This window comes from Podarcis muralis, chromosome 7, assembly GCF_964188315.1.
Source record: "Podarcis muralis chromosome 7, rPodMur119.hap1.1, whole genome shotgun sequence".
NCBI classification, from domain to species: domain Eukaryota; kingdom Metazoa; phylum Chordata; class Lepidosauria; order Squamata; family Lacertidae; genus Podarcis; species Podarcis muralis.
The window spans coordinates 8,429,675-8,573,487 of NC_135661.1; the positions used below are offsets into that span (position 1 = coordinate 8,429,675).

Below are 143,813 nucleotides of genomic sequence, written 5' to 3' on the forward strand. Positions count from 1 at the left end.
GTAATTTGCTCTATGCAGGGCTGCCCTTGAAGCTGTCCCAGAAACTCCAGCGGGTGCAGAATGCTGCAGTGAGGCTCCTCACAGGGTCTCTGCCATGGGAGCATATTCACCCAGTGCTTTTCCAGCTGCACTGGCTCCCGGTGGAGTTCAGGGTCAGATTTAAGGTGCTGCTTTTGACCTTTAAAGCCCTTCACGGCCTAGGACCCTCGTACCTACGGGACCGGCTCTCCCGGTATGCCCCGTGGAGAGCCTCAAGGTCCATAAATAGCAACACCCTAGTGGTCCCGGGCCCTAAGGAAGTTAGATTAGCCTCAACCAGAGCCAGGGCCTTCTCAACACTGGCTCCAGCCTGGTGGAACGCTCTGCCTCATGAGACCAGGGCCCTGCGGGATCTGATCTCTTTCCCCAGGGCCTGTAAGACAGAGTTGTTCCACCTGGCCTTTGGCTCAGAATCAGTTTGATTCCCTCCCTCTCTTTCTTTTTCCTTTCTCCTCCTATGAAGAGATTGCTCCCTAATTGTTTTAATGTTGTATCTTAATCTTTTAAATTGTATTTTAATCAACTTGTTTTTATTATTGGTTGTTAGCCGCCCTGAGCCTGGTCTTGGCTGGGGAGGGCGGGGTATAAATAAAAATTTATTATGATTATTATTAAGCAGGACTGCAGATCGTACCTGCTTTGGCATGCTCATAAGAATATGGGAGAGGCAGCAGGGCAGGTTGCTGCACAGAGGGGAGGGGGGTTTCCTCCTCCTCCCTGCCATCATCAAAAGCAAAATCTATTGGGGGGGGGAGCCCCAGGGGGAGGGCTTTTGCTCAAGGGGTGTGGCCTTCTCTTTCACGGGCCAAGGGCCAGAGTCAGCACCTTCTTCACATCCTCAGCCAAAAGTATTTGGTCCCTTCAGTGGCTGGAGCTGGCCTCCGCCCCAACGTAGCAAGGAATTGGCTTTTGTGTCCAAACCGCTTAGCCGCCGGTCTGCTGCTCAGTCCCCCGCCTGCCCCAGGGCCTTTACAGCCTCTCAGCAAAGAGCAAGTCTGTATTGATTTCCAAGCGACTAAAACTGTAAATTATTATTCGTGACAACCGGCTCAGCTGGCTCCAAGATAAGATTCCTATCGATTGGGCCAAATCACCTTAGTGCGCAAAAAAAAAAAAAAAAAAAGGAAGGAAGGAAAAAGGCATTGGATCAGAAGGCAAGTGTTGTTGGGGAAGGGGGGGGGGTCCCCAAAAGCGAGGACTGCCCTTTCATATAAATGCAATTGGGCAACATAAGTTAGAGGACTCTAGGCAGGAGCAGGTTGAGCGATGAAACAACAACATAGGAACCTTAGCGCCTGATTCCAGCACGTGGGCGGCGATCGCTGAACAAGGAAGGAAAGGCACTTTGCACAGGCTCAGAGACACCTTTGTTTTTGGTAGTTTTGAATTATATGTCGCTTGTCTGAGCCCTGGTGTTGAAATCAGGTTCCAAAGATGAGCTCTGGTGAGACCAAACTAGACCTTGATCCCATTTCTTCTGCGCAACAATGCGAGGGCCACCTCTCTGTCAGAAACAACCACGGCATTAAAAGGTGTATGAATGCAAGAAGAGTCTTCTGGATCAGGCCAGAGGCCCACCTGTTTTCACAGCGGCAGGATTTGAGCACAAGAGCACTTTCTCCCCTCCTGTGGTTTCCAGAGACTGGGATTTAGACGCTGCCTCTGGCTGCATGAAGAAGTCCTTTCAATGTCCTTTTTGAGGCGAGGCAACCAGAACTATATACAGCATTCCAACTGCAGTCATGCCATAAATTTACGTAACAGAATTATGCTATCGGCAGTTTCGTTTTCAATTCCTTTCCTAGTGATCCCTAGCATGGATTTTGGCTTTTTCGTGGCTCCCACCCATTGGGCCGACTATTGCAGAGCTCTTCCATACCCAGCTGCGTATGTGCACCTGTATGGCTTCCCGGATTGGTGCCTTGCCAGGAAAACTGGACACACACACACACCCCGCCAGTGTTGAATCCTGCCCCCTACTCGCGCTGCTGTCCCAGAGTTTTTCCTGACAACCATCAGCATCTTTTGAGTGTTACTGCCACCTGCTGAACACTTAAGATGATTGCAAGGTCCTGATTATTCCACCCAGATTCCTGAAGGTTTGTTTTGAAATAGCTCTACCCAAAGTTCTCCTTAAGCGGATTTGAGTTAAATAGGACCCTTCTTCAGACGGGACACGGATGGCGCTGTGGGATTGGCGCCTAGGACCTGTCAATCGGAAGGTTGGCGGTTCGAATCCCCACGAAGGGGTGAGCTCCCGTTGCTCCGTCCCTGCTCCTGCCAGCCTAGCAGTTTGAAAGCACCTCAAAGTGCAAGTAGATAAACAGGTACCACTCCGGCGGGAAGGTAAACGGCGTTTCTGTGCGCTGCTCTGGTTCGCCAGAAGCGGCTTAGTCATGCTGGCCACATGACCCGGAAGCTGTACACCAGCTCCCTCGGCCAATAAAGCGAGATGAGCGCTGCAACCCCAGAGTCGGTCACGACTGGTCCTAATGGTCAGGGCTCCCTTTACCTTTACCTTTCAGACAGGATGCTCGGGAACAATAGCGTGCATTTCATTTCAAAAGCTCACATATCCTGGACCAACACAGAGGTGCCAGCTCAAGGGTGGGGAGCTGAGCTGTTGGGGGGCCCTAGGGCTTTTTTCAGCTGCAACTCACCAGAACTCAGTTCCAGCACCTCTCAGGTGGGTGCCATTGCCATTACAGTGGTACCTCGGTTTACGAACTTAATCCGTTCTGGAAGTCCGTTCTTAAACCGAAACCATTCTTAAACCAAGATGCGCTTTCCCTAATGAGGACTCCTGCCATCGTTCGGCTTCCGTTTTTAGACCGAGGCATAGCTGTCAACCTTTCCCTTTTCTTGCGAGGAATCCTATTCGGAATAAGGGAATTTCCCTTTAAAAAAAGGGAAACATTGACAGCTATAGACCAAGGTAAAGTTCTCAAACCAAGACACTATTTCTGGTTTTGCGGAGTTTGTGAACCAAATTGTTCTTAAACCAGACTGTTCTTAAACTGAGGTACCACTGTATGAGAGAACAAGGTGTTCACGGTGGGTTCTGGGCAGGGCCTCTTTCCTCAACAGCCCCAGAGAGGAGAAGGTGGAACAAGGAAGGAAGGAAGGAAGGAGACTGAGAGATGAGTTATAGTGTGCCAGGCCTCAGACAGGATTGGAAGACTGATCAGATACCTTCCACCCGCACCCCCCCCATCATAGCTGTCAAGTGTCCCTTATTTGAAGGGACAGTCCCTTATTCCAGCGCCATGTCCCGATGCTGTCCCTTATTGATGGATGTCCCTTAAATGTCACTTAAATGATGTCCCTTAAATTTCAAAGGAAGCAGCTCCTCTCCCTCCCTCCCTGCCGGCCAGGGAGGAAGGAGGCTCCAACTGTGTTGCTTGGCTGTGTTGCTCACCCAATAAGAAGTCTAAGAACGACTGGGGGGGGGTGGAGCTTGCATGCCTTGTGTGTGGCTAGTTAATGCAAGCTGAGGGGTTTTTTGAATGCTGGACGCCATTTTGTTGCACGTGCTGCTGCAAACTTTGCAGCGCAAAGCCAGGCCGGGGAGCCATCTTAAGTTGAGGCTGCATAGGCCTTGTGGTGCATGTGACTCAGATTCTAGTCAGTTGAACCTCTGGTTACAAAGTTGGTTGGACAGTGTTCTCGAAGCTACCAGCATGAGTTTGACCAGACTGCAGGAGGACAGGAAGACTGGAGTGCCTGGAACAGGTGAGGCTGCAGGTCCCTTCTTTTGGCTGCTGGTCCCTTATTTTCAAGGCTGCTGGTCCCTTATTTTCAAATCTGTAAGTTGACAGCTATGCCCTCCATCTTGGATCAATCTTATTTATCTACTGAATTTCTAGTCCACCTTTTCCTCCAAGGTGCTCAAGAAGTCATCTACATTGTTTCCCCGCTCCACAACAGCCCTGCGAGGTAGATGAGGTCAAGGCAGTCAGTGGCCCTGGGACACCCGATGTGGCCAATTGGGGATTCGACTCCTGGTTTCTCCCAGGTCCTAGTCCAACAATCTTTAACAAAACTGCACCACCCTGGTTCTTGGGAGTGTTTCCACCTCGACATCTGCCTCAGGTGCACGTGTTCCTAGAGATGCAGGTGACAAAAACACAAGGCAAAGTGAGGTTTCCCCCCAGGTTGTTCTCACTTTATTGGGTATGACATGAAGAAAAGTGGGGGGGGGGGTTCTTACACCTGCATGCAGCAGAAGGTCAGGTGGGATTGGGTTTTTGTGTTTTTTTTAGTACTGGTGGTAGGTTGGCTGTTAAATAGTTGTAAACTGTTTTTATTCCTCTGTGAAAGTCTCATTGCATGCTTGAGAGAATGCAATTGTCAAGAGAAGGGAGAGGTGGGGAGGGGAGGGGGGTGTACCATTCCTGATCGAAGATGTTCATGCTTTATTTACAAAGAACGAAAGCGGGCACGTTACAAAATGGTCACAAACTGCCAAGAAGTTGAAGGGGTGGAGAGGGGCTGGACATCCGTGAAAATCTGGGAGGGCGGATGGGAGAAATGTAGGACCCTTCTTGGTTTTCTTCCGACAAGAATCTTCACACTGCGCTGTACAAAAACCAGACTTTGGAGGAAAACAAACCACTTGCACAAAGAAGGCGTCTCCAGACGGCATGTGAAATGGAGGAGAAGAGAAATGCTTGCGCCAGAGGGGAGGTGTCCCTGTCTGGGCAGTGCTTGAAGGCCTTTGCTCTGCATCTAACCTTGGCATTAAATGAGACTGGCATCAGCCTTTGGGGGGAGACTTGCAACAGGCTCCTCTTGATGTGTATTTTGGAAAGAAATGACTGGAGCAAAGAGAGAAGAGTGCCACGCTTTGCACTCGCCTCTCCAACACCATCCCAACTCTCTCCAGGGACACACACACACCCCACACACAGACCACCCTACAAGAGTGCGTTGGCCTGACAGATGCGCCCTTGAAAAGCAGTAATGCATCTCACACGTCAGGATGGAAGACAAGAGATATTTCTGGTGAGAGGGGTGGGTGTGTAGAACCTCTTACATGTTTGTGAAGCTGGAATGTCGCTCATCATACAAAGTTCTGAGGCACCTCTGCTGCCTCGCTCGTTTTGGCTTCTGGCTCCCACCCTCCGTCGGCAGGTGAGCCCCAGAAGTCTGCCCACATATGGTGGCCCTTGGATCAAAAAACGTTCACCGCCCCAGTCTTCATCCATCTGATGTCCCAACCATCTCATTGCCGTTCCCCAGAATTTAAATGTGAAAGAGAAAACATGCTTTCCTAGCATGAACCAGTGATCTTGGTTACATTGGAGGGAGAGCATTGTGAGTGGAAGTCCTGCGTGCTAGCAGGTCCGAAAGATACACCAGATCTGGGTCTCTGACACCAGCTTATCACAAGGGATCCATTAGCTAAAGTTCTGCCAGGTGGTCAGATGGCTACCAGCACAGCTAGGCTGCTGGATGGTTCTTGCTGTCTACAAAAGAAACCCCCCAAAAAAATCCCAGTAAGTTTTATGAAATCTTAGAAGATTTGTCTAGATAGATGATTAGATAGACATAGAGTTGGGGCGGACGGACGCAAAGAGTCATCTAGTCCAACTCATTGCAATGCCGGAATGGATAGAGAAATAGAGAAACACTACAAGGTAGGGAAAGAAGTTTGGCTGCACCAGAACTCTGAGGCTGTGTCCTTCTGGCAGGCCAACAAGGAAAAACGACACCCTGTTGAAACTCTCATCCAGGACAAGACAGCTGAGACATCTATTCATGAAGGCACCCTTCACAAATGTACAACTAAAAGTCTATTGGACAAGGAAGATGAGAGGGAGATTTGCTGCTGGAGACCACAGGGAAGAGAGGCCATTGGGGCTCTGCTCTGAAACAGCAGACCACTGTCAAGGACTGGGCAGAGGAGGAATGGCAGAGACCGTCTCCCTCAAATCCTGACCCTTCCAGGGAGGAGGAAGAGGAAGGCAGTATAAATTGACAACAGTGGTTTGCGGGAGGTCAGAGCTCAGAGGCAGATGAGGGGGGAAGTTGGGAAATAATGGGAGAGGAGGAGGCAGAACGGGAACCGCCAGTCTTTAGAAAGCATTCCAGATTCTCCATCTCCTATGACCCGGCGAGCCTTAAAAGTAGGACAGCAAAGAGCTTAAAGACAGAGGTCACGGAGCAGGACCCGTAGGACAGCAAAGAGCTTAAAGACAGAGGTCACGGAGCAGGACTGCTTCATCACGGAGCAATGATGAATGAGGAAGTGGGAGAGATTCACTCGGGACAATGCCATTATCCAAGAGGCTGGGTTCTCTTTAGCCTCTCTCTGTAATATCGGAATAAAAAAGGACAGTAAGAAACTTTCCCTTGTTTTTATACTTTCCTGGGCAACCAGCCAAAAGCCACTGACAGCATCCTGACCACCACACATTGTGATGCCACTCTGAACAGTCGTGACTACAGTTCTGGGAGCTGTAGTTAAGGGTGCTGAGATTGTGAGCAGACCCCTATTCCCCTAACAATTGTCATAGCTTCCTGGGAAGAGGGATTAAGCCACTCTGGAAATTGCAGCTCTGCGAGGGGAATAAGGTCCTCCTAACAACTCTCAACACCCTTCACAAACCACAGCCCCCAGAATTCATTGGGGGAAGCCATGACTGTTTAAAGTGGCATCATAGTACTTTAAATGGATTGTGAAAGTGGCTACTACAGCATGGCCCCACATAACACCTAACCAATGCTTTTGTGCTATGGGGTTTTTTGTTTTCAAGTTTCAACACAAGACCTAAGAAGTATGAAAATGTTGTATATCCCTACAGATGCATGCCGGGCCTCAAGCCACAGCGAACGTGACCTGGGAGATTTCAGGTGGGCATTTTGACGGTGCCGCCACCAACAAGTCCAAGCTAAAGGAGAGGGCTTTGGGGAGAACTAGCTCAACCAGCAAGGAAACCTCTCGAGTGGCAGATAAGCCACATGGCGCTGCCCCCATTTCGCCGAAGCTTCTGAGTCAAGCTTGCTCTTTGCTGTGCACCAGAAGGGCCCTGCACAAATATTGCAAATGCACCACCGCTCCAAGCTGCCTCTACCTCTGAACGTCTGAACCTTAGATTCTGGGTGTGCTCCAAAAACAGTAGGGCATGGTCAATGGGAAACACCTCCTGGAACTTCCATGTATCATTGGACTCCAGATCCCATCATCCCTGACCATCGGGCCACGCTGGCTTCTAGGGCTCATGGGAGTTGGACAACACCTGGAGGGCACCAGAGCAGTAACAGCTATCCTAGACAGGCCCCATTAACATGAACAGGACTTTGTCCAACAGCACCACACAGTGGGTGGGAGCAGAAGCACAGCATAATTTCTTTTTTTTTAACTGGCCATTCAGCCCACGAAGTTGCCAAACCGGGAAGGACGAAGGTGGTTCTTAAAAGTGTCCAAGGTGGCACCTTGCAAGCTGCTGCAGAAATGAATCTTGGCGGAATTACGTCTACGGCGGGTCGCAGAAAAAGGCGAGAGACCAAAGTGAGGCTAAGAGTCGGAGGCCCAAGCTTTCTACAGCGCAGGCGTTGGTTTTTGAAAGACTTGCGCTATCTGGTTGGTTTGGTCTGGTTTCGTTTCAGCCGCCCCACATGCTCGGAGCAGCCGGATCAAAAAACCGTAGCCGTGCATTTTCCCATGAGCAATGCACAGAGTAGTTCAGGTGTGCAAAGGGGAGGAGAATGAGCGCAACCTTCCACATGCCCAGGTGGAGACTGGAGGAAGGTGGGCAAGGAGGTCAATTCAAGGGCACTTAAGAGTACAAAGAGCTTTTCAACAGGTCGGGAAGAAGCACGGCGAAGTCGGGTCAGGTCGGGTGGGTGGGTGGGTGTCATTTAGCTGTCAGGATAAGCAGAGGCCAAACGTAAAATATTTCCAGTGCTGGGCTATTGCTTGAAAAAGTCTATACATCAATGCACCCACGGCAGGAGAAGGTGGCGGTGGCAGGAATGGGTCACGATACAAGAGAACCTTTATCCTTGGCGTGGAGAATAGAGGAGAAGCAAAAGAGAAGTTGCTTCCCGGAAGGAGGCAGACAAAGAAAGGAAGAGAGAGAGAGAGAGAGAGAGAGAGAGACGAAGGGAGGAGGAGCTGCTCCCTGAAGGAGGCAGGAGACGATGGAGAAGAAGAAGGAAAACAAGAAGAAAAGGGAGATGATTAAGGAGGAGGGAAGCCTGTCTTGCGAAAGAGGCAGGAGACGAGAGGGGAATCTTTTCCCCGGGAGTGAAAGAAAGACGTCTGGGAATCTACAAGGAGTTGGGTGGAGGAGGGTTCAGGTATGGTGGGGTGGGGGGCGGTTTCTCCTAATCGCTGGCCACGTGGTTCTCGTTCTGTAAGGCGTGCCAGCGCTCAATCTTCTTGTCCTTGTTCTTCAGACACTCGTACCAGTGTTTCAAGCGCTCGCCTTTGGCTGTGATGCCCAGCTGGCACCCACCTGCAAGAGACAGAAAGGCAGCTGCAGAGGGAGGCGCTCCGTGCATCATGGCAGGACCCAAACTGGGACCCCACTTCCAGCTTATCTTTTTTTTCTTAAATCTGACAGTTCGCATCTCATTCAACCCAAACTCAACAGTTGCCCTGGGTTACCTGGCTGAGATGACCCCCTGCAATGCCCACGGTCCCATCAAAGATCCGGTGCCACCTCCCCTAACCGGGTCCCCCCTCCCAGGGGCTTTGGACTGCAACTCCCATCAGTCCCCAGCCAGCAAGGGCTGAGTGGGGCTGCTGGGAGTTGTAGTCCCAAAGCATCATTGGGTGGAGGAGGACCAGGAAGACCTTGCACTGAAGATTGTACTGCAAAGCACCTCTTGGTCTCAACTAGGGCCAGGGCCTTTTCAGTACTGGCCCCAACTTGGTGGAATGCTCTGTCACAAGAGACTAGGGCCCTGCGGGACTTGACATCTTTCCGTAGGGCCTGCAAGAGAGAGCTGTTCCGCCTGGCCCTTTGGTTTGGACTCAGTCTGACCCTTATGTTTCCCTCCCCTTATGGTTTTGATCTATGGGCTACTATTAAAATGAGGCTGCATTTTAAATTGTATTTTACCCCGTATTTTAAATTGGTCCCCCCCCCCGCCATTATGTTTTTATTGTAATTTTACTGGTGTTAGCCACCCTGAGCCCGGCTCTGGCCGGGGAGGGCAGGGTATATTAAAAAAATATTATTTATTATTATTATTATTGAGAAAGAAACCCAATAAACAACCCATTCCTGGATATCCTAAGAACCTAAAACTCAAATTTTTTTACACACCCACACACGTCACCGTGGTTTAATAAACCCTAATTAAACAAGCTGAGAGTTCCCCATTGTTTCTGATAGCACTCACCAATATAATCATTGGACTTGCCAATGTCGTAGTCCCAAACCGATATGTCGAGCTGCTTCTTGGCTAGGTCACTGTGTTTGATATCGTAGAAAAACTCCTGCCAAAAAGATAACACTCTCCATCAAGGATCAAGTGGTGGAGCTTTGGGGAGGGGGCAGAGAAGGCCTTGGCCCGCTAACCTCCCCCTCCTTGCTCAAAGCAGGCTTCTGTTGATAACCAGGAAGAAGAGGAGTTTGGATTTGATATCCCGCTTTATCACTACCCGAAGGAGTCTCAAAGCGGCTAACATTCTCCTTTCCCTTCCTCCCCTACAACAAACACTCTGTGAGGTGAGCGGGGCTGAGAGACTTCAGAGAAGTGTGACTGGCCCAAGGTCACCCAGCAGCTGCACGTGGAGGAGCGGAGACGCGAACCCGGTTCCCCAGATTACGAGACTACCGCTCTTAACCACTGCACCACACTGGCTCTCAAACTTCGTTCAGACGAAGCAAGGAGGGGGTTCAGTTCTAGGGACGGATGGAACTGAGCACAGGTGGGTTAAGGTGAAGCCAGCCCAGCATTCACTATCTACAATATATACACCACAAACTCATCCCTGTTTCATCACTGCCCATTTCTGGGGCTGCCTCTGGAGTACTGCCTTCCTGACCACTGGCTATGTTGACTAGGGCTGATGGAAGCTGGAATCCTATCTGGGCCGGGCTGCAGCCCGGACTTTGGTGGCAAAGGAGTGGAAGGAAGAAGAAGCCCCAACAGTAACGGACTGGCATAATAAACTACAAGAATTTACTGAAATGGCGCAGTTGACAAATAGCCTGAGAGGCAACTCAAAACAAAAATTTATGGGAAAATGGGATAGATATATGTTCAAAAATATAGTAAAGGTTCGCTATCTATGCTAGCGTTCGATTGACGTTGGAGAGAAATTGAGTTGAGAAACAAGATTAAGGGTACATATTGATATAGGAATGTATTAGATAAAATGTAAAGAAATATACAATAATAAGAGTACATTCATTTGTAAAAAAATAATATACCACGAGATTGACAGGAAATCTGTAGTCCTGGTACAAATATTATTTTGAAATGGCTTTATGTCTTTGTTTCTTTTTCCCTTTCTTTAGGTACATAAATTTGGTATATAAACTTTGTATACATGTTGGAAATTATATTATAATATGCCCTGTAATGTAATATGATAATGTATACATATGTGACATAAGAACGTTGTTAATAATAATAATAATAATAATAATAATAATAATAATAATAATAAAAAGGAATCCTATCTGGGCCTTTTCAGTGGTGGCTCCTGGCTGTGCAATGCCTTCCCGAGTGAGGTGCACTGGTACCTCCCTCTTTATTGGCTTTCAGGAGGAATCTGACAACATTCCTGTTTTCACCCAGGCGTTTGGTGGCTGAAAAAGTACTGGATGGAAGAATGTTTTTGAACTTTGCAGAAACTGATTTTAGATGTTTTTAACAGTGTTTTTAGAATGTGTTTAACTGTTTGCTTTGTTTGTTTTGTTTTTTTAATGGTACATCTGTTTGTCACCCAACTCCTTGGGGAAGAAGAGCGGGAGGTTAATATAGCACATAAATAATAATGATGAATAAATAATCTGGAGAGCATCAGGCTGGGGAAAACCGGCGTGTGTGGCAAGCAGGCTCTGATAATCTCAGAGATCCACGAACGCACCACACGGAATGTGAAAAGAGGCTTTAGAATCATAGCAAATGGAGTTGGAAGGGACCACAAGGATCATCTAGTCCAACCCCCGGAAACACAGGAATCTTAGCCTTGCCTCACCTCATTAAACTCCGGGTTCAACGTCTTCTTTTTAATCTGCGTCTTCTGTTTCGCTTTCTTCCCCATGTCCGGCTTTAAGCATCTGGAAAGAAGAAGATGAGAGCGTTTTTCTCCAGAACTTGGAGGATTGTGAAAGACAGCTGGAAAGCTAAAAGGGGCAAGCATCAGCCCATGCGGAAGGAAAAAGGGTCTCTCTTCTGACCAAGTTTTTGGAATGTAACGGTGATGCATAATCGTGGAAAGAGAGAGCAGGGAGGTGATTTGCTGAACTGTCAAGCTACCGTATTTTTCGCTCTGCAAGACGCACTTTTTCCCTTCTAAAAAGTAAGGGGAAATGTGTGTGCGTCTTATGGAGCGAATGCAGGCTGCGCGGCTAAGCCAGAAGCCAGAACAGGGAGAGGGAGCGCTATGCAGCGCTCCATCTTGCTGTTCTAGCTTCTGGCTTAGCTGCGCAAAGCCTCCGCAGGACAGCAGGGTGCCTTCATCCCGCTGCCCTCCGGAGGCTTGGCGGGCTGTCCCAGAAGCCTCCGCAGGGATGAAGGCTCCCCATGCCCTGCGGAGGCTTCGCGCAAAGCTAGACCAGCTACAGGGAGCGCTGCGCAGCTCCCTGTCTAGGTATTCTGGCTTTTGGGTGGCCCCGCAAAGCCTCTGCAGGGCACGGGGATGAAGGCTCCCCTTGCCCTGCTGAGGCTTCGCGCAAAGCTAGACCAGCTATCCCAGCGACTATCCCAGAAGCCAGAACAGGAAGAGGCTATCCCAGAAGCCAGATCCCTCTTGCTGTTCTGGCTTCTGGGATTCAGAAATTTCCCCCCCTTATTTCCTCCCCCCCAAACTAGGTGCGTCCTATAACCTGGTGCATAATATAGAGCGAAAAATACAGTAATTCTTTTTTTTGAGGGGGGGGGGAATGAACAGAAAAACAGATTATCCCAGAGGTGATGAATCTGTGACTCTCCACAGGTGACAAACATGTTGGGCCACCGCTCCCACCATAGAAGGAGCAGCTGCTTGGCATGGAGAAGGTTCAACACTCCTGCCTGAAACCCTGAAGAGCTGCTGTCGTTCAGTGTAGACAATACTGAGCTCGTGCTGCTGCTTCCCCTCTGCTACTCCTCCTCCTCCTGGCTCCATCTCCTCCCAACAGGGATGGGGCAGAAAGTTGGTCCAGTCAGCATTTTAACCAACCCCATTCACAGTTCCCAAAGCAATATGCGATCCAGAACACAGCCAAGCCCTAAAATGTGCACTTTCCCATATTTTGTGAGGCGTCCCTCCAGCCAAAACAAATGAATGTTTACAAACATGGATATTTAGAGGAAAGCGTGCATATAAATGCATATAAATGGGGGGGTGACCCAACGTTACTATGCATTCGGCTTGGAGAAATTCAGCTTTTCCTATGCTAAAAAGTCCCAAACACTGAAGCCTTTCTTCGTAGGGGAGCCACACCCTTGCCTGCCACTTCCGTCCTGGAAACATGGGGTTGGATCGCAACGTTTACCAAGAGTCGTGTCATCTCATGCTGGTGGCCAGCGGAGCTGAACAATTTGGTAAAGCGGCGAGATTTAATAGGAATAGGGAAGGTCCTGCGAGATTACATGGCAAAGCACCAAAATTCTCAGGGAAAGAGACACACTTTTCCTGAGCACTCTCAGAATTGCAAGCGACTAAGTAATTAGGGACGTGGGTGGCGCTGTGGGTTAAACCACAGAGCCTAGGACTTGCCGATCAGAAGGTCAGCAGTTTGAATGCCCATGACGGGGTGAGCCCCCGTTGCTCGGTCCCTGCTCCTGCCAACCTAGCAGTTCGAAAGCACGTCAAAGTGCAAGTAGATAAATAGGTACCACTCCAGCAGGAAGGAAAATGGCATTTTCGTGTGCTGCTCTGGTTCGCCAGAAGTGGCTTAGTCATGCTGGCCACAATGATCCAGAAGCTGCACGCCGGCTCCCTCGGCCAATAAAGCGAGTTGAGCGCCGCAACCCCAGAGTCATCTGCGACTGGACCTGATGGTCAGGGGTCCCTTTACACTTTGCCTTTACTAAGTAATTGACAGGGACACGGGTGGCACTGTGGGTTAAACCACAGAGCCTAGGACTTGCTGATCAGAAGGTCGGTGGTTCTAATCCCTGCATTGGGGTGAGCTCCCGTTGCTCGGTCCCTGCTCCTGCCAACCTAGCAGTTCGAAAGCACATCAAAGGGCAAGTAGATAAATAGGTACCGCTCCAGCGGGAAGGTAAACGGCGTTTCTGTGCGCTGCTCTGGTTCTCCAGAAGCAGCTTTGTCATGCTGGCCACATGACCCACAAACTGTACGCCGGCTCCCTCGGCCAATAAAGCGAGATGAGCGTCGCAACCCCAGAGTTGGCCACGACTGGACCTAATGGTCAGGGGTCCCTTCACCTTTACCTTTACCTAAGTAATTGACAATGCCAAGGTGTTTGTGCCCAGGACGTACATTTTCACAAAAGGGTCAGAGTAGCCGTTGGCGTCCATGGCCGCTAAATGGACGCAACGCACGATGCCAACGACGAGGCCTCCTTTCGGAGTGCTGTACATGAGGGACACCAGGATTTTGCCCCGTTCCTCCACGTCGCCCGCTTGGCCCATCTGTGGGGGAGAAAGAGAGAGTCTACATTTTGGGATAGAGTCACAGAATCACAGAATTGTAGAGCCACCTCGTAAGAAGAGAAGACTCCCTGGAAAAGACCCTGATGTTGGGAAAGATGGAGGGCCCAAGGAGAAGGGGACGGCAGAGGAGGAGATGGTTGGACGGTGTTCTCGAAGCTACCAGCATGAGTTTGACCAAACTGCGGGAGGCAGCGGAAGACAGGAGTGCCTGGCGTGCTCTGGTCCAGGGGGTCACGAAGAGTCGGACACGACTAAATGACTAAACAACAACAACAACAAATTGTCATCATCCGAAGCCCCTGCAATGCAGGAATCACCACTAAACCATCCCTGACTGGAGGCTTGCCTATGTCAGTCTGCATTTCTTAGTGCAGAAAGTGTTGATCTGATGTGCAGAGATCTTTCCTATTCTGATTACTTCAAGAGGGTTCTTAAAGCTTCTGGAAGCTTCTCTGTGTGAAAGAAGCAAGCAGAAGCTTCATGATGTTTGGGTTATTCCTTCAGAGAAGCTGAGTACAGCTGGTTTAAACTGGTTCTCTTATCTCTTTCTGTCAAGTTACAGATAGGTAGCCGTGTTGGTCTGCTATAGTCAAAACAAAACAAATTCCTTCCAGTAGCACCTTAAAGACCAACTAAGTTAGTTCTTGGTATGAGCTTTCGTGTGCATGCACACTTCTTCAGATACACTGAAACAGAAGTTGCCAGATCCTTCTATATAGTGAGAAGGTGGGGAGGGGTATTACTCAGAAGGGTGGTGGGAATGGGTGATTGGCAGATAGCTGTGATGAGCCTGTTGACGACTCTTAACGACTGCAATAGGTCTTACAGGAAAAAGCAAGGGGTGAGAAGGTGAAAAATGGCTTTGTCATGTATAATGAGATAAGAATCCAATGTCTTTGTTCAGACCAGGTCTCTCCATGGTTTTAAGTTTGGTAATAAGTTGCAATTCAGCAGCTTCTCTTTCCAGTCTATTTCTGAAATTCCTTTGTAGTAAAACAGCTACCCTTCTGAGTAATACCCCTCCCCACCTTCTCACTATATAGAAGGATCTGGCAACTTCTGTTTCAGTGTATCTGAAGAAGTGTGCATGCACACGAAAGCTCATACCAAGAACTAACTTAGTTGGTCTTTAAGGTGCTACTGGAAGGAATTTGTTTTTGTTCTTTCTGTCAAGGTGATACTGGCTATAAAAGTAAGACCAGATGGAGCCTGGGTTTCGCTTTCTCTTTCTATCTCTTTTCCTTCTGGTGTGGTGTTCTGTATACAGTGGTACCTCGGGTTACAGAGCTTCAGGTTACAGACACTTCAGGTTACAGACACTTCAGGTTACAGACTCCGCTAACCCAGAAATAGTATCTCAGGTTAAGAACTTTACCTCAGGATGAGAACAGAAATTGTGCGGCGGCAGCAGGAGGCCCCATTAGCTAAAGTGGTACCTCAGGTTAAAAACAGTTTCAGGTTAAGAACGGACCTCCAGAACGAATTAAGTTCTTAACCCGAGGTACCACTGTATAGTGTTAAGGTTTAGACTTCTTATAAATTATTGTAAGTTTTAAGTTGTCTGCTGCAACTGGATTTCTTATACTACACTGCCAATCCTGAATGTATTGGATTTGTGACACTTAGGCTAATTTGCCTTCAGTAGCAATAAAGCTCTGCTGGATGAAATATTAATTGCCTCTGGTCTATTTTTTGGGAATCCTGAAACGTTTTTTTAAGTTGTTACTCTGCTAACTATACAGTGGACGCTCAGGTTGCAAACGTGATCTGTGCGGGATGCACGTTCGCAACCCGCAGTGGTGCGTTTGCGCACGCACGGGTTGTGATTTGGTGCATCTGCGCATGCGCAAAGCGTGATTTAGTGCTTCTGTGCATGCACGACCACCGAAACCCAGATGTAACCCGTTCCGGTACTTCCGGGTTTCGGCGGTCCGCAACCTGAAAAAACGCACCCTGAAGCGTCTGTAACCCGAGGTATGACTGTACATTGGAATCTGCACTGGATCAGTACAGTGGTGCCCCGCAAGACGAATGCCTCGCAAGATGGAAAACCCGCTAGATGAAAGGGTTTTCCGTTTTTGAGTTGCTTCGCAAGACGAATTTCCCTATGGGCTTGCTTCACAAGAAGAAAAAGTCTTGCGAGTCTTGCGATTTTTTTTCGCTCCCCCCCCCCCCTTTTTCTAAGCCGCTAATAGCCTTTTAGCCGCTAAGCCTTTAATAGCCGCTAAGCCACTAATAGCGCTAATCCGCTAATAGGGTTGCTTCGCAAGACGAAAAAACTGCTAGACGAAGAGACTCGCGGAACGGATTATTTTCGTCTTGCGAGGCACCACTGTATTGAGTAGAATTCCCATAACAATACAACCTCTGCTGGAAAACTTCTGTTCTGCTGTCAAACATTTTTTCCAGGTACTTTAGCTGAAATCTCCTTTCTTGTAATTTGAATCCATTGGTTCAGGTCCTCCCCTCCGGAGCAGCCCAAAACCAGCGCTCTGGCCTTGTTGGAATCTGCCCTTGAACTGGATGGAGGAGCGGCAGCTTTAGAAACCTTTAACTCAGCGGTTCTCAACCTGCGGGTCCCCAGATGTTGTTGGATTACAACTCCCATCCTCCCTGACCACTGGTCGTGCTGGCTAGGAATAACGGGAGTTGTAGTCCGACAACATCTGGGGACCCATAGGTTGAGAAACACTGCTCTGACTTCAAGCCCCACCCCCCACTCACATGCGGCCCCTGGAAGGCTTGCCTTTTTGGCAATGTGGCCCTTGGGCTGAAAAAAATGGTGTGTAGACCATCTAGAAAGATATCAATACGGATTGTGTATTTGAAGAAATGAGCATTACCGGTAATTTGCAATTGGGTTTGGTTTCTTGCCAGTTATTTTTGTTGATTTTCCAAATGGTTACAAATTGTTGTCAAATTACTTCAATTTAATACAATTTCCAATTAATCTGCAATGGTGCAAATCTTCTAGGAATTCCTCCCCCCCCCCCCCGATGGATTTCAATATGAATTGTGGTATATTTAAATCTATTTAATAAACTAATGGTTTTTATATCTAATTTTTTTTAAAAAAAAAAAATCTGCATAGGGAAACACATTGTCTGCCTGGGTGGCCAAATTCAGTTCTCCCTTCAGTCCAAAGAAGCTTGGGTTGCCTTCACATTGTCATGTTAATCAGATCTACTCTATAAACTACCAGATCAACCGTGCAAACATGAGAACAGCTTCCGCCATCTGCTTGGAAGTAGCCATTTGAAAGCTTCATTCACAGGAGCCGGCATGGACATTTCACATACAGTGGTACCTCGGGTTAAGTATTTAATTTGTTCTGGAGGTCCGTTCTTAACCTGAAACTGTTCTTAACCTGAAGTACCACTTTAGCTAATGGGGCCTCCTGCTGCTGCCGCGCTGCCGGAGCAAGATTTCTGTTCTCAACCTGAAGCAATGTTCTTAACCCGAGGTAATATTTCTGGGTTAGTGGAGTCTGTAACCTGAAGCGTCTGTAACCTGAAGCATATGTAACCTGAGGTATCACTGTATTCAGGTTGTCATTTGAGTGGTGCAGTCACCAAGTGATGGTCTCAGAAGCGGATTTAGGGGGTGGGCTGCCAAATTTTGGCGTCACACATACCGCTGCTGAAATTTGAGGCCCCAAGGTCTGCCGCTGATGGCCCGAAAAGCACAAAGCAGACCCTTGGGTTTTCAAAGAGTAACTCAGAAAATGCGGTGAAATGTTAAGTGTGACCACATGAGGGCACCTTGTGCAAAAAAACCGTTCTAGGGCAGGGGTAGGCAACCGAAGGCCCGTGGGCCGGATGCGGCCCAATCGCCTTCTCAATCCAACCTGCGGACGGTCCGGGAATCAGCCTGTTTTTACATGAGTAGAATGTGTCCTTTTATTTAAAATGTGCCTCTGGGTTATTTGTGGGGCCTGCCTGGTGTTTTTACATGAGTAGAATGTGTCCTTTTATTTAAAATGCATCTCTGGGCTATTTGTGGGGCATAGGAATTTGTTCATTATTATTTTTTTTCAAAATATAGTCCGGCCCACCACATGGTCTGAGGGACGGTGAACCGGCCCACGGCTGAAAAAGGTTGCTGACCCCTGTTCTAGGGGGAGTGGGATTTGCTCAGCAAGACTGCCCAGCCACCCTCCTGGCACCCAACTAGTTGGTTTCTGTCCTAATGACCCAGGCTTTCCTCTCCAGATTAAAAGAGTCCTAGATCTCTCCCCCTAAGCTTCACATTTTGCAAAGCCAGCCCACAATCCTCAGAAAAGCGAGGAAACAGGAAAGAGACTAACAGCACTGCAGTCGGGAATTACTAACTGGGAAGACTAAACTAATTCATTCTTCCCCGCCCCATGGATTTCCAAATGTTGCATCTTCCAAAGACCAGCTTAGAACTGGACAGGCACCGTTAAAGCATTTTGGACTGCCGTCTTTTAGGAAGGAAATAGAAAAAAAGAACTGAGAAATTGCACAAAACAAATGAAATACCGTGAAAATCCCTGAAACGAGAAGTAACAGTCTTTAACATCAGCAGTAACACCTAGACCATGGGAGGATTTCAGCCCTGTTCTTGAGATTGTTCAAAATCTAAAACAACTTTATCTCATATTCCTTTCTGTGCCATTTAGGTTTTTAAACCTAAAAGCAGCACTAGAATTTTCACAGTTGAGTCCTCAACCCTTTATTATTGTGCTTGGCTTTCTTCAAGCTGGGCTTTGTTTAAAACTTGCTATTTAGGTTTTCAAACCTTTTTTGTAAATTCAGTATTAGAAACTGTACTTTTGAGTCCTCAATCCTTTATTACTGCGCTTTGCTTTACCTACGTCAAGCTAGGATTATAATACGTCAGAATTTTTGGGGTTCTACCCTTGTTTGAATTTTGGTCATTTAAAGTTTATGATTTTTCCATTTCCTTCTGAGGAAACTGAATAGTTCAGTGAAACAAGGTTTGTAGCCGGCTTCCCATTAAGGCTTTGTTCTATTTTAGGTTTTTCTTAAAAAAATTCCTTAAGCTTTTTGATTTTATTATTTAGTTGATTTCCACAAGATATTATTTCTAGTCGATTACTTCTTGTTTCAGGGATTTTCACGGTATTTCATTTGTTTTGTGTCTTTTAGGAAGGAAGCTTGATCGCAAAACAGTCTGTTCAATGCATTCCACAACTGGCCCTAAGGATGAACAGAAGGACCTTCTCCACAAATAATGGATCACCTTTCTACTGGTTGCAGGCCGTCTACTGATTACTCCAAATCTGAAAGGTTTGGATAATTTGCAGTTGTCTGCTTGGAGACGAAAGGTTTGGACTCTGTGGCTCTCATGGAAAAGCTGACTAAAGAGTTGGTAGAACTGAATGGAAAACGAACGGAAAGCTGTTTTGTAGAAACAGGGGGTGCCTTTACCTATCAGAAACTGATTCTGGCCTGCAACCTCTGGCAATGAAGGTCCAGGAGGGCTGAATTAACCATTAAATAAGCATGTGCTTGGGACGCGGGTGGCACTGTGGGTTAAACCACTGAGCCCAGGACTTGCCGATCAGAAGGTTGGCAGTTCGAATCCCCGCGATAGGGTGAGTTCCCGTTGCTCGGTCCCTGCTCCTGCCCACCTAGCAGTTCAAAAGCACGTCAAAGTGCAAGTAGATAAATAGGTACCGCTCTGGCAGGAAGGTAAACGGCGTTTCCGTGTGCTGCTCTGGTTCGCCAGAAGCGGCTTAGTCATGCTGGCCACATGACCCGGAAGCTGTACGCCGGCTCCCTCGGCCAGTAAAGAGAGAGGAGCGCTACAACCCCAGAGTCAGCCACGACTGGACCTAATGGTCAGGGGTCCCTTTACCTTTACCTTTTTAAGCATGTGCTTAGAGCAGTGTTTCCCAACCTTTTTTGGGCAAAGGCACACTTGTTTCATGAAAAAAATCTCGAGGCACACCACCATGCCAGATGGGGAAAGGTCACTTTTTACTTATGTAAAAAAAAATAAAAAAATAGTAACAGCATAGAAGGTAATGGTTAGGCTAGCATCCCTCTTCCAAATATGCTAGGTTTTTATTTGCAGGGACTGTTCTACATGGGAAAGCATTCAGCACTGTCATTCTCCCATCTGCCATCTGAATTGGTACTATTCTGGGTCAACTTACTCTGCTGCATGTGTAGATGAAAATGGCACCAAGTGTGGGGGAGGGGGCAGAACAGGTTTCAGATACAGGATATTAAGCATACACGTACTTCAGATTGAACTGGTTGCTTGCTTTGCAAGTTTTCATTTCCCAAATGACTGCCTTGGCAAGCGCAATACCTACCAGGCTCAACGCCGGTCTCGCGCTGCCGCTTCCCGCGCTCTCAAGGACCCGGGAGGAGGAAGGCGTGAAGGGAATCCCGAAGGCGCGAAAACCTCGCGCATGCGCAGGCCTTCCGCCTGCGACAGCCCAGTAGGCCGGCCGAAGCGAGCGGCGATGGGATGTGGGAGGGAGCTCGCTCGCCGCCCCGCATGTGCCTATGTGGGGCACGTTACAGCCCCGTGACGTCAGCGCCACGCAGGCAGCCAGGCAGGCAGACGGCGAGAGCCCTGCGCTGGGCGGCCTCTCCTCGCCACCGCCCCGCCTCTCACCGCCCGACTCGCCCGCCTCCCTCCAGGCAACATCTCGCGGCACACCAGGCAACGTCTCGCGGCACACTAGTGTGCCGCGGAACACCGGTTGGGAAACACTGGCTTACAGCATCAAGGGGCTGGGGAGCACCACAGAAATTTTCCATTGCCAGATTTGCCATGGACCATACGGTGCAGCTGAACAAGGTTCCACAAAAAAAGGCTCCCACAATAAATGAAAAAAATACATACATAATTACATTGAAAAATAATAAAAAATAGCAACAATAAGTAATAACGATCAATTGTACTAATGATATACATTAATCCTGGGGATAAAACAAAATTAGAATCTGGTAACTGGTAAACTAAAGACGGGGGTGGCACTGTGGATTAAACCACAGAGCCTAGGGCTTGCCGATCAGAAGGTCGGCGGTTCGAATCCCCGCAACAGGGTGAGATCTTGTTGCTCGGTCCCAGCTCCTGCCAACCTAGCAGTTCAAAAGCACATCAAAGTGCAAGTAGATAAATAGGTACCACTCCGGCGGGAAGGTAAACGGCGTTTCCATGCCCTGCGCTGGTTCGCCAGAAGCGGCTTAGTCATGCTGGCCACATGACCCAGAAGCTGTATGCGGACAAATGCCGGCTCCCTCGGTCAGTAACCCCAGAGTCATCCGAAACTGGACTTAACGGTCACGGGTCCCTTTACCTTTAACTGGTTAACTGCCACTCGGTCCTCTGAGGCTCATGTGATCATTCCAGGTCTCCCAGGTCCTGATCTAACCATTGAACCATCAGTGCCTTCCCCTGTCCTGCACTAACAGTCTGATCAAGGCACTGGAACTAAAAAATATGCTTCAGTCTAAGAGGGCATCTGCTCAGAAAATAATTTAGCGTTTCTCCTCAGCAGCTTCGTTGTGGCCATGGAAAACGAGGCGAAACCTCCCCTCAGTCTAGATAATGTCTTACCTCATCTTCGTACAACGCCATCCCTCTTGATGATCCAGTTGTACCTCCACGCTTCATCTTGGGGTTAGCGGCGAGTGAAAGATGGGGGGAGGGAAAAAAGGTTTCCTTTAATATTGTCCAGAAGGTACCTTGAGAGTCCCTGGGGAACCTGAATTAAAGGGGTCCTAGACCACTTTTTCCTCCTCAAATGTATCCAGTGGCGTAGCGTGGGTTGTCAGCACCCGGGGCAAGGCAAGTAATTTGCGCCCCCTAACCCGATAGTCCCTCGCTCTCTCTCCGCACCGCACCGCATGCCTGGCACCCCCCCCCCCTCCACAGTGGGTGGCGACCCGGCGGCTCGGATCGGATTCGCACAGCCAGCACTGCAGTGAGAGAGAGTGAGTGAGCCATTTAGGGGCAGAGAGCTGCGAGTGCGAGCACGCCCCCTCCCAGATGTTGCGCCCGGTGCGGCCGCCCCCCCCCTGCACCCCCCACGCTACGCCACTGAATGTATCTCTGCCTTTCTCTCCCCCCCCCCCCAACAACACCCCACAACCTGTGTTTGAATGAAAGCAGGTTTATTAAATGCGCAGGCTGCTACCCCAAACATTATCTCCCCAGAGGTATTTTCCCACTGAGTTCAATGAGGCTCCCCCCCCCCCCCCATGTTTGTGTAACGGAAGATTCCTGCCTTAGCCAATTAATGGTACAACTTTCACAGCGCATGCGTTCGCTCACAAGGAAATCCCACGTGTTTTAAGGCACAGAGCCAGAATGAAGACCGCATCCTGAAAACATAGTGTCAGAAGACCTCCCTGTAGCTGGATCAGGCCCGTGGCCCAACTGGTCTAGAATTCTGTTCCCACAGTAGCCAACCAGATTCCCCAATGGGAAGCCCAGGAACAGGATCCAAGCACAAGAGTCCTCTCCCCAGCTCGTATTCAGACTGGGCACAGTAAGCCATGATCGTGCCTAACAGCATTCTCCTCCATGAACTTGCCTAAACCACTTTTAAGGCCGGCGAAGTTGGCAGCCATTGGCACATCCTGTGAGAGTGAGTTCCATAGTTGAACTACCCGTATTTTTCGCTCTATAAGACGCACCAGACCACAAGACGCACCTAGTTTTTGGAGGAGGAAAACAAGAAAAGAAATATTCTGAATCTCAGAAGCCAGAACAGCAAGAGGGATCGCTGCGCAGTGAAAGCAGCAATCCCTCTTGCTGTTCTGGCTTCTGGGATAGCTGCGCAGCCTGCATTCGCCCCATAAGACGCACACACATTTCCCCTTACTTTTTAGGAGGGAAAAAGTGAGTCTTATAGAGCAAAAAATACGGTATGTGTTGTGTGAAGACTCCTTCCTTTTGTCGGCCCTGAGTCTTCTGGCCCCCAAATTCTACATTATAAGAGAGGGGTTTTCTCGTGCATTTTTCCCCACACCGTGCAAGGATTTTCCCACACCGTGAAAGGATCACAGCACCTTGTACTTGACCCAGGGGGTGGATCAAGGCTGCAGCGCTTGGGACTTTTTACTTCAGAGAAAAGGCAAGTTAATAGGTGACAGCATAGAAGCTTATAAAATTATACACGGCATGGAGAAAGAGTAAAGAGAGAGAAAAAAATGTTTTCTCCCCTTTTCACGGTGCAGCAAGCCACAAGCATGCAATGAAGCTGAATGTTAGAAGATCCAGGAAGGGCAAAAGAAACTACCATTTCACACAGCACAAAGTTAAACTATGGAACTCACTGCCACAGGAGGCCGTGATGACGGCGACAAACTTGGACGGCTTTAAAGGAGGACTGGGGAAATTCATGGAGAAGAAAGCTATCTAACTCTGATGGCTATTCTCGGCCTCCACAGTTGGAGGCACCAATGCTTCTGATTATCAGTTTGTTTGTTTGTTTGTTTGTTTGTTTGTTTGTTTGTTTGCTTGCTTGCTTGCTTGCTTGCTTGCTTGTTGATTGAATTTATATACCACCCTATACCCAGGAGTCTCAGGGCGGTTCACAGAATAAAATCAAGATATAAAACCACAAAATACCTAATAAAAATAAAAACAACAACCCAGTAGCCTCCCCCCGCAAAAAAAACATTTTAAAAGGGCATAGGATGTAAATCGGATCAACTAAAGGCCTGGTTAAAAGGAACGTTTTTGCCTGGCGCCTAAAGGCGTATAATGAAGGCGCCAGGCAAACCTCCCTGAGGAGAGCATTCCGCAAATGGGGAGCCACTGCAGAGAAGGCCCCGTTCTCATGTGGCCATCCTCCGGACCTCTCAAGGAGGAGGCGCATGAAGGAGGGTCTCAGAAGATGATCTCAGGGTCTGGGTGGGTTCATATGGAAAGAGGTGGTCCCTGAGGTATTGCGGACCTGAGTTGCTGGAAACCACAGGAGGGGAGAGGGTTCCTGTGCTTGGATCCTGCTCGTGGGCTTCTCAGTGAGACGTCTTGTTGGCCACTGTGAGAACAGGGTGCTAAAATAGATGGGCCCTTGGCCTGACCCCAGCAGGGTCTGCTTATGCTCTTATCTGTCTTTAACCAAAGAAGCCCAGTGTTAAAACTGTGGATAGAATTTGCTTCCTTCTCCTTAACCTGCGGTGTTGATTCTTAGTTGGAAAAAGCCATCCTTCCAACTGTCTGTCCAGCAGACAACTCTTCCCAACTCAGCTTCCCATCCCCTCTGTGCTACAGAGCAGGTCCAAACACGTAAGAAAAGACACACAAACCATCACAATGAATGGGACGAGAACATAAGAAGACGGTGAAATGTACCGGGATGACTCTTTCCAGACAGATGTTGAAATTCTTCTTCTGGTTGGCCTTCACTTTCTTCAGGGCCACCCTCGTCTCACCTATGAACTCGTTGTGGCCAAATTTGTCCTCGTCACACACAGAGATCCTGAAAGGAACAAACATGCACGCTCTGGTTATCTCCCGCTTGGACTACTGCAATGCGCTCTACGTGGGGCTACCTCTGAAGGTGACTTGGAAACTGCAATTAATCCAGAATGTGGCAGCTAGACTGGTGACTGGGAGCGGCTGCCAAGACCACATAACACCAGTATTGAAAGACCTACACTGGCTCTCCGTACGTTTCTGAGCACAATTCAAACTGTTGGTGCTGACCTTTAAAGCCCTAAACGGCATTGGCCCAGTATACCTGAAGGAACGTCTCCACCCCCTTCATTCTGTCCGGACTTTGAGGTCCAGCTCCGAGGGCCTTCTGGAGGTTCCCTCACTGCGAGAAGTGAGGTAACAGGAAACTAGGCAGAGGGCCTTCTCGGTAGTGGCGCCCAACCTCTGGAACACCCTCCCATCAGAAGTCAAAGAAATTAACAACTATCTGAGGTTTAGAAGACATCTGAAGGCAGCCCTGTTTGGGGAAGTTTTTAATGACTGATATTTTAATGTATTTTTAATCTTTTGTTGGAAGACGCCCAGATTGGCTAGGGAAACCCAGCCAGATGGGCGGGGTAGAAATAATAAATTATTATTATTATAAACAGCTGACTGGTAGCAGCTCTCCAGGGTCATAGAATCATAGAACTGTAGAGTTGGAAAAGACCTCAAAGAGTCATCGAGACCAACCCTCTGCAATGCAGGAATCTCAACCAAAGGATCCATGACAGGTGGCCATCCAACCTCTGCTTAAAAACATCCAAGGATGGAGTGTCCACTGTTAGAATTCCTGCTCCATGGTTGCAGTCATGGGATTGTTGTCTTTCACATGACGGCATATGTTTTGACTCCACAGAGTGGGAAGTGACGGAGACAGGATGTTTGTGTTACTGTGTTCCGTGAAGTGGGACTATTGTCCTTTGTTCATTTGCTGTCTGATGCTAGAGAGAGGGGGAGCCATGTTGCATTGCTCTGTGTTTGTTTATATGTAAATAAAGTAGATTAGCCAAAATGCTGAGTCGCTGAGGTCTGTCACGCGCATGATGCGCAAACTCTGCGGATCCCTAAGTGTGCCAATGTCTGTTGGCATCGGTCACTGCGATGTTTGTGCTGAAGAAAGCTTTTGAAGCTCCCAAGCGATCGACCAGGAGGGAGAGAACATGCCAGTCTCTGCCAGAGTCCTACTCGAGTGTAGGCTGAACTCCTGAACCTCCAGAGGGAGATTGATGTCACAACAGCCCTAGTTCCCGTCCAGCGCCATCTCAGGAGGACCTTTGAAGATGCTTTGCATCAGGTCGCCAGAGGTAACTGTGGATGTAAGCCGGAACGATCCCATCATGTTTTATTCAAAGTTTGGCACTTAACCCTTTGACTTGCCTCAATGTCTTCCTCTGCATGTCCTCATCTGTGATGCCATGGTACACCAGGGTCTCATTCCATGCAGGGTTCCGGGTGTTCCTCAAAGTCTTGGTCCTCAGCTTGTTTGACTGGAAAACAAGCAGAACTATTAAAACATGCATGAGTCCTTACAAACCTCCCTGATCTGAATGCCTTTGAATGGGCCATTGTGCCTGATGGACTATATCAAGCCACATTGGAGTGGTTTGGGTTTGTTTTCGCATTCAAATGCACTATATTTTAACAGGTACCTTTATTCTGCAGGATTTATCAGGGCGGTCTGAGTTAGACACCAGAAGGAAACTTACAAAACAACCTTGATCAATTGACCCTGCTGAGGTCTTATCCCCGTTTAACTTTTCCCCGCGATTTAAAGCTCTGTGTCTGAGCATTTAAGAAAACTCACTGACATTTCCTGTGGGCGGACAAAAAGTTTAAATTTGTTTGGCAAAAGGAAACGCCTCCTTGGTTCAGACTGGGGCAATCCTGTCCTCCCTAGAACTTTGTGGCATAGAATTCCCCTTGCCCCACAGAGCACAGCTTGGCAGAGCTGCTCTTTGATACAGCAAAGAGGAAGAAAATCCATTAGAGGAGTTGAGTCACTCATCAGCAGGTGCTCCTTTTTTCCAAGGTACCAATTAGACCTGGATAAAAACCTTCGCAGCAAACCAATCTTTTTAAACCCCCAGTAATAATTAGATTTTCGGGCAGAGGCTTCACCTCGCGGTAGCAATGCCACTTTCTAGACCCGCCATTCTCATTAACCTGTTTCCCCCCACAGAGTGCAGCTCCGAGCTTTGACAAAGGCTGTGGAACAGGCACGGAAAACTTCAGCCCCCAAAAACTGGGGATGGGGAAAGGTGTTGAAGGGGGGGGGGGAAGAACTGCATTTAATTTAGCCATGAACAAGAGTCGGTGGGTGGATATTCTGGGTTAATGAACACAGATAAAATAAGAAGAGCCTGCTGGTTCAGGTCTATGGGGTCTCATCCAGTCCAGCATCCTGTTTTCACAGGATGGCCAAACAGATGCCTATTATAGGAACGAAGGGACAAAGGGACAAAATTACCTTACCTTACTGGCCCCTGGCAAAAGGTGCAGCTTCACATAAGGGTCTGCCAACCCATTGGAGTCCATCGGTTTCAAGCCCTGGGTAGGAATAAAATCAGGGCAGGCTCATTAACTCTGCCAGAGGCCAAGTTGTCTTACCATATTTTTCGCTCCCTAAGACGCACCTGACCATAAGACGCACCTAGTTTTTTAAAGGAGGAAAGGGGGAAAGCCCCGTTTTGGGGGGATCAGCTCACAGTTGTGCAGCTTCTTTTGCAAAGGGAAAAAGCCCCTTTTCTTGAGGATCAGCTCAAAGTTGTTGAGCTTACTTTGCAAAGGGAAAAAATCCTGTTTTTATGGGGTTCAACTCACAGTTCTGCAGCTTCTTTAGGAAAGGAAAGGGAGCCATTTCTACAGTTTCCAGACAGATAATCTAATCAGCCAGTCCCATGTTGCTGGGGAAACAAACAGCCTCCGTCTGCAGAACATTCAACAATGGAGGCCTGGGCAAGGGGCCGGGGCCAGAAAGGGAGCCAGCAATCGACCACACATTCACTCCATAAGACGCACAGACATTTTCCCTTATTTTCAGGAGGGGAAAAGTGTGTCTTATAGAGGGAAAAATACGGGAATCCTTTCTGCTCTGTGGGCCAGATCTTTATCAGTATCTGCGTAATGGGCCAAATTTAACGCTGTGATGGGGCATCCACCTATTAATCGCATGACTTAATTGACTGACAGGCAGGCAGGGCTTTTTGCTCCAGTCTTAATGGCATGGGGCTGCTTTAAAGTACTTCTTCTGTGAGCTGGAGGGCAGGGGCAGAGGGGGAAATCTTCTCTCGCTGCCCTCCGCTGCTGCTAGGGATAGGGTAGAAATTCAATTCAGTTTGCACTGGAAGGCAGATCTATCAAATCTGCGCTTTCCAAAACAAGCAGCGAACTGAAACAAGGCTACCCAGATTCGCACACCCCTGTAGAACAACTGGAAAGGTTTGTGCAGAAGGAGAATCATAGGCATTGCGGGGCCCCTCCGAGCCTGATAATCTTCCAGTTCTCCAGCTGATTTCCTCTTGAAGGACCCAAAGGGTGGTGCCAGCCCTGTGGATCACCCTCCCATCACATGTCAAAGAAATTAACAACTATCTGACTTTTAGAAAACATCTGAAGGGAGCCCTGTTTAGGGAAGCTTTTAATATCTGATGAATTATTGTATTTTAATGTTTGGTTGGAAGCCGCCCAGAGTGGCTGGGGAAACCCAGCCAGATGGGTGGGGTATAAATAATAAATTATCATTATTATTTTATTGTTATTATTATTATTAGTATTAGTATTAGGATTATTTTATTATTTACCTTTGCCTTGATGAGAGTGCATTGCAAAGAGCTGTTCTCCTGGTCGTACAAAAGGCTGAATTCCAGAGCACCAAGAGTAGCTGGGGAGAGAGAAGGGTTAATGCTGACAACATGGTTGGGCCCGTGGTGTTGCAGGAAGGTTAGAGGGAAACAATTCTAGCATTTGTTTTCCAGGGAAAAACGACTTTGGTGGTGGGTGTCCCACTCAAAAACAGATACAGTGGTACCTTGGTACTAAAATGGCTTGGCTCTCGAACAAATCGGCTCCTGAACGCTGCAAACCCGGAAGTGAGTGTTCCGGTTTGCAAACGTTTTTCAGAAGCCAAACATCTGGCGCGGCTTCCGATTGAGCAAAGGAAGCTCCTGCAGCCAATCGGGAGCAGTGCCTTGGTTTTAGAACCGTTTCAGGAGTCAAACGGACTCCCGGAACGGATTAAGTTCGAGAACCAAGGTACCACTGTAGTTTGGCATAAGATTTGGCAGCAGTTCGCCTGTGAGATCACCTTACTCCAAGTATGCCCTCTCAACCGCACCAGTCTGCAGAACTGGCACTATTACAGGGGCCACATAACACCCGTTCTGCGCTGGTAAGAAATCAGTCTTTTAGTATGCTTCCCACAGCCTGGATCTCCCTGCATACCCACTTCTGTCTGCTCCATGTGCCTTTGCACCTGCCACTTCACCCTGCCTAACGGTAGAGCCGGCCCCGAACGAGAGGCTGAGTCAAAGGCTGTGCAAAAGAGATGTGTTTTGGGAGATGCAACACAACTCTGCAGATGATTCACATCTCTTAGGTAAGCCCGAAGATGGAAGATTCTAGTTTTTGCCTTTTACCTCATGGGGCTCCCCACCCCCACCCCGAGAAAGAGCAGAGCTGCATAAGAATGCCTGCGGGCTCCTGCGTCTTGGATGAATAATTGAAATCTTCCAGCGTGGGTGGGTGTTTTTGGTAGGTGTGGGCAGATATGGGGTTGTTATCTTCCACCAGAGGAGAAAACGGGTTGCACTCCACCATTCCTCTCCCCGATTACTTATTTACTAACCATTAAAAGCACTTAGGGAGGCTCTGGAACGATGTCACGAGCCCCCAAAGGAGGCCACCATTACTTTGAAGAGGACAGCAGCCCGAGAAAATCTCGCACACTTTAAAAGTATAATCCAGCCATGAAAAATGCAGGAGACAAAACTAGGGAGGGAAACATGGGACTTCTGCAATGGCCTCTCCCATTGCATCACAAAAGCAAGGCAGTTCAGAATCTTGCATTGAATCACGGCAACACAACCACCAACTTCAGCTTCTGTTCGTTCATGTTGCAGAAATAAACTTTAAAAGCTTATTGGTAAGAGGCTTGAGGAAAGCTCCCAGGGCAGAGAGGCATGGACATTGGGAGATCTAAGAGCTCTAGGATCCCTCTCTGATCCCACCCACCACATCTACAAAAGAAATCAAAGTGATTCGTGTTGAGACAACCAGGATTGCATCTTACGTGGGGGTTCGGGTCCAAGCGTCCCATCTATATGCAAAAACTCCATGGGGGTATATATTCAAACTGCCCCCATGGAGTCACCGCCTATGTAAGCATCCCTAGCCTTCCTGAGCAGGTGCTCTGAAGGGGCCTTGCCCCCTAGCAAGGCAGATAGCTTAAAAGCTCCAGGCAAAAAGAGCTTTTGAGCTTTCTGCCTTGAGTTTAACTTGTGGGATTTCAGCCAGCCAGCCTTCAACCTTATGCGGTTGAAATCCTGGGAGTTAGATGCGTGTAAGAGGCAATGGGACGCGGGTGGCGCTGTGGGTTAAACCACAGAGCCTAGGACTTGCCGATCGGAAGGTTGGCAGTTCGAATCCCTGCGACGGGGTGAGCTCCTGTTGCTCAGTCCCTGCTCCTGCCAACCTAGCAGTTCGAAAGCATGTCAAAGTGCAAGTAGATAAATAGGTACCGCTCCGGCGGGAAGGTAAACGGCGTTTCTGTGCGCTGCTCTGGTTCGCCAGAAGCGGCTTAGTCAGGCTGGCCACATGACCCAGAAGCTGTACGCCGGCTCCCTCGGCCAATAAAGCGAGATGAGCACTGCAACCCCAGAGTCGGTCACGTCTGGACCTAATGGTCGGGGGTCCCTTTACCTTTTTAAGAAGCAATCAGACTGTATGCTCAGGCGTCTGTGTTTGCAAGGCATACATTCCTGGCCTCTTCAGAAGGAGGCACTGCCCTGTAGGCTAAGGAAGAGCTGGATAAGGATGAGCCGCCTTGGCTTAGAGTCATGCAGCCCGTTTTATGTGCCCTGCAGAGATAGGGTGCAGGGACAAAGAAAGGAGGTGGTATGGTGGATCCCTGCCATGTTGCAAATTCTATCCTCTGCGACTCTGGTCCCACTCACAGCCAGTGTGCACTCACACACCTCGAAGCTAGTGGCCCTTGGCAGAAATCAGGTCACCTGACACAAAAGTTGCACATTCCTGCAGTTTTCTTCTCCAGTTTTAAATTACCGTATTTTTCGCTCCATAAGACGCACCCGACCATAAGGCACCCCTAGTTTTTAGAGGAGGAAAACAAGAAAAAAAATATTCTGAATCTGCGCAGTGCCTCTCCAGCAAAGCAGGAGGAGAAATGGAAGGGGCTCCATTTCTCCTCCCGCTTCGCTGAAGGGGTGCTGCGCAGCTCTCCCTCTCTGCACAGTGCCTCTCCAGCAAAGCGAAGTCAGAACAGCAAGAGGGATCGCTGCACAGCGAAAGCAGCGATCCCTCTTGCTGTGCTGGCTTCTGGGATAGTTGTGCAGCCTACATTCACTCCATAAGACGCACACACATTTCCCCTTACTTTTTAGGAGGGAAAAGGTGCATCTTAAAGAGCGAAAAATACGGTATAAATTTCCCGAATAAAAAAGAAAGAGTCAAGCCATATCCTTGAAGCTTGAGTTGCCTAAGGAAGCAATCTTTTATCAATTGGAAATCACTAGAGACTAATCAGTGGGGACAGGTAAAAGTAAAAGGTAAAGGACCCCTGGGTGGTTAAGTCCAGTCAAAGGCGACTATGGGGTTGCGGCGCTCATCTCGCTTTCAGACCAAAGGAGCCGGCATTTGTCCACAGACAGCTTTCCGGGTCATGTCGCCAGCAGAACTAAACTGCTTCTTGTGCAACGGGACACTGTGATGGAAACCAGAGTGCATGGAAATGCCGTTTACCTTCCCACCGCAGTGGTACCTATTTATGTACTTGCACTGTCATGCTTTGGAACTGCTAGGTTGGCCAAAGCCGAGACAGAGCAACGGGAGCTCACCCTGTCATGGGGATTCGAATCGCCGACCTTCCGATCGGTGGTTTAGACCACAACGCCACCCGCGTCCCTTATCAGTGGGCACAATTCTTAATTGGTAGGTCTAAGGTTGGAGCACTTCTTTATCTTCGAAGCAGTGTGCCTCTTATGGGTTCCTCTTACAAAGTCATGGATAAGAAAGAAAGAGAGAGAGAGAGAGAGAGAGAGAGAGAGAGAGAGAAATGGCCTCTTTGCAACAAGAAAAAATGGCCTTAGCTCAGTCGTTGGAACTACAACCTACTTGCTTCGTCCGAGTCGTAGCTGTTGGCCTCATCTTCCTCCTCCTCTGGAGGAGGCTGCCGTTGGGGTGCAGGTGCAGCAGGAGGGGCACCAGTTTGGCTGTAGGGAGCCACCTGGCGCATAGGTCTCTCCCCTGCGGGTGACGGATATCCAGAGGCGGCTTTCTCATCCCTTGATGTCCCAGCGGCAGAGATGGGGGGATCAGCTTGGGGTGGAGCCATGGAAAGACTTCCTATGCAAGCAGAGAGAAAGACAGCGAGAGGAAGGAGACTGGTCACAGGCAAGAGTTCTAGGGTAGATTTCTTTTCTTTTATCTAAACAAATATATAGAATAGTATAGTATAGTATAGTATAGTATAGTATAGTATAGTATAGTACAGTACAGTGGTACCTTGGGTTACATATGCTTCAGGTTACATACACTTCAGGTTACAGTATCCGCTAACCCAGAAATAGTACCTTGGGTTAAGAACTTTGCTTCAGGATAAGAACAGAAATCGTGCTCTGGCGGCACGGCAGCAGCAGAAGGCCCCATTAGCTAAAGTGGTGCTTCAGGTTAAGAACAGTTTCAGGTTAAGAACGGACCTCCGGAACAAATTAAGTACTTAACCCGAGGTACCACTGTATTGTATAGTATAGTATAGTATAGTATAGTATAGTATAGTATAGTATAGTATAGACAGAATCCAAAAGGAAAAAGGAAAAGGAAAAACAAGATATGGTCAGGTTAACAAATACAGTCATACCTCATGTTATGTTTGCTTCATGTTACGTTCTTTCAGGTTACGTCCCGTGGCAACCCGGAAGTACCGGAAAGGGTTACTTCCGGGTTTCACCGCATGAGCAGAAGCGCTAAATCGCGCTTCGCACATGTGCACAAGCATCAAATCGCGCCACGCAGCTGCGCAGATATGGCACTTCAGGTTGTGCTGTTTTCATGTTGCGAACAGGCCTCCGGAATGGATCCCGTTTGCAACCAGAGGTACCACTGTACTTAAGACGGCTCGCGCACAGATAAAATAGAACTAGCTAAAAACATAGAAAAGATCTTTAAAATGTAAACAAACACCAATAGTACTCAAATAAAATAAAAAGGTCCGTTAAAAACAAAGGCAACAATTTAAAAAACCATCGCAGCATCAACCCTTTCCTCAAAAACATTCAGTCTCTAGAGAGGTGTTACCCAAGCCTGGGTCTCCAGCTTTTTTTGGATTACAACTCCCATCATCCCTAGCTAGCAAGACCAGTGATCAGAGATGATGGGAATTGTAGTCCGAAAACAGCTGGAGATAACAGTCTTGGGTAACACTGCCGTAGAGGCCAGATGGAATAGGAATTTGTTAATATACAAATCAAACAGTTTGTACCTTGTCTTTCTGGAAAGCGACCTCCAGGGCCTGTCCCTGGCCTCCCCGCAGCAGCTGGGCCTGCAAAGCAAAAGTCCGCACTGAACTATAGGTATTCCCAACAAGGCACTTCTATTTCTCGCTCTTTACATCTTACATTTCAAAAGCAAAGAGGTGCGTTTAGGAATATCCTAAGGCACGGCCGGGGAAAGGGGGTCGATCTTCTATGGGACAGCCCTTAAGATATGTGAAGATGGCTCTCATATCTCCTCTTTGTCTCCTCCATCTTCCAGGCTAAACATACCCAACTCCTTCGACCATTTCTCATAAGGCTTTGCTTCCAGACTCTTGATCATCTCTCTCTATATATGCACATAGTTTTTCAAATTAAAATTTTACATAGATATATCAAACATAAATCATAAAAACAAGATTCCAAGGAATCTCCTGGACTTCCCTCCTCCCCTTTGTGGGTCCTATTATTAATCATTTCTTCCCGCATCTTTGATGATGATCCAAATCTTTTACATCTCCACTGTGTCCAGAATTCACCCTTAAACTACAAGTGATATTCCAATCCTACTAGCAATTTTAACTGTTTACAATGGTCTTTAAGATAAGTTATAAATTTTCCCCATTCCTTATTAAAATGTTGGTCTTCCTGATTTCTGACTTTTCCGGCCATTTCAGCAGAGTTCATCAACTTCATCTACCATTCTTCTCTAGTGGGAACTTCATCTTCTTTCCATCTCTGGGCCAATAATATCCATGCAGCTATGGTCACATACATAAATAGTCTTTTCTCCTCCCTTGATGACCCTTGATCATCCTGTCCGCCCTGCTCTGCACACCTTCCAGCTTGTCGACAACCTTGCTGACAAACTGCTCTCTGTCCTTCCTCCATCCAGGTGACCAGAGTTCAAGGGTACATTTCAGCTGGGCAAAAACACTATAGCAGAAAGGGAAGGCCAAGAAGGGAGGCGGTTTGGGGAGGGAATAGCCTCCAGAGTTCCCCAGGGGGCAGATAGAGAGGCCGAGGGGGCAATTTGGATCCTCTACCCCTGTCCTAAGACCAAGGTCTCAAAGGGGCATTTCAGCTGGTCAAGGGAATGGGGGTGAATTTCATGGGGCCTGGCATGCTGCTGCCTCGTGAAGCTGCCTTGCCCCAGGGCGTTTGTAGAAATTCAAAATGGCAGCCAGCAACAAGAGAAGAAGAGGGTGTGCCAATGAGTTCACCTGCCTTCCCCACAAGATTCAGCCCCAGCACCCCCCAAAAAATACCAAGAGGGCAGAAGATCTTAGCCTCTGTTTCCTTCTGGAAACCCAGCCAGATGGGCAGGGTACAAATAATTATTATCATTATTACAGAGACACACACATATATCAGAGCATTCAGCCTGGCAGTGAAAACGAGAGACTCTACCCCCGGCTTCCTCAACCTCAGCCCTCCAGATGTTTTTGGCCTACAACTCCCATGATCCCTAGCTAGCAGGACCAGTGGTCAGGGAGGATGGGAATTGTAGTCTCAAAACATCTGGAGGGCCGAGGTTGAGGAAGGCTGCTCTACCCCTTGTCCAATACAGTAAGGAAAATCAGCACAAGGTCTCTTGTTCCAATTTATTCTGGTTTTGAAAGGTACTGTGGGAAGGGGAGAAATACCCTGGAACTCAACAATCACCAGGCATACCTTGTTCTGCCACCTGGGCAGGTGGATTCTGGTTAGAAGCCAGAGGCCTAGCACTTGCAGACTGGGCAGGAGCGAGTTGCTTCACACCTTAAAAAAAGAAGAAAGTATAATTGTGAGCAGTTATAGAATCATAGAATCATAGAGTTGGAATAGACCACAAGGGCCATCGAGTCCAACCCCCTGCCAAGCAGGAAACACCATCAGAGCACTCCTGACATATGGTTGTCAAGCCTCTGCTTAAAGACCTCCAAAGACGGAGACTCCACCACACTCCTTGGCAGCAAATTCCACTGTCGAACAGCTCTTACTGTCAGGAAGTTCTTCCTCATGTTTAGGTGGAATCTTTCTTGTAGTTTGGATCCATTGCTCCGTGTCCGCTTCTCTGGAGCAGCAGAAAACAACCTTTCTCCCTCCTCTATATGACATCCTTTTATATATTTGAACATGGCTATCATATCACCCCTTAACCTCCTCTTCTCCAGGCTAAACATACCCAGCTCCCTTAGCCGTTCCTCATAAGGCATCGTTTCCAGACCTTTGACCATTTTGGTTGCCCTCCTCTGGACACGTTCCAGTTTGTCAGTGTCCTTCTTGAACTGTGGTGCCCAGAACTGGACACAGTACTCCAGGTGAGGTCTGACCAGAGCAGAATACAGTGGCACTATTACTTCCCTTGATCTAGATGCTATACTCCTATTGATGCAGCCCAGAATTGCATTTGCGCCGGGGTGCAAAGATTCACCCAGCGCCCCAAATTACCATATTTCCCCGTGTATTAGATGAGGTTGTCCTATACACGGATGGGGGGAGGGGAGCTGTGCACTGCCAGCATAGCTGTCAACTTTTCCCTTTTCTTGCGAGGAATCCTATTCGGAATAAGGGAATTTCCCTTTAAAAAAGGAAAACATTGACAGCTATGAGTGCCAGCCATCTGGTTGGCGGGTGCGCAACTCTCTCCCATGCCACTGCGGGAGGAGAGCACTTCCCGCAGAGGCTTGGGAGGGAAGGTGCGTGCCTGCCAGCCATCTGGCGCCCCCCAGAATTCAGCGCCGGGGTGCCCTGCACTCCTTGCATCCCCGGGTAAAGACGGCCCTGCAAAGCACTATGCCAGAGCTTTCCAAACTCCTTGTGTCGGTGACCCACTTTTTAGACATGCGTTATTTTGCGACGCAGGGGACACGGGTGGCGCTGTGGGTTAAACCACAGAGCCCAGGACTTGCCGATCAGAAGGTCGGCGGTTCGAATCCCCGCGACGGGGTGAGCTCCCGTTGCTCGGTCCCTGCTCCTGCCAACCTAGCAGTTCGAAAGCACCTCAAAGTGCAAGTAGAAAAATAGTTACCGCTCCAGCGGGAAGGTAAGCGGCGTTTCCATGCGCTGCTCTGGTTCGCCAGAAGCGGCTTAGTCATGCTGGCCACATGACCTGGAAGCTGTACACCGGCTCCCTCGGCCAATAAAGCGAGATGAGCGCCGCAACCCCAGAGTCGGTCACGACTGGACCTAATGGTCAGGGGTCCCTTTACCTTTACCTTTATTTTGGTGAAACTAACCCCTTATAAAAGATACAGACCCATATCGTGCGACATACCTGCACACTGTGGCCGACACACTAAAGTGTCACGACACGCAGTTTGGAAAGTTCTGCACTACACACACGCAACCCCCTGCCATCCAATCTCCCTGCTAAATCCCATTGTTATTTCCTTCAATAAAAGCTTGCGCCCCAGTTTCCCTTCTCATCTATCCAAAGCCACTCGCTCCACAGCCATTTAAAACTTTAAATCCCTCAGCACCTCCAGCAGCCAGAAAAAGCCAGCAGCAGGCAATCGCAGCTCTATCCGTCGAATAGGAACCAGACACATTCTATTTAGGCCGTTAAACCAAGGAAAGCTTGTTTCTCTCAATGAAATCATGGATAAAACCGTTTGTAAATGCAGGATTCTTGCTTTTGGAACTTGAAAATCGTGTGTGCCCCGTGCATTATGGGAAAGCTGGTGTCTGCATGGTCTTTTTACCTTTACCTCAAAGTGTGAGACCACGTAGGCCGATACCATCAGGGGAAGCACCCAAAGGGTTCTCCTTTCTTTCCCTTTTGATCAATGACCCTAGATCGTGTCAATGGTCCCCAAATATTCTACTGTTTGCTCAGGTGCACTGCCTAAAGGAATCATGAAGGCCCTGCCAGACATCATGGTTGTCATGTCAACAAAACCCAGCAAAAACCTATTTCTAATGCCAATGCTTTGTGCAAACTCTGTCTGGAACTACAGTGGTACCTCGGGTTACATACGCTTCAGGTTACATACGCTTCAGGTTACAGACTCTGCTAACCTAGAAATAGTGCTTCAGGTTAAGAACTTTGCTTCAGGATGAGAATAGAAATCGTGCTCCGGCGGCGCGGCAGCAGCAGGAGGCCCCATTAGCTAAAGTCGTGCTTCAGGTTAAGAACAGTTTCAGGTTAAGTACAGACCTCCGGAACGAATTAAGTACTTAACCTGAGGTACCACTGTATGTAAATCTTGCTAATAATCAGGAACGTGACACACCTTGACTTGCCTGGCCCACTGTAACTCCACCAAATGTGTGGTGTAATTTTGACATTTACCCAACGACTCTGACTGCTTTCTTGTAACATCTCCTCAGGTTGTCTTGAGGAAAGCGACCCCAGACTCAGTGGGAGTTCTCCAAGTTGCCAATCTAGTCACTTAAAAATGGAAACTGTGATTATCCCTGATCTGTCTGTACCCACTGAGACTTTGGTCTCATCCACACGTGCCTAGAAAGCACTTTTGCTTGTCCTGAGCTTTCTTAGGCACGAGACCAAGTGGTTTTGAATTTGCTCTGCCACTTTCCCCTGGAAAACCCACTCTTTAGCGCTAATCGGAACCAACAGCAATCTGCAGGAAACCCAGTTGCCATTTGTTCTGATTCAGCACCAAAGATCAGGTATCCCCAGGGGAAATCAGCAGGGCAAATGGAGGTGTGGATTAGCCCTCTCTCAGTACCAACAGGGCTATACCTGATTTGGCTACACTTGGATTAAGTCCCAGACCCTTTGAAAATAAAAAATGGATAGCTGGATGCGGTTACCTGTGGAAGGTGGGCGGTGGGGAACACTTAGCACAATCTCAGAGGCAGTCATGTTTTGCCTATTTTAAAGGCTGTCTCGTGGAAATATGAAACACTAGGTTTTGGAGCACAATATTAAGCCCCAGGACTTAGCTACAAAACTGTGCAGTTTTACTCCTAAAGAAGGCAGAAAATAATCTCTCGCTTCCCCCACCAGATAAATAACTCAAGTGGGTCAGCTATATTTAGGATAAAAGGAATAAAAACACAGCCAGCAATCACAAACGAGGAAGCGGATGAGAGAAACCCTGATCAAAAACACCTTTTTAGGTTGTTGTTTTTTTAAAAAAATAGCTGCATCCATTACTCTGAAAATCCCTGAAGAAAAGATTGAGAGGTGAGATGAGAGCTGTGATGGCCTAGGACTCGGGCTTGGACTCGGAACCAGAGGAGACTCAGTCCTTTGCCTCAGGCATCATCTGAACCAAGTCTGGGGCCTGATCCTGAAGAGTGCCAGTCTGCACAGGTTCCCAGTGTGGTGTAGTGGTTAAGAGCGGTAGTCTCGTAATCTGGTGAACCGGGTTCGCGTCTCCGCTCCTCCACATGCAGCTGCTGGGTGACCTTGGGCTGGTCACACTTCTTTGAAGTCTCTCAGCCCCACTCACCTCACAGAGTGTTTGTTGTGGGTGAGGAAGGGAAAGGAGATTGTTAGCCGCTTTGAGACTCCTTAAAGGGAGTGGAAGGCGGGATATCAAATCCAAACTCTTCTTCCTCTTCTTCTTCTTCTTCTTCTTCTTCCCCTGCAACAAGCACCAGCTGGGCCGAGTCAGGGGCCTGAGCCTGCCCTGGCTCCAGATGCAGGGATGACCTCGTTGCCTCCAGCTGGGCCATCACTTACAGCTGCTCCACTACCAGTTTGGTCAGGGGAGGCTGAGGCGGCCCCTGGGTCTAGTAACCCACCGACGTCTCCCGAGCTGCAGAGACTGAGGTCTGAGAGAAGGAGAGACCTGAGTACTCGCAGGAGGAGTGCTCGCCTCCGGGCGAAACAGGGAGGTGAGTCGCCGGGGGATCAGGACCGGCCGTTACCCCGACAAAGATAAAAGGCTGTTGGACCCCACCCCAGGTTGCGGGAGCAACATTGCTGTATGCCAGATCCTGTACCTGTCCTTGCCTGGTTTCCTGCCTCGTGTCCTGTCAGACTGACTCCTAGGAAGGGCTGTCTCATGGAAGATGGAGCAAGCTTGCTTTCTCCTGCTCCAGAGTCTAGGACTCGCACCAGCGGACTCAAGTTGCAAGGAAGGAGATTCTGACTAAACCTTAGCAAGAACTTTCTGGCGTTAAGCGCTGTTCGATGTTGGAATGGTCCAACTCAGAAGGTGGTGGACTCTCCTTCTTTTGAGATGGCCACCTGTCATGGATGCTTTAGTTGTAATTCCTGCCTTGCAGGGAGCTAGACTAGATAACTCCTTGCGGGTCCCTTCCAATTCTACAATTCTATGAGTCTAAATAGAAACCCCATCAAAGGAAAAGAAAGAATTGCCGAACAGTTTAGTTGTTTCCTCCACCCACCCACCCACTTTCTCAAACCTTCTCTATGCTCACCTGCCTCAAACAAACTTGAACATGTTATTATCACAGCTAATGAATCCCTGAGAGATAGCCACCCGTCCAGCTTAAAAACCTGCAATGAACAAGGTGGAACGGAATGCAATTAAAAGGATTGATGGACCAGATCTGTAGAGAGGGAGAAAGGTGCCAGAGTGGATTATCTGGGGAAAGACTTTATGTCAAGAAAAAATGAACTGTTTTCAGCCCGCAAGCAAGATGCTTTGGAATGTGACCCTGTAAAAGGAGCAGGGAAGGGAACGAGAAGAGGGGCCTGATATCCCACCGCAACAGGTCTGAGAACATTGATTTGAACGACTACACACGTGAAAAGGAAGATATACTTATGGAAAACAAAAATAATACTGTTTGTGAAGTCGTATACAGTGGTACCTCGAGTTACATACGTTTCAGGTTACATATGCTTCAGGTTACAGACTCCGCTAACCCAGAAATAGTACCTCAGGTTAAGAACTTTGCTTCAGGATGAGAACAGAAATCGTACTCTGGAGGCGCGGCGGCAGCAGAAGGCCCCATTAGCTAAAGTGGTGCTTCAGGTTAAGAACAGTTTCAGGTTAAGAACGGACCTCTGGAACAAATTAAGTACTTAACCCGAGGTACCACTGTACAGCGGGCGCTTGGGCTTGCGAATGTGATCCATGCAGGAAGCACATTCGCAACCCGCAGCGTCCGCAACCTGCAGCATTTTGACTGCGCATGCGCAGGTTGCAATTCGGCGCTTCTGCGCATGAGCAAGCACCAAAACCTGGAAGTACCCATTCTGGTACTTTCGGGTTCGGCGCATTGCGCAACCCAAAATTGCGCAACCCGAAGCATCTGTAACATGAGTTATGACTGTATTGGCAGCTGTGAGAATGCTTTACATCTAGCGAAGATTTCAAGCGGATTTTAAGAAAAAAGGAAGTGGCAACAACAGACGAGATGGACGTATGTTGGCAACAGGTTTGGGAAACCTGATTTTTTAAAAAAGTATTAAATTTAATAAATTAGGCTTGATTTGTATCAATTTGGAAAACGAATAAAATTGTTATTTTTTAAAGTAAACTGGAAGCAAAAAACCTGCAATGAAGGAGAGTCTACCACCTTTTGAGGGAGTCCGTGCCACTGTTGAACAGCTCTTGCTGTCATAAACTTCTTCCTGGCGTTTAGTCAGAATTTCTGTTCCTGTCACTGGAATCCATCAGTTTGGGTCCTGCCCTCTGGAGCAGCAGGGGGAAAAGGTTGCTCTATCTACTATGGGCCAGCCCTTCAGATCATTGAAGATAGCTCTCTGAGATACCTCTCAGTCTTCTCTTCTCCAAGCTAAACAAACCCAACTCCCTATACAGTGGTACCTCGGGTTACATACCCTTCAGGTTACAGACTCCACTAACCCAGAAATTGTAGGAGTGCAAATATCCAGAGTGTGGGGTCAGGTGGGATTACTATGAGGAATTATAAAACATGCATCAAGCCATTGTGTCCACGATGAATGCATTGTGTTGACTGGGTTTGATACATTGACAATAATTTCTGATCAAATCCCACAACCCTCTGCATCTCTGGCCATTTCCTCTACTGCCCATTTCTCTTGCTTGACAAGTCACATACACAGCCCAGTTGCTTCGCCAGGCAGGCATCCTGGGCCATAAAGATAGTGGTCAATCTTCTCTGATGATGTAGCTTTTCTGATATGTTAATCTTACGATGTTAATCTGAGGGCCAGGAAACAGATCTCACCTGAAGGTGATAATGATCATTGTGTTCCTGGCCATCCTTCTTATCATGTATATTGCTTGTTTATGACCTCAGGGGTTGCCAAATGCACCCCTTTGTAGTTCTGTTTTGTTTACCCCGGAAATATGTGTGCTTAATTAGTTCTGGTAGTTTAACTTTGTCCCCACGTGGGGTTTGTTTAAATGCTCAGAAGAAATCTGATTGGTTCTTATGAACACTCTGTAAAAAGTTCATTTGTGTACCTGGGCCGAGGGGTGGAGAGACACAGAGAGATTATTATATGCACCCTTCCTAGAGTCTTGCTGGTTCAAGCCTCTGTGTGTATTCTTATTAATCAGAGTTCAATCCTTCCTTTACTTTGGGAACGCCTCAAGAAATAGTACCTCGGGTTAAGAACTTTGCTTCAGGATGAGAACAGAAATCGTGCTCCAGCGGCGCAGCGGCAGCAGGAGGCCCCATTAGCTAAAGTGGTGCTTCAGGTTAAGAACGGACCTCTGGAACGAATTAAGTACTTAACCCGAGGTACCACTGTACCACCGTTTACCCGAAGAGAAGCCCCTGCAGAACGCAAGAGAACTTTTTATCCCCAGCGGACAGATGCAGGATTGTACTTTAATTGAGTTTGCACTGTGGCAAGATTTGGACAGGGGAGATGCTGCCGCACAGTCAGCCAGTTTGCTGCCCCAGATCTTGAGATAATGAGATCAAACATTGCAGCATCGTTTTTTGCAATTCAGCCAAGATGAAAGCCAGCAGTCCATATGGCAGGAGGCGAGGGGGATTACATGATGGGTATATCTTTTCTGCGGCAGGCTGTTTAAACATTCCCTGCATCGTGGAGGAATCTTGGGTCCTTTCCAGTTTGTGTTTAGCTCACAGGGCAAAAACCTACCCTCTTGGCTCCCCCAGCTAAGACCCCATCAAAAGACCCCGTCATTCCTACAGTCCCCATCTAGGGAGACTCGCTCCTTGACAGATGCTGTCCATCATCTGTTAGCTTTTTTCCGTACCAGGGCAATTTCCAAGGCCATATTACACCAAAGTCTAAAGGGACAACGCAGCTGCGAAGCAGGGAAACACAACTGACAGCATCACAAACACAGCAGCTGTGTTAATGTCAACTTGTGAAGCTGCAGTCGGTGCAGAATGCTGCAGCACGATTGCTGGCAGGAGTGAGACCCCAACAGCAAAGAACACCTGTGCTCAGAGAGCGGCACTGGCTGCCAATTTGCTACTGGGCCAAGTCCAAGATGTTTATATTGGTACATAAAACCTTTAACAACTTGGGACCAGCTTACCTGTGAGAACACCTTGCCTCATATACGCTCCCTCGACTGCTTTGATCTGCAGAGCTGGCATCGCTACAGGTGCCACATAATCCTCGTTACACATTTATAAGAAATCAGTCTTTCAGTATGGCAGCACACAAACTTTGGAACTCCCTACATATTGACATCAGGCAATCACTTCTTTTGGCACCTGCTAAAAACCTTTTTCTTTAGACAAGCCTACTCAGGTGTTTACAAAGTCAGCGAGAGTTTTAATGCTTTTAGCTTCCTGCTGATGTTAAAAATCCTTTCCCCCCCTGTTTTTCCAATAGCTGTTTTCAACTGCATTTACTGTTTCATTGTTTCTGTAAATTGCTTTGAAATTTGTTTGGGGTTTTCTTTTGCAAACAAGTGGCATATCAATTTATTAAATAAAAATAAATTAAGGCGTTATAAAGGCATTTTTCCTAAAAATTGTAGAACTGTAGAGTTGGAAAGGACCCAAATAGGTAGAATGTGAACCTGTGTTTTCATCAGTTTAGGGTTTGCTGTTGGCTTTTAATTATTATCTGAATGCTTTAAATGGCTGTTTTTAAGATGGTGACAACTCTTGCCTGCCTCCAGTCTGTAAAGATCTCACCTGTTCTCCCAGATGAGCGGCATGGGGCTTGGCTTGGGGCACTAGAATATATTATAGGTGGAACATTCTCACATGAGTGCAGGTACTGTATTTTCGCCCTATAGGACGCACTTTTCCCCCTCCAAAAATGAATGGGAAATGTGTGTGCGTCCTATGGGGCGAATGCAGGCTTTCACTGAAGCCTGGAGAGCAAGAGGGGTCGGTGCACACCGACCCCTCTCACTCTCCAGGATTCAGGAAGCTATCTGCAAGCTTGCGGAGCCCGGCAGGAGTTCCCTCCGGGTTCCGCAGGCTTGCGGATAGGTGCTTGCAGCCCGAAGTCCGGGGAGCACGGCACTGCACACCCCAGGCTTCGGGCAGCTATCCGCAAGCCTGCAGAGCACAGCGGGAGTTCCTGCCGGGCGCCGCAGGCTTGCGGATAGCTGCCCTAAGCCCGGGGTGCGCAGCGGGCTACAGCGCTGCACTCCCGGGGCTTTGGATAGCAGCAAGTTCCGGGAGCGATGGCGAGGTTGAGCGCAACCTTGCCATCGCTCCCGGACCCGTTCTGGGGGCTGGGGTCAGGGGAAGCTCGGGCTTCCTCCGCCCCCAGCCCCGCAAGCTCCGGGAGTGATGGCGAGGTTCAGCGCAACCTTGCCTTTGCTCCCGGACCCCCAGCCCCGAGGCTAAAAACGAAGCCAAGATAGCTAGTGGGATCAATCCCGCTCGCTGTCATGGCTTCTTTGCTCTTTGGGGCTCGGGGGGAAAATAATTTCCCCCCCTTTATTTCCCCCCCCCCCCAAAAAAAATAAGTGCGCCCTATGGGCCGGTGCGCCCTATAGGGCGAATAATACGGTAGTTCTCTGCCTGCTTCTCTCTCACCTCCAGGGCTTTGACCAGCTTCATTGTCTCTAGTGTGTCCCCAGTTTTGGGTGTCCTCACTAATATATTCGCTGCCACCAGGCGCCATCTTGGCCTCAGAAGGTTTGCGGCTAATTTGTGGATAATTTCTCCGACTGGAAGCAGCTGTGGTTGGCTCAGCGCCTGCATAGACATCAGAAAAAGAGGGGCGGGGGCACAAACAGTAGGGAAGTTACTTTCCCATCGGAACAGCAGATGCAAAGAAATTCAGCTGGAAGTCATGACAACTGCAAGCAGGAAGGAAATGCAAGAAAGCTGCAGACTGCAGAAAGGAGGGCTATTTGCTTCCTGAAAGCTCGCCAACTGACCTGCGGTGAAATCACAGAGAGGGCTTAGCATCCAGTGATGAAGGGAAAGTGTTAAGTTGTGGGTGAACATATCAGACGACACAGCGATTCTTCAAACAGCTCTTGTTTATTCACAGGCCAGAACAGAACTGAACTGAAGGGTTCAGCCAGCTCCAGTACAACGCAACTGTAACACTTTCTGTAACTATCCAATCACTGAACGTCACTTTCAATCCCTTATTTGCATATGTGGACCTGAGTGAAAACTATCTACAGTATCCCCCTGCTGGCCCAGGGTGAGAACTTCAGTACATAACAGAAAGGATCAGTTGCAGAATGCTGACAACAAACATGACTCCGGTGCAGTGCGAATGGACAATATTTGGGCCGGGGGAATATCTTCATATAACCCTGTTCTAAAACTGTTTACTTTGCATATTGCTCAGCTTGAACTTTAGCATACAGAGTAAGAGAACAGGAAGAACATACGTTTACAGAAGACTGGAAAACGTTTATTGAATATATGGGAAATAATTGTGTACAGCTGAAAATGTGGGCAACATTAAGATAAATTCAACAGCGTAACTAAGTTTTGATGGATGTAATGGTGGAATACTGAATGGTTTAGTTTTTGTAAAACGTGCAGGGATTTATGGTATGCAAAACGAACCATGGAAAGAGAAGAAGGAAAGTCACTGATATTTTAAGGATGTAAAAGTGAGTGTTTTAAATTGTATCACAGAAAAGTTAATAAAAATTATATTAAAAATTTAAAAAGCAAAACTGTTTATTTTGGCCTGGGAATATACAAGTGTGAGTTGATCTCCTGTGCTGTTTCCTCGCTTGGCATGTTGTGTATCTTAAAGTCATTGACTTGTTTTGTAGGACGCCTTACCCCCAACCTGCAAACTGCCGGTTCTGTAGAGGTCGCTTGTGGCTTCTAAGTTCTAAGTGCAAGGAACTCTGCATAGGCCCAGAGGCTCAGCTCTGGCGCTGAAAACAGGTTCTAGGGCTAGAGCACTTGGGACCTCTAAGTTCTCTTAAGATATCTTTTCTGATGAGAGCAGCTTTTGCATCTCATTTGGAAACCAAGGACCCAGAGTCTGGAGGAAGAATGGGGAGGCACACAATGCCAGATGCTTGAAGTCCAGTGTAAAGTTTCCACAGTCTGTGTTGATTTGGGGAGCCATGTCATCAGCTGGTGTTGGTCCACTGTGCTTCATTAAGTCCAGGGTCAACACAGCCATCTACCAAGAGATTTTGGAGCACTTCATGCTTCCTTCCGCAGACGAGCTTTATGGGGATGCTAACTTCATTTTCCAGCAGGACTTTGGCACCTGCCCACACTGCCAAAAGTACCAAAACCTGGTTCATTGCCCATGGGATTACTGTGCTTGATTGGCCAGCAAACTCGCCTGACCTGAACCCCATAGAGAATCTATGGGGCATTGCTAAGAGAAAGATGAGAGACATGAGACTGAGCAATGCAGAAGAGCTGAAGGCTGCTATTGAAGCTTCCTGGTCTTCCATAACACCTCAGCAGTGCCACAGGCTGATAGCATCCATGCCACGCCGCATTGAGGCAGTAATTGATGCAAAAGGGGCCCAAACCAAGTACTGAGTACATATGCATGCTTCTACTTCCCAGAGGTCCAATATTGCTCTATTTGCAATACTTGTTTTGCTGATTTCATTCAATATTCTAATTTTCTGAGATTGTTAATTTGGGGTTTTCATCAGCTGTACACCATGATCATCACAATTATAACAAATAAAGGCTCGACATATCTCGCTTTGCATGTCATGAGTCTATCTCATATATATCATATTACCTTTTAAGCTGAATTACTGAAATAAATGAACTTTTCCATGCTATTCTAATTTTCCGAGTTTCACCTGTAAGAAAGGTATGAGCATGGGGGGAGCAGTTACCCTTTATTCCGCATGGGAAGGAGGGAGGGAATTTGCAATGGATTGACTTTTTATAGATTTTAAAAATATTTATTTTTATATTTTTAGATTCTTACTCACATCAAGCGAAGGGCAATTTTACTGGCTCACTGTGCCAAGGGGGAAGGAGATTCTTTGCAATTAGGAAAGGAGACTTGGCTCTCCAGCTGACAGCTAAGAGCCAGGCCACAATTGCAGTGTGCCAGCGCTTGCGTGCATCATCTGCCGCCACAACGAGCAAACTAATGACTGTCTTGACGGCATCCATCACTCAGCCAACGCCTGGCATTCCCGTGGGTGCCAGACTCTTCCCTGCGATTTGCAGGCTGATCCAGATTTTAATAATGGGGCAATCACTCAAGATTAGCACCTCCTGATGAGCAGCTGACAGCCCCTCAGAATGACAGCGGAAGACAAAAGCTCATCAGTCTCTCAGGCCCAAAGGGTGGGAAGAAGGAAGCACCAGGGAACTCGCCCCCGGTAAAACAGTTGTGTAAGGCCAAACTGGTCCAAGTTACTGGTTAGTTTACAAGGAGAAAGAGGTGCAGGGGCTGAAAGCTGCGGAGAAGTCAGGCTTTCACCCACTGAAGCCAGTAGAGAAAATTCACTGCACAGAGGGAGGGAGGGATCTGACAAGTTCAGTTCCTGTTTCTTATTTTTCTGATCTTAAGCTAGGTTCTCAACATTTCTGCATCAGTTTGTTTAAAAAAAACAAGAAACGAGTCCTCACAAAAATTTGCCACTCTTTTAGTGCACTTTTCTGCTAATACAGTGGTACCTTGGTTCTCAAACTTAATCCGTTCCGGATGTCCGTTCCAAAACCAAAGCGTTCCAAAACCAAGGCACGCTTTCCCATAGAAAGTAATGCAAAACAGATGAATCGGTTCCAGACTTTTAAAAACAACCCCTAAAACAGCAATTTAACACGAATTTTACTACCTAAGGAGACCCTTGATCCATAAAATGAAAGCAATAAACAATGTACTGCAGTCACACAATCACTCCATCAATCAGTAGCTGAATTGGGTTCCACACAGTCACAAAAACAAAACAAAAAGCCACAAAAACAAAAAAGCAAAATAAATAGCAAAAACAGACCTCAGCATAGCACTCAAAACAGAAGCGTAACACTCAAAACGGAGCACGTTCGGCTTCCAAAAAATGTTTGCAAACCAGGACACACACTTCCAGGTTTACAGTGTTTGGGTTCCAACTTGTTTGAGTACCAAGGCGTTTGAGAACCAAGGTACCACTGTATATGCATTTTTGAAAGCAATTTCCCCTAGTAGAATACAATGGAAAAGATACAAATGCAATGAAGAGGAAAAAATATGCCAAAGAAGTAAGATTTCTTACCGTAGGATTCCTGCTCGATGGGGGCAGCTGCCTCAGCTTGACCTTGGAAGCAAAAGGAAGGGGTTGTTTATTGAAAGGAAGTGAACAGGGCTGTCTTAAGCTTATGCGGCGCCGGGGTACAAAGCTCCACCCAGCACCCCCCCCCTCCCCGGCTGCCCAGTCCCAGGCGTGCAGGAGAGTGGAACCAGCCGGCCGGCCACGGTCACCCCTGAACTTGTGGCGCAGAAGAGCCCACCGTGACGCTCCGACCGACGGGTGGGCTCTTCCCCAGACTCAACTCTCAGGCCCCGGACTCTCTGCCTAGTGCCCCTGAAATCCTGGCGCCCTGCACCCCTGGTGCTTATGGGTAAGACGGCACTGGAAGCAAATTCATACAACAAAAAGGGAGTTTCAGTCCTGACCAGCTGCTATTGGAGGCAGAGCAAGCACTGCTAAGGGATGCCCAAGGGTACCATCTGTAACTAAGCAGAGCCAGCACACTCTTTGAATGCTGTCGATCTGATCTTTTAAAATTATTGAAAAGTCAATGTAAGCAAACTACTGCATTTCTTCATTTATTTTTCTGAACACATTGATAGATTGCCTTCCATATTGGAACAACACCGTGGTTTCCAGAATGAAATCAGTAAAAACTGCAAGAAACTAAAAGCAAATGCTACAGATATACAAAATTTTCAGTAGTCAGTACTAGAGAACGTCATGGCAGGTAAAGGTAAAGGACACCTGGACAGTTAAGTCCAGTCAAAGGCGACTATGGGGCTCATCTCGTTTTCAGGCCAGGGGAGCTGGCGTTTGTCCACAGACAGCTTTCTGGGTCATGTGGACTAAACAGCTTCTGGTGCAATGGAACACCATGATGGAAACCAGAACGCATGGAAACTCTGTTTACCTTCCCGCCACAATGGTACCTATTTATCTACGTGCACTGGCATGCTTTGGAACTGCTAGGTTGGCAGGAGCTGGGACAGAGTAACGGGAGCTCACCCTGCTGCGGGGATTAGAACTGCCGACCTTCTGATAGGCAAGCCCAAGAGGCTCAGTGGTTCAGACCACAGCGCCACCCGCTCCCTGCATGGCAGAACACCATTATCATAGGCGCTCACAGAATCTCTAGGGGATGGTCATGCCACTGCATGGGGGCCACTGCAGAGAAGGCGCTTTTACGATGCGAATCTCTGCCAGGAAATGACTAGAAGGGCCTTCTCCAACGATCTCAGGCTGGATCTACACTGATCTGGAAAACGCTATAAAAAAAATATAGCTCTCAATGCAATTTCCCATTGGCGACAGATCACTGCTCTACACTGCCCTCTGGTGTCACATTTTTTATAACACATTTTTAACATTATAACTCACAAGTGTAGATTAGTCCTCAGTGAATGGGCTAGACCAGGGTTTCCCAGACTTGGGTCTCCAAGTGTTGTTGGACTCCAACTCCCATCATCCCTAGCTAGCAGGACCAGTGGTCAAGAATGATGGGAATTGTAGTCCAAAAACGGTTTGAGACCCAAGTTTGGGAAACCCTGGGCTAGACTAAACAACAAGTGTACAACGTGCAAGTCATCAAAACATGTGCACCAATTTTACAAGCAAGGCTGAACATTCTCAGGAAAGTTTAATATCGAGACAATTTCAAATCAAGCAGAGCGGGGAACCACAATTTTTAACCATTGCATCTCCCATGCCTCTCTTCCTTCTTACTGCATATGTTTGCATTGTAAACGCCTTGCAGCAGAGACCTATTATTTTGGAGTTTTTGTTTTTTAACCTATGCTGAAACCTAATCTAATAATGTTGTAGATTATCAGCGGTGCAATAATCAGTAGCATATTTTGCCTACCGCGATTCTGCTGGCGAGGATACGGCTTCGAGTCCTGAGCAGGGGCGGCTGCCTCACTGGGCAGCGGCTGCTGTTTGCCCTTGCTGATGGGCATCGGTTCGGGAAGCATTTGCTTTGGCACCCCCTTGAAGAACCATGCCCCAGAGCGCTTCCATACCTGAAAACAGAACAGGACAAAGAGGCGTGAGAACCATGTGTTCGGAGACGGCTGATGCTGTACAGTTTTCTTCCTGGGAATTGTACCGCTGGCAATATGGGTTGTCACCTGATTGAATGCTCTCAATTCCAGCATTGCAGATGACTCAACTAGATGATTCTTAATCCAGAATGCGGCAGCTAGACTGGTGACTGGGAATGGCTGCCAAGACCTACATTAGCTCCCAGTACATTTCCAAGCACAATTCGAAGTGTTGGTGCTGACCTTCAAAGCCCTAAACGGCCTCGGCCCAGTATTCCTGATGGAGCGTATCCACCCCCATCGTTCAGCCCGGATACTGAGGTCCAGCACTGAGGGCCTTCTTGTGGTTCCCTCCCTGAGAGAAGTGAGGTTACAGGGAACCAGCCAGAGGGCCTTCTCGGTAGTGGCACCCGCCCTGTGGAACGCCCTCCCATCAGATGTCAAAGAGAACAACAACTACCAGACTTTTAGAAGACATCTGAAGGCAGCCCTGTTTAGGAATTTTTTGTTATGTTTGATGTTTTATCACTGCTGCTGCTGCTAATGATGATGATGGGAGCTGCCCAGAGTGGCTGAAGAAACCCAGCCAGATGGACGGGGTATAAATATATTATTATTATTATTATTATTATTATTATTATTATTATTATTATTATTATTATTATTTGTACTAGGGATGGGTGAAGTACAATAACAACTTTGAAAAGTAATATATATATTTAAAAATTTTCATTTCTCCATATGTTGCAATGCACTTCTCCAGCCAAGAACTGCATACAAAAATGCATATCCCAGGGTTAAGGTAAAGGGACCCCTGACCATTAGGTCCAGTCGTGGCCGACTCTGGGGTTGAGGCGCTCATCTCGCTTTACTGGCCGAGGGAGCCGGTGTACAGCTTCCGGGTCATGTGGCCAGCATGACTAAGCCGCTTCTGGCGAACCAGAGCAGCGCACGGAAACGCCGTTTACCTTCCCGCCGAAGCGGTACCTATTTATCTACTTGCACTTTGACGTGCTTTCGAACTGCTAGGTTGGCAGGAGCAGGGACCGAGCAACGGGAGCTCACCCCGTCGCAGGGATTTGAACCGCCGACCTTCTGATCGGCAAGTCCTAGGCTCTGTGGTTTAACCCACAGCGCCACCTGTGTCCCTATTCCCAGGGGTAAAGTGTGCCTAAAAATTTGTATGTCACTGAAAACAGCATATTAGAAGAAACCGCTTTGCAAAAGATCAGGAATATTAGACAAATTGCGTAAGAAATTAGGAGAAATCCACACTTGAATGCGGGTGAATTTTCATTTAAGGAATCACAATTTTAAAAATTGCCAGGGGTAATAGGAGTTGCAGTCCATTGAAGCTGGAGAGGCCACGAGGTCCTGACTCCTCAAATAGGCATATTAGGATAGACCATCTGAATGAGTGTATACTCCTTGCATCGTTCATGTATTTCCCAGGAAAATGCAGATCTAACAAGCCACTTCCCGACTGACCTCTCTCTGTTCACAGCAGATCTTACACAACCAGATGGAGTGAGGCCGGTTGTTGCTGGTCTGGGTGCCACATTTAGTGCAGACGTTCTGCATGGGAAAGAAAGGTGCAAAACACTGTGAAAACAGCCAGAAAAGCCCTTATCAGAATGAAGATGGACTTCCATTATGTCTGTGTACAGGTGTCTAAACAGCCCACGTTGGTCTCCCAGATATGGCGCTGGAAGACAGACAGTGCCCATAATCACATTTCAAATGCTATGGCACTGCTTTAAGCAGTGATGGCTTCCCCCGAAGAATTCTGGGAGCGGTAGTTTGTTAAGGGCGCTGAGAGCTCCTACAGAGCTACAGTCACTGTGAAAAGTGTTTGTTTCTGTTCTTATCACTGTGGAGCTGCGTGGAGTCACAGGACTCTGTTTACATTCCAGACACCTTGCAGTCTCACGGGAAAGGGAGGCGGGATGTGACGTTAGTGGTTTCCTGTTTCCTTTGTTCCTTTGTTCAGTTGCTCTCTGCTTTCTGTTCTGCGTAGTTTAGAAATAAAACTCTTTACAATGTAGCCAAACCTCTCGTCTCTTCCCTGTGCTGGGAACTCTGCTGGATAGAATGTGCTTGAGGCCCTATCAAAGGCTCAGGTCATTAAACACATCGGAGGCAATTTCAAAGGCTCAGCTCGGAGGAAGATGAGGCCTCATCGGCTTGGCCGAGCGGAGATTCCGACAAAAAGGGATTAACTGTCAAACTACTCTGGGAACTGTAGCTCTGGGGGGAGGAATTGGGGGGGTCTCCTAACACCTCTCAGCACCCTTAAGGAACCACAGATCCCAGGACTCTTTAAAGTGGAATAAGAGTGATTTCTGATGGGCCAGATGGGTGGGGTATAAATATTGGCATTATTATTAGCAGTGCTTTTTTTCTGGGGAGGGGGACGCATACCCAGTGGCGTAGCGTGGGTTGTCAGCACCCAGGGCAAGGCAAGTAATTTGCGCCCCCTAACCTGTGGATTTGCCCTAACCCCAGATGTTGCGCCCGGTGTGGCCGCCCCCCCCCCTGCACCCCCCACGCTACGCCACTGCGCATACCCCTAAACATTTTGTGAATCTTTGTACTTCTGTCCATTTACTGTATTTACTGTATTTTTCGCTCTATAAGATGCACTTTTTCCCTCCTAAAAAGTAAGGGGAAGTGTGTGTGCGTCTTATGGAGCGAATGCAGGCTGTGCAACTATCCCAGAAGCCAGAACTGGGAAGCCTCTTGCTGTTCTAGCTTCTGGCTTAGCTGCGCGAAGCCCCTTCAGGACGGGGGGAGCCTTCATCCCAGTGCCCTGAAGAGGCTTCACACGGCTTCACACAGCAAAAGGGAGCTCTGCGTAGCGATCCCTCTTGCTGTTCTGGCTTCTGAGATTCAGAATATTTTTTTTCTTGTTTTCCTCCTCCAAAAACTAGGTGTGTCTTATGGTCTGGTGCGTCTTAGAGAGCAAAAAACACTGTATTTTTCCAAATTTGAACTACAAAATGGTGATTTTTGGCAAAATGAAACATTTTTTTTAGAAAAAAAGCACTGATTATTATTATTATTGATATCATTAATCTCATTAATATTATTCGGATGCGGCCTGTCTGAAAGCTGTGCACACACACAAAAACACACACACACACACTTTCCAATAACAACAATCAAGGAGAGTCACGTTTCTGACAGAAACGGCGCCAGACATTTTTTGGCCCGGTTGCAGAAGGTCGACTGCAGCAGATGGGGGAGCCTTCTCGTGCCATCTGTGCCACGCAGCCCTGGCGCTGCCACTCGCGCCCTTGAGGGGAGGCTGCCTCCAGCTTAATTAAGGATGTCATCTTTCCACCAAATACCTGGCACAGCGAAGCTTGCTTTCGAGATAGCGGGCAAGGAGGACTGCCTGACCATCTGAGCGAAGCCGCTCTGAGGCTTTGGTGAGGACAAGAGAAACGGTCCAAGGCGTTTAAATAAATAAGAACACAAGGAGAGCACCTGCAGGATCAGGCCAAAGGTCCACCCAGTCCAGCATCCTGTTCTCACAAGTGCGACTGCCTCTGCTCTCTGCCCACCTGTGACTTCCAGCAACTGGTATTCAGAGGCATGGCACTTCTGGCAGTGGCGAAAGATCTGTCAGTTTGCATTTCTTAGTGCAGAAAGTATTGATCTGATGTGTAGATCCTATTCTAATTAATTCCAGAGGGTTCTGGAAGCCTCTCTGTGTGAAAGAAGCAAGCAGAAGCTTCATGTTGTTTGGGTTATACTTCCAGAGAAGCTGAGTACAGCTGGTTCAAACTGGTTCCCTTATCTTTTTCTATCAAGGTCACGCTGACTATAAAAGTAAGACCAGATGGAGCCTGGGTTTCACTTTCTCTATCTCTCTTTCCTTCTGGTGTGGTGTTCTGTATACAGTGGTACCTCGGGTTAAGTACTTAATTCATTCTGGAGGTCTGTTCTTAACCTGAAACTGTTCTTAACCTGAAGCACCACTTTAGCTAATGGAGCCTCCTGCTGCCACCGCACCGCCGAAGCACGATTTCTGTTCTTATCCTGAAGCAAAGTTCTTAACCTGAAGGACTATTTCTGGGTTAGTGGAGTCTGTAACCTGAACCGTATGTAACCTGAGGTACCATTGTACAGTCATACCTCATGTTACGTTTGCTTCAGGTTGCGCATTTACAGGTTGCGTCCCACAGCAACCCGGAAGTATCGGAAAGGGTTACTTCCGGGTTTCGCTGCTCGCGCATGCGCAAAATGACATCACGCGCATGCGCAGAAGCAGCGAATCGCGACCCACAGACGCGGGTTGCGTTCTTTTCAGGTTGCGAACGGGCCTCCAGAACAGATTCCGTTCACAACCAGAGGTACCACTGTATAGTATTAAGGTTTAGACCAGGGGTAAGGAAACCTAAGACCTGTGGGCCGGATGCGGCCCAATCGCCTTCTCAATCCGGCCCGTGGACGGTCTGGGAATCTGCGTGTTTTTACATGAGTACAATGTGTCCTTTTATTTAAAATGCATCTCTGGGTTATTTGTTGGGCATAGGAATTCGTTCATTTTTTTTCTTCAAAATATAGTCCGGCCCACCACATGGTCTGAGAGATGGTGGACCGGCCCACAGCTGAAAAAGTTTGCTGACCCCTGGTTTAGACTTATTATAAGTTATTCTAAGTTTAAGTTAAGTCTGCTGCAACTGGATTTCTTATGGACTGTGCCAATCCTGAATGTATTAGGTTTGTGACCATTATGCTCATTTGCCTTCAGTAGCAGTAAAAGCTCTGCTGGATGAAATATCAATTGCCTCTGGTCTATTTTTGGGGAATCCTGCAATGTATTTTAAGTTGTTACTCTGCTAACTACACACTGGAATCTACTCTGGATCAATACTGAGTAGAATTTCATTACAAGATCATCCCCATCCTTAGCATTTAAAGGCCAAAAAGCCTCAGGCACCAAATATTTGACAAGCCACCTCTTCCCCTCCAGACCCTCTTGGGTGCTGAGGTCGGCTGAGGGTGTCACCTTGGTAGTTCAGTCACCCTCAGAGTCCTGCCCTTTGTCCCGGGAAGCAAAAAAGGCATTGGGCCACCCCTGGAACAAAGCATGCGAGGGCAGGGGGAGCGGAAAAGGGAGCAGAGATTTGGGTTCCTCACCTTTTTGCAGTCTTCACACACCACACAGGCTGACCCCAGGCGCCCCAGCTGTTCGCCGCACAGGATGCAACGGTTGACCCCGTCACCGGCCACATTTCGGCGCATATCTTCCAGGCGGTTCATGAGACGCCTAAAGGCAGGGAGGCAAGGCAGCAGAGTCAACAGGGTGCTTTTGGCCAAGTTAATTGATTAAATCAGCCTATTTCCAACCCAGAAGATCCCGCTGAACTAGTAACTACCATCAGCCCAAGGCTGCGCAGCCATGCGCCCACCAGCCTTAAGAGTCACATGGCTGTGCTCAGAGCCGTCTTTCCCATTGGGTTTACTGGCACATTGCGCCAGGGCGCCGGCTTCTCAGGGGCACCCCAGCGAGTGGGGGAGCTGCGCGGCTTTGCCAGCGGCCTCCCCTTTCCTTCCTTCCTGCACACCCGCCAGCTGCGCCCCATCAACAATATGAGCCAGTGTGGTGTAGTGGTTAAGAGCAGTGGACTCGTAATCTGGTGAACCGGGTTTGCTTCCCTGGTCCTCCACATGCAGCTGGTGGGTGACCTTGGGCTAGCCCAGGGGTCTGCAACCTTTAAGACAAAAAGAGCCACTTGGACCCGTTTCCGAAGGGGGGAAAAACTGGGAGCCGCAAAACCGGGAAGGTGACGTCGGGACGGTGCATGACTAATGCACGCACCGCCCCCATGCAGCGTCACAGCCAGTACAGCGCCCGCCACAGTGGGGAGTGTCGGGGCGCACAATGCACCTCCTCCCCTCGCTAGTATCTGCCCCGGAGCCGCGGCAAAGGTGTAAAAGAGCCACATGCGGCTCCGGAGCCGCGGGTTGCAGACATCTGAGCCAGTGTGGTGTAGTGGTTAAGAGCAGTGGACTCGTAATCTGGTGAACCGGGTTCGCTTCCCTGGTCCTCCACATGCAGCTGGTGGGTGACCTTGGGCCAGTCACACTTCTCTGAAGTCTCTCAGCCCCACTCACCTCACAGAGTGTTTGTTGTGGGGGAGGAAGGGAAAGGAGATTGTTAGCTGCTTTGAGACTCCTTAGGGTAGTGATAAAGCGGGATATCAAATCCAAACTCTTCTTCTTCCCAAGCCCCTGCGGGAGGAGAGTGATCCCCGCAAAGGCTTGGGAAAAGGTCGACAACTCTGGGAAACGGGGGGTGGGACGCCGGTGGGATCTTTGCACCATGGCACCGGATATGCTTAAGACGACCCTGGCCCATGTGGTGGACGTGTGAAAAAGTGAAAAAATATTGGGACATGATATATAACGAAATGAAAAAACTATTTAAATACACTTTCCCAAAGAAACCAGAAGCATTTTTGCTAGGGATAACAGGGAATGAATTAAAAAAGGAAGATGACAAACCATTCATGTACGCAACGACCGCCGCTAGAATCTTAGTGGCTCAGAAATGGGAATCCCAAGAAATCCCAACTTTAATGGAGTGGCAGACAAAAATGATTGAATACACAGAATTGGCGCAATTGACTTATAAGATTCGGAACCAAAAAGAAGGAAAGTTTGAAAAGGATTGGAGTAAATTGGAGTAAATTTGTTGAATTTATACGGAGTAATTGTAAGCATTTAAAAACTGCAGCAGGATTAATGTAAATCTTGTGATGTGGATGGAGTGTAAATAAGAAACTGTAAGAAAAGATTTGAGACATGAAAACCGTTGAAGGGATGGAAGAACGTCCGGGCGCAATAAGGTAAATAAGAAGACATACAAATTTTTGAATGTAAGAGTATTTATTTTATTTCTTGTTGTTACAAAAAAGCAATAAAAAGTATTTATTTTTTTAAAGCAACAGCTAGAAAGCACATTAAAGTGCAAGTAGATAAATAGATACCGGTCCGGCAGGAAGGTGAACGGTGTTTCCATGCGCTGCTCTGGTTCGCCAGAAGCGGCTTAGTCACGCTGGCCACATGACCCGGAAGCTGTACGCCAGCTCCCTCTGCCAATAAAGCAAGATGAGCGCCGCAACCCCAGAGTCGGCCACGACTGGACCTAATGGTCAGGGGTCCCTTTACCTTTACTGCTATGCAGCTTAGACTAGGAGGAAGAATCCAACCAAGGCAGAAGGTTCATTTGCCTTTTTCGGTTGAGAAACAAACTAAGTAGGGCTTGAAGGGGGGCTGCAGCTTGCAAAAACCCCTCCCCCACCTGCCAATTGCACAGGCAGCCCCCTCTGCCAGCAAGGTGGGAGCTTTACCAACGCCCCCAGCAGCCTCTCTCCCTGCAAGTTCGGTTGGGCAGGCATGCTGTGTAAAATCCCAAGCAGATAAAAATAGTGCATGCAATAAAAAAATCTATTATTTATTCTGTTCTGAAGGGAATATATAAAGAGAAGGCGGGGGATAGCGGGGAAAAGAGAAGCCCTCTGGAGAGGTTTTCCAGAACATCCAGCCTGCAGGATATTTCATCCCCTCCTGTCGCGGTGTGACCCAAATCTGACAAAACCGTTAAATCAGTGTGCGTTATTTGGGGAAGTGTTGTTAGTGGAGACACACTTGCCTGAGCCAGTCAGCTTATGAAATTAAAACAGGAGCTGCAGGTAAAGGCTTTGCACCAATCCTGACTTCGGGACTGGGCTCAGTTCAGCTTATTTCGCAGTTCTAAGCACCCCCCGTGCTGAGCACATTATTAGCAATAAATGAACAGGTGATTTTTCTCATTATCTGTTCTGCTGATATAGGCGGACCATTTTCAAATGAATCAATTGCAGACTAATTGATTCATCTGAAAATGGCTTACCTATATTAGCAGAACAAACGAGGAGGAAAAAAGGAATGCAGGACGTATGAGGAATGAGGGATGTAAATTAGCCTTTATGTTAATCAAACAGTGCATTTTTTAAATCAAATTCTGAAGTTAAAAGTTTCTGAAGTTTAACATCATTTGAATACATCATTACATACAAAAGAATATACAATAACTTTTTTTTATCATGTAATTAAAGAGTACAGAGGAGTTTAGAGGATAGAACTCTGTGTAACCGCGATGGGAATCTGATCTGGGGACAGAGATTGCGGAGGTAAATCGGAATAATTTGTGGGCTAAACCACCACCCCACCCCCATTAAAATCAGTATCAACTCGGATATGAGGAAATACGTTTACATTATTTATTTAAATTATTTAAATACATTTAAAATGTTACACCAATGGCACTAGGTCTTCCCAGGAGGCCAGTAAGGGGACCAGTTTCTGTCCTCTAGCATCTGTCTATTTTTCTGACTTTTATTATAACACTGAGTCTCGTAAAGGGACGTGGGTGGCGCTGTGGGTTAAACCACAGAGCCTAGGACTTGCCGATCAGAAGGTTGGCGGTTCGAATCCGCGTGACAGGTTGAGCTCCCGTTGCTCGGTCCCAGCTCCTGCCAACCTAGCAGTTCAAAAGCACGTCAAAGTGCAAGCAGATAAATAGGTACTGCTCCAGCGGGAAGGTAAACGGTGTTTCCGTGTGTTGCTCTGGTTCGCTGAGTCATGCTGGCCACATGACCCAGAAGCTGTACGCCAGCTCCCTCGGCCAATAAAGCGAGATGAGCGCCATAGCTGTCAAGCGTCCCTTATTTGGAGGGACAGTCCCTTATCCCAGCGCCATGTCCCGCTGCTGTCCCTTATTGATGATGTCCCTTAAATTTCCCGGGTTTCAAAGGAAGCAGCTCCTCTCCCTCCCTCCCTGCTGGCCAGGGAGGAGGGAGGCTCCAACTGTGTTGCTTGGCTGCCCGGCCCACCCCCCTCCGGCCTCCTCTCACCAGCGTTGGCCCCCAGGAGCCCCTCCCCGCCGGGACTGGCGGGAGCCTTGGGCCCTTCCGCCGTCATCCTCCTCGCGGCCGCCGAACTGAGTGTCTTTGCCTGGGGCCTCCCCTCTGCCTGTTGCCGCCGCTCCCGCTCCCGCTAGGCCATACTGCGGCTGTGCTGCCGAAGGACCCAGATAAGATGGGCAGCTGAGGAGCCTTGAGAGGAGAGCGAGGGCAACCTATGAATTGCTGAGGAGCCTTGAGAGGAGAGCGAGGGCAACCATAGAGAAAGCAGTTCAGAGAGAGGAGGAGGAGGCGGAGGCGCGGGCAGGTGTTCCAAGGGCTAACCATAGAGGGGGAAAGTGGAGGAAGGACCGCAAGCACTTCTCCCATAGATTTGTAGTGGTAGACTAGCATAGATGGTCTGATCTGCGGGTTTAATTCAGGTGCTATTCCCCCCCCCCTCCTCCCGCCCTGCCTGATGGAATTGAGAGCTGCAGATGGAGCACAAGAGAAAAGATACAGAACTGCAGCAGCATCTTCGTAGCTCGGACTTCGTTTTGCGCGAAAAGTGCTTGCTGCTTGTAGTTATTTAATTGCAGTGTTTCATCAGCTGGTGCCTTGAGCAGCAACCTCTGGAAACGAAGGGCTAAAAACCGGTGCTGCTCTCCCAAATTATCTGGTCCCTTTTAACTTCGTATTTCAGCTGGTTGACTAAAATCCCTTATTTGGGCTGCTGGTCCCTTATTTTCAGATCTGTAAGTTGACAGCTATGGATGAGCGCCGCAACCCCAGAGTCGGCCACGACTGAACCTAATGGTCAGGGGTCCCTTTACCTTTACCTTTAGGTCTCATAGACATTCAACGAAGCTGAAATTTGGAAGTTTCATGACAGAGCAAAAGACTATGCAGCGCATAGTTATAAACTACGGAACCCCCTGCCACTGGAGGAAGCGATGACCACGAACTAGGATGGCTTCAAAGGAAGATTAAGCAAATTCGTGCAGAATTACGCTACTGTAACATGCAAACAAGACCGAAGCACAAGAGCACTTTCTTGCGGTTTCCAGAGACTCCTTCTGTGGTACTCAGAAGGAGTGCTGAGCTTCGGTTGCGCAACGCTATTTGTGCGAGGTCGACAGCAGGAGAGGGAAGCCGGTTTTAAATCAAACGTGTTTGCAAAGAGAACACGTAGTTGGCGTTATGTTAAGCTGCAGCAGCGGCAAAATGCCCCCCTCCCTCCAAGAGTCTCCCCCCCCCCCTTTCCAAACAATGTTTCTTAAGCATCCTGGCAAATTCCCATGCGTCCCAGAAAGAAGTCGTTTCCCACTCCCTGCTCCTCGTGAGAAATGGTGCACTGCAGCAGCTTATGGATGGGAAATAAGTCAAGCGTACCAGCTCCTCCTTCCTGACTGGGCTGCTGGTGAGCAAGGGAGATGGGAGGCCTTTTGCAGAAACACGCACGGAGGCCACTCGTCCCACCTACAAGCTCCCTCAATGACAAAATTCCACGTCTCCTGGTGGCCTCATCCTGGGGAGGAAGGGAGGGGTGGCTTCTAGCACTGATGGGGATGGGAGCTGAGTTCGAGGGCCCCTGAGTTCCCTGTGAAGAGGGACTGGTTAAGAGTTTGGATTTGATATCCCGCTTTATCACTACCCTAAGGAGTCTCAAAGCAGCTAACATTCTCCTTTCCCTTCCTCCCCCACAAGAAACACTCTGTGAGGTGAGTGGGGCTGAGAGACTTCAGAGAAGTGTGACTGGCCCAAGGTCACCCAGCAGCTGCATGTGGAGGAGCGGGGAAGCGAAGTCGGTTCACCAGATTACGAGTCCACCACTCTTAACCACTACACCACACTGGCTCTCACACTGGTTGTTAAATCACTCTGGATACTGCAGCTCTGTGGAGGAAGATAGGAGTTGCACAACAAATCTCAGCACCCTGGCTAAATGACAGGTCCAGGAGTCTTTGGGGGAAGCCAATATTTTTTTTAAAAAGTGCTCCCATAGTGCTTGAAATGCATGCATATGGCCCAACTCTGCATTTTCTCGCTTGCTCCCCTCTCCCATTTTGTTCACATACCTCCTGAAATAATAACAATGGCAATAACAATAATTACAGTGGTAAAGGTAAAGGGACCCCTGACCATTAGGTCCAGTCGTGGCCGACTCTGGGGTTGCTGCGCTCATCTTGCTTTATTGGCCGAGGGAGCCGGCGTACAGCTTCCGGGTCATGTGGCCAGCATTCCTAAGTCGCTTCTGGCGAACCAGAGCAGTGCACAGAAACGCCGTTCCCCTTCCTGCCGGACCGGTACCTATTTATCTACTTGCACTTTGATGTGCTTTCTAACTGCTAGGTTGGCAGGAGCAGGGACCGAACAACAGGAGCTCACTCTGTCACAGGGATTTGAACCGCCAACCTTCTGATGGGCAAGTCCTAGGCTCTATGGTTTAACCTACAGCGCCACCCACGTCCCAATTACAGTGGTACCTTGGGTTAAGTACTTAATTCGTTCTGGAGGTCCGTTCTTCACCTGAAACTGTTCTTAACATTGAAGCACCACTTTAGCTAATGGGGCCTCCTGCTGCCACCGCGCCACCGCCACACGATTTCTGCTCTCATCCTGAAGCAAAGTTCTTCAACCGAGGTACTATTTCTGGGTTAGCGGAGTCTGTAACCGGAAGCGTCTGTAACCTTAAGCGTATGTAACCCGAGGTGCCACTGTAATTTGTATGCTGCCCATCTGATTGGGCTGCCCCAGCCATTCTGGGCGGCTCCCAGCAAAAATAGGGAAAAAACACAAGACAAAATCAAACACTGAAAACTTCCCTGAGCAGGGTTGCCTTGAGATGGCTTTTAAAAATCTGGACTACAGTGCCCATCATCCCTGTCTGCCATCCATGTTGCTAGCAGGGGTGATAGGAGATGGAAGACAACGACATCTGGGGACCCCAGGCCACCCACCCCTGCTTTTGCTTCAGGCAGAATTGGCTTGTGGTCTCCTAGCTCTGGAGCAGAGAAGAGCAGGAGTGCAGAGAGAGGTGCAAGCCCTCCAACAAAGCAAGCTGCCCAGCACCATGGAAAGGATGTTGGGATGGTAGAACAGTAGAGTTGGGAGGGGTCCCCAGGGGTCATCCAGCCCAACCCCCTGCAGTGCAAAGATGCAAACAAGACCTTATGGGCATCCAGTTGTTGATGGAAGAGAACAAACAACATGTTGGTTGGGGCTGGTGGGACCTGGTGTCTGGGAACATCTGGAGGATAACTTCCACCATCCCCAACCACTGGCCATGTTGGTTGGGGCTGATGGGACCTGGTGTCTGGGAACATCTGGAGGATAACTTCCATTATCCCCAACCACTGGCTTGTTGGTTGGGGCTGATGGGACCTGGTGTCTGGGAACATCTGGAGGGTAACTTCCATCATCCCCAACCACTGGCCATGTTGGTTGGGGCTGATGGGACCTGGTGTCTGGGAACATCTGGAGGATAACTTCCATTATCTCCAACCACTGGCCTTGTTGGTTGGGGCTGATGGGGCCTGGTGTCTGGGAACATCTGGAGGATAACTTCCATTATCTCCAACCACTGGCCTTGTTGGTTGGGGCTGATGGGACCTGGTGTCTGGGAACATCTGGAGGATAACTTCCATCATCCCCAACCACTGGCCATGTTGGTTGGGGCTGATGGGACCTGGTGTCTGGGAACATCTGGAGGATAACTTCCATTATCCCCAACCACTGGCTTGTTGGTTGGGGCTGATGGGACCCGGTGTCTGGGAACATCTGGAGGAATGCAGATTTGATACCTGCAGACAAATGCACACAGACCACGACTCCCAACTCACGTGGCCTCCTTACCCAATGCGTTCCTGCTCCAACTCTTCCATCTTCTCGGCGCGAGCAATGACCCGGTTGATGATCTCCTTCTCCTCATCCGTCAGCTCTTCGTTCTTCCTCCCTCGGTCTGGCTGGGTCCCGTGAGCTGACCAGCTGCCGGGGGCTCTGCAGTGGGCACAGGAAAGAGGGGGATCTGGTCAAGGAGGGCATCTGAGGAGGAGATCAAAACTGCTGCAAGTGGAACCCAACACAACATATGGGCCAAGGCAGACGGATACCTTCATAAGGGCATCAAGCCAGCTTAAAAAAAAAAATTTGAAAAAACTTCTCTACCATTTAATAAAATATAGAAATCTCCCAACAGGTCACAAGGAATCTAAGTTGTTGACATTTCTGCTGCTCTGCGCGAAGAAACAGATTTGATCTGAAAAGGGGACGGTTGAAAGGGGCGGTACCTCAAGTGGCCATCTAGTCCAACCCCAGGACAATGCAGGAAATCCACGACTGCGCCATCCCTGCAAGGTGGCCACCCAAATTCTGCTTTCATGCACACGGATAGCGATTACAAACTACAGGTTTCCTTCTAGGACCAAACAAGATGTGACGGCAATGGAGATGTGTCACTGCATTGCGGTCTCATTTTATTTTATGTTGTTATTATTATTATTTTATTTATTTTAAACCTACAGGACCGCCTCTCCTGGTATGCCCCACAGAGGAACTTACGGTCTTCAAATAAAAACATCTTGAAGGTCCCAGGCCACAGAGAGGTTAGGCTGGCCTCAACTAGAGCCAGAGCTTTTTCGGTTGCGGCTCCAACCTGGTGGAACGCTCTGTCGCAAGAGACAAGGGCCCTGCAGGACTTGACATCTTTCCGCAGGGCCTGCAAGACAGAGCTGTTCCACCAGGCCTTTGGTCAGGGCGCAGCCTGACTCCCTCCTTTGGCAATCTTTACAAAACTTTAGTTTATGGTTGCCATCAATTTGTATTTTAATTAATTTTATAATGTTTTTATAATGTTGCATTGTTTTAGTGTTGTTAGCCGCCCTGAGCCCGGCTTCGGCTGGGGAGGGCGGGATATAAATAAAATTTATTATTATTATTATTATTATTATTATTATTATTATTATTATTATTTTAGGATATAGTCTAGGAGGGAGGGCTACCCCCTCCCACACACTGCACTCCTGATTCCAGATTGAACCCCCCATTCCCCAGTGCCTACTACTGGCAAGCAAAAATCAAAAGAGAAAGATGCCTTTATGCATCTTTGTTACAGTGGTACCCTGGTTCTCAGACTTAATCCATTCCGGAAGTCCGTTCCAAAACCAAAGCATTCCAAAACCAAGCCACGCTTTCCCATAGAAAACGATGCAAAACCGATTAATCCGTTCCAGACTTCTAAAAACAACCCCTAAAACAGCAGTTTAACATGAATTTTACTCTCTAACGAGAACATTGAGCCATAAAATGAAAGCAATACTCAATGTCCTGTACTATAAAACAAATAAGACAGTATTGTAGATGATAAAAATTAAAATCTTTTTTTTTTTTCTTACTTACACCGACGATAGTCATTGTTTGGATGGGGGGGCTTTTATCCATTTCTGCAGACACACAATCAATCAGTAGCTGAACTGGGTTCCACACAGTCACAAAAACAAATGAACCGAAAAAGCCTCAAAAAACAAAACTGCAAAGCGAAGAGCAAAAACAAAAGCACCAAACTTAATCCATTCCAGAAGTCCGTTTGACTTCTGAAATGTTCAAAAACCAAGGCGCAGCTTCTGATTGGTGCAGGGGCCCGGAAACAATAGTCGACAGCCGCATCACATGTTCGGCTTACGAAAAATGTTTGAAAACCGGAACACTTACTTCCAGGTTTTCAGCAATTGGGAACCAAGGCATTTGGGAACCAAGGTACCACTGTATTATTATTATTACAGTGGTACTTCTAGATACGAACGGGATCCGTTCCGGAGCCCCGTTCACATCTAGAGGTAAACGTAACTAGTGACGGCACGTCTGCGCACACACGCGTCGCTTTTCGCCGCTTCTGCGCATGCACGTGACGTCATTTTGAGCGTCTGCGCGTACGTAAGCGGCAAAACCCAGAAGTAACCCATTCCGTTACTTCCGGGTTGCCGAGGAGCGCAACTCGAACGCACTCAACTCGAAGCGTATTTAACCCGAGGTATGACTGTTCGGTCCCAGCGCCTGCCAACCTAGCAGTTCGAAAGCACCCCCGGGTGCAAGTAGATAAATAGGGACCGCTTACCACTGGGAAGGTAAACGGCGTTTCCGTGTGCGGCTCTGGCTCGCCAGAGCAGCGATGTCACGCTGGCCACGTGACCCGGAAGTGTCTCCGGACAGCGCTGGCCCCCGGCCTCTTGAGTGAGATGGGCGCACAACCCTAGAGTCTGTCAAGACTGGCCCGTACGGGCAGGGGTACCTTTACCTTTACCTTTTATGACTGTATTATTATTATTGTTGTTACTATTATTATTATTATTATTATTATTATTATTATTATTATTATTCCCTTCACCCTAAAGTCCCAGGGCATGTGTCAGCATTAAAAACAATGTAAAATACCATTTAAAGCAATTATAAAGAAAGCCTAAAAATAATTCAAGTGCTTTCATGCCTTCCATATTGCCAGGCCTTCCTTTTGCAAACTGTAACACACAGCAGGAACAGAGGCGGATGCCAAGAGGGTCAAGGCCTGGGAGACAGAGTTGTCACTCGCCTTTGCTTTTTCCTCATTCAAGGCTTTGCCAGCCAAGGGGGGGGGGGACTACCACCAGCAAAAAGGGGGGGAAAGGAAGGGGGGCTGAGAAGCCGCTCAGCAAAGTGCAAAATTACTATTGTTGCCACAAGCCCGTTTCCTTTTAATAATCAGTTTGTCCTCTTGGAATAATAAGCAAGAGCATTTTGGCAGAGGAGCTGTCAGCTTGTTTCCCTTGCGATGGCAGCCTATATTTTGTCGACTATAAGGAGAATTAAGTCTGCAGCCCAGCAGCGCCTGCTGCCAAGGAAAACGAGGAAGGGGGTTTGCTGCAGCTAAACTGAGTCACAGCCAAGGCAGCGGGCCAACGGCAGAGAAGAATGGCAACACGGGAGAAGCTCCTTCACAACTCCTTGCTAAGTCAACATCACGGAGCAAAAGAGAAAGAAAGTTCAGGGCTAGCCCCAAAGCTAGACACAGAAAGGTCCCAGCTTTCTGGGAGCTCAGGATACGAGATGCCCATAACTTAAGGGTAAAGGTAAAGGGACCCCTGACCATTAGGTCCAGACGTGGCCGACTCTGGGGTTGCGGCACTCATCTCGCTTTATTGGCCTAGGGAGCCGGCATTCAGCTTCCGGGTCATGTGGCCAGCATGACTAAGCCACTTCTGGCGAACCATAACGTCCCGCCCATAACTTAAAGGTAAAGGTAAAGGTACCCCTGCCCGTACGGGCCAGTCTTGCCAGACTCTGGGGTTGTGCGCCCATCTCACTTAAGAGGCCAGGGGCCAGCGCTGTCCGAAGACACTTCCGGGTCACGTGGCCAGTGTGACAAGCTGCATCTGGCGAGCCAGCGCAGCACACGGAAACACTGTTTACCTTCCCACTAGTAAGCGGTCCCTATTTATCTACTTGCACCTGGGGGTGCTTTCGAACTGCTAGGTTGGCAGGCGCTGGGACCGAGCAGCGGGAGCGCACCCCGCCGCGGGGATTCGAACTGCCGACCTTTCGATCGGCAAGCCCTAGGCGCTGAGGCTTTTACCCACAGCGCCACCCGTGTCCCGCCCATAACTTAGGCACATTTAAATTGTTGTGTGCAATCAGCTTTACGCATATGGAAAGGGGAAGGTGTTCAGGGCGGGGGGTGACTTTGGCAATCCTACCCATCATTGGACTTTTGGCTATATGCAATTTTGGCCTTACTCCCCCTGTGTAAGTTGCGGGCTGGGACGCGGGTGGCGCTGTGGGTTAAACCACAGAGCCTAGGACTTGCCAATCAGAAGGTGGCGGTTCGAATCCCCGCGACGGGGTGAGCTCCCATTGCTCGGTCCCTGCTCCTGCCAACCTAGCAGTTCAAAAGCACATCAAAGTGCAAGTAGATAAATAGGTACTGCTCCGGCGGGAAGGTAAACGGAAATTACTCTGGCTCGCCAGAAGCGGCTTAGTGATGCTGGCCACATGACCCGAAAGCTGTACGCCGGCTCCCTCGGCCAATAAAGTGAGATGAGCACCGCAACCCCAGAGTCGGCCACGACTGGACCTAATGGTCAGGGGTACCTTTACCTTTACCTTTTAAGTTGCGGGCTTGCTATCCAGACCCTCCAAGTGTCCGTATTTTCCAGGAACAGTCCCAGATTTACCGAAACTGTCTCACTTTCCGATTTGATCCTGCAACGTCCCGCTTTTCCTTAGAACATCCCTATTTTCACTGGAGAAATGTTGGAGAGTGTGGAGTTATACAATAATAGGCTAGGCTGAGAGGCAGGGACTGGCCTGAGGTCACACCCAGTGCACTTCATGGCCAAGTGGGGGGGGGGAGTTGAACCCTGGCCTCCCAGGTGCTAGCCTGACGCTCTAACCACTGCACCACGCTGTCACTCCCCACATGTTGCTGCACATGAGCAGTGCGCCCGCTCCTGAGCCCCTGTATGATATTAGACCAGCGAGGGAGCCTCCCACCGACCCACCACCCAGAAAACTACCAGCGTTCCAGGAAATGAGAACATGAAAGGAGTTGTCTTTTTGCAAAAAGACAGGCGGAGAGAGACTGGGCTTGTTCTCCGGATCTGAGGCTGCTCAGGCTTTTCATCCTGCAGTGGGATTTGATGCAGCAATTTCCTCTGCAATCCGGGCTGAGAGTGTCTGTGAAATGAGCCAACAAGGTTCTCTCGCTCCCACAGCGCAAGGAAGAAAAAGGAGGAGAGGAGGAACTCCGCGAGGAAAACATCTGCCAGCCAGGCATGAAACGCAACACTTCCTAGCTAAGGAGGCCGGTGCTGTGAGCATCCCAAGGCCTTTTAGGACCAAGGCCAAAGCTGCTAGCCCTGCCAGAAAGCAAATTCCTTGTGTTATAGGAATTCTAAGGTCTCATATAAGGGGCGCGGGTGGCGCTGTGGGTTAAACCGCAGAGCCTAGGACTTGCCGATCAGAAGGTCGGCGGTTCGAATCCCCGTGACAGAGTGAGCTCCCATTGCTCCTGCCAACCTAGCAGATCGAAAGCACGTCAAAGTGCAAGTAGATAAATAGGTACCTCTCGGGCGGGAAGGTAAACGGCGTTTCCGTGCGCTGCTAGAAGTGGCTTAGTCATGCTGGCCACATGACCCAGAAGCTGTACGCTGGCTCCCTCGGCCAATAAAGCGAGATGAGCACCGCAACCCCAGAGTCGGCCACGACTGGACCTAATGGTCAGGGGTCCCTTTACCTTTAAGGTCTCATATATATATAAATCAAATGTTGCTAAGGCAAACACATACATAAGTATATAAACTATGTGTCTGAAATAATACAGGAGAGCAATCCTGAAATCATTTTGACTCTCCCAAATTTACCTCAAATGTTTCTCTGCAAGGAGGAAGGAAATGGGAAAGCCTCCCCATTGTCTCTTTGCTCACAAATCCTGTCTTAAGGGCGTATTTGTGTATGAATAGGGCGAACCTGTGACCTGAATTCAGGAACTGAATATTTACCATCACAAAAGAATAGCCAGGATGCCCAGGCAAAAGCAATCAGTGACCATTATCAGGTATCCTGGCAAACAGGTTTTCTGCTGTAGCCCACCTCCTTCTGTGATGTATGTGTGATGTTTTGGGGGTGGCCTTGAGCTACAGGGGAGGCAATTTTCAAGTGCCTATATAAGAGCTTGCACATCAGTGTTCTGGGTTCCTCCTCCCTCCTGCGTGTGGTGAGTGAGGACCCTGTTGCAACAGATCAATAAATATCAGGCTTATTAGCTGCTTTGCTTCTCAATATTCTCTGGTTGGCCTCTGTTATTTTCTCCTCCCGACAGAGAACCTACTTAAGGACTCTAGATGGGCTCTTAGATACCGCATAAGGGAAAGGGAGCGGTACGGTATTTTTCTTATAACACTTGAGAACAACATTTCCAGATTTCCATTAAGAAGCAGCCCTCGTAGCGGTGGTCTTTGCTAAATCGCTTGGGAAGGTTGCTGCACATTCCCCCCTCTCCCCTCTGGTTTGTGTCTAAAAAGTCGGTATTTGCAAGGAGACAAACGCTCTGGTGGAAGGAGCCGAACCCCACGTCTCCGTTTCAAATTGCAAGCCAAGCCTTTGGCTGCAGCTCTTATCGACCAAATTGTATTTCATGTACAATCGTGCCGTCAATAAATCTCTCCCCACCACACACCCTGCCTATTCCCAGGCCCTCATCTTGGATTACCAAAGTAAGCAGTTTATCCGGCAGATCTTTGCAACCGAGCCGAATCCCATCAGGTGTTTTTCTCTGTTCCAATCAATAAACCATCTTTGTTTGGATTCCTCGGTTTATTAGATACTCCTCGGAAGGGCAATTAAAAAAACAACAAGAACGGGTGAACGTTCCTGGTCGTAACAAATAGGTCGCAGCAACAGAACCGCAGAGCAAGCTGGGGTTCAAGCAACATCAATGACTTTGGGGCCAAAATCTACCTGAGCAATTGTAGCTTTCTCAAAGCCATAGGTAGGCATCCTAAGGCCCGGGGGCCAGATCCGGCCAAATCCCCTTCTCAATCTGGCCCGAGGACGGTCTGGGAATCAGCGTGTTTTTACATGAGTAGAATGTGTCCTTTTATTTAAAATGCATCTCTGGGTTATTTGTGGAGCATAGGAATTCATTCCCCCCCCCCAAAAAAATAGTCTGCCCCCCCACAAGGTCTGAGGGACAGTAGACAGGCCCCTGCTGAAAAAGTTTGCTCACCCCTGCTCAAAGCCATCAGTAAAATCAAGGGCTTTTTTTCTGCCCTGATGTGGATCACTTTGCCAGACCCTCCTAGTATCCTTATTTTCCAGAGACAGTTCCTGATTTACAGAAGCCATCTTTGGTTTCTGATTTGATCCCAGAATGTCCCTTAAGGCATCCCTATTTTCATCCGAGAAATGTTGGAGGGTATGGGGCTATGTGACCTGCCCCCAACCCTCCCCCCGAGCCAAAGAAATAAGTACAGTGGTACCTCGGGTTAAGAACTTAATTCATTCTGGAGGTATGTTCTTACCCTGAGGTACCGCTTTAGCTAATGGGGCCTCCCGCCGCCACTTTCTGTTCTCATCCTGAAGCAAAGTTCTTAACCCGAGGTACTATTTCTGGATTAGCGGAGTCTGTAACCTGAAGCGTCTGTAACCTGAGGTACCACTGTAACTAAAGGTAAAGGTAAAGGTACCCCTGCCCGTACGGGCCAGTCTTGACAGACTCTGGGGTTGTGCGCCCATCTCACTCAAGAGGCCGGGGGCCAGCGCTGTCCGGAGACACTTCCGGGTCACGTGGCCAGCGTGACAAGCTGCATCTGGCGAGCCAGCGCAGCACACGGAATGCCGTTTACCTTCCCGCTAGTAAGCGGTCCCTATTTATCTACTTGCACTTTCGAACTGCTAGGTTGGCAGGCGCTGGGACCGAGCAGCGGGAGCGCACCCCGCCGCGGGGATTCGAACCGCCGACCTTTCGATCGGCAAGCCCTAGGCGCTGAGGCTTTTACCCACAGCGCCACCCGCGTCCCACCACTGTAACTAGACAACCTTTAAAAGACATCTGAAGGCAGACCTGTATAGGGAAGGGTTTTTTAATTTTCAATATTTTGTTCTGTTTCTATATATGTTGGAAGCTGCCCAGAGTGGCTGGGGCAACCCAGTCAGATGGGTGGGGTGTTGTTGTTGTTGTTGTTGTTGTTGTTGTTGTTGTTGTTGTTGAATAGGATGTCCCTAATAGATCAAACCTCTCCATTCGTAAGGAAATCAGCCCTGAATGCTCACTGAAAGGACAGATCCTGAAGCTGAGGCTCCAATACTTTGGCCACCTCATGAGAAGAGAAGACTCCCTGGAAAAGACCCTGATGTTGGGAAAGATGGAAGGCACAAGGAGAAGGGGACGACAGAGGACGAGATGGTTGGACAGTGTTCTCAAATCTACCAGCCTGAGTTTGACCAAACTGCGGGAGGCAGTGGAAGACAGGAGTGCCTGGGGTGCTCTGGTCCATGGGGTCACGAAGAGTCGGACACGACTAAACGACTAAACAACAACAACATTTTCATCAGAGAAATCTTTAAATTGAACTGCATTTGCCATTTTATGGTCACCTTTACATCTTCTTACCTCCTTTCTGAGAGGAGGCGACCAGAACTGTAGGGAACATATTACTGGAGACACCTCAGAAAGGGGTACGTATGGCAACCCTCCAAATTCTCTCCGCCTACAGGCTCCCGTTACAACTGGGGAAGGCACAGGGATGAGATCTTGCCCACCCTGAGAGGACAAAGCCCTTTGGGAGCCCCCTCGCAGATCCACACCCACCCAATCGAGCAGAGCGCCTACAGATGGAGCCCGCCCCGCCCCGAATCCAAACTGCCATCTGCATGTCTATTCTGTCGGGAACAAGCAGAAATTTGCAGCTGAATCGAGGAACAAAAGCCAGCCGGGCGCAGGCAGGGAGCTAAATAGGCCACGTATAAATAGTGCCAATTGTTCGTGCCCGCTGCTCACATCGTGAAATTGAGGGGGGCTTTGAAAGGATCTCGTCTCCCATTCTTCCCCTAGCCAAGCCGAGGCGAGGTGTTTTTTTGAGGGGAAATCTAGACAGAGATGCCTCCTCGCAGGCAGCCTGCATTAGGAGGGGGTTGGCAGATGAATTTCCCCATTCAAGGACTTCAGAGTGAGGTTGGCTCCTTTCAAAGTCTGGCTACATTCTTGTGATGGCATCCTGGACACTGAGCCAGACCTTTGGTCCATCTACACCAGGGGTCTGCAACCCGCGGCTCTGGAGCCGCATGTGGCTTTTTTACACCTTTGCCGCGGCTCCGGGGCGGATACTAGCGAGGGGAGGAGGCGCATTGTGCGTCCCGACACTCCCCAATGTGGCGGGCGCTGTACTGGCTGTGACGTCGCATGGGGGCGGTGCGTGCGTTAGTCACGCACCGTCCTGACGTCACCTGCCCGCCCGCCCGCCCGGTACATTGTAAGGGGCATGTATGGTGGTCACTACTACATTGTAAGGGGCATGTATGCTGGTCACTGCATTGAAAGGGGGCATGTACGCTGGTCACTGTTTTGAAGGGGAGTGAAGAACACACACACACAAAAAAGGTAACTTGTTAATTTAACGTTTATTTCTATGAGGAGTAATTTTGAGGGGTCAAACAAAGAAATAATAAAAAAGTGACAAAAAAGTTATTTTTATGACAAGGATGACATTGGGCCCTCATTATTAATTATTATTTACATCAGGCACTGATTATGATTTATGGTACACTGGGGCCCTGATTAATTTTCTATGTCACAATGGTTTTGCGGCTCCCAGTTTTTTTTCTTCGGAAACAGGTCCAAGTGGCTCTTTTTGTGTTAAAGGTTGCAGACCCCTGATCTACACCAGTGTTGTCTACCCAGAGGGCTTGTCCACGCTTAACTTTTGCCCTCCTCTTTCCAGACACCGATCCACACTTTACAACTCCAGGTCCACTGGTGCCATTTTAGGTGGCCCTGATGGCCCGAGTACCCACCCAAAAATTGTTGTGGGTGCTTGGCACCCACACAGCAGGGCCTCCAACGTGACTTCTGGTACCTTGCGAAGCACCGGAAGTCAAGTCTGAAGCCACTCAGGGACTCAGAGGTGGTGTCTAGGGTAAGGTTACCAGATTTTTTTTCAATGAATCTGGGGACACTTTTCAACTTCAATGGATTTTGTATGGGGACTGATTTGTAAATCCGGGGACTGTCCCCGGAAAACGAGGATGTCTGGTAACCTTAGTCTAGGGCCTTGAGAGGCCTCAGAGAGGGAGTCCCAGGACTCACGAAGCCTTCTGGCGTGATTTCACACCCTTGATTTGCATACCAAATCAGAGCCTAGGGCTTGCCGATCAGAAGGTCGGCAGTTCGAATCCCCACGACGGGGTGAGCTCCCATTGCTCGGTCCCAGCTCCTGCCAACCTAGCAGTTCAAAATCACATCAAAGTGCAAGTAGATAAATAGGTACCGCTCCGGCAGGAAGGTAAGCGGCGTTTCCGTGCACTGCTCTGGTTCGCCAGTAGCAGCTTAGTCATACTGGCCACATGACCTGTCTGCGGACAAACGCCAGCTCCTTCAGCCAGTAAACAAGATGAGCGCCGCAACCCCAGAGTCGTCAGCGACTGGACTTAACAGTCAGGGGTCCCTTTACCTTTATCATGATATTAATTGGCAGTTTATTTTCACTTCATTTCCTACCGATCGGTAACACTTGTGTCCCCATTTTCATCAAACCATCAATCAGTCCCCACCAGCCAGATGCCATGAGTGTATATGTGAACTAAATGCACAACACATAAACAGAGGACTTACTGTTCTTTTCCGCTTCAAAGCAGCGTGGGGGGAGGAAAGGAAGAGGGAAAAAGTCAAATACATTATTGCACCAAACAAACATCATCAAAGGACGCTAATATTTCTCGGCCATGGCTGAATAAGGGGAGGCTGATCAAGTCCTGGACACACGTCTGCAGTTAGTGGCGGTCTAGGTAAGGGCCAATCAACCCAAGGAGATTACTGTAAGATGGAAGTCCTGTGTGTGACTGGGAATTCGGCAGGTTGACGTCATACCTTGCCCTGACTTGGTACCAGACAAAAACCCTCAGAGGACATCCCACAGGAAGGACCTAAGTCCAAGAGCGACACTCTCCCTTCCTGTGGCTTCCTGCTGGTTTTAACCTTTAAAGCCCTTCACGGCCTAGGACCCTCGTACCTAAGGGACCGCCTCTCCCAATATGCCCCATGGAGGACCTTAAGGCCCATAAATAACAACACCCTAGAGGTCCCGGGCCCTAAGGAAGTCAGATTAGCCTCAACCAGAGCCAGGGCCTTTTCAACACTGGCTCCAGCCTGGTGGAACGCTCTGTCTCATGAGACCAGGGCCCTGCAGGATCTGATTTCTTTCCGCAGGGCCTGGAAGACAGAGTTGTTCCGCCTGGCCTTTGGCTTGGGATCAACTTGATCCCCTTCCCCTCTATCCTTTTTCCTTTCTATTTGGGGACTTCCCTGGCTTTTTTCTGGCCCATGAAGGACCAGTCTGGATAGTTGGCCACGGTGAAGACTTGACGTTTTCATCCCAAAAAAAGTTTTTGATTTGAGTTCCTACTGAAATGAGGCTGCATTTTAATGTTGTATTTTAATCTTGTTTTTAAGATGCATTTCAAACAATTATTTTTATACCTGGTGTTAGATGCCCTGAGCCCGGTCTTGGCTGGGGAGGGTGGGGTATAAATACATTAGTAGTAGTAGTAGTAGTAGTAGTAGTAGTAGTAGTAGTATTCAGAAACATTGCTGACTTCAGCTGTAGAGGAAGGGCAGAGCCATCCTGGCTGGTAGCCATCAATAGCCCTCTCCTCCATGAATTTGCCCAAGCTGGTGGCCATCACTGCCTCATTTCCTTTTACGTGCCCTGAATCTTCTAATATTCACTTTCTTTGGATGTCCATGAGTTCCAGAGTTATCAGACTTTCCCCTCTTCTCTAAACTAAAAATTCTGCAATATCCCTTTCGAAGGGAGGTGGCCAGAACTTTACACATTACTCCAAATGCAGTCGTACCATAGATTTGTATAATGGACCCCTGACTTCCAACTTCTGCTTAAAAACCTCAAAAGAAGGCGAGTCCACAACCTCTGGAGGGAGTCTGTATTTCAGGTGTCCATGCAGGAGCCAGTCCCTGTGACCAATAGGACTTTGCAGCGAGGCCTCACAGGTGAGGCCGATTGGTAACTCACAGCACCTGGTGTCAAGAGCTGGGAAGGGATATAAGGTCAGCATTTTCCCTTTGGCTCTTTGCCACAGCAACACATTCCCTGCCTTGCTACATTTGGCTCCTTGTCTCCTTGCCAGTGGCGTAGCGTGGGGGGTGCAGGGGGGGCCGGCCGCACCGGGCGCAACATCTGGGGTTAGGGCAAATCCACAGGTTAGGGGGCGCAAATCCACGGGTTAGGGGGCGCAAATCCACGGGTTAGGGGGCGCAAATTACTTGCCTTGCCCCGGGTGCTGACAACCCACGCTACGCCACTGCTCCTTGCTCCTTGATCCTCGGACCCCTGACTTCTTGACTCCTTGCTTCTTGATCCTCGGACCCTTGACTTCTTGACTCCTTACTTCTTGATCCTCGGACCCCTGACTTCGTGACTCCTTGCTTCTTGATCCTCGGACCCCTGACTTCGTGACTCCTTGCTTCTTGATCCTCGGACCCCTGACTTCGTGACTCCTTGCTTCTTGATCCTCGGACCCCTGACTTCTTGGCTCCTTGCTTCTTGATCCTCGGACCTCTGACTTCGTGACTCCTTGCTTCTTGATCCTCGGACCCCTGACTTCGTGACTCCTTGCTTCTTGATCCTCGGACCCTTGACTTCGTGACTCCTTGCTTCTTGATCCTCGGACCTCTGACTTCGTGACTCCTTGCTTCTTGATCCTCGGACCCCTGACTTCGTGACTCCTTGCTTCTTGATCCTCGGACCCTTGACTTCGTGACTCCTTGCTTCTTGATCCTCGGACCCTTGACTTCGTGACTCCCTGCTTCTTGATCCTCGGACCCTTGACTTCATGGCTCCTTGCTTCCTGACCCTCGGACCCTTGGCTTCTTAACTCCCGGCTCTCTGATCCTCGGACTCTTGGCTTCCTGACTCCCATTCCTGCTCCTACCCCACCATCTTGCCCCCAGTCCCGACTTCCCCAGCCAGGACTTTGATCGCCCGTGAACCGGACCGTGATAGTGTACCAGTCTTGAACAGCTCTTGGTGTCAGAAAGATCTTCCTGATGTTTAGTCCGAATCTCCTTTCTCGTAAGTAACTTTCTGGAGTAGGAGAAAACAAGCTTGCTCCATCTTCTACGTGACAGCACTTTAGATATGTGAAGATGGTTATCATATCTGCTCGCCGTCTATTGGCAGTTTTATTTTCAATTCCTTGCCTAATGATCCCTAGCGTGCAATTTGCCTCCCCCCCCCCTCAAAGTTGCCACACACTGTGTCAACATCTTCACTGAGCCAGCATGGTGTAGTGGTACAGAGAGGTGGACTCGTAATCTGGTGAACAGGGTTCGATTCCCCGCTCCTCCACATGCAGCTGCTGGGTGACCTTGGGCCAGTCACACTTCTCTGAAGTCTCTCAGCCCCACTCACCTCACAGAGTGTTTGTTGTGGGGGAGGAAGGGAAAGGAGAATGTTAGCCGCTTTGAGACTCCTTCGGGTAGTGATAAAGCGGGATATCAAATCCAAACTCTTCTTCTTCTTCTTCTTGTCTATTGTGACCCCGAGGTCTCCTTCCAGGTCTGCCACTGCTAGTTCAGGTCCCATGAATGTGCACATTGGAACTCTGGGACTCCCCAATTAAACCCACGCCAACTTGGCATTTCCCCACGGTCAACCAACAACATCATGGCTATCAGTTTCCTTACATTCTGTGCCCTCTGACAATGATCTGCAAACAATTTAACATCTACTGGACTCTCTCTCTCCCCCTCCCCTCGGGTCATTAGCGGCTCCTGGAATCCAGTCTGATAAGGAGCAAACACTTCTGGCAAGGGAATAGCTGCATACATTATTTGAATTTAATCCCGCTGCCAAGCTGAGGGATGACTTGAGATAGATGGCAGTTTAAGGATCGGAATTAACGGGCAAAATTAAATTAGGCCATGGGTGGCTGGGTGAAGAGAGACTCGCGTCACAATTTTAGCTTTTCCAGCAACGCTTCTGATCACTGCTGGTGGACCAGAGGTGCTGTCCGTGTTTAAGGGTCTCCTCACTCCACACACACACACACACACACACACACACACACACACACACAGTTGCTGTCAGGACCTGCCAAAGCTGGAATTAGCAAGGCTCTTCTTGGGTTCTTCTTTGAAAGGTATCAACATCCTGCAACCAGACAGGCTTAATTCCGCAACCTGCATTCATGATCCCTGTTTCCCCTTCTTTTGCACAGTGTTCCTACCAATTTGTGCATTTTATTCTGGTTTGCTTTGCTTATCACAGGAAGGAAGGAAGAAGCTCTGCAGAGCACTGAAGAACACACACACAAGCTCCCTTGATCAACTACCTCCTCAGGCTGCTGATATTTCAATAGGTGACAGCCATAATGCATAATTCAAACAGATCTTTGCAGCATTATAACAACCGTTAATGCCGAGAACTGCTGCATGAGCTCACTTTTCCCCTCCTCCCTCCCCATCCCCTTTTCCTTGTGTGTCATGTCTTTTTTATTGTAAGTCTTTACAACTGATCTTGCAAACCACATTTTTTTTGGCTAAAGAGTGGGGTGAAACTGGTTCTCTAAAGAAATAAGCCTTAGAAACGAGGAATGAAACCTCTGATTCTCTGGCAGCTAAATTACGCAACTGACAGCACATTCTTCCAGGTTCTGTGCACGCCTGTTGAATCCCAGCAGGCACAAACACAACACACACATTATTAAGCAGTATGATCATATCTCATGCACAACTAACTTGCACAACTTCAACCTTTGCACAGTTGAAAACTGGCCGCTGCAAAGCGGAGAGCTTAAAAGCTCCTTTTGCATCGGGTTTTCCCCACATGGAAATAATAATAATTTATTATTTATACTCCGCCCATCTGGCTGAGTTTAAGCTCTCCACCTTGCTATCCAGGCAAGTTCCACTTGGAGAGGGGCTCTGGGATGCTCTCACGACATCCCATGGGAACTCCGACGGCTCCAGGAGATCTCATGAGAGCACCCCGAAGTCTGTGCACTGAACGGGCCTTGCCTGGAAAGCAAGGAGGAGAGTTTAAAAGCTCTCTGCCTTGCCTGGGGGGCAGGGTGCAGGGATAAGGCCCACTCAGTTTGCCAGCTCTGGAAAGTCAGGACGGGGTGTGCGATTCAAGTATATGTGTTTTTTTGTATATGTGCCACCCCCAAAACGTACGTTCCACACAAGCTGTGATATAATATACAAATCAGCTGGCAGGTGGTTGGCGGAAGTGGAGAGAGTCAAAGGCCAGGAAATCCTCTTACCCGCCCCGAAGAGCCATCTGTCTATCATTCTGATACATCCACTGACCAGTGCTGTTGCCAACGACCGTGTCCGTCATGGCTGAATGTTGAGGCTCCCTGGAAGACAGAAAAGCAGCGAGAACTTGTAAGTCAGCAGTGAGATCGAGGGTTGAAGAGGTAACGATTGCAGCAGCAAAGAAGAGGGTGTGAGCTCTTCAGAATAGTTGGAAGGGATCATGAGGGTCATCTAGTCCAACCCCCTGCAATGCAGGACTTGAACCCAGGACCCTGAGATTCAGTCTTGTGCTCTGCTGACAGAGCTACAAGGCAACAAGCCCTTTAGGCAGAGAAGCTCCCAGAGAATCCTCCTCTTTAACACCCATATTTGCAGGTCACTAACAGGTCCCTTAAGGGACACGGGTGGCGCTGTGGGTTAAACCACAGAGTCTAGGACTTGCTGATCAGAAGGTTGGCGGTTCGAATCCCAGCCACGGGGTGAGCTCCCGTTGCTCGGTCCCTGCTCCTGCCAACCTAGCAGTTCAAAAGCATGTCAAAGTGCAAGTAGATAAATAGGTACCACTCCGGCGGGAAGGTAAACAGTGTTTCCGTGCGCTGCTCTGGTTCGCCAGAAGCCGCATAGTCCTGCTGGCCATATGACCCAGAAGCTGTATGCCGGCTCCCTCAGCCAATAAAGCGAGATGAGCGCCGCAGCCCCAGAGTCGGTCACGACTGGACCTAATGGTCAGGGGTCCCTTTACCTTTAACAGGTCCCTTCTCAAATGACCATTGGGCACCATAAGTGGATACCAGGAGCCACAGGAAATAAATGGCCTTTCTGGTCTGGAGAGATTTTGCCGAATTGCGATTTTGTTCACAAGGTGGGCTTCCCGGAGGGAAAGCAGCACGGGGCATTTTATCTGATGCAAGTAAAACTGAATCTGTGAGCGCTGCAACGGGTCAGTTTGACATCAAGTCTGCACGGACGTTTATATGGGAGCGATCGAGAGCTAAACCATGCGCAGTGCTACAGTGCGCCAGCAGTACGTTGGGTATTGCCTTGCTATGTCAGCGCTGAGTCTTGATGCTAGATTCCTGCCGCACAGAACACCACTTGCACGAGGAAAGCCAGGACGCATGGGAGCTCAGAAAGCAGCTCCTGCATGTCGGAAGAGACAAAGCGGTGCGGACTGTGAAAGCGTCGCCACACAACAGCACAGAGAGGCACAACTTTAAACAAGCAAAACTGACTGTGAATGGCGTAGAATTCAGAGAGCAGGCTTCCTTTTCCTGTTTCAGGGTTCAATCCTGCATAATGGTGCCACGCTCGGAAACGGACAACAGCTTCATACCCTCCAACATTTCTCTAATGAAATAGGGATGTTCTATATTATTATTTATTAATACTCCAGACATCTGCCTGGGTTATCGCAGCTACTCTTAGTGGCTTCCAATATATATGAAAACATTAAACATTTTAAAAAAATTAAAAGCCCCCCTATACAGGGCTACCTCCAGATGTCTTCTTAAGGTTTTAAAGGTAAAGGTAAAGGGACCCCTGACAATTAGGTCCAGTCATGGCCGACTCTGGGGTTGCGGCGCTCATCTCGCTTTATTGGCCACGGGAGCTGGCGTACAGCTTCCGGGTCATGACTAAGCCGCTTCTGGCGAACCAGAGCAGCGCACGGAAACGCCGTTTTCCTTCCCGCCGGAGCGGTACCTATATATCTACTTGCACTTTGACGTGCTTTCGAACTGCTAGGTTGGCAGGAGCAGGGACCGAGCAACGGGAGCTCACCCCGTTGCGGGGATTCGAACCGCCGACCTTCTGATCAGCAAGTCCTAGGCTCTGTGGTTTAACCCACAGCACCACCCGCATCCTTCTTAAGGTTTTAGAGTTACTTATTTCCTTGGCTTGCAGGTTGCATATCTCCATTTCACGTTTCTCTGGTGAAAATAGGGACGTCCTAAGGAAAAGAGGGACATTCCGGGATCAAATTGGAAACCTGAATGGCTTCTGTAAATCCGGGATTGTCCCTGGAAAATAGGGACACTTGGAGGGTCTACTTGGAGTAATTTGCAGTAACCACCTCCATATTCCAGTTGACCAACAGATACATTTCAAAAGAATTATTACTAGGGGTTAAATCATGTTCAGAAGCCCACATTTTCTATGGCATCTTTGGCTTCCTACTCCGCTGGATTTTATCTAGTCCATTAATTTCAATGGGTCTACTCCGAGCAGGACTAACCTTGGGTAAGTCCAAATGCATGCAACTTAATCAAAAAGTTATCCTGGAAATTAATCTGGAATTTATAATTGATGATAATTGATTTGATTTGATTTGATAATTGGAAGATGCTTATTGGAAAATAAAAAATATTTACAATTTTTTTAAAAAAGTTATCCTTTCCACTCCTTAACCTTGACTCTATTTTCCTCTTCTTTGTCTGTTGTTTCCTCTGTGCTGAATCACAGACTGTAATCTCATCGGGGCAGGGACCCACCCTCTCACACTTTGTGCAGCCGCAGGCAAGTTAAGGGTGCTGTGTGAAGAAATGGTGACAAAGCTAGGCCTACTAGCTTGGATATTTTATAGGTTTCATAAAATTTATATACACTTGATCGTAAGGAGAGGGGAAAACCTCAAAGCTGTTTACAAAAAAGAATAAAACAGGATATTATCGATAAAACCAGTTAAAGCAGCTGTTGAAATAATGCAGTGATGATTGCAGTTAATGATCAGTGAAAAACAGATTAAAACACTTGTCAATTTTCTGTGTATCTGGGCAGACTTGTCCTAGCAAGCAGGAGCCAAAAAGAGAACTGTGAAGGTGCCTGCCTGGTAGCTCAGTTGGTTAGAGCGTGCTGCTGATAATGCCAAGGTTGCAGGTTCGATCCCCCAATGGGACAGTGGCATATTCCTGCATTGCAGGGGGGTTGGACTAGATGATCCTCAGGGTCCCTTCCAACTCTATAATTCTACGTTATCAATAGGCAGGGAGTTCCAAAGTGCGGGTGCTAGCATGCTAAAAGATCAGTTTCTTGGCAACACAGAACAAGTCTTACATAGCAGCTATAATAGAACCTGTTAAGTTGTAGGTGAACATATTAGACGACACAGCTATTCTTCAGACAGCTCTTGTTTATTCACAGGCCAGAACAGAACTGAACTGAAGGGTTCAGCCAACCTACATATATAGAGCTCAAATACAAAGCAACAGTAACAACTTTCTGTAACTATCCAATCACCAAACGTCACTTTCAATTCCTTACAGTGGTGCCTCGCAAGACGAAAATAATCCGTTCCGCGAGTCTCTTCGTCTAGCGGTTTTTTCGTCTTGCGAAGCAACCCTATTAGTGGCTTAGCAGATTAGCGCTATTAGCGGTTTAGCGGATTAGCGGCTATTAAAGGCTTAGCGGCTAAAAGGCTATTAGCGGCTTAGAAAAGGGGGGGCGAAAAAAAATCACAAGGCTCGCAAGACATTTTCGTCTTGCGAAGCAAGCCCATAGGGGAAATCGTCTTGCGAAGCAACTCAAAAACGGAAAACCCTTTCGTCTAGCGGGTTTTCCGTCTTGCGAGGCATTCGTCTTGCGGGGCACCACTGTATTTGCATATGCGGACCTGAGTGAAAACTATCTACAGTATCCCCCCTGCTGGTGAGAACTTCAGTACATAACAGAACCAGTTCCGTAAATCAAAGCGGTCAAGTGGGCATTCATGGGGCAAGGGGATAACCTCCCATCTTTGAGATTTGCAGTGGAGGTGGGGGCACTTGCACCAAGCCAAAAGGATTTTCCACTAGCTTGCATTAGGAAGTATTATACCAGACCAGAACATTGGCCCACGGAGCACAGTGACGTAGCCCAAAGGATTTCCCAACCCTCTGGACTCAAGCTCTTTTTCACTGGACATGCCAGAAACCTTACGCTAACCAAAAAAAGGCGCTCTGCTCTCTGTGTGTTTTCAGTACCTCGGGTTACATACGCTTCAGGTTACAGACTCCGCTAACCCAGAAATATTACCTCGGGTTAAGAACTTTGCTTCAGGATTAGAACAGAAATCGTGCGGCGGCGGTGCAACAGCAGCAGGAGGCCCCATTAGCTAAAGTGGTACCTCGGGTTAAGAACAGTTTCAGATTAAGAACAGACCTCCGGAACGAATTAAGTACTTAACCCGAGGTACCACTGTATTGCAAAATCTATATTTACACATCTTCACTTTTCTTTTACATACCGACCATATCTATGATGCATGTTTTTGGTGGTGGTGGTTTTTCCCCCAAAGATGTGCAGTGGTACCTCGGGTTACATACACTTCAGGTTACAGACGCTTCAGGTTACAGACTCCGCTAACCCAGAAAAAGTACCTCAGGTTCAGAACTTTCCTTCAGGATGAGAACAGAAATCGCGCGGCGCGGCAGCAGTGAGAGGCCCCATTAGCTAAAGTGGTACCTCAGGTTGAGAACAGTTTCAGGTTAAGAACGGACCTCCAGAACGAATTAAGTTCTTAACTCGAGGTACCACTGTATATCCATACATACAACCTGAGCAGAGGACGGAGGGACTCGCAGCATTAAGGCCTCAACAGAACTTCCTTCCCCATTAGAATCATAGAGTTGGAAGGGACACCCAGGGTCATCTAGTCCAACCCCGTGCAATGCAGGAAGCTCAGCTAAAGCATCCATGGCAGAGGGCCATCCAACCTCTGCTTTTAAAAACCTCCAAGAAAGGAGAGTCCCCCTGAGGGGGGCTGTTCCACTGTCAAACAGCTCTGACTGTCAGGTTTTTCTGTATGTTTAGTTGGAATCTCCTTTCTTGCAACTTGAAGCCACGGGTTCGAGTCCTACCCGCCAGAGCAGGAGAAAACAAGCTTGCTCCCTCTTCATTGTGACAGCCCTTAAGATATCAGGGGTCCAGGGAAGCCTGAATTCACATCCCTTGAGTCCATCACAGAGCAAAACAGGCCTCAGGCCTCTGCCTCCTCAGCTTCCAGCACCAGCCGAAAACTCACGCACACAAGGTAATAGTGGGGCACCGGAATCGTTGCATCACATAATCTTTGACTGTGCTTTTCACAGGAGCAAGTTTCTTGCTCAATATCTTAAGGGAATTGCCGATGATACGATTGAAGCCAAACTGAGATATCTACTAATTGATGATGACCCCCTAAAATCACTCATGTTTCCCAGATTCCTGATCAGCGTCCTATCCCTAAAGAAGAGAAACGGTCTCCTGTGTGATTCGGATAACCCCTTTAAACCATGACCTATGTTTTAGGTGATATCACCATTGTTTTAAACCATGATCTATGTTTTAGGCGATATCACCATTGATATCCCTGATTAATTTATGAGCAGAGGGCGATGTATAGGTTACAAATTTATTGTAATGTATGATGGTAGTTTCTGTTTTGGTACGATGGTGGTTTTTGTTTTGCTTCGATTATTGTTTGTCTTTTGTAAGTTTTGGCGATTTTAAATTTGGAGGTTTAAGTATAATATGTTGGTATGGGAAACTGTCGTGTAACGGGCCAATGGCCGTAATAAAGATCAATCCAATCACGCACACAAGACTCACATACAAAGCCCTCCTACCATCGTGCCTGTTGTTCTCCATCTCAAGATCCAGGCAGGTGAGTTTGGAAAAGACCCACCCATTTATCTCAATAATAATAATAATTTATTATTTATACCCCGCCCACCTAGCTGGGCTTCCCCAGCCACTCTGGGCAGCTTCCAACAAAATATTAAAATACAGTAATGCATCAAACATTAAAAGCTTCCCTAAAGAGGGCTGCCTTCAGATGTCTTCTAAAAGTCTGGTAGTTGTTGTTCTCTTTGACATCTGCTGGGAGGGCGTTCCACAGGGCGGGCGCCACCACCGAGAAGGCCCTCTGCCTGGTTCCCTGTAACTTGGCTTCTCGCAGTGAGGGAACCACCAGAAGGCCATGGCAACAGAGCAAACTCTATGGTAAGTAGCAGTATTTACCTGGTCGGCCCAAGCCAGATTGGACTGCTTCTGCAGTCTCTAGACTTTTAACATCACTAGATGCTGGCTTACAGGCTTGGAAGGGACCCGGGACATCATCCACACTGACCCCGCAAACCTATAACGGTTTTGTCATTGGAAGTGCATGGGGTGAACAGGTGTTGTGTACATGGGGTGCAGAAGCAAGCCACACGGCCGGCACAGCAGAGCCCTGAAATCTAAAAACTTAAGGGATCTGTGAGGACATAATCAAGTTGATTAATGGGGGGGGGGGGGGTTTGAACAGCTTCTACTGTGAAAGGGGGCAGCGCACACCTCAAACCTCAACCAAACCTGACTTCCTTGCCTGCCAGGTGAGGATAGTTTTAATTACCTTGCAAAGCAGCTTTGGGGGGAAAGCCCAGTTCACTTTGTGACATTCTCACCCATCAAACAACTTTTGTACTTTGCAACACGGAATAGCAGAAACACCATTAATACCCTCTCCATCAAACAGCAGTAGGAGACATCCTCACACATGGATCATTAAAAGAAAAAGCTGCCAAGATTTCGCCAAGTTTCAGGCATGTGAAAAACATGATCAAAGAGGAAATGCTGTTTTCCTTTTGTTTTCTCCGTTCCTCAAATCCCCAGAGTGCGGGGGGGGGGGTAGAGGCTCCGGTTTGCTTCCTGCGTCTTCAGAGAACAGATGTGAACGAGGGAGGAAGGCAGCATCTCTGAGTGATGCCAGATCTGTGGGGAACAGCCCTACATCTTGCTTCAGCCTTTCTGACCAGCGTCAAGGACTTGGGCTCCAAACTCTTCCATAAGGCAGCAATGGCTTCAGGTTGATGTAAACAAGAAAGGGGGCAGAAAGAGCCTGTGAGAGGGACCAAATGACTGTGGCTAATAGCCAAAGCAGAATCCAAAGCCACCTTAAAATGGCTTATGGATAATAGTCACATAAATGCAGAATTGTATAGCTGGACCATAAAGAAGGCTGATTGCCGAAGAACTGATGCTTTTGAATTATGGTGCTGGAGGAGACTCTTGAGAGTCCCATGGACTGCAAGAAGATCAAACCTCTCCATTCGGAAGGAAATCAGCCCTGAGTGCTCACTGGAAGGACAGATCCTGAAGCTGAGGCTCCAATACTTTGGCCACCTCGTGAGAAGAGAAGACTCCCTGGAAAAGACCCTGATGTTGGGAAAGATGGAGGGCACAAGGAGAAGGGGGCGACAGAGGACGAGATGGTTGGACAGTGTTCTCGAGGCTACCAGCATGAGTTTGACCAAACTGCAGGAGGCAGTGGAAGACAGGAGTGCCTGGCGTGCTCTGGTTCATGGGGTCACGAAGAGTCGGACACGACTAAATGACTAAACAACAACAAAATAGCTGGAAGAGACCCCGAGGGTCATCTAGTCCAGTGTTTCCCAACCTTGGGCCTCCAGCTGTTTTTGAACTACAATTCCCATCATCCCTGACCACTGGTCTTGCTAGCTAGGGATGATGGGAGTTGTAGTCCAAAAACAGCTGGAGGCCCAAGGTTGGGAAACACTGATCTAGTCCAACCCCCTGCAATGCAGGAATTGCAACCACGGAATCCAAGGCAGATGGCCCTCCAAACTTTCTTTAGAAACCTCCTATGAAACCTTTTGAAGGAGTCTGTTCCACTGTCAGACGTCTCTTATTTTCAGAAACGTCTTCCTAATGTCTAGTCAGAAACTCCTTTCTTGTGATCTTAATCCATTGGTTCGGGTCCTAGCCTCCAGAGGAGGAGAAAACAAGCTTACTCCATCCTCCATGACAGCCCTTGAGATATTTGGAGATTGTAATCTCCTCTCAGTCCCCTTTTCCAGACTAAGCATAACCAGCTCCCTCAACTGTTTCTCACAAGGCTTGCTTTCCAGACCCTTTAGCATCTTGCTCCTCGTCTGCACACCTTCCAGCTTGTCAACGTCCTTCTTAAATTGTGGTCCCCAGAACTGGACACAAGACTCCAAGTGTGCTCTGACCAAGGCAGAAGAGAGAAGCCTGTACCTTGGTTCTCAAATGGAGCCCATTCCAGAAGTTCTTTCGATTCCCGTAACGGTTCGAAAACTAAGGCACAGCTTCTGATTGGCTGCAGGAGCTTCCTGCATTCAAATCGAAAGCCGCAGAAACCGCATCGGACGTTCGGCTTCCAAAAAATGTTCGCAAACCAGAACACTCACTTCCGGGTTTGCAGCGTTCGGGAGCTAAAACGTTCGAGTCGCAAGGCATTCCAGAACCAAGGTACGACTGTATATTGGTGATGTTGGTGGTGGTGATTGGGATTGGTGGTTGGGTCTCTCCGCTGAGAGACCCAACTGCTTAAGACTCCAAGAGGGAGCTTAACCTGGTTCGGAGAATGCCAACACCAGCAGCATTCCCACAAGACAAAAGAGAGGGGCAGCTTCCACAGCAGTTAACTCTGGGGAGGGTCTACTGCTCAGGATGTCTGCCTTGCTTGCAGAAGCCCCCACGTTCCAGCCCTGGCATCTCCAGCTTAAACAGCTGAACTGGGAAAGCCTTCCCTCTGCTCACACTGACATGCCAAATGTCCGATGAAGTGGAGGCAGTGTGGTGTAGTGGTTAGAGGGTCCGCCTAGGACCTGGGAGAGACCAGGGCTCGAATCCCCACTCAGCCATGAAGCTCACTGGTGGGTGACCAGCCACTGCCTCTCAGCCTGACCCACCTCACAGGGTTGTTGTGGGGACTAAATGAGGAGGGGGAGGACCATGCAAGTCATCTTGAGCTCCTTGGGTGAAAAGGTGGGAAGGAAATGCAATAAATCGATACCATAAGCTTGCCAACCTGGTGTCTTCCAGATGTTTTGACTACAACGCCCATCAGCGCTAGCCAGTACAGGCTGATGGAAGCCTGCAAAGAACATTAGGAAGAGCCTGCTGGATCAAGCCAATGGCCCAGCCAATCCGGCATAGTCTCATATTGACCAACCAGATGCCCCAATGGGAAACAACCACAAGAGCCCCCTCTACTGGCATTCAGAAGCATTGCTGCCTCTGACCATAGAGGCAGAACATCAGGTAAAGGTCAAGGGACCCCTGACCATTAGGTCCAGTCGCGGCTGACTCTGGGGTTGTGGCGCTCATCTCGCTTTACTGGCTGAGGGACCCGGCGTACAGCTTCCGGGTCATGTGGCCAGCAGGGCTAATCCGCTTCTGGCGAACCAGAGCAGCGCACGGAAACGCTGTTTACCTTCCCACCGGAGCTGTACCTATTTATCTACTTGCACTTTGACGTGCTTTCGAACTGCTAGGTGGGCAGGAGCAGGGACCCAGCAATGGGAGCTCACCCCGTCGCAGGGATTCGAACTGCCGACCTTCTGATCGGCAAGTCCTAGGCTCTGTGGTTTAACCCACAGCGCCACCCACGTCCTGAACATCAGAGCCAGGAGCTATAAGGCTACATGAGCTTGAAATGGGAGTTGCTTTTCCATTTTGCCCTACTGAGAGCTGAGCAGTACCCAGACCCTTGGCACACCCTGGTCCCGTAGGAAAACTGGTCCCGTAGGAAAACCTGGAACTTGGGCAGGGGTGCTTCAGGTGCAGTTCCCGGGCACGGCATATCCAGAGTGGGAGCAACCCGGCGACCGGCTTCTTTCCATGCCTTTCCCAGCTCTGCAATGCAGCTTTCTTAAATATTGAACAGGCTGGCTGATGCAACTCCGGCGGGTAAAGCCAAGACTGAGGGACCGCTTGGCTTTCTTTTCTTCCCCACGTTGAGGAAGCCTGAACGCAATCAATCTTCATTCAGGAAAAGAAGGGGGAACAACCAAAGAGGACGTGGCGAGAGGAGAATAAAAGGAAGGGGGAGAGATCCGCAGAGCCTCTCCCTTTGCACGTGCCAAGAAGGTGCACCGAGGGGCAGGGAAGGCGGTCGGCTTTTTTCGGGGCCCATTTCCCCGCAAGGAGATGGGCATAGGGCTGGGCGACCCTCCAGATGCTGGTGGACTCTCAGGGATGCTGGCTGTTGAGAACTTCTGGTACACAAGGTTATTATGTAATAGGTTGATGAGAAAATATGCAAGCTGTGGAGCAGGTAGGCACCCAGATGGGCAGCGCTGGGCTTTTAAAGCAACTTCAGCTCCGCACAAAGCGATCTGCCAGGCTGGCTCCTTGCCACCCACACGCAAAAACACAGAGGCATCTGCATGGCAGGGGGCTGGACTAGATGACCCTTGGAGTAGCTTTCAATTCTACAGTTCTATTATTCTTCAAGGTGGCGCTGTGGTCTAAATCACTGAGCCGAGGGCTTGCAGATCAGAAGGTCGGCAGTCCGAATCCCCGCGACGGGGTGAACTCCCGTTGTTTGGTCCCAGCTCCTGTCAACCTAGCAGTTTGAAAGCACATCAAGTGCAAGTAGATAAATAGGTACCACTCTGGCGGGAAGGTAAGCGGCATTTCCGTGCACTGCTCTGGTTCGCCAGAAGCAGCTTAGTCATGCTGGCCACATGACCCGGAAGCTGTCTGCGGACAAACGCCGGCTCCCTCGGCCAGTAAAGCGAGATGAGCACTGCAACCCCAGAGTCATCCACGACTGGACCTAACAGTCAGGGGGTAGCTTTACCTTTATTATTCTTCACTGGCTATGTTTAAAAGAGCTGAACGCCTTAACTGCAGCCTCCTGAACCCAACTGGGAGAGGGCTTGAAGGAGCCCCCAGCCCCCATTGAATCCCCTCTCCCCACTGTCAGCTATTAACACCGGAAAGGTAATGTCCACACCTGTTATGACCTTATGGGCATAGCAGGATGAGTTCAGATCAGCAGATAGATGGTCTTCGGGGAGAGGTGGTTGCAGGCAAACCCCATGGTCCAACTCTCCCAAGAGTGGGGAGATATTTTCAGCCTGAGGACTACATTTCCTTGTGGGGTAAAAAGGTAAAGGTAAAGAACCCCTGGACAAAAGTCCAGTCAAAGGCGGCTGTAGGGTTGTGGCGCTCATCTCGCTTTCAGGCTGAGGGAGCCGGTGTTTGTCCACAGACAGCTTTCCAGGTCAGGTGGCCAGCATGACTAAACCACTTCTGGTGCAACGGAACACCGTGTCGGAAGCCAGAGCACATGAAAACACCATTTCATTGGCTCCCAGTACGTTTCCGAGCACAATTCAAAGTGTTGGTGCTGACCTTGAAAGCCCTAAATGGCCTCGGTCCTGTATACCTGAAGGACCGTCTCCACCCCCATTGTTCAGCCCAGACACTGAAGTCCAGCGCTGAGGGCCTTCTGGCGGCTCCCTCACTGTGAGAAGTGAGGTTACAGGCAGTCCAGGGGTCAGCAAACTTACCACGTCTCGGGCCAGTGACTCCAGCGCCGATCACGCGGCGGGCCAGAGGGCGGGAGAGCGCGTGCCCATACGCATGCGCACACGCTATTTCCGGCACACTTCCAGGTCGGAGGAGCACCGGAAATAGCTTGTGTGCATGTGAGAGCCAGTGTGGTGTAGTGGTTAAGAGCGGTAGTCTCGTAATCTGGTGAACCGGGTTCGCGTCTCCGCTCCTCCACATGCAGCTGCTGGGTGACCTTGGGCCAGTCACACTTCTCTGAAGTCTCTCAGCCCCACTCACCTCACAGAGTGTTTGTTGTGGGGGAGGAAGGGAAAGGAGAATGTTAGCCGCTTTGAGACCCCTTAAAGGGAGTGAAAGGCGGGATATCAAATCCAAACTCTTCTCTTCTTCTTCTTCTTCCTCCGACCTGGATGCGCACAAGCTATTTCTGGTGCTCCTCCGAACCGGAAGTGGGCAGCCATGCAGCGCAGCGCCAGTAAGAGCGGGCGGCGGGGGTCACCGTGGGCCGGATAAATGAGTCCCTTGGGCCTTATCCGGCCCACAGGCCTTAGTTTGGGGACCCCCGGTCTAGACCTTCCCCTGCTCGCCCCCCATAATATTCTTAAGAGGGTCTCTTCTCCAGTCTTCAGAGAGTAGCTGGAAGCGGGGAGGCAGAAAACGGTCCTCCTTTCCTTCCACTCTGCAGTTTTAATCTGAAATCTTAAGGGCAATACTGTGCCCAGAGCTCAGAAACTGCTTGCCCTAATGAAATTCCCAGTCGCAAAATGCACCTAGAACAATGGGAGTTTCGAACACTGGGCTGGACCCGATCCTACAGGCTCTCCTTACGTTCCTAACCCCAGAGTCAGAGGCGTCAGCTTCTCAAGATGCTTGAGGGGAGCCAACAAGACATCCTGATGTCACGCACACGAAATCGTGAGGAGCCAGGGCGCAGAGTTGAATGCCCTCTGAACATTGAGGGGACCTGGCCCCCTCCCCCCCCCCAAAAAAAGGTTGTGTGGAACGAAATGCCTCAGCTCCAGGAGCCGGCGCCTATGCCCAGAGCCAACCCATTTGGGTAACTGGGATTTCTCCAAAAACAAAACAAAGCTGTTCTCTGCTTCCCCAAAGGGAGGAAAGACTCAAAGAAAGGGGTGTAGCATGGGGGGTACCATGGGAGCTGTGGTCCCAGGCACACAATTTTTGAGGGGGCTGAGCCAGGTGCCCCCATGCAGGTGGCCCCAGCGCAGCCTGGCATGGTGCTCCTCTCTGCCCGCCAAGGGCTGCGTCGGCTGGCCAGGCTCCTCCCTGTGTAGAGGGGGGCAGGGGAGCTCAGCACAGCCCCACTTTGCTCCAGTGGGGGTGGGGTCACTTCAGTGGCAGTGGCAGAGAGGGCTGGGCTGGCGCCCTGCCCCACCCAGTACACAAATGACCCCCCTCCCCGGCCCAGTGTGCAAACACACACAGATGCCCCGGGCACCAGCAACGGATGCTACGCCACTGCTCAAAGACTGAGAAGAAAAATGAGCATCAGCTGCTCTTCCTCCAGTATGAGCTAGGCATGCAGGCATCAAACCCAAGCCGCCTGCCTGCTTTGCTATCAATCTCTGCCCAGCATTTTCCCAGGAGCTGGGAACAACCTGCAGATTTTGCCAGTGCCAACACTCCTCTCAAACGGGTGGGGGAGGGCCTCCTCCATAAACAGCCCCCCTTCCTCCTCCTCCTCCTCCTCCTCACACCCTAATTCTTAGTCACCATCTATTCCAGGCACAGGAGGTATCTCAAATTGGCTCTCAAAGATGCCCCACAGCTCCCAATTAGCAATTTAATAAGCCGTTGTCTGGTGCATCCATCTAAGCAAAAAATATATTTCAGAGAGCACAGAGGTTCCGAGGCCTATCAGCGCACGGCATCTCGCTTTTAATGATGCTCCAGCTCCTCTATCAGAGCCGCGCATCCCAATTAAAACCGTGCTCAACAAAGACCCCCTTGGCAGCGAGGGCAGCGGCGCAGGGAGGCATTTGCTGAGAACACAACGCCAAAATGGAAACAGCCGTCAATAAAAGCAGATCAACAGCACGGCAGGACCTGGGGTGCAATTGTCTTCTCCCATATTCTCTTTTTTTTTTTTAATGATATTTATTAGAAATTTAAAGATTACAGAAAAAAGAAAACAACAAAAAGATTTAACAAAACATACATTACAATACATAAAAAAAGGAAAAAAGTACATAAAAACCAATACAACAATACAGCAAAAAAAAAATCACATCCAATATTCCATATCTTTATCTTTCATTTGCTTGTTTCATCGACCTCCTCACACCTCCCTTTTTGTGTTCTAGTTTAATTAATTGTTTCAGCAAATTCTTTCCATCTTTCTCAATTTTTGTTGGGTAATTTATCTTAACAGTCTAACCTATTAATTAACTCAGCAAATCCTATCCATCTTTCACTATATTCTGTCATTCAATTTGCCTTAATTTATTTTAACCTTATCTTACCATAAAATACCTTAAAGCTTAAAACTTAATACTTATTTATACATAACTCCTTATATCATTTCTACTAAAGCCAAATAGTTTCATTCCAACATTTTCCCTAATATTCATTAATTTTACACTAATTCCCAAAATAATTTTTTTTATAAACTTTCTTCCAATCTTCATCCAACATCTCTTCTTCCTGGTCTCGGGTTATGTCAGTCCTTGCTGTCCATTCCATCTAGTCCATCAACCTGGTAATCTTATGTCCGAGGCTCTTAAGTCTTTTCCATGTCCCTTCTGCAGATCTTCTTCTTGTTTATACCTGCACTTTTCCTTGTCTTTTGTTGATCTCTTTCTTAATTTCTTTCCTTTCTCATTGAGGAGTAGGTCTCGGGGAGACTCCAACCCAAAATTATCTCCATCTCCCCTCAGCAGATCAGCCCATTCCCCACAGTCCCACTCCTCACAGTCAGCAGTGTAATCCAGAAAATATTTAAAAGCATGTTTCAAAGTCCCTCCGAAATTAAGAGCCCCCACAACTCCAGTCCCCCCCTGGCCCACTCTGAATTCAATCTTCAAGAACAACGGCTTATGCTCCTGCAGGGCCTCGGGTCTCTCCATTTGTGTTACTTGAGGTTCAACAGCAACCTCCTCCATTATCTTCTGCACTTGCACTTGCCCTGTCAAAACAGGTTCCTGAGTTGGTTCCTGAATGGTTTCTTTATGAGTATTCACCGTTTGTCCAAAGTTTTTAACTGCAACAGTCATCAAATCCATCTTCTCATGCATCTGCTCCAACAAAGCGCTTGTCTTGCAAAAAGCAAGCACCAAAACTTATTCTAAACACATTTTTTATTCAAGGTCAGAGACTGGTCCCACGATCCTAATCTCCCAGCTGTGAAATCCCCCAATCGACTGCAGCAACAATTTAACAAGCTCCCTCTAGAGGAGACAATTTCTATTTGTATCCATCTTTTAAAAGCAGGTCCAACAAAAGAAAATTACTTTCATTTTTCAAATATTTTGTTTCTTTTGAATGCAAAAGGCAACATTGGAATCAATTTGTTTCTCTCTCTTTTTTTTTTTTAGCTATCTGTCAAAGACGTTCCCTTCACAGTCAATGAACATCCCCAAAAATTTCTGTCTTTGACACCCCGTTCCCAGGTTTGAGACGGTGGAAATTTATCTTTCTTTACTCTCTCTCCTGCAGGCTTGAACAGTCAAAGTCCCCCCCCCCTTTTCTCCTGCTTCCAAGGGGGGTTTTGGTGGTTATAAATGAAGGAAATTTAGACCTTTATATACGACTTTCCAGACTTTACCTTGCAAGGTTTTTGCTTCAGTCTATTTACAAAAGCGGAAGGCGAACTTCCTGTTTTGAGCCTTCCCGCTTCGGTTCCAAATGAAAATGTTTCTTAATCCAATTTTCCGTTTCTACTCATGGGTACTTGTTTAGAGTCCAATTGTCCACAGGAAAAAGTCAGCGCTCTCCGGCAACGGCTGTGCGGCTTCACTCCGTAAAAGTAGCGGTCAATTCAAAACACCGCACTGCTCACCCTACGTTGCTTCGGATCCCCAAAAAAGGGTTTCCCTGCGAGTAGGGGAGGCGCTCCTGGTGTCAGCCGAATCCCACGTTCCCAGGCTTCGTCCGCCTGGGATTTTTGAGGGGTCTCCGCCTTCGCCGCGGCGGCAAGACCCGATTTTTGCGGAGCGGGTTCCTCCCCATCAGAGGAACTCCGCCATTGCCGATGGCGCTAACCCGGAAGTCCCTGTCTTCTCCCATATTCTCAACTGGGCATTGGCTTGCCGTGATTGCTCAGTACCCAAAGAAGGCACTCTGCACATGCTCCTTTCGACTGCTCGAAAGCGTTCTGCCTAAGCGTCTTCCCTTGCAAAGCCGCTGCTGTAGAGGTGAGCAGAAATAGATAAGATATGCCCAAAGAGCTTGCTTGCCAATGGGCCACCTCGTCCAATCTTATCTTTGTCAACCTGGGACCCTCCAGATGTTTTGAACTACAACTCCCATCAGCCCTAACCAGCACAGGCTAATGGGCACCTGTGACCTGGCAAAGAACATTAGAAGAGACAATGACCCATCAAGTCCAACTTCTGTTCTCACAGTGGCCAACCAGATTCCCGTGGGAAACTCGCAAGCAAGACCCAAGGGTAAGAGCACTCTCCCTTCCAGTGGATTACAGGAACTGGTTTTCAGAAGCACTCCTGCCTCTGAACAAGAAGGCAGAGCAGAGCCATCCTGGCTAGCAGCCATCAATAGCTTGGACTACTGCAATGTGCTCTACGTGGGGCTACCTTTGAAGGTGACCCGGAAACTACAACTAAGCCAGAATGCAGCAACTAGACCGGGGACTGGGAGTGGCCGCCAAGACCACATAACACTGCTCCTGAAAGACCTTCATTGGCTGCCAGTATGTTTCTGAGCACAAGTCAAAGTGTTGGTGCTGACCTTTAAAGCCCTAAACAGCCTCAGTCCAGTATACCTGAAGGAGCGTCTCCACCTCCATCATTCAGCCTGGACACTAAGGTCCAGCGCCGAGGGCCTTCTGGCGGTTCCCACACTGCGAGAAGTGAGGTTACAGGGAAACGGGCAGAGGGCCTTCTCAGTAGTGGCGCCCGCCTTGTAGAATGCCCTCCCCTCAGATGTCAGGGAAATAAGCAACTATCTGACTTTTAGAAGACATCTGAAGGCAACCCTGTTTATGGAAGTTTTTAATGTTTGACTTTTTTACCGTGTTTTTAATATTCTATTGGGAGCCTCCCAGAGTGGCTGGGGAAACCCAGCCAGATGGGCAGGGTATAAATAAAATTATTATTATTATTATTATTATTATTATTATTATTATTATTATTATTACTGCATGAAGGACTTCATTTTATCTTCCAATATTCAGCTTTACTGCTGAATTCAAGTGCTATGAGAGAGGGAGAAAACCATTTTCGCCACAATCAACTGGCCCTCTGGAAGACACTAGGCATGCATTTAAAGAACGTCCCACGCGCATTTAAAGCACATGACTACCCCCAAAGAATCCTGGGAACTGTAGTTTGCTATGGGTGCTGGGAATTGTAGCTCTGTAAGCTACACCTTCCAGCTTCCAGTTGAATTTATGGTGCGGATCTGCCCATAGGTAAATGTTTCAGAGGGAAAGGAATTATGTTGCCCAACTTAAGAGGCAAGTTCAATGTGTCAGGATAAAGTATGAGCTCCAGTACCTGTTTTGTGCTCCTGTTGCTCTCTTCCTGCAAACACAGGAGATGGCAGGCCTGGAGTTGAAAGCCAGTGGTGGTGTGGTGTTTAGAGTGTCCAACTAAAGCCTGGGAGACCAGGGTTCGAATCCCCACTCAGCCATGAAACTACCTGGGAAGACATGCAATTAATGTTCACGACTGCTTTGTGATGGTGTTTGCTTTAGGGAAAGAGGTCGCTTTGCTAACAATTTCATGGCATCGCTTGAGTTTGATTTCCTGAGCGCTGCCGCGAGCGGGTGTCTTCTTGTTCCAGCGCAGCGCAGAGAGCTGGAAGGGACTTTAAGGGTCATCCAGTCCAACCCCTGCAATGAACGAATCGCAGCTAAAGAACCCCCGTGTTCCTCTTCTGAAAGCAATGCAATCTGGGAGAAGGAGGGGCTGGAATGTGGGGTTAAACCCCTCCCTTCTGCACCATGAAGTCAATAGCAACCAAAGGACTGGCATCACCTCCAGTCTGTTCCCAAGGTCCAAGGATGTGTTCATGGAGTCTTCCTAAATGTGGCCCTCAAGGCCTCGTTCTCTGGCCTCTGGGTCCCTCCCCTTCCGGAAACCACACTCCCTTCCCTGCCCCTGTCACGGGCTGCCCTCAAGTGGAAGGTGTCCCTGAACTGCTGTTTTGCCTCTCTCTTGCCCAGACGGAAGACACGAGAAATCACGGGGGAAGCTTATTCTTGCGTCTGGCCCCACCGACTGCAGGCGTTTGTTACTATTTTGCATTTACGTATTTATATCCTGTCTTTCTCCCAAGCCAGGATTCAAGGTGGCTTACAAAGTTTAAAAGCATTATTGCAAAATATGCATTCTTATATATATATCTATATGTAATAAAAACACAATACAGTCGTACCTAGGATCCCAAACAACTTGGTACTCATACATTTTGACTCCCGAACGCTGCAAACCCAGAAGTGATTCTTCCTGTTTGCGAACGTTCTTTTGGAAGCCAAACGTCCGACGGGAGCTTCCTGCAGCCAATCAGAAGCCGTGCTTTGGTTTCTGAACATTTTGGAAGTCGGACAGATTCCGTTCAACTTCCAAGGTACGACTGTACATTCGGAACCAGCGGCTAAAGTACAGTTTGCCCTGACAGCAGCCCAGCCTTCTGCACTGTCTGCTTCTCAGTTTCCAAAGGCCTGTCGCAGCACAAAAGATCTCAGCCTTAGGCAGATGGATAACAAGGAGGGAGCCGGTCTCCCTCTCCTGGGAGCGAATCCCACAGTTTGGGAGCAGCCACAGAGAAGGCTCTCTCACGTGTCACCACCACCGCCTCTTATGCTGATGGGACAGAAGGAAGGTGCTCACCCGAGGATCTTAGCACCCAGGCAAGTTTGTAGAGTCATGCCTCGGGTTACAGATGCTTCAGGTTGCATGTTTTCGGGTTACAAACATGCTGAAACCCGGAAGTACCAGAACGGGTTACTTCCGGGTTTCGGCGCTCACGCATGCGCAGACGCGCCGAATTGCAACCCGCGCATGCACAGGTTGTAGACGCTGCGGGTTGCGAACGTGCCTCCCGCACGGATCACATTTGCAACCCAAGTGTCCACTGTATAAGGAAATGCCTGGGCCCCAGCCTGGCCAGCGTCCCTGGGAAAGTTCCCCATCAGGGAATGTGGCCCTTCGAAAGAGGCTCCTTGCCCTAGAGCCTGCAGGAGTGGGGTCCTTTCCCTCTTTCCTGGGAGCCAAGCACACCCTGGGCAAACCCCAGTTACACTGCAACAGCAGATCCCAAGAAGCTGAGGCACTTCACGCCATTCCTGAACGGCTGCCCAGCCTCCCTTCTGCTGCGGCAGAAGGCGTCTCGGAGCTGCGCTCTGCTCACAGAAGGGAGAGGCAAAATTAAACGAAAACAGCGCAGGAGCTTTTCAATGAAACGCAGCCTCCCTCCTTCCTCCTCCTCCTCCCCCCCCACCACCTCATAGCTCATTCACAACTCACGTTCCATTCTCGAGAACGAGGAATCCAGTGTGTTCCCGTTCCAGTCCGTCGTTGCCAAGAGAGCGTAAGGGAGCCGCCTCTGCTGCAATGTGAAGTTCCTCCTGCTTGGTGCAGACATCTGCAGGGTGGCGAGCAAATTCGCCAGGCGTGCCCACCCCCAGTAAGAAAAGAAAAAACCCTGCGATTGGCAACGGCTGCAGAGGAGAAGCAAAGTGCAGCTCCCCGGCAGGTAGATCGCAAGTCGCTCAAGAAGAGCATCACAGCCTTTTCGTGCATAGAGGAGAGGTCTATCGATGGCTACTACTAGCCTCTGGCTTCCACAGTTGGATGCAACAGTGCTTCCAAATCCCAGTTGCTGGAAGCCACAGGAAGGGAGAAGGCTCTTGTGTTCAAATCTTGCTTGCTGGTTTCGCACAAGCATCTGGGTGGCTGCTAGATGGGTCACTGGCTGACCCAGCAGACTCTTCTTATGTTCTCCCTTATGCCTGGAATCGGGACACGGGTGGCGCTGTGGGTTAAACCACAGATCCTAGGACTTGCCGATCAGAAGATCGGAGGTTCGAATCCCCATGACGGGGTGAGCTCCCGTTGCTCGGTCCCAGCTCCTGCCAACCTAGCAGTTCGAAAGCATGTCAAAGTGCAAGCAGATAAATAGGTACCACTCCGGCGGGAAGGTAAACGGCGTTTCCGTGCGCTGCTCTGGTTCGCCAGAAGCAGCTTAGTCATGCTGGCCACATGACCTGTGTACGCCGGCTCCCTCAGCCAGTAAAGCGAGATGAGCGCCGCAACCCCAGACTTGTCCGCGACTGGACCTAATGGTCAGGGGTCCCTTTACCTTTACCTTATGCCTTATCCTACCCCCGAATACCTCTGCCCACTTCTACCCTATCCATTCCTATAAGCACCTCATTGTTGGCATCTGTCTGCCTCAAGAGACAATTGGGTGCTTCACTTCCAGGGGTGAAGTCAATCTACAGTGGTAACTCGGGTTAATAACTTATTTCATTCTGGAGGTCTGTTCTTAACCTGAAACTGTTCTTAGCCTGAGGTATCACTTTAGCTAATGGGGCCTCCCGCTGCCACCGCCGTGCGATTTCTGTTCTCATCCTGAAGCAAAGTTCTTAACCCGGGGTACTATTTCTGGGTTAGCGGAGTCTGTAACCTGAAGCATCTGTAACCCGAGGTACCATTGTACTGCATTATCAGCACCAAAATGGCAAGTTTGGACAGGGTGGGCAGCCTAGCCAGTCAAAACTGCTCCTACCATGTGGCCCCTATCGAATTCTGGCAGCTTCTAGCAGTCATACGGAAGAGCTGAGTGCAAGGTGGGGACTGGAGATGGACAAAGTACCCCAGAAGGAGCATTACATGTCCCCTAGCAGAAGGTGAAAAAGGTAAAGGACCCCATGGCAGTTAAGTCCAGTCCAAGGCTGCATCAATAGGAGTATAGCATCTAGATCAAGGGAAGTAACAGTGCCACTGTATTCTGCTCTGGTCAGACCTCACCTGGAGTACTGTGTCCAGTTCTGGGCACCACAGTTCAAGAAGGACACTGACAAACTGGAACGTGTCCAGAGGAGGGCAACCAAAATGGTCAAAGGCCTGGAAACGATGCCTTATGAGGAACGGCTAAGGGAGCTGGGCATGTTTAGCCTGGAGAAGAGGAGGTTAAGGGGTGATATGATAGCCATGTTCAAATATATAAAAGGATGTTATATAGAGGAGGGAGAAAGGTTGTTTTCTGCTGCTCCAGAGAAGCGGACAGGGAGCAATGGATCCAAACTACAAGAAAGAAGATTCCACCTAAACATTAGGAAGAACTTCCTGACAGTAAGAGCTGTTCGACAGTGGAATTTGCTGCCAAGGAGTGTGGTGGAGTCTCCTTCTTTGGAGGTCTTTAAGCAGAGGCTTGACAACCATATGTCAGGAGTGCTCTGATGGTGTTTCCTGCTTGGCAGGGGGTTGGACTCGATGGCCCTTGTGGTCTCTTCCAACTCTATGATTCTATGATTCTATGATTCTATGAAGGCAACTATGGGGTTGCAGTGCTCATCTGGCTTTCACGCCATGGGAGCCGGCGTTTGTCCACAGATAGCTTTCCGGGTTATGTGGCCAGCAGGACTCAACCACTTCAGGCACAACGGCACACCGTGACGGAAACCAGAGCGCACGGAAACATTGTTTGCTTTCCCACTGCAGCGGTACCTGCTTTTCTACTTGCTTTCAAACTGCTAGGTTGGCAGGAGCTGGGACAGAGCAACGGGAGCTCCCTCCATCGTGGGGATTCAAACCGCCAACCTTCTGATTGGCAAGGCCAAGAGGCTCAGTGGTTTAGACCACAGAGCCACCCGCGTCCCTTCTCCCCCAGCAGAGGTACTACCCCATCCCTAGTACCTCATACGCCCTCTCTACAAGCACCAATCATTACCAAACTTCAGTCTACTAAAATCTTCCTAGCATCCTCTTATGAATGGGATTCCCTCTGCAGAACATCTCAGAGAAGAGTGGGGTCCTGGGCAACTCCTCACAGTTCAGGTAACCTCCTCTCTAGTGAACAGAAGGAGGGAGACAAGCAAGCTCTCTCCTTGTTCTGTCGGCTTTCTTCTGCCTTTCTCTGGATGTGAACCCCCTGCTTTTCTCTCTCTCCCTGTCCCTGCCACCCAAATTTGGGGCTTTCTGACACTTTATGCCAGGGGTAGGCAAACTAAGGCCCAGGGGCTGGAGCCGGCCCAATCGCCTTCTCAATCCGGCCCAAGGGAGGTCCAGGAATCAGCGTGTTTTTACATGAGTAGAATGTGTCCTTTTATTTAAAATGCATCTCTGGGTTATTTGTGGCGCATAGGAATTCGTTCATTATTATTATTTTCAAAATATAGTCTGGCCCCCCCACAAGGTCCGAGGGACAGTGGACCGGCCCCCTGCTGAAAAAGTTTGCTGACCCCTGCTTTACGCTATGCTGGAAGAAGAAGGCACCCACTCACCCCAGCGCCCAGGAAATTAAGCCTGAGAGATGCAGGACATTGACATTATCGGGGAGGCAACCTCTTTCCCTAAAGCAAACATCATCACAGAGGAGCCGGGAGCATTAATTACAGGGGAAACAGAGCAGCTCTCAAAGTACCTGTGTACACAGGTAGATAGGAAGGTAAACAAACAGATGTGGAAAGGAAGAGTTAGATCTAGAACAGGAGGGAGGGGGCACTTTATCCTGGATGGCTAGGCTCTTTTGAAATGGGGGGGAGGTCTCAGAATGTGCACCACGACAGCAGCACTGCAGCATTTTGGGGAATGCCCTCCTCACTATCTTGTCTAAGCTCTCCAGCACGCCGTTCCAGGAAAATGTGTCTCTGTGGACCTTGAGTCCTGCAGGGTGTTTTGGACACCCACTGCAGAAAGAAAGCTTTGGGTGCAAGGCAGCCGGCGGCGGGGGGGGGGGGGGCGGGATGGACTCACTAGGGATCAGCCTTAAGGTTTTCAAAATGTCCTAAGGCAGGAGGAGAAAGGAAACAAAGTCTGCAGTTTTAAAATAGCGCTTTGCCCACCCTTCTCAGGCCCCCCAGCTGGGGAAACAATTAAAAATCATTTTCTTAAAGTGACAGCTGGACCATAAAGAAGACTGATTGCCAGAGAATTGATGCTTTTGGATTGTGGTGCTGGAGGAGACTCTTGAGAGTCCCATGGACTGCAAGAAGATCAAACCTCTCCATTCTGAAGGAAATCAGCCCTGAGTGCTCACTGGAAGGACAGATCCTGAAGCTGAGGCTCCAAGACTTTGGCCACCTCATGAGAAGAGAAGACTCCCTGGAAAAGACCCTGATGCTGGGAAAGATGGAGGGCACAAGGAGAAGGGGACGACAGAGGACGAGATGGTTGGACAGTGTTCTCGAAGCTACCAGCATGAGTTTGACCAAACTGCGGGTGGCAGTGGAAGACAGGAGTGCCTGGCGTGCTCTGGTCCAGGGGGTCACGAAGAGTCCGACACGACTAAACGACAACAAATACACCCAAATGGCAAGCAGTACAGTAAGCATAAAAATCCATCACGGATGATGAGGCCATCACACACACCTTCCCAAAGCCAGGATGAAGACCTTATAAATCAGCTCCTCCTGTCCGTCCCCCCCATACACCAAAGAGAGAGAGAACGTCATATGCAGCACTCAAGCAGGCAGAGACAAAGACAGAGATGGTGATGTTATAAGAATTTAAGGTCTGAAATATATAAATGAAACGTTCATAAATTTACAAGGCAAACACATACCTAAGTATGTAAACCACTTGTCTGAAATAGTACAGTAGAACCATCCTGAAACCATTCTGAGTCTCCCAATTTTGCCATTTCGGCATAGTCCCTCATCTTCATCAGTTATTCTTCTCACAGAAATAAGGTGGGTCGTGAAAATGGACACATCAGGTGTCAAGAGCCAGGTGTCAAGAGCCTCTGAAAGCTGTGCACTGAAAGCACCAGGCACACCTGGTGGGAAGCGAGTTTCAAGGCTCTGGGGCCACCACAGGTTTCCAGGCGGGAGCTGATCATAGTGAGGGTTTGTCAAACATGCCATCCTCTTAGCATGTTTCTCCTTTTCGTCCTTTTCAAGCATCTTCAATTGGAGTCCTCGCAGGCCAGTGTTACCCAGTTGTCAGGGTTTATACTACATTTTTTTTTAGATTTGCCTTGAGAGGGTCTTTAAACCTCTTTTGCTGACCACCAGCAATACACTTTCCATTTTTAAGTTCGGAATGGAGTAGTTGCTTTGGAAGACGATAATCAGGCATCTAAACAACATGACCAGTCCAACGAAGTTGAACAGTTTTGATGGCACATATATACAGTGGTATGGGACACGGGTGGCGCTGTGGGTTAAACCACAGAGCCTAGGACTTGCCGATCAGAAGGTTGGTGGTTCGAATCCCCATGACAGGGTGAGCTCCCGTTGCTCGGTCCCTGCTCCTGCCAACCTAGCAGTTCAAAAGCACGTCAAAGTGCAAGTAGATCAATAGGTACCGCTCTGGCGGGAAGGTAAACGGCGTTTCCGTGTCCTGCTCTGGTTTGCCAGAAGCGGCTTAGTCATGCTGGCCACATGACCCGGAAGCTGTACGCCGGCTCCCTCAGCCAATAAAGCGAGATGAGCGCCGCAACCCCAGAGTCGGCCACGACTGGACCTAATAGTCAGGGGTCCCTTTACCCTTTACCTTATATAAGTGGTACCTCTGGTTATGTACTTAATTCATTCCGGAGGTCTGTTCTTAACCTGAAACTGTTCTTAACCTGAAGCACCACTTTAGCTAATGGGGCCTCCCACTGTTGCCACACCGCTGCCATGCAATTTATGTTCTCATCCTGAAGCAAAGTTCTTAACCCGAGATACTATTTCTGGGTTAGCGGAGTCTGTAACCTGAAACGTATGTAACCCGTGGTTCCACTGTACAATCCCAGCATAGCATGTAGGGGCTCACAGCAAGAACACCCCAACAGATCTTGCTTCTCCAAGTGTGGCAGCTATGGATCCAGCATGGAGCAAGCAGGTCTCTGCTGTCTCAAGCCTCCATCCCACTCCCAACTCTGCTTTCGCTCACACAACATTTGGCTATTGTGCTGCTACCTAGGAGCTAGAACAACTCCTTTGGTTATGCTAGTCATGGTGGCCAAAGCCATTATCAAAGGGGTTGGTTCGACAAGCTTGTTCTCTTTTGTTATAACACCCCATAGTAAAGGTAAAGGTACCCCTGCCCGTACGGGCCAGTCTTGACAGACTCTAGGGTTGTGCGCCCATCTCACTTAAGAGGCCGGGGGCCAGCGCTGTCCGGAGACACTTTCCGGGTCACGTGGCCAGCGTGACAAAGCTGCATCTAGCGAGCCAGCGCAGCACATGGAAACGCCGTTTACCTTCCCGCCAGTAAGCGGTCCCTATTTATCTACTTGCACCTGGGGGTGCTTTCGAACTGCTAGGTTGGCAGGCGCTGGGACCGAACAACGGGAGTGCACCCCGCTGCGGGGATTCGAACCGCCGACCTTTCGATCGGCAAGCCCTAGGTGCTGAGGCTTTTACCCACAGCGCCACCCGCGTCCACCCCTCCCCATACAGGATCCCAATACAGGATCCCAAAAATTGGAAGGGACTTGAGGCATCTTCCAGGCTGACTTCCCCCAAACCCACCACCTCTGGATTTTTTTTTAGAAAGGGGAGGCTGTTACATCAAGAATGGCTTACATAGAGACATGCCAGGCACACGCATAATCTCTCTCCAGCATTTATATTTATGCCACAGAACGCAAACAAAGTCCTTGGCATTAGCAATTGAACCAAATTATTTATCTGTTATCCTCTTAATAGCAGGTGCAGATTGTTCCTCTCCTCGCTGGAGAATTATGTCCTTATTTTGTTATGATGATTAAACCAGGAAAAAAATCCCATTGTAGGGGAAATTCATCACAGAAGAGCCCCCCCCCCTTTTTTTTTCTCAGACGGCACGGCAGCAGCAGAGTTCAGAAAGAGAGAAAATAAACATTCTGCTGCTCCATATGCTTTTGATTTCTGAAAATGGCAAAGCAAAGCAAGGAGAAAATTCATGCCTGGGGTACAACTAAAGGAATACTACCTGTGCAAGCAGAACGGCCACAGCTCAGTGGCAGAGCTCCTGCTTGGATGAAAAAGGTCCCAAGTTCCAGTCTTGGTGTCTCCAGGTGGGGTTGGGAGAGACTCTCTGCCGGAAGCCCTCGGGAGAAACTGCTGCCTGTCCGTGTAGACAGAAGGAGCTAGACCAGTGTTTCCCAAACTTGGATCTCCAGCTGTTTTGGGACTACAACTCCCATCATCCCTAGCTAGCAATTCCCATTGTAGGGCCATAAGAAACCCCCCCTCAAAGGCCTTTCTGAGAAAGGAGAGGTCCATCAGGAGAACAAGGCTGGCATTGATGGAACAGGCTCAAATGTTTATTATTGAAGGTTGTAAAGAGATAAGCAAACTCAGGAATGCACATGGCCGTGGTGTTGTGGGGAGGAGGGAGATTGCAGGAAGGAGGGAGGCCAAGACCTTGCATGGTAATCAGAACAAGTGAAGGCGGTGAAGGTCCTGTGTGAGTGTCTGGAGGCGGTTGGAGGATGGATGGCGGCTAACAGATTGAGGTTGAATCCTGACAAGACAGAAGTACTGTTTTGGGGGGACAGGAGGTGGGCAGGTGTGGAGGATTCCCTGGTCCTGAATGGGGTAACTGTGCCCCTGAAGGAGCAGGTGCGCAGCCTGGGAGTCATTTTGGACTCACAGCTGTCCATGGAGGCACAGGTCAAATCCGTGTCCAGGGCAGCTGTTTACCAGCTCCATCTGGTACGCAGGCTGAGACCCTACCTGCCCGCGGACTGTCTCGCCAGAGTGGTGCATGCTCTGGTTATCTCTCGCTTGGACTACTGCAATGCGCTCTACGTGGGGCTACCTTTGAAGGTGACCCGGAAACTACAACTAATCCAGAATGCGGCACCTAGACTGGTGACTGGGAGCGGCCGCCGAGACCATATAACACCGGTCTTGAAAGACCTACATTGGCTCCCAGTACGTTTCCGAGCATAATTCAAAGTGTTGGTGCTGACCTTTAAAGCCCTAAACGGCCTCGGTCCAGTATATCTGAAGGAGCGTCTCCTCCCCCATCGTTCTGCCGGGATGCTGAGGTCCAGTTCCGAGGGCCTTCTGGTGGTTCCCTCACTGCGAGAGGCCAAGTTACAGGGAACCAGGCAGAGGGCCTTCTCGGTAGTGGCGCCCACCCTGTGGAACGCCCTCCCATCAGATGTCAAAGCGATAAACAACTACCTGACATTCAGAAGACATCTGAAGGCAGCCCTGTTCAGGGAAGTTTTTAATATGTGACATTTTAGTTTATTTTTCATCTTTGTTGGAAGCCGCCCAGAGTGGCTGGGGAAACCCAGCCAGATGGGCGGGGTACAAATAGTAAATTATTATTATATTATTATTATTATTATTATGGTAATAGGAACTTACTATAACTTTCGATTTCCCAGAAATCAGGTGGTTTACAAGAAATCAGGTGGTATTGTATTCTGCAAATGTATAAAAAGCTGGCTCGCTCAGAATTTGGGGCGCAGACATCGGGCAAACGCTTGTCTGTACCATTTTTGTCATGACAAAATAAACGATTCTGTTACTGCTGTCATTTTGACTCTTTGTTGTTGTTTTTAACAATGTTTTTATTGGTTTCTCCAGATACAAGTTATAGAAAAAAGGGGGGGGGGGAGGAAAAAAGAAGATAACAGAAGAAAAAAGGAACCAACTTTCCAAAATATTTTTCTCAAAACCAACTGGACTTCCCCACATCTCCCTCACCCTGCATTCTTTACAATAAAGATATCAGCAAATTATTACCTTGTTTCATGCGTTCCTTTGTACTTTCCAATAAGTATACTCTATGTTTAAAACTTATATCATTTTGACTCTTTGAAGCAACTCCCTGATTGCTCCGAGGATCCCAGGAAAAAACAAAACAAAACAAAGGAAGGGTCCTTCACCATCATCAGAGGTCCTGCTCCCTAGTAGAGCAGTCTTTGCCAACCTGCTGACCTTCTGATTTTTGGGGGCCTACAACTCCCATCAGCCCCAGGATGACAGGGCAATGCCGGTTGGGGCTTATGGGTCTCCAGCAGAGAAGGGTCTTCTTCCCCCTGATACCTTGATCCATGTGTGAAGTGGGCTCATGAGACCTTCCATGTGTGAAGTGGGTTCTCGGCCTTAGAGGTAGGCTCCTTTTTTTGATCCACTCACACATCAGGAAGTCCTAGGCGTTCATAGAGGACATGCCCCCTGAATTTCAGTGGATCCAGTGTGTGGGGCAAGGGGAAGCTCCCCCCCCCCCAAACCCTCCACTCATTCCCAAAACTGCAACCTCTGCAATTTGCCCCTCCATGTTCATCATCATCATCATCATTCCATGATTGTTGAAGACACAAGACAGAGCCTTCTCTGTGGCTGCTCCCATTCTGTGGAATTCCCTCCTAAGGCTGGCTCCCTCTTGGCTATCCTTCTGCTGGCAGGCTGGGAGCTTCCTTGTTCAGACAGGCCTTTGAGGGTCAGAAAATGCTAAGAAGTGGACCGCAGTCAAGGTTCAAAGACTTTCCCCCCAGAAGCTGCACAGTAGATCATGGGAACCGCTGAATTGTTACTTATTCATTTATCTTGCTAGTTCTAAATGTGTTCTGATGCATTTCCACTATTGTTTTTAACTTTTTTTTTTTTTTGCTTTGCATTTTACAACGATGCTTTTAAATGTTGGAAGCAGCCTTGAATCCCATCTAGGGACAAAGGTGGGATATAAATCTATTAAATAAATCACGTTCTCCTCCTTCCTCTCCCCGTTCCCAACAACAAGCCCTTCACAAGGGTAGAGAAGACCCATGAAAGATACCCAGTTCTTATATTAATATTACCTCTTCCACTATTGCTACTATGATTAGCCGCCGTGCAATGCGGTTCTTTGCACAGGAAAGCAAGCGAGAGAGGTCTCTGCCTAGAGGAGCTTAAAAGCTACCGTGTTTTTTGCTCCATAAGACGCACTTTTTTCCTCCTAAAAAGTAAGGGGAAATGTCTGTGCTTCTTATGGAGCGAATGTGTGGTTGGTCGCTGGCTCCCTTTCCGGCCCTGGCTCCTATAAAAACAGAATGTTTCCCCTTTGCAAAGTAAGCTCAACAACTGTGAGCTGATCCTGAAAAAACAGGGCTTTCCCCCTTTCCTCCTCTAAAAACTAGGTGTGTCTTATGGAGTGAAAAATGCAGTAAATCTCAATTAAGGGGGAGGAAATTTGAGGTGAAGGGAAACTGAGCCAATGTCACAGAAAAGACCTCTTATATGCACTTATATGTCCCTTAGCTCTCAAGGCCTCCAGGCCTTTGGTATTTTTTGAGAGGGATGAATGCACATAGTCCAAACCTTTAGGCGGATTAAAGTGTTCTGACACCTTAGCAGGGGAAAAAATCATGTTTAAAAGCGGGGGGTGGGGTTGCTTTCTGCATTTGGAACGGGATGGGGGAAACGAATAGGGAAGTTTGGGGTGTATGCATGATGAACACCCCGTACGCAAATCAGGATGAATTCTCATTGTTGTAACAGCCCTGCAAACATATCCAAACAAACGCTGGAGAATCTAAGCATGGAGTGAGCTTTGTGCAAGCAAATCAGAGTGAATGCTGAATAAACAGGTCACCTGCAGGGGTTCTTCATTTCAGCAGGGAAGAGGGCAGATCATCTCAGGAATTAAGCAGGACAAATGTCCCTTTACTGTTCCCCACGCTCATCCTGGTGTGATTTTTGCTTAGTAAAAACTCCCTGGAACTTGTCACGTCACAGCCGCTGCCCGTGTGTTGGGCAGGATGTTTAAATGGGATTATTTAATGGTGCATTTTAATTATGGTGTAGACGCGGGTGGCGCTGTGGGTAAAACCTCAGCGCCTAGGACTTGCCGATCACATGGTCGGCTGTTCGAATCCCCGCGGCGGGGTGCGCTCCCGTCATTCGGTCCCAGCGCCTGCCAACCTAGCAGTTCGAAAGCACCCCTGGGTGCAAGTAGATAAATAGGGACCGCTTTCTAGCTGGAAGGTAAACGGTGTTCCGTGTGCTGCACTGGCTCGCCAGATGCAGCTTGTCACGCTGGCCACGTGACCCGGAAGTGTCTGCGGACAGTGCTGGCTCCCTGCCTCTAGAGTGAGATGAGCGCACAACCCTGGCAAGACTGGCCCGTACGGGCAGGGGTACCTTTACCTTTACCTTTACCTAATTATGGTGTATTTCAATAGTGTTGTGCAAGCGGTTTCTATATTTTGTAAACTACTTAGATGCCTATTTTGGCATTAAGCAGCAGTGCTTTTTTCTAAAAAAAATATATGTTTAGGGGTACTCTCATTTTGACGCAAGAAAACCACCATTTTATAGTTCAAATGGGGGAAATCAATAAAGTAAATGGACAAAAGTACAAAGATTCACAATAGGTTTAGGGGTATGCACCCCCAGAAAAAGCACTTCTTGTTGTTGTTGTTGTTTAGTCGTTTAGTCGTGTCCGACTTTTTTTGACCCCATGGACCAGAGCACTTATATCGTTGTTATTATTATAATAAAAATATTTTATTATTTTAAAAATATTGTTATTATTATAAGAAGTAGTATATTGTTATTATTGTTATTGTTATTAGCTAGATCAGGGGGCCATAAGCTTCTTTAGCTGCTTCCAGGAAGCTCACAAAAACCAGGCATGGAAGCAACAGCCCTCCCTCCCTTGTTTTGTCTCCAGCACTTTCAATTCGGTGGTGGTTGTTGTAGTTTAGTCGTTTAGTTGTGTCCGACTCTTCGTGACCCCCTGGACCAGAGTACGCCAGGCACTCCTGTCTTCCACTGCCTCCCGCAGTTTGGTCAGACTCATGTTTGTAGCTTCGAGAACACTGTCCAACCATCTTGTCCTCTGTCGTCCCCTTCTCTTTGAGCCCTCCATCTTTCCCAACATCAGGGTCTTTTCCAAGGAGTCTTCTCTTCTCATGAGGTGGCCAAAGTATTGGAGCCTCAGCTTCAGGATCTGTCCTTCCAGTGAGCACTCAGGGCTGATTCCCTTCAGAATGGAGAGGTTTGATCTTCTTGCAGTCCACGGGACTCTCAAGAGTCTCCTCCAGCACCATAATTCAAAAGCATCAATTCTTCGGCGATCAGCCTTCTTGATGGTCCAGCTCTCACTTCCATACATCACTACTGGAAGTTACCAGTTTAAACAGGGACATTGGAAGCTGCCTTCGACTGAGTCCGACCATTGAGTTCATTTAGGTCAGTGTCGTCTGCACTGGCCAGCAGCAGCTGTCCGGACTCTTGAACAGGAGTCAGGAGTTGAGGATGGGCCCTTCTGCATGCAGATCATATGCTCTGACAGTAAACTGTAGCCCTTCTTTCCGCAGCGTTGTGGTCCCTGTCCAAAATGCAGGAAGCTCAGTGGCAAACAGCGGCAGACCCTCCAAATGTCCCTATTTTCCAGGGACAGCCCCAGATTTACAGAAGCCATCCCGGTTTCCGATTCGATCCCAGAATGTCCCACTTTAACTTAAAGGTAAAGGGACCCCTGACCATTAGGTCCAGTCGTGGCCGACTCTGGGGTTGCGGCGCTCATCTCGCTTTATTGGCCGAGGGAGCCGGCGTACAGCTTCCGGGTCATGAGGCCAGCATGACTAAGCCGCTTCTGGTGAACCAGAGCAGCGCACGGAAACACCGTTTACCTTCCCGCCGGAGCAGTACCTATTTATCTACTTGCACTTTGAGGTGCTTTCGAACTGCTAGGTTGGCAGGAGCAGGGACCGAGCAATGGGAGCTCACCCCGTCATGAGGATTCGAACCACCAACCTTCTGATCGGCAAGTCCTAGGCTCTGTGGTTTAACCCACAGCGCCACTTAAAGGTAAAGGTACCCCTGCCCGTACGGGCCAGTCTTGACAGCGCCACTTAGGATGTCCCTATTTTCATCAGAGAAATGTTGGAGGGTATGGAGCTATGTGTCACACATACACCCCAGCGAAGGAGATAAGTAACTAGACAACTTTTAGAAGACATCTGAAGGCAGCCCTGTATAGGGAAGCTGTTTTTTTTTAATGTTTTGTTATGTTTTTATATATGTTGAACGCTGCCCAAAGTGGCTAGGGCAACCCAGTCAGAAGGGTTGGGAATAATAATAACGACATCCCTATATTCATCAAAGAAATGTTGGCGGCTATGCAGTGGTGACACCAGAAAAACATTTGGAGGGGGGGCACAGAAGGGACAAGTATGTGGGCAAGTTGTGTTCCACATGTGAATATACATCTCTGAAGTGTCCATTAATGACAGGTGTCCATCGATGGAGGGGAGGGGGGGCGAGCTCCTTTGGGGGGCACCTTGCCCCCCTCCTCTAGTGCCACCCATGGCCACAAATCTCCAATCATGTGGCCTGGCCCGCAGTCCATCTTGCAGACTCAGAGAGAAGGCAAAATCCGAACCCAAGACTTCCCAGTCTAGCGCAGGGCCCCTCATTCCAGGCCTGAGCCTTGTCTCTTAATAACAGCACAGTCCTAGAGTTATATAAACCCTCGTGATACGCTGCGCTTTCCCGAAACACAGCAGTGACCTGGCGAGGGGGGGGTCTGGAGGAAACCCAAAAGCTGCCACATTGGATCTCTTTTATCTTTCACCCCGTCGCCGTTCCGAAGGGCCCACCGCTCTCTCCATCCCAAAAGAGCTTCGGTGGCAGCCTCACCATGGCAACCACATCCACTCCCCCCCCCATATCTCCCCCCCCCCCTGCAAGCCAGTGAACCACTAAATGCCAGAGAAAGCCAGGCGGAGAGATGGAGAGCTGTAAAAATAACCCACGACGACAACGGGGCTTAGAAGAAATTTGACGCGCTGCAAATCTCTGTTGAAAATCCAAAAGCAGGGCACTGAATACCTGCTGGGCTGAATTTTAAAATCCATCACAGGCAGTTAAAAGGGGAGGAAAGTGAGGACACCTGCTGGCTCCCCCTTCTCCTCCTCCCCTCCCCGCTGCACCAATTCCTGAACTGAGCCACGTATCGCATTGCTAAAGATTTGACCAGCAAACCTTCCCAGCTTCGGATCCTCACCTTCCAATGATGGCGAGAAGGAGAGGTTTCAGTTTGAACCCACCTGGTTCGCCCTCCCCCAAGCAAAGCACGCCTCTCCTTCAAAATCCGAGCCACTCGATATTTTTGGTGCCAAGAATAATGTATATAATAATCGAGGTAATATGTAAAAAATGCATCATATTAGGGAAACTGGCTTGCAAAAAATCTATTAGGCAAAACTGGTTCCATTATGATGAACGCACATGAAAGCGCAAACAAAATTCCACTTTTAAAAAAATAACGAATGAATGCAGAAAGTGGGGGAACTGGGTTTAAGATTAGGAAAACGGGAACTGGAGGTATAGAAATGTTCTTCCATCCCTGTCTCCAATCCAGAAGATTATTCTGGATGATAATTTGCTTAATTTGTATTGCTGCCTCCAAAGAAGACACTCAGGGTGTAAGTATAAAAGGAGAAAGATACTGAAATGGAGAGGGGGGTAGGATCCAGCAACAACAGTATGAGAAGCCAGCAATTGAGCAATTAAAAGGAGAGCTAAAAACTTTAATGAGGACAAAAAGGCTTAAAATGCCAAGAAACAAAAGCAAATTAAATGAGGAGAAAGGATCTAAAAACAAGACATTTCAAAGCAGCAAATTTTAAAAGCCTGGGGAAACGTAAAAGTCAGCAGACGATAAAAAGATCTTAAAGGAGGGATGGACAAACGCATCCTTTTCAATCTCTCATATTTCATAGAATCATAGATTTGGAAGGGGCCCAAGGGTCATCTAGTCCAACCCCTAAAATATCTTCATCAGTCTGTGATATATGTTAGTCCTCATGAAAATTCAACCCACATTTTAAGGCACATGTGCAAACAATTTCCCCCCAATAAAATTCATTTGTGTATGTTATTTTCATCACCATATACATATATGCCACTTTACACATTTTCCCTGAATATACATTTTTGTACACATTTGGGGGTTGAAAATTCAGAGAAGCGTGGATTTCAAAGGACGCCTGTTTTGTTTCAGGAAGTACAAATTGAGCAAGTCCACATTAAAGTCAAATGAGCAGAAATGGAGCCACCAGCAAGAAGGCCCTTTCCTTGTATTGCAGAGATCAGCCTGCAGCAACCTGGTGCCCTCCAGATGTTTTGGGAATTGTAGCCTGCATCTGGAGGGCATCAAGCCAGCCGGTGGAACCTGGTACTTGAACGGCAGTACCTGGATCAAAAAACCTCAGAGGTATTTACTTTTAGGACTAACCGATCAACAATTCCATACATTTGAGAGGTAGCGTGGTGCAATGGTGAGAATGTTGAGCAAAGGCCTGGGGAGACCCGAGTTCAAATCCCCCACTCAGCCATCAGTATCGCTGGATGGAATTGGACAAGTCACAGGCATATCACACAACTGAACAGGGTTGTGTGTGGATAAAATGTGAGCCTTGGAAGAATATGTGAAGCAATAAAGCAGCAAGGTTAGGTATCACACTGTTTGGCCCTTCCCCATCTCCTTTAGGAATTCTAGAAACACAACACTGGCAAGCCCCTTCCCCACCTGTGCTGCGTTTGGGGGGCTGCGTCAGACAGCTGTGCCTGCAACAGAGTAAATCACGTTCCAGTCTTTTGCTGGATGAGCTCCGAGTTCAAATCCCTGCACAACCGTTACACACGAGACAGGATCAGAGAATTGTAGGATTGGAAGGGACCGCATGGAGCATCTAGTCCAGCCCCCTGCAATCTCAACTAAAGCATTTATCCTCTGTTTAAAAATCTCCAATGAAGAGAAGCCCAACACCTTCCAGAGCCTCTTACAGCCAGAAAGTTTTTTCGTAGGTTTAGCCGGAATCTCCTTCCTTGTAACTCAAGCCATTGGTTTGAGTCCCACCCTCCAGAGCAGGAGAACACAAGCTTGCTCCATCTTCCATATGACAGCCCTTCAGATATTGGAAGATGGCTATCATATCATCTCTCAGTCTCCTCTTTACCAGGCTAAACATACCCAGCTCCTTCAACCGTTCCTCATAAGGCTTGGTTTCCAGAACTTTGATCATCCTGATTGGATTCCTCTCCTCAACACACCTTCCAGCTTGTCAACATCCTTCTTAAATTGGCCGTGCTCACTATATTAGATGCCCCTGAATTAAAGGATCAGTCAAATTTATGATGGAGATCCATCCATAGCTATGAGCCTCCAGATTCCAAAGCACTATACCTCTAAGTACCAGCAGGAACCAAGAGGGGTAAAGCCATCTTGCCATTGTACCCTGAGCTTCCATGGGCTTCTGGCTGTGAACTGTTGGAAACAGGCCACTAATTCAAATGGACCTTGATTTGATTGAGTAAAGCAATTATTAAGTCCTTCAAGGGGTCCCTTGACATGGATAGATTTTCGGGGGGGGAGCATGAGTGGAACCAATGGGAGTTAAAGCCCATCAACATCTGGAGGTCCATAGACTACTCTCCTGTGATTTGATGCATGCCCTTGCTCTTAGCCTCAGTTCCCCCAGCTGTGAAGTGGGCATAAATAATGATGCCTCTAGCCTAATGGATGGAGAATTAAAGATGATGATAGATAGATGATAGATAGATAGATAGATAGATAGATAGATAGATAGATAGATGATAGATAGATGATAGATAGATAGATAGATAGATAGATAGATAGATAGATGATAGATAGATGATAGATAGATGATAGATAGATATAGATGATAGATAGATATAGATGATAGATAGATGATAGATAGATGATAGATAGATAGATAGATGATAGATAGACAGACAGATAGATGATAGATAGATATAGATAGATAGATAGATAGATAGATAGATAGATAGATAGATAGATAGATGATAGATAGATATAGATAGATAGACAGACAGACAGACAGACAGACAGATAGATGATAGATAGACAGATACAGTAGATAGACAGATAGATATATATAGATATAGATAGATGATACATAGATAGATAGATAGATAGATAGATAGATAGATAGATAGATGATAGATAGATAGATAGATAGATAGATAGATAGATAGATGATAGATGATAGATAGATGATAGATAGATAGATGATAGATGATAGATAGATAGATAGATAGAGATAGATAGATGATAGATAGATAGATAGATAGATAGATGATAGATAGATGATAGATAGATAGATAGATAGATAGATAGATGATAGATAGATAGATGATTGATAGATGATAGATAGATAGATAGATATAGATGATAGATGATAGAGATTCCAGCCTCCATCAAGCACTTCCACAAAGATGAACAAGAGAGGCCCTTTTATTTTATTTTTGCTGTGGAAACAGTCATTAAGACGCCCCTTCTCCCCCCTTCTGCCCCCCCCCCCCAGCAACGAACTGATTTGCATAGAAGAATTTTTCAGATCTGAGCTCCTGGGAAAGAAACCCACATTCACTGAAGGGGCTTTTTGGCAGCGAACGCTCAGTCCATTTTCGGCACTGTACATTCTGTATGTGTACAAACTAGTACTAGCTCTGTGCGAGGCTCCGCATCCATTAAGGGACCCATTTAAGAGCAGGGCATCTTAGAGAGCAAGCAATAGCGCCATGTAGCAAGCCAGATCGATTCCACACTCCTGATGTACCAGAACCACCCCTGTAGCCTTGTGGCACAAGACCTAGGGGGACCTGCGTGGAAATGTCATGGCTAATTCTGAAATGGATTAAAGCACCTTTCAAGCTCAGTTAGTAAGTGATGTCTCTCCGGGATTAAAAGGGGGAGCAAGCGGTAGCTGCAAGGTTCAACTCGGCCCCTAATTCGTTAGGTAGCCCTAGCGCAGATACTGCTGCCACACACACAAAGACAGCAGTACAGTGGTACCTCGGTTTGAGAGCAGTCCAGTTTAAGAACGACTTGGTTTACAAACTCCACAAAACCGGAAATAGTGTCTTGGTTTGAGAACTTTACCTCGCTCAAGGAACGGAAGCCGAACGGTGGAAAGGCACCGGCAGCAGGAGGCCTCATTAGGGAAAACGCGCCCCGGTTTAAGAACTGTTTTGGTTTAAGAATGGATTTATGGAACAGATTAAGTTTGTAAACCAAGGTACCACTGTACATCGCTCTCACTCAGCTTCAATTTCACCATCTTCAGCATTAGAGATCAGAACATCCACTCACTTTACAGCAGATAAAAGGTAAAGGGACCCCTGACCATTAGGTCCAGTCGTGGCCGACTCTGGGGTTGCGGCGCTCATCTCGCTCTATAGGCCAAGGGAGCTGGCGTACAGCTTCCGGGTCATGTGGCCAGCATGACTAAGCCGCTTCTGGCGAACCAGAGCAGCGCACGGAAACGCTGTTTACCTTCCTGCCGGAGTGGTATCTATTTATCTACTTGCACTTTGACGTGCTTTCAAACTGCTAAGTTGGCAGGAGCAGGGACTGAGCAACGGGAGCTCACCCCGTCATGAGGATTCGAACCACCAACCTTCTGTTTGGCAAGTCCTAGGCTCTGTGGTTTAACCCACAGCGCCACCCGCGTCCTTTTACAGCAGATAAGAACACTTTATACAGATGTTGTTGGACCACAACTCCCATCATGCCTGTCTACTGGAGATCCTGGCTGGGTCTGATGGGATTCGGACTTCAACAACAGCTAGAGAACCACAGCCCTGCTTTGCAAGGTTGTCGTGAGGGTTGCAACTGGATAACTTGCATGAAGCACTTTGAACAGTCGGAATAATTATTGCATTCCGTCTCCATCACGGAGTCCCTTGGGCAAGCCTCGGTTTCCCTTCCGCGGTGTGCAACCCCCTCAGGCCTTTTTTTGACACAGAAACCCATCCTTTTAATCCCAGATGTATTCTTTCGCAGGACTGTAGCCCTGGAAGGTGCATCGCCATTCTAATCCAAGCCTCTGCAGTGCAGGAATCATGGCTTTAAAAATCCCTGACGGATATTCAAAAACCTCCGTTCAAAAACCTCCGAGAAAGGAGAGTCTTCCACCTTCTGAGGGAATCCATGCCGCTGATGATCCGCTCTTACCATCAGAAAGTTCTTCGGAATCACCTTCCTTGCCATTTGGCTCCACTTGGTTTGTGTCCTACCCTCCGAAGCAGGAGAAAATGAGCTTGTTCCATCTTCCATGAGACAGCCCTTCAGATCTTTGAAGATAGCTATTCCATCCCATCATCCAGGCTAAGCATAACCAACTCCTTCATCTGTTCTTTAATGTCATATACCCCACCTTACTTCCACTGGTAGATGGAAGATGGCATACATGGCGTGGCCCCGTGGGGGTTAATTCCCAAGTGGCCTCTCATTCAGACAATGACCACCCCATCTGCTTAGCTTCAGGAAGGCCTCTGCACTACAGTGGTACCTCGGGTTAAGTACTTAATTCATTCCGGAGGTCCGTTCTTAAGCTGAAACTGTTCTTAACCTGAAGCACCACTTTAGCTAATGGGGCCTCCTTCTGCCGCCGCACCACTGGAGCACGATTTCTGTTCTCATCCTGAAGCAAAGGTACTATTTCTGGGTTAGCGGAGTCTGTAACCTGAAGCGTATGTAACCTGAAGCGTATGAACCCGAGATACCACTGTACACACATTCAGGACCACCCTCTGTGACATGGGCTGTGGTTCCTCCACGGGTGAGAGGAAAACACACCCTGTACATCAGGCTTGGCCAGACTTGGCCCTCCTGATGCTTTCGGACTACAATTCCCATCATCCCTGACCACTGGTCCTGTTAGCTAGGGATAATGGGAGTTGTAGTCCCAAAACATCTGGAGGGCCGAGTTTGGCCATGGCCAGGTGCATCCCAGGAACAAACTCCGGAATCCAGAGCAGGGCCCACGGCCAAGCGCATCCCCTTGCTAAGCCTTGCTGCTCCGCTGTTGGAAAGACCACTGCCGTATAACTGCTGCAGACTCCCGTGACAAAAAGCCAGGCTCGTCGACAGCCTTTTGCGCGGTTGCCAACGAGCAGGCGGGGGAGTGTTTCAAAATCTAGAGCTTGGTCAGGAAGATCAGGACCAGAATTGACAGCTATTGCAATGAGCTTCTTGTTCTCCATGTATGTGCACATACAGCTTATGACTCCCCAGAGGATATGGTCCACAGAGCAAAAAACCCAAAAACCCCACAGGTGTGATTCTCAGATGCAGCAGCAGGGCGACAAAGTGGGTCACATGTCATCGTTACGCAGACACATCTTCCATGCAGGGCAGGAGCCAGGAGCCTTTCCTCTGTCACCTGGGGACAGGTGCATTTGTTGGGGACCCAAAATTGGAGCAGAGCCACAGCAAAGGGGGTCAAGGGAATCTCACAAAAAAATCTTTCATGTTAGGGTTAAAGACCAGCATCACATAGAACACATTGTCCAAAACTGTGTCGTAGGATAAAATAAGAATAAAGTCAGGATACTTGGAAGGGCATTGAAGGTGTGAAGAGGAGGACAGCCGAAAGGATCGAGGGTCTGGAAACCAAGCCCTGGGAGGGATGGTTGGGGGAGCTGGGGGTGTTTAGCCTGGAGAAGAGAAGGCTAAGAGGAGAAGGGCTGTCCCAAGCTTGCTTTCTGGTGCTCCGGAAGGAAGGACTCGAACCAATGGCAAGAAAGGAGATTCCGACTAAACATCAGGAAGAATTTTCTGAAGGTGAGAGCTGTTTGACAGTGGAACGGGCTCCCTTGGGAGGTGGTGAACTCCCCTCCTTGGAGGCGTTTAAGAAGATTGGGTGACCATCAGTCAGAGATGCTTTAGTTGAGATTCCTGCATTGCAGGGGGTTGGACTAGATGGCCATTGGGGTCCCTTCCAACTCGACTGTTCTGTGATTCATGAAAATAAGATAAAAGGCAGGGAAGGCTTTTTCCTCTCATTTGCAGGGGGCTTTCCCTTCCTTCCATTATTCCATCCATTACCACCCACCCCCCATTTCCCTCTCCTTCTCAGAGGTCCTAATTAAACTGATTGCTTGCAGAGGACTTTCCTCTCTTCCATTACTCTGTCCATTTGGGTTTAACACCATCACGACCCCCCATTTCCCAGGGTTCTGTTCTGCCTCCCATTTCCCATCTTCATGCAACTTGGCCAAGGCTCGGACCAGTTTCCCCGCCTAGCACAGAATATCTTTTCCAATATTCTTGCATTCCTTTTTTCTTTTCTTTTATATATCTGTTAACTCTGCATGAATCCCGTTTAAATAGGAATGTGTCTTCTATCGCACACTCTCCCATGTTAATCATTTCTGCAGAACACAATGCGATGTACAGGAGTTCCCGTCGGTTCATATTGGAGCTACGAGCACTAGAACGAAATATCCAAACCACATTGCACCTGGGGTGCATCCCATTTCCAGCAGGGGCCAGTCAGGCAGCTTAGCCCTTTGTTCCCAGTAGACTACCCCTAAACAGGGAGGCTCCATCCTTAGGGGCTGAACCCCATTGACAGACCTCACCTCGGAGAGTTTGTCCAAGTCTTTACAAGAATTTCCTTGCTGGATCCTAGCAAATGCCCATCTAGCCCAGAATCCTGCAGCCACCAGTAGCAGCCAGATGAATACCTCCGTAGAGCCCAGAAGGCACACACACACACACACACACACACACCCTTCGTTTATTTCTACATGCCCATTTGGCAATACAGATGCACCTCCTTGGCCCCAGGCCACAGCCACCTCCTTCAGAAAGCACTCAGTCAAGGAAAGAGGGTGGACAGGGCCCCCGTATCATCAATAGAAGTGAGGTGGGCAGCTTGCTATTAAAGGTGCAAGAGCCCCGTTCTATTTTATACCTGGCCGTCCATCAAGAAGCTGTCCACCTCCATCCCTCTCAAGGCATTGCAGATCCCAGCCTCCTTCATCGTCACCCCTCAAACTTAGAATGGGATGTGGGCTTTTGCCCTTTCTCGGCTCCACAGCTCTGCGGGCCTGGGGATCAAAGATGAGCAGGGAGGAGTCTGCAAGCCCCAGTAAGTCTGCAGCAAAGCGGGGGCACCAGCCAAGACCACACACACCCTCCCGCTCATTTCGAGGGACGCAAAGCCAACCTTCCACAAGCTTTCCCAAAGCAAGAGAATTTGTGCTTTTTCCTTTCCCTGCATCCCATTCACGTACCAGAACTGTAGTTCCCCACGCCCAGCCCCCAGCCCCCTCGACAAACTACATTTCCCAGGATTAATTTGGGAAGGTGATGCACGTTAAATGTATGGCAGACGCGCCCAGGGATTAGGGAGCCCTTTGCCGCCAGCTGCCACCTGAGACTTGGCTGGCTTTGTTGTAACAGGCCGACACTGTTCAGAAACCTGGCCTGAGATGCTTAATCACAGGGTCGTGGGTTCAAGTCTCACGTTGGGCAAAAGATTCCTGCATTGCAGGGGAGTGGACTAGGGGACCCTCATGGTGCCCTCCAACTCTACAATTCTTTGATTTAACACCTGCAGGTCAAAATCTCACTGATCCCACCCCCACCCCCCACCCCCCACCCCAGCCCAGTTCAATCAGGTTTCGGGCAATGGAAGGCAGTTCCATGCCCAGCCAGCCAAGAGCCTGTTGCTGGCAAAGGCTTCCTGTGTGCAGAGCAAGGCATTGAACCCCAGCGCTAGGACCCCTCCCCATTTGAGGCAGTGGACCAAAGGGGGGGGGCAAGGAGGAGCCACAAGAAGCCACTTGGAGCATCTGCCCAGTCTATCACAGCAGATCCGCCTCGTATATTTAAAGCACACTCGACGGGCATTTGACTTCCTCTAAAGAATCCCGGGAGCCCCAGTTTGTGAAGGGTGTTGGGAATTGTAGATTGGTGAGGGAACTACAGATCCCTAGATACTTCGGAGGAGTTTTCAATGGGTGTTGAGTGTGCTCCAAATGCTCTGCCCCCCCCCCCGCAAGCCAGACGCCTGCCAGGGAGCCCCCTCTCCTTTGGGGGGGGGGGTTGAACTAGATAACCCCTGGGCCACCTCTTCCAACGCTGTGATTCTTTGCAGGATGCCGAGGTGAGGTTGCTGAGCTTTCCCACGGCGGGAACCATCCCGCAAGAAAGACCGTCCCCGTGTTTTCCAGCAGGAGGCGGGTTGGGGAAGAAACGTGGGAATGCCCCTGCCTGCAACCCGCGCCCAGATACCTCCCGAGCGCCTAGCGGCGTCGCCCGACCCGTGACACCCAACCGGCCAGCCAGCCCAAACAGGCGGGCGAGAGCGGCTTACCGTCAAGGCTCTCCTTGCGCAGCGGATCTGCGGCAGCGGTTCTGACCGAGGGAGGGAGGAAAAAAGAAAGTCCTCGCTGGCTGGCTGGCTGGCTGGCGCGCTGGTTCCTCGCTCCCTGCTGAGCCGAACGCGGAGATCAAAGGGAACCCGGAGCAAGGCGAGCGGGGGAGAGGTGACGTCGCCCGGGGGAGACGCCCGTGCGCAGCCGAAAGGGAGAGTGCATGCCCTGCGCGCGCCTCGCCGTCCAGCTGTGGCGCGAGCCCTCGCCTTCCCCGCATGCGCGAGCCGCCCGGGCTAGTCGCAAGAGGCACATCAATCGCAAGCCCTGCCCCGCCTGCCAGGCGAGGCTCCCGCTGCGCAGAGCTGGGGGGGGGGAGAGGGGGGGCGGGGGGGCGGGCGGAGGGACTGGCCAGCCGCGAGGGAGGGGGTAGGGAGGGAGCAGCTGGACAGAAAAGGAGCCCGCGCCGGGTGCAAGGGAAACCACAATATACGCGCCGTTCCGACGTGACGGCCAACACGCAGGTTCCTCACTCTGACGCGCAGGCGGACACGTACCTGCCAGGTATTCTTTAGTTTAGCTGCGATTCCTGCACGGCGGGGGGGTTGGAGGGACTGGCCAGCCGCGTGGGAGGGGCTGGGGAGGGAGCAGATGGACCGGGTTCAAGGGAAACCACAATATACGCGCCGTTCCGACGTGACGGCCAACACGCAGGTTCCTCACTCTCCCGCGCAGGCGGACACGTACCTGCCAGGTATTCTTTAGTTTAGCTGCGATTCCTGCACGGCGGGGGGGGGGGTTGGAGGGACTGGCCAGCCGCGTGGGAGGGGCTGGGGAGGGAGCAGATGGACCGGGTTCAAGGGAAACCACAATATACGCGCCGTTCCGACGTGACGGCCAACACGCAGGTTCCTCACTCTCCCGCGCAGGCGGACGCGTAAGCAGTTGCTGTCCTCCGCCGGAGGTTTCTAAGCAGAGGTCAAGCGGCTACTACCTGCCAGTGATGCTTTAGTTTAGCGGCGATTCCTGCGCGGCGGGGGGTTGGACTAGATGACCCATGGGGTCCCTTCCAGCTCTACAATTCTGGGATTCTAATTCTGGGGTTCTAAGCGCACGGTGTTCACAAACAGCCGCTGGGCTCTTCCCTCGCGAAGGTTTTTTTTAATGGATCACACCACATTTCAGCTTTCCGCAGGACAGCAGGTTTGGGGAGGGGAGAGCGAAAGCAGAGGCTGTAGCTCGGGGGGGGGGGGACATTTTCCTTAAATGCGGAAAGTGCCTGGTCCAGTCCCTGATGGCGACCCCAGCCTGAAATTCCGGAGAGCTTCTGGCAGTCACTGTGTAGACAATACTGCGCTTGGTGGACCAATAGTCCGACTCAGTGCATTATATATATATATCCTTAAAGATCGTCCCAATGTGTCTCCGAAACCCCATCCCTCATTTCTGCTAACTGTGAAGCCTCCTTGGATATATATGGCTTCACAACATATATTTTGCAAAATCTTGGGGAACGTTCCGCCCAAATTCTCAGGCAAATTCTGTCTAAACTTAGACGGCGTCCCCGCCCACAGTCTTCTCTCTTGCAACGCTTTCATCCTCCGCCACCCCCAGGTCTCCTGCTGTCCCGCTGCCCCCACCCCTAGGCTGCAGGCGCCCGCGGTTAACTCCTCAATCCTCCTTCCCTGCTCTCCAACTGCATTTTCTTGCATTCATCCCGTTTCTCTTGTCTGCGTGGGGCTTCTCTTCTGCTTGATCCGGAACCTGCAGTTAGTTCAGAGTGCTGCAGCACGATTGCTGACAGAGTACAGTGGTACCTGGGGTTAAGAACTTAATTCGTTCTGGAGGTCCGTTCTCAACCTGGAACTGTTCTTAACCTGAAGCACCACTTTAGCTAATGGGGCCTCCTGCTGCTGCCGCGCCACCGGAGCACGATTTCTGTTCTCATCCTGAAGCAAAGTTCTTAACCCGAGGTACTATTTCTGGGTTAGCGGAGTCTGTAACCTGAAGCGTATGTAACCTGAAGTGTATGTAACCCAACCCTACACTGTATAACACCTGTGCTCAGGAAGCTTGCACAGTTTGGCTGTTTGCTGCCTGGCAGATTCACAGTTCAGCTTGGGACCAGTTTACCTGTGAGATCAAAACACCCCATAGATGCCCACTGAATTGCTTGGATCAGTGGAACCAGCGCTGTTACAGATCCCACATAGCACCCATTCCACTTTTGAAAGAAATTAATCTTTTGTGCTCTTTGGAACTCCCTGCCAATTGACATCTGGCAGGGACGCGGGTGGCGCTGTGGGTTAAACCACAGAGACTAGGACTTGCTGATCAGAAGGTCGGCGGATCGAATCCCTGCAATGGGGTGAGCTCCTGTTGCTCAGTCCCTGCTCCTGCCAACTTAGCAGTTCGAAAGCACCTCAAAGTGCGCATAGATAAATAGGTACCGCTGTGGTGGGAAGGTAAACGGCGTTTCCGTGCGCTGCTCTGGTTCACCAGAAGCGGCTTAGTCATGCTGGCCACATGACCCGGAAGCTGTACGCCGGCTCCCTCGGCCAATAAAGCGAGATGAGCGCTGCAACCCCAGAGTCGGTCATGACTGGACCTGATGGTCAGGGGTCCCTTTACCTTTTAGGCACCTTCACTATCTATTCCCCCCCCCCCCCAGCGCCTACTAAAAACATTTTTTGTTCAGACAAGGCTACCCAGATATGCAGAATGTTGCCGTATCTTAATCAGCTTTTAGCTTATCACTTATTTTAATTATTTTAAAAAAATATTTAGTTGTTTTTAACGTGTGTGTGTGTGTGTGTGTGTGTGTGTGTGTGTTGTGAACCATATTGAGGTTTTTCCCTTTTTCTACAATCAGATAGGGTGTTTGTACAGCAGCCATGAAACTTTGTGGTCCCGATTTTAGGGATAGTAAACAGCCCCTTTTTTTAAAAAAAAAAGTGGGACTTTGTTGCAGAGGGAATGACAACAGCTGCTGCTCCCCCCCCCCTTTTGAATTCAAACACCTGCCAGTTTTCACTGCAAACGCCTGTTTAATGTATAGAAATCAATACGAGAGAAACAGAAGCAAGTAAGGGGATGTTAGCTGCATGGGGACAGAAACCGAATGGCCAAGTGTTACAGTGACAGGCAGTGTGAGGGGGGGGCACTTAGAGACTGACACCCTCTGGCTTCTGAACTGTGGTGCGACCAGCTAACTTTAGACCAGGGGTCAGCAAACTTCTTCGGCAGGGGGCCAGTCCACTGTCCTCAGACCTTGTGGGGGGGCCGGACTATATTTTGGGGGGAAACATGAACAAAATCCTATGCCCCACAAATAACCCAGAGATGCGTTTTCAATAAAAGGACACATTCGACTCATGTAAAAACACCAGGCAGGCCCTACAAATAACCCAGAGATGCGTTTTAAATAAAAGGACACATTCTACTCATGTAAAAACATGCTGATTCCCGGACCGTCCGCGGGCCGGGTTGAGAAGGCGATTGGGCCGCATCCGGCCCACGGGCCTTAGGTTGCCTTTAGACCCTGGGCTCAATAGGTTCACAACGATGCCCCTTTAAATAGCTTAGGGGGGTTGAGGAAAAACTGCAGCAGTTTGTTGCAGACTCACCTGCAAAGTCATGGGCCAAGCCAGGAGTCCAAGACCAAAGGATAAGAGGACAAACTAGGAGGCAGGACGACAGCAGAGTCCAGGGAGACCCTCTGGGGTCCTCACAACTCTATGGAACGGTTGCGGTGTTTGGGGTTTTTCAGTTTAGAGAAAAGGCGAGTGAGAAGCGAAATGGCAGAAGTATATAAAACAATGCCTGGCACGGAGAAACGTTTTTCTCCCTCTCTCCTAACGCTTAGGACTCATGGAGACTGAACGTCGGAAGATTCAGGACAGAGAAAAGAAAAGACTTCTTCCTGCTGCGCTTAGTCTGTTACAGGAAAAATCTGAGGGCTCCCTTGGACAAAACAAAGACACCAACCAGGATAACTTGGAGCAAAACAGCAGCCTGTAGGCTTGGCCTTTATTGAACTGATGCATCAGGGTGTTCCCCTCACTTGCAGGAGAGAGGAAAGACCCAGAAAAATAGTGTGCAAAGTCTTATAAAAACTTTTGAAATTCCCCTCCTCTAGGTCAAGCCCACCCCCAGAAACATCATGCATATATTACAGAAAGGAGGGGTTGAGGGAGGAGTTGGTGGTAACCTGAGTGTCTTGTCACCTGGCTGGTTCCTCCTTTCCCCCTCCCCATGAGTCACTTCCAGGAGACAAAGGGGAGTTTGCAGTTTCCTGCCCCCTGAGGGAAGATCTGATCATTGTCCTTTGTTTCAGTCCATGCTGAATCCACTCCCATATGCAAGTTCTTGGTGATTTTGATTGTCTTCTGTCTGGGATCATCTGGGCAGGGCTCCTGCAGATGTGCTGAGATGTGCTGAGATGGTGGAGGGATTATGGCTGACCAGGAATAAGTCACCCCCCTCTGATAGTCCTTGTCACATGGAGTAAAAAATGGAACAGTGCAAATCCGATGTATGGTTGATTTTCTATGAATTTATAACAGAAATGTGGCGTATGTAGTGTGTGAGTGTGAGTGTGTGTGAAGTTTGTGCAAACAGAATGATTGGGGTGGGGGGGTTCCTGCTACAGTTCCCCCCTTCGGAGATAAGATTGCAAAGGTGGCTACTTTGCAATCCTTTTCTCCGCACAATTTAAGGTGGTAAATAATAACCTGGTATTCTCCGTCCCAGATGTGTGTGTCCATGTGAACCTGAAAGGGACTTGGATATCATGCTACTTTAAGGATATTTGTATAGAAATATAATGGTGTAACAGTGCACATAGTTAGACATAGGATATCACGTAAATTAATATTTTGTTGCTCAGTTACTTGTGGTATTCTAGCACCTTGGAAGAAATATTTCCTCAATAGTGATCTATGCTTTACATTTAGGCAGGAAGGTCCACTAATGACTGAAAAGTGCAGTTTGCTTCCCCCCCGCCATTTGTGTGTTCTCAGGTGTCAAGGTAGCTCTTCTGTGGTCTCACATCGGCATGGTGTCGCAGTAGTGGCAATCCCTGGTGAATCCACTTAGGGCTTTCATATTTATCATGTAGCCTGGCACCCACCACAGCTGGCACAGGTTTCGGACACGTCCTGAGAGAAATGCCTTTGCCTTGGCCAAAATCCATGGGATTTCTTATTATTATTACAGGCTCTGGTCTTGCATCCTGGGAAGTTGCTCACTTGCACTTTAAGGACCAAAAAGCTAATTGCAGCCTGGATACACTTGCCCAATTCAAACTGAGTCCAATTTGAATTTATCTTGCCCCATGGTTCTCAACTTTTCAAACCAATCTGTTAAACCCATTCTTAAAGGGCACTTGTCCAAATAAGTCAATTTAACTCTATAAGGGATCATTCCTGCTAAACCAAAGCATTTGCACCTTCATGTACCTGGTGTTTTATGGATCCAGAAGCTTGTCCTTGGCAAAACGAGGTTTAACACATTTTAAAATGGATAGGGAAAGTTGGCAGAGTGCCAGGTGGAACAATGAAATGTGGTTATAAATTGAGCTAAACATTGGACTACACAATAGTGTGAGCTATTAGCAAGTATAAAATGCATGAGAATTCTCCATTGGTGTGTAAGCAATAAGACATTAAACATAAAAACAATTACACACAAAAATTGCCCCCCTTTGTGGAAATCACACTGTCAGACACATTTCAACATTCTTACATAATAACACATAATACAAAAAAAAAACTAATTAAATATCAGTTGCATATCTTGACACAATTGTGATCTTTTACACATGTATCTTTTGAATCCTGGAGCACAGTCTTAAGGTTCAAAAGTGGGAAAATGTCCTTGCAATTCAAGTCCACCCCCCTTTGTCAGCCCCACTCCCCCGTCGGTCTATATCCTTTGAAAGAGATAGCTGTGGGCACTTTGAAACTTTGGTGTCTGTTGCTGCTGCAGCCGGTGGCTTTTTCATCATAGGTCTGTAGTAACACATCTGTAGAAGTGATATCCTGTAAGGGGCAGGGTTTTGGAGACTTAAAAGACAAGAGTTAGGAAAAGAAGGGGCAAAAGCCCCCTCCCCAAGAAAATCTCCTTGAGTTATCAGCTGCAAATAATAAAATCTTAGCATGTTAAGCATTTTACTCATTTTAATATTATTATCACATTTCCATATAATTACTGTTATTATCTGCTAAGTTCGTTTGCTTTCCTTCACTTTGGAGAGAAAGAGAACTGAAAAAAGATACAAGGTTAAAATAATAATGAAACACACACACACAATGACTTATGAGGAACGAAAAATAAATAAATGCTAAGACACACAATTTGTTTTCCTTTTTTTTGTTTTGTTTTTTGTTTTGTTTTTTTTTTAACCTGAAGTCACCTGAAGTAACTTGTTTTGGCATTCTAACAACCCAATGAAAAACTGATTAATAAATGAAAAACAGATTATTTGTAACCTAAAAAAGTGTCAGAGATAGAGGAAAATCAACTAATATAGCAGGGATTCAGACTTGTTTTGCTGAACAGAAAGAAAGTGACTGTTTGGCTTTAAGGGAAGAAAGACAAAAGAAATACAAATGCAATTACTTTTATAGAGTATTTAAATCACTGTTTGCATCCCCTCATTATCATTTGTGCTGTGGGAGAAAAGAAGGGACAAACACTTTGTTAATGGGGTTCACATATCCTGTTAAAAGGGGAAATTATTTCATGTGAGAAGTCTGTCAGGAAATGCTGTTCCTAAAATGCATAGGCATATACACACACACACAAAAAAAACTGTTATAAAATTTAAATCCCATTGGGGAGGCAAACTACTCAAGAGAGGAACTCACAGTGGGAGTGCTTTGATATTTACCTGTGAAAAGAAATCGGCATGTCAAGACCTGAAACCTGGCAACCTCTTGACCCTTGATGGTCCAGTACCCAACCCCTTTGTCTTAATTAGTCCCTGGAGCAAAAGACACATCAAGGATGATCTCCCCCAATGGTTCCAAGTTCTTTTCATAAGGAAATTTGGATAAGCTTCTCCCTGCAGGCAAGCTCTCAAAACCTCCTCTCTCCACCCTACAGTTCCCCCTCCTTCCTCTCTCTCTCTCTTTTTTTTTTTGACTGATCTAGCCTCTGTGTATGTGCAGAGTTCATGTCTCAGCAAACCTTTTATACTATTGAAAATGTTGCATCCTTTGGCTAAATTACCATTTGAATAAGGGAAGGGAAGGGTAAGGAGTAGATTTTAAAAAATAGGGTTAGATTTTAAAACAAAAAGGGGAAACTCAGCAATTCAAGTATTCACCTAAAGCTAGCAATTGCAGCCCAAGCAAAGGACTGCTTCCTTTATGTACAGGAAAGGGCTAATATCCCTCTGGCTATTCGCAGAACAATGCCACGCCCTTATATATGGGGGAAATGGCCAGAGGATCAGAATTCATAGGATTTTTTCTTTATTATTTTTTTTTAACATTCTCAGCCATTTCAGCCTTACCATTTGCAGACAAAAAATATTATTATTATTATTAATATTATTATTTACTGCCCTTTATTTACAGGAATGGTCAAGGCTAATTGATTATTCATTTGTATGTGCTTAAACTTTGAGTAGACTTTTAAATCTGATTTTTAAATAGTAGACAAAATGATAAACACTGTAATCACTCAAATGCTTGATATTACCAGTTGGGCTTCACCTCTCACCTTTTAAAACTAAAGAGCAAAGCTAGGCTGAATTTCAGTTCCATTACCACACCAGAATTTAAGAATTACCCTCCAATGCTTGCAGACACATAGCCTTCCACACAGCCACAAATTGGGAGAGTTGAAAGGGGACCCTGGGGTCATCTAGTCCAACCCTCCAAAATATAGGGTTCACAGCAAGATTTCGCAGCAAGATTTGTACTACCAAAGAGGCATACACATTTAAGTACAGATTTACAGCTGGGAAAGGAAACATCTATGCTCATATCATGTACTAAGGAAGAGGAAAATAAAAGTACATAACTTTACACAGAACCCTTTTTGCAGATCTTGAGATAGTTTGAGTGAGTTTGCTTCCTTAGACTAAAGAATGCAAGTTCTTAGAGAAATTATCTTTAAAGGAAGATGGAAGTGAACATTTTTCCTAAGATAGGGAGAGGATCTCTTATAAAGCAAAGTTAATTCGATTGATATAACCACTCACAAATAATTAAAACAGCCATAGATTTGATTTAAAGGGAACACAAAAGTGTATAGGAAAGTGAGATGCAGGGTACCTTGGGAAAGATTGCTCCCCCCCCCCTCTTTGCAGTTTCCTTTAAAGGAAGCTTACTCGGGAGTAAATTTACCTGGCACAGAAGTAAGAAGGGAGGAAAAAACTGAAACAGATAGAATGAAACAAGGGGGGGCATTTTCTGAGAAAAGAGGCCAGGAAGTCTTATAGAGACTGATATTTGGACTGGACTCATAGAATTTTGCTGGCCATGGAAGCCTCTACATTTAATAACAATTTTCTTAGAAAGAACACCATCCTTTCATAGGCATGTGCTTAATGAAATACATACACTGCATTTTAGCTTGAGAGAGCAGTTGGCTCAACTAGGCTTTTGCAGCAGAAACATTAGGTTTTTTTCACAGCACATTTCAAAATACTGAAACAAAAGACTGGAACACGGATGTAGACTCACAAACTCAAAAGTTACAACAAAACATCATTTACCACTAGACTTAAAATCACCCTCCTCTTTTAAACTAGTGGAAGGAGGGGAGGTAATCCTCCTTTCAGAACACAGGTAGCATGTATACAGGATTTTGCCACTTGGGAGGAAAACTCTTTTTTTTTTTTTAGAGCTTTTCTCAAATAACAAACATTTGCACACTTCATATGTAAATACAAACCCTTGGAATATTTCTAAATCCTTGAGATCATCTCTTATTCATTTATTATTATTATTTTATTAACTAAGATCTCTAATGCGTGGGCTCTCAGGCTGGGCTGTTATTATATCTACTGCCTTCTGAGCACCATTAAGTTTTCGTTTTATGTTCTAGCTTTAGGTCATAGTTTAACAACACAAATTTGATGTTTTCAGCTCTCCCTATGGGTTCACACCCTGATTTTGTTGAAGGATCCCTGAGGTGGCTGCTGTGCCCTGGGTTCCAGGTGGTGAGCTTAGCCACCCACTAAAAGTTACAACGGTCTCATACTTTGTACTTGAAAGACCATTTTGCCCCTTTATTTTTATTTTTTCCCAATTGGAGATGACAAGCTGGAGGGGCATATTAGAATCCTCTCTGGGGCAAAAAGGCTTCATGGAAGCTTTGTTGCCAGGAGGAGTCCAGCTAGGGTGTTTTAGTGAGCTCCCATTCTCTCATATGTTATTATTGGGCTTTTTTTCATTAACGAAGTACACTAAAGACAGAAAGAGTGGAAACACACACACAAGGGAGGAGGACAATGGGAAGAAAGGGGTAGAAGAAAGATTCTTTCAGTATTTGGAGTATCCTTGACTTAACACAATCCCTACTTATTTCTTGACCACAAATTATTTGCTGAAAACGTCAAGCCTGAACGGAAACCTAAACCACGGGTCTCTGCCCGGAAACCTAAACCACGGGTCTCTGCCCGGAAACCTTAACCACGGGTCTCTGCCCGGAAACCTTAACCACGGGTCTCTGCCCGGAAACCTTAACCACAGCACTGTTTTTTTCAAGACTAACCCTAGTGTGGGGCCCCAATTGTGAACCTCCCCTTTACCTTCCACAACAGCCTCCTGCCTAGCCTTTGGACTAAGTTCGGATTCCTTACTGAACGCCTGCGCAGTGCAGTGCCAGATCAGGACCCGAGAAAACAAAGTTTTGAAAGGAAACAAATGACCTTGCGTTCTCACGTACCCGGGTCATCCCTAACAAAGGTCTCTGGGCAGGAGGGGCGGCTTCATTTGCATAATTAGATGAGAAAAGAGAGAGAGAGAGAGAGAAAATGCTTGGATGGACGCCTCTGGACGACTCCGAGAGAGGGACGTCAGAGAAAAAACGAAAAGAGCCACGCTTCCCCGGACTCAATTCCAAGACGGGAAACGGGGGAGAAAAGGACAGATAGGTTAAGGCGTACCTGGACGACTCCGAGGGGTAACGCCGGAAAACAGTAAAAGTACCACAATTTCCCTGGACACGTTCCGCGTAAGAAATTGAGGGGAGAGACAGAGAAAGGTTTTGACGTTCCTAGACGACTCCGAGGGGTAACGCCAGACAGTAAAGTTCCGCGATCTCCCTGGCCACTTTCCGAAAGGGGAGAATCGGGGTAGTAAAGGACAGAATTTAAGCGCACCCGGGCGACTCCGAGGGGCTACGCCAGAAATGAAAGAAGGAAAGTCTGGCTGTTGTGGGGACACTGCTTCTCCAACCCCCCTCCCAATGTGTTTTACTTCAAACCATACTCACGTTCGAAGATGTCCCCCGCGGATCCCGGGATCCTTTCCCCTTAGCCGGCTTGACCTCGCCTTTGCTCCCCCTGGTTGAGCTTTTGGTGACGATTGATTACCGCCCGCAAAGAGGAGGCAGGGAGAGGAAGAAGGATCCCTGGGCTAAGGTTGCCCAGTGGCGCCCGATCCCCTCTATCTCCCTCCTCACCTTTGCAGGAGAACCAAGTGTCCCTGAGAATGGTCGCCAACTTTTACAGGAAAAATCTGAGGGCTCCCTTGGACAAAACAAAGACACCAACCAGGATAACTTGGAGCAAAACAGCAGCCTGTAGGCTTGGCCTTTATTGAACTGATGCATCAGGGTGTTCCCCTCACTTGCAGGAGAGAGGAAAGACCCAGAAAAATAGTGTGCAAAGTCTTATAAAAACTTTTGAAATTCCCCTCCTCTAGGTCAAGCCCACCCCCAGAAACATCATGCATATATTACAGAAAGGAGGGGTTGAGGGAGGAGTTGGTGGTAACCTGAGTGTCTTGTCACCTGGCTGGTTCCTCCTTTCCCCCCTCCCCATGAGTCACTTCCAGGAGACAAAGGGGAGTTTGCAGTTTCCTGCCCCCTGAGGGAAGATCTGATCATTGTCCTTTGTTTCAGTCCATGCTGAATCCACTCCCATATGCAAGTTCTTGGTGATTTTGATTGTCTTCTGTCTGGGATCATCTGGGCAGGGCTCCTGCAGATGTGCTGAGATGTGCTGAGATGGTGGAGGGATTATGGCTGACCAGGAATAAGTCACCCCCCTCTGATAGTCCTTGTCACATGGAGTAAAAAATGGAACAGTGCAAATCCGATGTATGGTTGATTTTCTATGAATTTATAACAGAAATGTGGCGTATGTAGTGTGTGAGTGTGAGTGTGTGTGAAGTTTGTGCAAACAGAATGATTGGGGTGGGGGGGTTCCTGCTACAAGTTAAACTGCGGAACTCCCTCCCACTGGACGCAGGGAACCTGAATGGCTTTAAAAGAGGACTGGGGAAATTCACGGAGGAGGAGAGGACTCTTGATGGCAACTAGCCATGATGGCTAGGCTGTGCCCCCGGTATTAGAGGCAGCAATGCTTTCAAACTCCAGATTGCTGGGCGCCACAGGAGACCTGTGCTGCTCAGGTCCTGTTTGCAGTTTTCCCACTGAGGCATCTGTCCCCAGTGAGAACAGGATCCTAGACTTAGATGGGCTGCTGGCCGGATCCAGCAGGCTCTTCTTACGTTCTTAATGCCACCTTGAAGTTGTGATAGAAATTTTGAGGTCTTAAAGGTAAAGGTATCCCTGCCCGTACGGGCCAGTCGTGACCAACTCTGGGGTTGTGCGCTCATCTCACTCTATAGGCCGGGAGCCAGCACTGTCCGCAGACACTTCCGGGTCACGTGGCCAGCGTGACAAGCTGCATCTGGCGAGCCAGCGCAGCACACGGAACGCCGTTTACCTTCCCGCTGGTAAGCGGTCCCTATTTATCTACTTGCACTTTGACATGCCTTCGAACTGCTAGGTTGGCAGGCGCTGGGACCGAGCAACGGGAGCGCACCCCGCCGCGGAGATTCGAACCGCCGACCATGCGATCGGCAAGTCCTAGATGCTGAGGTTTAACCCACAGCACCACCCACGTCACTCATTTGAGGTCTTAGTTATATGTTAAATGTTCAGAAGTGTACCAACCAAGCACGTACGTAGATCAGCACAGGAAGACCGACCTGAAACTACAGTATTTTGATTCCCAAACTGAGCAAATGTTTTCTCTGCAAGGTCAAAGGAAAATGGAAAAGCCTCCCCATTGTCTTCTCCTTCACAAATCCTGTCTTAAGGGCACATTTAAGATATGAATAGGGTGTGAGCCTGTGACTTGGCTCAGGAACTAAGTACAGTGGTACCTCAGGTTAAGTACTTAATTATTTATCATTACAAAAGACTGGCCAGGTTTCCCAGGCAATCCAATCAAGTGACCATTAAACAGGTCACCTGGCAGACAGGAGGTAAACAAAGCACTCAGATTTCTGCTGTAGACCGCCCTTTCTGTGATGTAGGTAAGATGTGTCTGCGGGGATGGTCTTGAGCTACACCCCTTCTGTGATGTATGTATGATGTTTCTGGGGATGGTCTTGGGCTCCAGGGAGGGAATTCAAAAGTCTATATATAAGGCCTTGCACACCATTGTTCTGGGTTCCTCCTCCTCTCCTGCGTGTGGTGAGTGAGGACCCTGTTGCAACAGATCAATAAAGATCAGGCTTATTAGCTGCTTTGCTTCTCAATATTCTCTGGTTGGCCTCTGTTATTTTCTCCTACCAATAGGGAACCTACGTAAGGACTCTATATGGGCTCTTGGATACCCCATAAGGGAAAAGGGCAGATTTTTGTTTATAACAAAGTACCCACCTGAGCTCTGTTTCGCCCAAACACACCAGAGGCCTTGTCCTGCAGACACCCTTGCTTCTTCCTGCATTAATATTCAGCTGCTGCTCCTTCAGTGTGCATCGACTCTCTTCTCCCCAAGAACAGGGCGTCTGAAATTACTTGGCACCCTCCGTAACAGATGAGGCATTGCTTGTCTTTGCTGAAGAACCTCTCCATGGGGCCAGGAAAGGCAAGGGCATAGCAGGATGTCTGGAATCCATGCTGGGGGGGGCGGCGTGGAGTAGAGAACAACAAACTTATAAGCAGTGCCGGATTAACGTATAAGTCAAACAAGCTATAGCTTAGGGCCCCACTCTCTTGGGGGCCCCCAAAAAATTTAAAGGAAAAAAACCCGGGATGCACATTTCCAAAATATAAGATAAAAAAAACCAATAAAATAAAACCTACATGCAGCAACAGTGTTTTGTGTTGTGTAGGCTCCTGTGATGTAAATAATGGGCCCCGCCTGCTAGCCTGCTCCCTAAAATATCACATATTTTTTTATGTGCAAATGGCTTTAGATACCTATTAGGCCAGTGGTGTCCAAACTTTTTTCAAAGAGGGCCAGATTTGATGAAGTGAAAAACAACCAGAGTAGTTGTTGACCATTTTTTAGGATTAGGATTCAAGTTGTTGAGGTTTTTTTAAGACCTCAGGAAATAAACTGCCACAGGGGCCGAAACGGACTTTGGGCATGCCTGTATTAGGTCCATAAATTACCATGTGATATATATTCAACACAAAAAACAGCAACAATTTGTTGTTGACCAAGGACAGCTGGGCATATACAGTGGTACCTCGGGTTAAGAACTTAATTCATTCTGGAGGTCCGTTCTTAACCTGAAACTGTTCTTAACCTGAAGCACCACTTTAGCTGGATTGCAGGCGTTGGTCTACATGGCCCCTGGGTCCCTTTCAGCTCTTCAGATTCTATGCTCCCAAAGCATTTTTTGTTGTGCCATTGCCAAGTGTCAGGTCTCATCTCTGCACACAAGACCCAGCTCTCCTTTGAAGCAGCTTTTCAAAAGGAAATCTATGCGTGGTTTGACACCTCAGTGGAGCTGGGTTGCTGTCCTCCCCCACCCCCCAGCACAGGATTTTGCATTCCTGTTGTCAATTAGGAACTCACAGCAGCTATTTTCATGAGACTTAGCCTAGAAAAAGGATTTGGCATCTCTCTGTTTCTCATGAATAAGGAAGGGGGGCCATTCCCCACACCCCACACCGCTCCCCCTGCAAGGATGTGTTATAGGAATCCTATGGTCTCACATATATATAAATCATATGTTCATAAATGTACAAGGCAAACATATACATAAGTATATAAACCACATGTCTAAAATAGTACAGTCATACCTCGAGTTAAACACGTTTCGAGTTAAATACGTTACTTCCGGGTTTCGCCGCTTGCGCATACGCTCAAAATGACGTCACGTGCATGCGCAGAGGCGGCAAAAAGCAATGTGCATGTGCGCAGACATGCCGTCACTAGATACATTTACCTCTAGATGCGAACGGGGCTCCAGAACTGAGCCGGTCCTGAAGCCATTTTGACTCTTCCAGCCACCTCAAAAATTCTCTGCAGTGAGGAAGGAAATGGGGAAAGCTCCCCATTGTCTCTTTGCTCACAAATCCTGTCTTTAGGGCATATTTGTGTATGAATAGCATGAGCCTATGGGACGTGGGTGGTGCTGTGGGTTAAACCACAGAGCCTAGGACTTGCCAATCAGAAGGTAGGCGGTTCGAATCCCCGCAACGGTGTGAGCTCCCGTTGCTCGGTCCCTGCTCCTGCCAACCTAGCAGTTCGAAAGCACATCAAAGTGCAAGTAGATAAATAGGTACTGCTCCGGCGGGAAGGTAAACAGCATTTCCGTGTGCTGCTCTGGTTCGCCAGAAGCGGCTTAGTCATGCTGGCCACATGACCCGGAAGCTGTACGCCGGCTCCTTCGGCCAATGAAGCAAGATGAGCACCGCAACCCCAGAGTCGGCCACGACTGGACCTAATGTTCAGGGGTCCCCTTTACCTTTACCTAGGATGAGCCTGTGACTTGGTTTCAGGAACTAAATATTTAGCATCTCAGAAGGAATGGCCAGGCTGCCCAGGTAAAGCAATCAAGTGACCATTATCAGTGTCCTGCCAGACAGGATTTCTGTTGTAGACCGCCCTTTCTGTGATGTATGTATGATGTTTTGGGGGGTGGTCTTGAGCTACAGGGTGGGCAAATTCAAAAGTCTATATAAGGGCTTGCGCACCATTGTTCTGGGTTCCTCGTCCCTCCTGCGTGGGGTGAGTGAGGACCCTGTTGGAACAGAAGTATTAAAGATCAGGCTTAATAGCCGCTTTGACCTTGGTTGATCTCTGTTTCCTTCCTCCGACCGTTAGGTAAGCTTTTAGGTTCTTATACGGGTTTCCCGGTGAGCCTCCTACAGGCAGGGAAACAGGTTTACTGAATTCCCTTTTTAGTTATATTGTCTATGATATTGAGTGCATCCCAGATTCCAGGCAGGGAAAGATTTCACAGATACCTACGTACACCTTTCCAGAGTGCCGTTCTTTGGAATGAACATAAATGAAGATGGCGGTGACTTGAGGACATATAGTTTTTGTTTTTCATTATTTAGTTCATATTATTGATTGCCAGAAAGAAATTAAAAACCTCAAAGCAACCTGTTCATAGGATGGAGGGGTTCGTCAGCATTAATATTGCCGCTTCCCTGTTCGGTTTTCAGGGAAGCCGTAGGCTCACAGCTTGGGTTCCAGCTCAGAGCAAGCCTGCATCTCTGTTCCCCCAGCTTCTAGCTGCACGCCAGTGGAAATAAATTATATATATGACATCACGTCTTCAGAGCATGTGGTACCAAAGTTGGGGCTGCGTTTTTCTATTTACAGCAGGAGCATCCAGACGCCCAGGCATGATGGCTGGATGTGCAGGGAGTCACTTCACAGGTGACCGAGTGAGTCATGGGGCCAGAACCCAGTTTTGCATTCTGGATCCCACCCACCCACCCTCGCCACTACCCACCCCCACCCCCGAAAAATCCACAAAGAATTAGTATAGTTGATGCATGTAGCAGCCCACACAAGAGACATGTGGAGACAGTGATGCCAAAAGGCTCAGTCACAACCATCTGGCTAGCAAATTCACAACGAAGGATAACTTCACAGAAATTGTAAGGGAAAAACCTGAACTCTTGACTTGGCTTATTTCCCCCTCCCTCCCAATCTACTTCCCTTTTGTGTTGTGTCTTTTAGATTGTGAGCCTGAGGGCAAGGACTGTCTTTTCCTTCTTCCTTCTATTTGCAAGCTGCTGTGAGCCTTTTACAGCCCAAAAGCAGGATTGTGTGGGTTTTTTTCAGACAAAACTCGAAGTAAATAAATAGAAATCGTGTTTCCTTTTATACATTTAATAAACGAAGTGTATGGACCACCAGCAAGACAAACATCATTCCAGACAGATCTACTCTCTTGAACAGGAATCTACTAACTTGAAATGGTTTTTCACTCAATTTTGAACAGCGGAGGCCAATTGTACTGATTGCTTTTATTGCTAAACAAGGAAGTTTACAATGAAAGCTATATATTTAAACAGGACATGCTCAGGGGCAGATGGAGCTTGTCAACCATATTAGGTAGCCGATCCAGGAGAAGGGAAACTCTCATCCTAAACCACTGCTGTCTTGCGGGTGAAATAAAAAAATTAAAGTCTTATATATATAATAACTGTTCATGGATATGCCAGACAAAAGGTAAAGGGACCCCTGACCATTAGGCCCAGTCGTGGCCGACTCTAGGGTTGCGGCGCTCATCTCGCTTTATTGGCCAAGGAAGCCGGCGTACAGCTTCCGGGTCATGTGGCCAGCATGACTAAGCCGCTTCTGGCGAACCAGAGCAGCGCACGGAAACGCTGTTTACCTTCCCGTCAGAGTGGTACCTATTTATCTACTTGCACTTTGATGTGCTTTCGAGCTGCTAGGTTGGCAGGGACCGAGCAACGGGAGCTCACCCCGTCGCGGGGATTCGAACCGCCAACCTTCTGATTGGCAAGTCCTAGGCTCTGTGGTTTAACCCACAGCACCACCCGCGTCCCTAATGCCAGGCAAACACATACATAAATGTATGGGCCACATGTCTGAGGCAGCACAGGAGGGCAGCCCATTTTGGCTCCCAAACTGACCAAATGTTTTCTCTGCAAGGTCAAAGGAAAATAGAAAAGCCTCCCCATTGTCTTTTCATTCACAAAACCTGTCTTAAGGGTATATCTGTGTCACTACAAAAGACTGGCCAGGCTCCCCACGGTATCCAATCAAGTAAGCATTAACAGGTAACCTGCCAGACAGGAGATAAACAATGACAGGAGATAAACAACGCACTCAGATTTCTGTTGTAGACCGCCCTTTCTGTGTTGTAGGTATGATGTATCTGGGGGGTGGTCTTGAGCTACACCTCTTCTGTGATGTATGTATGATGTTTCTGGGGGTGGTCTTGAACTCCAGGATGGGCAATTCAAAATGTCTATATAAGGGCGGACACACCTTTGTTTGGGGTCCTCCTCCTTCTCCTGCATGTGTGAAGGGGGCACCCTGTTACAACAGTTCAATTAAGATCAGGCTTACAAGCTGCTTTGCTTCTCAATATTCTCTGGTTGGCCTCTGTTATTTCCTCCGACCGATGGAGAACCTAGAAAGGACTCTATAAGGGCTCTTGTGTCCCCCATAAGGGAATAAGTGCAGATTTTCGTTTATTCCACGGCCATCTTCTGGAGAATAAACCAGGAGTAAAACCGACACAGATCTGGAGTGGAGTCCCTAAGGTGGGCTTCATTAGTCTGAGCAAAACCTTATCACAGCGCAATGACATATTCCAGCCAGGAATATGCAGCCAGGGTGCAGAGCAGGGCCACTGACTAAGGGGTGTGTCTTGGGAGAGTCCCCGGGGCCAATTAGAGAGGTCTGAAGAGCCACAATCTGGGGGCCCCAGGACTGAGAGCCAAACCTTCTTATTCTGAGAGTTCAGCCTCGCCACCACTTTTTTCTATCTGATGCTGCTATCGGAGGCTGCTTTTTATATAAAGAGTTTATTCAGCATGCCTCCAGGACCCTGGGCGCTTGCATGATTTAAAGGCATCAATATCCGCACCTTGAGAATACTAAAAGGGAAGTCTCAAAATAAAATGAAAGGACATCTGGTTCCTTGCAGGCCAGAAGGAATGCAGGAGGAGAATATATTAGAAGACAGCTGTCCCTCTCTCCATAATTATTAAATAAAGTTTCTTTTCGGATGCTTACAAATATACTGTTGCACTTACCTCAATCTCCAAACTTCAAGAGACCCCGGCGCTTATCCAGGGTTCTGTTTCCTTGGAATGAAGGTCGTTGGAGACTGTGGTGTCTTTTAGATATCTGGTTTTATTTACACATGTAAACAGTCTGAGCAGAGGGTGGCAGACCCTCCAACATTTTTCTGAGGAAAATAGGGAAGTCCTAAGGAAAAGTGGGGGGACGCGGGTGGCGCTGTGGGTTAAACCACAGAGCCTAGGACTTGCCGATCAGAAGGTCGGCGGTTCAAATCCCCGCAACGGGGTGAGCTCCCGTTGCTCGGTCCCTGCTCCTGCCAACCTAGCAGTTCGAAAGCACATCAAAAGTGCTAGTAAATAAATAGGTACCACTCCGGCAGGAAGGTAAACGGTGGTTCCGTGCGCTGCTCTGGTTCGCCAGAAGTGGCTTAGTCATGCTGGCCACATGACCCGGAAGCTGTACACCGGCTCCCTCAGACAATGAAGCGAGATGAGCGCTGCAGCCCTAGAGTCGTCCGCGACTGGACCTAATGGTCAGGGGACCCTTTACCTTTACCTTTAAGGAAAAGTGGGACATTCCAGGATCAAATCAGAAACCAGAGTGGCTTCTGTAAATCCAGGACTGTCCCTGGAAAATAGGGGTGCTTGGAGGGTCTGGGATAGAAGGTCTCACAGTAGTAACACCCCAGGATATCTTGCTTCCTCTGACAGGTTAAGTGACCTATGATATTCTAAGCCTTCTTGATACACAGTCACTCACCTGACTGTCATTCTGACTGGCCCCACAAACCTATAACACTATCTTACAAGCAGAAATCAGCCTGGGTTTGGGGCGGCGGGGATTCTTCACATGGTTTGATCCTGACTTTCCCTTTGTAGTGTGTTTGACCCTGCTGCAGTTCAGATACATCTTCAGATGTCCATCTTCCACATCCCTGCCGTGATTCAGGGTAGCCTTTAAAAAAAAAAAAAACTTTAAGTACCACTTACCAGTTTTTTCAATGGAATAAGCTCATAATCTTTTTTCCCTTTTTAAAGACACACACAGAAACAAAACAAAAAATTAAATTGAAAAAAACTGATTGGGGAAAGAAAAGGACTCTTGGCGGAACCGGTGCTAGCCAATCAGTGCTGTGCACAGTCAGCTTTACTTCATTTCCTCCCTGGGCAGACTGGCTGAGCGAATAAAAAATGTGGCAAGCTTCCATCTGCAGTTTCATCCACCTAGACCCTGCACTCTCATTTTAAATCCTGCTTCCAAAACCATAAGGACTAGGAACCCACTTGGCTTTCAATGATAATCAAGTGGGACAAGTGTATCTGAAGTGTATCTGAAGAAGTGTGCATGCAATTGTATCAAGTGTATCTGAAGAAGTATGCATGCACACGAAAGCTCATACCAAGAACTAACTTAGTTGGTCTTTAAGGTGCTACTGGAAGGAATTTTTTTTGTTTTGACTATGGCAGACCAACACGGCTACCTATCTGTAACTGGAACTATGGAAGGCACCACATTGAGCCGCATGAAATGGAAGTCCATCAACCTCACCAAGAAACTTGCACAGGTACAGACTGATATCTTTTTTCTTACTAAATGCAAGAACCTGGACATTATACCCAAGGGTCTTAGAATTAAGAACCCTCTACAATCCACGTATCCCACTGAATATGCAAGAAAACTATGCAACACAGTGTGTATCTGAAGAAGTGTGCATGCACACGAAAGCTCATACCAAGAACTAACTTAGTTGGTCTTTAAGGTGCTACTGGAAGGAATTTTTTTTTGTTTTTAATGATAATCAAAGATTCATGAGGCTGGATTCAGAGAGCCTTATTATGCATGCAAGCCATACTCTCCTTGAACCATTAGAGCTGAATAGGTGGGCTGCTGCTGCTGCTGCTGCTGCTGCTGCTGCTGCTGTTCCACACGCATTTTGGCCAACATGCTCTCATTTGTTCTGTTGCCAACTGCAAATTATCAGTAAGCTGTTCCCACAAGTAGGGTGAGCACGGCAAGAGACATTGGGATTTATTGCCATCAATGGAGAATGAAGGGGAATTATTCCTGGTCTATTTATGCTGGGTGGTTGGTGACTTTCCAGAAAGCAGCCACTGAGGCCCACGTCACCTGCTAACATCACTATAGTTTTATGGCGCAGACCCACTCCGAGCACAGATATTACCCTAGCCTGCCCCAGGAAAGGGAGCTCAGGAAGGCAGACCAGCTCAGGTTGTTCTCAAGATGCCCTTCACATTCTGTGGCCACCAAGCAAGCATCTCTCTTTGTCCTGGCTGCCTCCACCTATGGGACCCGGCCAATACACTGTACTCAGCAGAGCAGGGAGGTGATTTTCATATTTTCACCTGACAAACTCGGTTCATGTTGCTGTTTAATTACATTAGCAAGTTTCCCGAGAACTTTTTCTGATAATTCAGCAATAAAGCAAGCAGATGTGGAGAGGTTCCAGAGTTAAGTAATCTGCAATTATCCTGACAATTGCATGCAGTGAAGGCAGACCAGAAATTAAACGATCTCTTGGAAACACTTTCCAACTTTTTATCATTAGCATCAGTCATTTTAGCCAAGGATCTGATTGCTGAAGTCATTGCGCTTTCTGTCTTCTGAGGAAGGGGCTTCGGAGCCGCTCCTTCTGCTGAATTTTCTGTTTTCCTGGTTGCGTTCGCACGTCTCTCCTTCTTTGGGTGAAATCACCCGGTCTCTTACGCCACATCCACACCAGATATTGAAAGCACTTTGATACCGCTTTAAACCCTCTTCCCCTCACTGAGCTACAATTCCCAGAGTTCCCTGTGAAGAGGGGTTGATTGTTAATCCATTCTGCGGAATTTTGTAGCCCTGTGAGGGGAATAGGTAAAGGTAAAGGTACCCCTGCCCGTACGGGCCAGTCTTGCCAGACTCTAGGGTTGTGCGCCCATCTCACTCAAGAGGCCGGGAGCCAGCGCTGTCTGCAGACACTTCCGGGTCACGTGGCCAGCGTGACAAGCTGCATCTGGCGAGCCAGAGCCGCACACGGAAACGCCGTTTACCTTCCCGCTAGTAAGCGGTCCCTATTTATCTACTTGCACCCGGGGGTGCTTTCGAACTGCTAGGTTGGCAGGCGCTGGGACAGAGCAACGGGAGCGCACCCCACCGCGGGGATTCGAACCGCCGACCTTTCAATCGGCAAGCCCTAGGCGCTGAGGCTTTTACCCACAGCGCCACCCGTGTCCCCCTGTGAGGGGAATAGCGGTCCCCTAACAACTCTCTCTTTTTTATTTTTAAAGATTCTTTATTACAAAACAATTTACATAGAACATAAACACAACAAAAACTGACATAAACAGACCATAGACACTGACTAACAACACCTCATTTGACATTACATTAGGGACGCAGGTGGCGCTGTGGTCTAAACCACAGAGCCTAGGGCTTGCCGATCAGAAGGTTGGCAGTTTGAATCCCCGCAACACCTCAAACATTTTCAATATCGAAAACACCTCAAACATTTTCAATATCTTATTTTTCATTCACTTATTTCCAACGACCTCCTCACACCTCCCTTTTTGTATTCCACTTCTATTAATTGTTTCAGCAATTCCTTTCCATCTTCCTGTTTTCTATGACTGTTTAAAGTGGCCTCATAGTGTTTGTCAATGTTTGGTATGAATGTGGCCTTAGTGTGTGGTCAGCTCCCTAGACTGCCTCCGCTTGCAGGGGGTTGAACTCGATGACCCTCACGGTCCCGTCCAACTCCTCAATTCTATGATTAAGAGATCACCCATGATACACATTTCAGTCTTGGGCAGGTGCGTCAAGATAGGCAGAGTCTGGATGCCGTCAATTGCTGTGTCAGAGACCATGTTTAGCCACGGGTACAGTCTGGAGGGATGCGGGTGGCGCTGTGGGTTAAACTACAGAGCCTAGGACTTGCCCATCAGAAGGTCGGTGGTTCGAATCCCCACGACGGGGTGAGCTCCCATTGCTCGGTCCCTGCTCCTGCCAACCTAGCAGTTCGAAAGCACGTCAAAGTGCAAGTAGATAAATAGGTACCACTCCAGCAGGAAGGTAAACGGCATTTCCGTGTGCTGCTCTGGTTGGCCAGAAGCGACTTAGTCATGCTGGCCACATGACCCGGAAGCTGTACGCCGGCTCCCTCGGCCAATAAAGCGAGATGAGCGCCGCAACCCCAGAGTCGGTCACGACTGGACCTACTGGTCAGGGATCCCTTTACCTTTTACCTAATCCAACCTTTCCAAATCAATACAGTAACCGAAGCACAGCCGTCCATCAAAACTGGCATGTCTCCGAATTTTGCAATGTGGTTCTTTAGCCAAGTAATGTGTACAAAAATTGGCATGCTAAGGTAAAGTATGCATTAGTGAGATTCCTGCATTGCAGAGGGTTAGGCTAGATGATGCTCTGAGTCCCTCTAAACAATTCTAACATACATAAAAGGGACCAGATGGTGCTGTGGGTTAAACCACAGAGCCTAGGACTAGCCAATTAGAAGGTCGGCAGTTCGAATCCCCGCGACGGAGTGAGCTCCCATTGCTCGGTCCCTGCTCCTGCCAACCTAGCAGTTCGAAAGCACATCAAAAGTGCTAGTAGATAAATAGGTACCACTCCAGCAGGAAGGTAAACGGCGTTTCCGTGCACTGCTCTGGTTCGCCAGAAGCGGCTTAGTCATGCTGGCCACATGACCTGGAAGCTGTCTGCAGACAAATGCCGGCTCCCTTGGCCAATAAAGCGAGATGAGCGCTGCAACCCCAGAGTCGGCCACGACTAGACCTAATGGTCAGGGGTCCCTTCACCTTTACCTTTTACAGTTCTGGATAATTCTCTGCCCATCGCTTCATCTGCTTGCTGCAGTTTGTGAGGATCTCTCCCAACAAGTTTTGCAGTGGTGCAGTTTTCCCGCTTGTTGGGCCAAAGGCTTTCTTCATGCATTCATATAGATATAAAGTGTGTTTTTGTCATTTTAGTTAAAAATCTAAAAATGTAACAGGCAAATGAGGCATGGGCGCATTTAAAAGCAGGTGCGTCAATTTAGAACAAACACCATGAGCAAAATGGAAATTTGGCATGGATAACTATCTATTTTATGACAATTTGAACTTGAAACTATTTAGCGGGTTGGTAGACTTACTTGTTAGTTTTTCCTTTCCTTTCTTTAATTCAAGTATTCTTTCTGTTGTTTTTTTTATAAAATTTTTTATTGCGTTTCTTTCCATAGTTTTGTACATTGCAAACACATACAATAGATACAAGAAACATTTTTTCTTTTTTAGCAATACAAAAAACACAGAAAAAAAGAAAGAAAAAAAAAGAATTAGATACATTTGGACTTTCCCACCCCTTCTGGATCTGCGTTCTTTAAATTAACCATGTCAGCAATTTGTTACCTTATTTCATACCTCACTGTAACTTTCAATTGTTATGTATCCAAAATCAATGTATTATATCTCAGTTTTAATACCTTTAAAATAAACATAACATATTCAATTCAATTTGTCTCCTTTTCTCTTTTATCACTTATTTTACCATTTACTTAATCATAATTGCTAAAGCATAACATTTCCTGATCGTGCACTATCTTAAGATTCGTACAGTTTGTAATATTTTTGCAAATAGTCTTTAAATTTTTTCCAGTCCCCCTCAATTGTTTCTTGATCCAAATCTCGGATTCTGCCGGTCAGTTCAGCTATCTCCATGTAGTTCATCAACTGCGTCTGCCATTCCTCCAGCGTGGGCAAATCTTGTGTCTTCCAACTCTTTGCGATGAGTATTCTTGCTGCTGTGCTAGCGTACATAAACAAAGTTCTGTCCTTCTTTGACATTTTCTGGTCCACCATACCCAGCAGGAAGGCCTCTGGTTTCTTGGGAAAGGTATACCTAAATACCTTTTTCAATTCATTATAAATCATTTCCCAGAAGGCCCTCACTTTTGGGCAGGTCCACCAGAGATGAAAAAAGGTCCCCTCTGCCTCCTTACACTTCCAACATTTGTTGTCAGACAGGTGGTGAATCTTAGCTAACTTGACTGGGGTCATGTACCACCGGTATATCATTTTCATAATGTTTTCCTTCAGGGCACTACATGCCGTGAATTTCATTCCGGTGTTCCATAACCTTTCCCAGTCTTCAAACATAATGTTATGTCCAACATCCTGTGCCCATTTTATCATGGCAGATTTAACTGTCTCATCCTGTGTATTCCATTTAAGCAGCAAGTTATACATTTTCGAAAGTGTCTTAGTTTTTGATTCTAACAATTCCGTCTCTAAATTCGATTTTTCCACCTGGAAACCCACTTTTTTGTCCATTTTAAAAACCTCTTGAATTTGAGCATAGTGTAACCAATCTCGCACCTTATTTTTTAGCTTATCCTGACTCTGCAACTTCCAGTTATCTCCAATTTTTTCAATTAATTCCCAATATTTCGGCCAGTAGGCCTCCATATTGGGTCTTTTTCGAGCCTTGGCCTCCACCGGTGATAACCACCTCGGTGTTTTACTCTCTAATAAGTCTTTGTATTTC

General features: G+C 48.3%; 1 protein-coding gene across 4 annotated transcripts; it reads right to left on the bottom strand.

Moving 5' to 3' along the window:
• Window positions 1-4,177: 4,177 nt before the first annotated feature.
• RPH3A (rabphilin 3A) lies at window positions 4,178-119,405 on the bottom strand. 4 transcript variants are annotated; one of them, XM_077931162.1, is made up of 21 exons: window positions 119,110-119,405; window positions 102,936-103,070; window positions 77,394-77,489; window positions 62,223-62,366; window positions 54,619-54,748; window positions 50,959-51,045; window positions 49,293-49,449; window positions 47,453-47,494; window positions 43,821-43,982; window positions 34,647-34,733; window positions 32,981-33,040; window positions 31,615-31,845; window positions 28,068-28,147; window positions 26,740-26,814; window positions 25,645-25,754; window positions 24,142-24,268; window positions 21,394-21,450; window positions 13,658-13,809; window positions 11,204-11,285; window positions 9,394-9,490; window positions 4,178-8,501 (listed from the first exon to the last, which is right to left on the bottom strand). In XM_077931162.1, exons 3-21 carry the CDS (start codon window positions 77,468-77,470, stop codon window positions 8,371-8,373), a joined length of 2,088 nt encoding a protein of 695 aa, XP_077787288.1. In that variant the 5' UTR covers window positions 77,471-77,489; window positions 102,936-103,070; window positions 119,110-119,405; the 3' UTR covers window positions 4,178-8,370. The 4 variants fall into 4 exon arrangements, with proteins under 4 accessions (XP_077787288.1, XP_077787287.1, XP_077787290.1 ...); XM_077931161.1 differs by lacking the exon at window positions 102,936-103,070; XM_077931164.1 differs by lacking the exons at window positions 102,936-103,070; window positions 119,110-119,405 and adding an exon at window positions 96,336-96,466.
• Between the last annotated feature and the right edge of the window lie 24,408 nt (window positions 119,406-143,813).

What these genes read in the sequence shown, in the direction of transcription:
- RPH3A (XM_077931161.1), bottom strand. Translation starts at nt 77,470, where the DNA reads ATGACGGACACGGTCGTTGGCAACAGCACTGGTCAGTGGATGTATCAG. An exon ending in CATCGAGCAGGAATCCTACG is followed by an intron (nt 43,983 to 47,452) that starts GTAAGAAATCTT and finishes ATGTCTATGCAG; the next exon opens with GCGCTGAGCCAACCACAGCT. An exon ending in CTACGACTCGGACGAAGCAA is followed by an intron (nt 28,148 to 31,614) that starts GTAGGTTGTAGT and finishes CTCTCTCCCCAG; the next exon opens with CTACTCTTGGTGCTCTGGAA.